General features: G+C 46.1%; 16 protein-coding genes across 16 annotated transcripts; 6 read left to right on the plus strand and 10 right to left on the minus strand.

The window, feature by feature from the left end:
* Nucleotides 1-6005: 6005 nt before the first annotated feature.
* PtA15_2A544 (uncharacterized protein) lies at nt 6006-26629 on the plus strand (the record flags this gene model as incomplete). Its single annotated transcript, XM_053166574.1, has 12 exons — nt 6006-6123; nt 6206-6510; nt 23919-24002; nt 24136-24451; nt 24561-24701; nt 24843-24870; nt 24937-25088; nt 25192-25215; nt 25368-25609; nt 25707-25780; nt 25860-26334; nt 26477-26629. 12 exons carry the CDS (start codon nt 6006-6008, stop codon nt 26627-26629), a joined length of 2112 nt encoding a protein of 703 aa, XP_053017782.1.
* A 3147-nt stretch (nt 26630-29776) lies between these two features.
* Nucleotides 29777-33101, minus strand: PtA15_2A545 (uncharacterized protein; the record flags this gene model as incomplete). The annotated part of the gene is made up of 11 exons (XM_053166575.1): nt 29777-29797; nt 29900-30069; nt 30169-30298; nt 30390-30920; nt 31043-31273; nt 31352-31840; nt 31911-32253; nt 32337-32416; nt 32507-32822; nt 32896-32989; nt 33092-33101. 11 exons carry the CDS (start codon nt 33099-33101, stop codon nt 29777-29779), a joined length of 2415 nt encoding a protein of 804 aa, XP_053017783.1.
* A 2402-nt stretch (nt 33102-35503) lies between these two features.
* Nucleotides 35504-36099, plus strand: PtA15_2A546 (uncharacterized protein; the record flags this gene model as incomplete). The annotated part of the gene is made up of 2 exons (XM_053166576.1): nt 35504-35772; nt 36060-36099. The coding sequence occupies 2 exons, from the start codon at nt 35504-35506 to the stop codon at nt 36097-36099; spliced, it is 309 nt and encodes a 102-aa protein (XP_053017784.1).
* Nucleotides 36100-55793: 19694 nt separating this feature from the next.
* Nucleotides 55794-56097, minus strand: PtA15_2A547 (uncharacterized protein; the record flags this gene model as incomplete). Its single annotated transcript, XM_053166577.1, has 2 exons — nt 55794-55846; nt 55926-56097. 2 exons carry the CDS (start codon nt 56095-56097, stop codon nt 55794-55796), a joined length of 225 nt encoding a protein of 74 aa, XP_053017785.1.
* Nucleotides 56098-56357: 260 nt separating this feature from the next.
* On the minus strand, nt 56358-56732 carry PtA15_2A548 (uncharacterized protein; the record flags this gene model as incomplete). The annotated part of the gene is made up of 1 exon (XM_053166578.1): nt 56358-56732. One exon carries the CDS (start codon nt 56730-56732, stop codon nt 56358-56360), a length of 375 nt encoding a protein of 124 aa, XP_053017786.1.
* Nucleotides 56733-58972: 2240 nt separating this feature from the next.
* Nucleotides 58973-60858, minus strand: PtA15_2A549 (uncharacterized protein; the record flags this gene model as incomplete). Its single annotated transcript, XM_053166579.1, has 4 exons — nt 58973-59108; nt 59218-59770; nt 59861-60175; nt 60246-60858. 4 exons carry the CDS (start codon nt 60856-60858, stop codon nt 58973-58975), a joined length of 1617 nt encoding a protein of 538 aa, XP_053017787.1.
* A 2558-nt stretch (nt 60859-63416) lies between these two features.
* On the plus strand, nt 63417-63987 carry PtA15_2A550 (uncharacterized protein; the record flags this gene model as incomplete). The annotated part of the gene is made up of 2 exons (XM_053166581.1): nt 63417-63619; nt 63693-63987. The coding sequence occupies 2 exons, from the start codon at nt 63417-63419 to the stop codon at nt 63985-63987; spliced, it is 498 nt and encodes a 165-aa protein (XP_053017788.1).
* Nucleotides 63988-73807: 9820 nt separating this feature from the next.
* Nucleotides 73808-77733, minus strand: PtA15_2A551 (uncharacterized protein; the record flags this gene model as incomplete). The annotated part of the gene is made up of 18 exons (XM_053166582.1): nt 73808-74023; nt 74094-74147; nt 74207-74285; nt 74370-74414; nt 74514-74617; nt 74705-74853; nt 74928-74985; nt 75064-75095; nt 75186-75304; nt 75388-75419; nt 75487-75653; nt 75709-75945; nt 76032-76269; nt 76364-76441; nt 76532-76579; nt 76655-76742; nt 76848-77096; nt 77186-77733. 18 exons carry the CDS (start codon nt 77731-77733, stop codon nt 73808-73810), a joined length of 2541 nt encoding a protein of 846 aa, XP_053017789.1.
* A 1023-nt stretch (nt 77734-78756) lies between these two features.
* Nucleotides 78757-80245, minus strand: PtA15_2A552 (uncharacterized protein; the record flags this gene model as incomplete). The annotated part of the gene is made up of 3 exons (XM_053166583.1): nt 78757-78974; nt 79065-79694; nt 79786-80245. The coding sequence occupies 3 exons, from the start codon at nt 80243-80245 to the stop codon at nt 78757-78759; spliced, it is 1308 nt and encodes a 435-aa protein (XP_053017790.1).
* Nucleotides 80246-81338: 1093 nt separating this feature from the next.
* PtA15_2A553 (uncharacterized protein) lies at nt 81339-83365 on the minus strand (the record flags this gene model as incomplete). The annotated part of the gene is made up of 5 exons (XM_053166584.1): nt 81339-81409; nt 81492-81577; nt 81653-81868; nt 81957-82091; nt 83304-83365. 5 exons carry the CDS (start codon nt 83363-83365, stop codon nt 81339-81341), a joined length of 570 nt encoding a protein of 189 aa, XP_053017791.1.
* Nucleotides 83366-83890: 525 nt separating this feature from the next.
* PtA15_2A554 (uncharacterized protein) lies at nt 83891-86705 on the plus strand (the record flags this gene model as incomplete). Its single annotated transcript, XM_053166585.1, has 11 exons — nt 83891-83941; nt 84007-84090; nt 84176-84220; nt 84296-84415; nt 84515-85014; nt 85096-85312; nt 85382-85497; nt 85572-85710; nt 85791-86332; nt 86399-86544; nt 86623-86705. The coding sequence occupies 11 exons, from the start codon at nt 83891-83893 to the stop codon at nt 86703-86705; spliced, it is 2043 nt and encodes a 680-aa protein (XP_053017792.1).
* Nucleotides 86706-87641: 936 nt separating this feature from the next.
* PtA15_2A555 (uncharacterized protein) lies at nt 87642-88994 on the minus strand (the record flags this gene model as incomplete). The annotated part of the gene is made up of 2 exons (XM_053166586.1): nt 87642-88064; nt 88149-88994. The coding sequence occupies 2 exons, from the start codon at nt 88992-88994 to the stop codon at nt 87642-87644; spliced, it is 1269 nt and encodes a 422-aa protein (XP_053017793.1).
* An 874-nt stretch (nt 88995-89868) lies between these two features.
* Nucleotides 89869-94781, plus strand: PtA15_2A556 (uncharacterized protein; the record flags this gene model as incomplete). The annotated part of the gene is made up of 17 exons (XM_053166587.1): nt 89869-90110; nt 90204-90387; nt 90465-90555; nt 90634-90728; nt 90795-90999; nt 91060-91136; nt 91204-91301; nt 91371-91472; nt 91553-91753; nt 91836-91978; nt 92049-92204; nt 92282-92359; nt 92448-92531; nt 92595-92662; nt 92750-92875; nt 92941-93066; nt 93150-94781. 17 exons carry the CDS (start codon nt 89869-89871, stop codon nt 94779-94781), a joined length of 3708 nt encoding a protein of 1235 aa, XP_053017794.1.
* Nucleotides 94782-95229: 448 nt separating this feature from the next.
* Nucleotides 95230-99210, minus strand: PtA15_2A557 (uncharacterized protein; the record flags this gene model as incomplete). Its single annotated transcript, XM_053166588.1, has 8 exons — nt 95230-95367; nt 95476-95547; nt 95630-95818; nt 95904-96047; nt 96119-96383; nt 96469-98609; nt 98745-98882; nt 98971-99210. 8 exons carry the CDS (start codon nt 99208-99210, stop codon nt 95230-95232), a joined length of 3327 nt encoding a protein of 1108 aa, XP_053017795.1.
* Nucleotides 99211-99357: 147 nt separating this feature from the next.
* PtA15_2A558 (uncharacterized protein) lies at nt 99358-100398 on the plus strand (the record flags this gene model as incomplete). Its single annotated transcript, XM_053166589.1, has 7 exons — nt 99358-99424; nt 99596-99620; nt 99692-99774; nt 99852-99895; nt 99957-99997; nt 100060-100129; nt 100270-100398. The coding sequence occupies 7 exons, from the start codon at nt 99358-99360 to the stop codon at nt 100396-100398; spliced, it is 459 nt and encodes a 152-aa protein (XP_053017796.1).
* A 1691-nt stretch (nt 100399-102089) lies between these two features.
* Nucleotides 102090-104246, minus strand: PtA15_2A559 (uncharacterized protein; the record flags this gene model as incomplete). Its single annotated transcript, XM_053166590.1, has 12 exons — nt 102090-102424; nt 102504-102600; nt 102667-102736; nt 102814-102845; nt 102916-102981; nt 103056-103115; nt 103182-103386; nt 103468-103559; nt 103639-103726; nt 103800-103857; nt 103957-104056; nt 104184-104246. 12 exons carry the CDS (start codon nt 104244-104246, stop codon nt 102090-102092), a joined length of 1266 nt encoding a protein of 421 aa, XP_053017797.1.
* Nucleotides 104247-128747: the final 24501 nt, after the last annotated feature.

A 128747-nucleotide genomic window follows, 5' to 3' on the forward strand; every position in this document is an offset into this window, starting at 1 on the left:
GACACCCTATTGCCAAACATTTCATAGCACAGAGAATATGCAAAATCAAAAATTACCTGCAATTTTAGACTGTTTGGGTGTGTCATGAAAATGTTGTATGTTTAGCAGTAAATTTCCTACTAAACCTGCCACGCACCCCTGATATTTCTTATTCTCTGATGACACACTCACTGCAAAAAAAATTCAAGCAACTGCTAGCAGTTGATATGCGGGTTACTGCTGTGGAAATGCTGTTCTAGCTCCACCCAAACACACATAAGCTTTTTCTGCACAGTCACTGTGAATTGAAGCTTGGTCAACACCTTGAAAAACGCTTGTGTAATACCACAAGCTTGCTTGGAGTCCTTGCATTTCAACTTTCTTGATTTTTTTCTTGCAGTGACTATTGCCAAAAAATTGATGGCACAGACACCCGGGGTGATTTTGACGCACTATCCAGAGAGTTTCATACCATAATCTTTTTCCAGAACTGTGCTGGATGCTTTTGGTCAAATTAGTGTGAGAAATAATGAACAATGCTTGAACTCATCCACAAATTTTCTGAAACTGATCCTGAATTCATCCATAAATCATCCAGAACTCATGCAGAAGTCAACTGGAACTCAATCAGAACACAGTTGAAACCACTGAGACACAATTGCCACAATCAAATCAGAACTCAATTTGAACTGTTTATTGATTGGGATGATTTCTTGGGGTTCAATTCATATTATTCACATGCTCATGAAGGTGGTCATTGTTTTCAATTTTGGTAAAAAAAATTCCCTCATGTGAACACCCAAAAGTTTGTTACAAATTGCAGGCTGGGCCTCTTCAAGATCAACAACATGTACACACCGGTTAGAATGATGTGAAAGGTCCACCTGAATTGGCATATTTCCCCAGAAAAAGGCAGGTATCATCTATAATTGAGCCAAAAAAGGATGAAAATAGGGAAAAAGTGTGTGTCAAGTGACCTAGAGATTGCCAAGTGGACCTGGCTACCTGCCGCGTGTCCCGGTACCCACAGTGTTTTTCGCAATATTCAGAAACCCGTTGTAAGACTCAAAAATTGGTTGTGAAACCCTTTTGCTGAATGGAGAAGGGGATGATGGAGTTGCAAGCTCTGCCCTTCTAACTACCAGATAACAAGACCCACCAAGGTAAGCTTGGCAATTTTTAATCATGTGATAGGATTGGTTGGTTCAGGATGAAGTCGTTTGATCAATATGTGTATAGAGTATAGAGTACTAATGAGTGTTGGTGATGAAGATGTGAAGAGGGGGAATTGAACTGAGGTTGGGTGAGGTATTGGTATCAATGACAAGAGTCGGGATGGAACCTGGGTTGGCTCAGGTGAGGCGTGAAGGGTGTGGGAGCACTATGCTTCAACCAGGATTGGAACCAAGGAGGGGGTACTGGCACTAGGCACTTGTTATGTTGATTCCAAGAAGAATGTGTTAGACTTTCAATTGCACTTGTAAGGGTAATAATATGAAAATGTAGGTAGTATATAATTTGGTGTGATGAGGAGTGATATGGTCTGATGTGGGGGGAATTGCCAGCATGAGGAACAAATGGCTGGAGAGAGGCATCCTTTTATACCCATGGGTGAGGGATTTTAGCTCCAGGGGAACAGGCTTTGGTGGGCTAAATAGCTAATGGGGTACATCCCTACAACATATAGTTTGACAGGAGCACAGCCTCAAAGGGACCTACCCTAAAAAACAGGGTGCTACCTACAACAGAAAGGGTAAAACCCCGCAGGGTATTATAAATACAAGCAAAATTATGCATATTCATTATGCATATGTAATACAAGGTGAGCTTGAAGAACAATAAGCAAGGGAAACATTCTCCATGACAGGTTGAAATATGTGTAACCCCTAAAACGGTGGAGATAGAGGGTTCATTCCAGTGGGTGACTGTAGGTTATTTTGTGTGAAAGTCCATTTCTGGGTTTAATTTTACAATATATAGAAACACAGGAATAAATACCACACCTTACCTGGACACGGCACCCACGGTACTTTTTGCCGGTACCGCGGGTACTTGTGCTATTTCTTTTATCCAAAACCCCCACTCAATGACAGGAAAGACTGTTCATCGGGAGTATTGGTTCCTCTTGATGACTGGGACAGCCCCTATCATTGAATTTTTTTCCTCTCAATGACCAAGGTCTGTCCCAGTCATCAAGAGGAAGCAACCCTCTCAATGAGCGGGGTCTATCACGGTCATCAAGTGGTTTGTTTCCTCTTGATGACCAGGATTTGTCATGGTCATGGAGAGGGTTGATTCCTCCCAATGACCAGGATCTGTCCCGGTCATTGAGAGGGCCAAATTGTCAGAAAAGAAATGGCTCCACCAGGACTTGAACTTGGGTTGGGCTAACTCTAGGTGCCTGCTTTACCACTAAGCTAAAAAACCTGAGTTGACAGATTCATAATCTAACATCCTCCCGGAATCTGGATTAAGGCTCTCCTAAACCCGCTGGTGTGCTCACTCCTCTGCAGGTATGCTTGGCTCTTTGAGCTCAAGACCGTAAATCTGTCAGAAAAGAAATGGCTCCACCAGGTCTTGAACCCCGGTTGGGCTAACTCTAGGTGCATGCTTTACCACTAAGCTATGAAGCCTTGCGGACCGCAGCAACATCTGACGATTCAGTGGGGATTCAAACCCCGCGCGACAAGTATTGCAGCAACACTTGGCCGGCTGTCCATCAGCCGGCCACCGGGGTATGTACACACACCGCACCTCTTGATGGCTGGCACAACGACCGGTCACCAAGAGGAGTACGCACTCCTCTCAATGGCTGGCCCAAAGACCGGCCATCAGGAGGAGTCCTTGTGCCGGCCATTGAGAGTTGTCCACACTCCTCTCAATGACCAGCATAACAACTGGTCATCGGGAGGAGGAGTCCACACTCCTCTCGATGACCAGCACAAGGAGCGGTCATCGGGAGGAGGAATCCATACTCCTCTCAATGCCAACACAGGCCGGCCTTGAGAGGAGTACATGCACCTCGATGCCCGGTCTGTGCCGTCCATCGAGGGAAGTGTGCATTTACTCCTCCCGATGACCGGGCCTTGGGCCAGCCATCGAGAGGAGTGCGTACTCCTCTTGGTGACTGGTCGTTGTGCCGGCCATCGAGTGGTGTCTGTACTCCTCTTGAAGCCAGTGTTTGCTGGCATCAAGAGGAGTGAGGACTCCTCCCAATGACCGGTCCATGAGCTGGTCACCGAGAGGAGTGAGCGGAGTGTGTAATCCTCTTGATGGCTGGCACAAGGACCGGTCATCGAGAGGATGTTATGTACTGCGGTGGCCGGCTGTCCAAATGCAAATCAGCCGGCCAAATGTCGCTGCATATTCTGATATGCAGTGTCATGATGTCGCTGCGGCCCGCAGCGACAGCAAGATGCCTGCAGTGTGAGTTGCCAGATTCATAATCTAACAAAAATTCCTCCCAATGACCGGGGTCTTTCACGTTCATTGAGAGGGTTGATTCCTCAATTGAGTTATCCTTAAAGAATGAAACAGTCCTATACAAAATTGCATGAGTTCCTGTGATACTTCCTCATAAATTATGACAGACTTCCCATTGACTTCTGAATAATTTATCAATCATTTCCTAATACACATCTGACTGAAATCATACCCAGAAAAGAATAAAATTACAGTCAGGCACTCTCTGGAGAGTGCGTCAAATTCTCCTCTGGTGAGAGAATTTTCAAAATAAATATTCAAGGGAACCAGGGGTGACTGAAACTCAGGGGGCTACCTGAAGGGATTTGAACTGATCCAATACACACAAGGAACACAAAAGAATGATCTCTGTGGCTCAAGAAAAGATGGAAGTGAGGATTAGTCTCTCACCAGATCCAGCTCAGTAGGGGTGCAGAAACAAAGAGGTGAACCAATGGTCTTAATTGCTTGTCCATGTTATGGTATATATAGAAAATGTACAAGCAGCTGAGATGTGGTTGATAGAACAATTAAAATGAAATGAAATGAATATAAAACACTAGAATCTCAGTAGTAGAATAACAAGATATTCAATATCTGTCATAGTCAGAGCACGTTGTGGTGGTCTGTCTGGTCAGCTATTCAGGAGCATCATCTCCGCTGCCCGCAAGATCAGTGGGATTCTCAGCAAGATTCAAGATCAATACTCACCCCCCCCCCAAGACATCAAGATCCTCAAGACTTCAAGAATGCCTCATTTCCCCCAATTCTTCTCACTCTCAAAAACTCTGCCTCCTTCAAGATTCTTCCTTCTCCTTCCACCTCTTTCTATACTCCTTTCCTTTTCTTGGTCTTAACACAGCATGTGCTGTGGGTTTATTATCTGCTTTGTTGGTGGTTCCCTCATTTTCTTGAGTGTTCCTGTCTCTTCTTTTATATTTTCTTTTCTTTTCTCTGGATCTTCTCTTTCTGTGTTTTCCTTATTTCTTTGTGTTGTATTCTCTTTTCCTGCTTCTCTTGTCTGTTGTGTGTGTGCGTGCGTGTAGTGCGCGGAGGAGATGATGAAATACATGTGACAGGTCGCCTCCCAGAGTCCAAGCTCATGGAGCTTGGAGGAAGGGAGTGGCATGCATTCTGATCTGCAGAATACGGTCCATCACGGAGAGTTTATTGATCAGATCATCAGAGTTGAAAAACTCCGCTGTAAGACTCAAAAGTGGTTGTAAAACCCTTTTGCTGAATGGAGAAGGGGATGATGGAGGTGCAAACTCTGCCCTTCTATACTATCAGATAACAAGACCCACCAAGCTAAGCTTGGCAAGTTTTAATCAAGTGATAGGTCTGGTCTAGTTCCAGGTGAAGTTGTTCGATGACAGGTATGTGAGAGTTGAGAGGGTTTATGATGATGGAAAGGGTGAAAGTTGACTTGATGTTTCTGGTGGGGGTTGAACACAGGTCCTTGAGAGGGTGATATAAGAATTTGAGAAGAGTGCCTGGACTGAGAAGGGTATATGTCTCAGTTGGGAGTTGAACCAAGAACCGGGTAACTTGTGACAGGTGTGTGATATGCAACCAGGAGATATGAGAGTATGAGAATATGAGAGTGAGCTCAGTGGTTATTGCCGATGAGAGGGATGATATGGTAATGTTATAAAGTGTAGGGGTGATGATAAAGGCTAATGGGTGATATCTGTATAACTGGTGGGTACTGAACTGGGGGAGAGAGCTCCTTATATAGACAAATGTGAGGGATTTTAGCTACAAGGGGGACCCTGGATGAGGGATTTTAGCTGGTGGGCTGCGTACAAGTGGTGTCAGAAGATACTAAATACAGGCAGAAAGTGGGGTGAGAAATGAAAGATGATGTCATACTAATGCAAGGAGTGCATAAACGAAGTGGGGAAATTTCAAATACAGAAGAAATGGGGTTGGTCCCCTGCATAAGCAGTGGAGATAAGAGGGATAGAAAAGAGTATGTGTTTGGCTGGGGCTGAGTAGGTGTATACCTGGGAAAGGGGACTTGAGGGGTGTGACAGGTTGATGTCTGCTTACAGGAGCGTAGCGGATGTGGGACTGGTCCATGGAGCGGCGCCCAATGAACCCACATCAAGCGGAGCCAGACAGCGCGACAGCACTGTGGCTGTGGGGCAGACCCACAACGGGGCAACCCCCGCACAAAGTTTCAGGCCAAGCCGAACTTAGAATACCTAAGATCCAACGCCAGAACTTTTTAGGTCCAATTGCCGGAAATTTCACCGCAGTCAACACCGCTTGAGGAAAATTTTTGCCAAACCATGACCGACCGCCGTCAAGAGATCAGCGATCAGTTCAAACAAATGGCACAGGCGAGCGCAGACAAGAACCCGGAAAGCGAAGACCAACTCTCCCAGCAAATAGTCAAAGATACCCTCACCAGCAAAGCCCCAAAACCAAAGAAAACTAAAGCAATCGCCCCAACAGACAGGACGACTCGAGCTTCCTCCAAGACCCCAATGGAGGCCACACCAACAGGTTCCTCCACCCCGAGGGAAGGCCCACCAGCCAGCGGAGCATTACCTGATCCAATGGAAGGCCCGTTGGCCAGCGGCGAGAGTACCAGACCAGGTGATACAACAGGCACAGCTACCGTTGCAGAGCGCTATAAAGGCTTGCTAGGCAACTCGTCAAACAAGAGACAAGCCGGTAAGAGTGATCCTTTGGTCCAGACATCAGTACACACCGAATAAGATACTAAGCCTTGACGCACTACTGTGACCAACTGTAGATGCTAATCTTGCCAACCCCGGCGAGATCGAGCTCCTCAGCCCATCGAAGCGCCAGGACACCGGTGCACGGAGCGAGGACCTGTTGACGGAGATGGTCAGGCAAGGACTCGCCGCGGAAGAGAAGGGCAACAAAGCCCTGGCTTTGATGTACTTCAACATCAGCTCAGGACTTGGGAAGCAAGGCCGAGAACCGTCAGGAGGAGCCGGGGAGGACCTCCAAACCACTCAACCGAGCCGTACCGGCCCCCAACCAACGGAGAAGGCAACCCAAAACCTTCTTATGGCAGTACCCACTCCCAACCCAGTAGAGGACCCGTCATGGGGCCTCATAACCCCCGTCGGACCCGCCGATGCAATGCCCGGAGGCATCATCTTTGACGATGCCGCGAGGCCAGCCAGCCATGACGTCGGTTTCACACCCTTCTTCGAGAGAAACCTACGGGAGCTACGGAGCCCCCTGCCACTCATGATCTTCAATGAGGTGTGGCAGGATAAGGCTATCATCCACTACGCCAAGAAGCGGTCGAAAGCGGATGAGAATAACACGGATAAATATAGGTACACGGGATACTCCTACCTGTGCGAGTACACCCAGACCTACGCCGAGCGGTCAATAAATCATCAAGGGTTTCACGCAGCCCTGCTCCGGATATGCAACTACCCGAAGTTTGCGAGCTGGCTCCTAGGTCACAAGCGGATCTGCGATCAACTTGTGACGCAGTACGGTTTCATGACGGGTCTCAGGTATGATATCAACGTCAGAATGAACGCCTTCGCCCATTGTGTGGTAATACCAGGAGGCCAGGTGTCGATTACCAACATCTCGGTGCGCAACGAAGAGATTGCGCAAAAGATCATTGCTCGGACACGGAAATTCGATGAGATCGATTTCACTGAGAACCCGTACGCGAAAGGAGGAGAAAGGAAAACTTGGGACCCTGTCACAGGCCGCGATCCGACAAAAACTGATGGACAGGCAAACACCAGCGGGACAGCGGCGAAGGGCAACAGAGGGAACCATCAACCAGGCAGGGGACAAGGCAACCAAAACCGGGGCCAGTCACCGGATCGTGGACAAGGTTTGGGGCGCCAACCGAGGTCTCAAGGCTACAAAGGCAGCCAATGGGACAACGGGTACAACGAACGAGAGAACAATTGGGCCCATGATTGCAACAACAATTGGGGGAATGACCGCGGCAAAGGGCGGGGACACAACTAGTAAGGCAATGCTACTTCCTTGCCTGCTTAGCAATCACAGGAGATGTTACGGGCTACACACACCCCCCCCCCCATCCCCCTTTGTTTAGCCATATTATTTTCACAGCTGTCCAACCCCAAAGCCCCCCCCCCCCCCCCTCACTGATTGTTGTTAGAAGACGAATTTGATTTCTGATTTCTATATCTATCCGCGCAATTATAGCCAGATGTGGTGGGACAAACCGTGCCAAACTGAGTCCCACAAGCCCCCTGGGTCAACTAGTGTTGTGGTAAGGAAACCGACAACAGAGAGACAACAGATGAGGTGGCCAACCACAGTATATTTGAGATGAACATCTCAGAGTGGGAAAAAGCCCTCCGTAAATGGGACCTGCTTCCTGAATTCGCCGACGTTATCCGCGGCTTTGCAAAAGGGTTTGACCAAGGGATACCCCATCACGTAGTGGAAGGCCCCGACCCGTTTTACTCCCCACCAAACCATGACTCGGCATGGCAGGCAAAGGTGAAGATCCAGGAGTCCATTAAGAAAGAACTCGCAGCGGGCCGGATGTTTGGCCCCTTTAGCCCGGAGGAAGTCCTCAAGCACTTCAAGTTCTTTAGGACCAGTCCGCTGGGTGCAGTCATCAATGGCAACGGTTCACTCAGACCAATCAACGATCTCTCCTTCTCACACGGTAGGCAAGGTGTACCCTCAGTGAATTCATTTGTGGAATCATCCGACTTTACGACCACTTGGGACAACTTCAACATCATAGCCAAATTTATTCGAGAGCTACAGGAACCGGTCCTACTCGCCATCTTTGACTGGGAAAAGGCCCATCGCCAGATCCCGACAGCGCCGGAGCAATGGCCGTACCTCATGGTACGGACATTCGAAGACGAGCTACTATTAGACACCAGAATTACTTTTGGCGGGGTCGCCGGATGTGGTACGTTTGGTAGACCAGCGGACGCCTGGAAGAAATAGATGATGCGGGAGTTGGACGTACTCACCATCTTTAGATGGGTTGACAATAACATGTTTGTGAAAAGCGCCGAATCCACCGTAGAAATGGCCGAAATAGTGAAGAGATCGGACCAGCTCAGAGTTAAAACAAATCTGGAGAAGTTCTTGCCCTTCCTGACGGAACAGAAATATGTTGGGTTCATCTGGAACGGAGAAAAGAAAACGGTGCGACTTCCGGCAGAGAAACTGAAGAAACGGATCAAGCAGATTAGAGTATACACAGAGCTAGGGGCCAAGTTCAGGTACGCGGAGGTCGAGATACTGGTTGGCCGACTTAATCACGTGTCGTACATGTTACCGCAGCTACGCTGCTATCTATGCAGCCTGTATAAATGGCTAATGAAATGGATAGACCGGAGCTCACAGAGACCTGTCCCGGACGACGTGAATGAGGACCTGCACGAGTGGCTGTCAACTCTTCTCAGCTTTGATACTACACGACTCATTGCAAACCCGGACCCAACTGAGATTGGCTGGGTAGGTGACGTGTCAACAAAATTTGGAATTGGGGTGCTAATTGGCCGCAAATGGGTCCAATTCCGCCTGCGGTCAGCGGAACGGCTAGGAAAGGGGTTATGCAAGGACTCCAAAAAAGAACGAATCGCACGACTAGAAACCATTGCCGTCAGACTGGGGTTAATGATGCTGATAAAGATGGGAGCAAAAGGAAGAAAGACATTTATTGTGTGGACCGACAATTCGACAACAGAATACGTCATCCTCAAAAGGAAATCCGGGGACAGTTTCGTCAACTCGGAGTGGAAAATCATCCAGAAGACGCTTATTGAACACCAAATCAACCTCGTCGCAAAACGGGTCGTCTCGGCGGAAAACCGCGCCGACGCGCTATCCAGAGGAATCAGGGATGGTCACAGAGGGAGAGATCAAATGATCATTGAAATCCCACGAGACCTTGAAGAGCTAATAACACAAGTTGAACACTAAAAAGATAAATGCAATGAATATTGAAGGAACCACGGCAGCATACACCGCGGACAGTGGCAGCGCTGAGGGATGGGTATAGGCACGGAGCCGGGATCAGGCTACCCCTGAGCTGTGGGAGCGGGCTCCGGCCTTTTGGGGATCTCTGTGCTAAGGCAAGAGAGACCAAAGCTACCCAAGAGTTATGTCCCCAAAGGAGAGAGAAAAAAAGGTTCTCTACTCAAAGGTCTCCTCTTCTATTTCCCCAGAAAGAAAGGGGAACTCTCCCTGACCGGGCGTTCCGGCAGGGAAGAGAAAGTATAGGAGAGAGAGAAAGAAACAGACTCCCCTCAGCCCGTACCGGGCAGACTTGAGGTGCTACCGGTGTAGTTCCTGGGTCTGCCCAAGCAAACCCTAAGGGGTTGCGCCCGCCTAGTAGGCACGGCCCAAACCAAAGGCCTTAGGCGTCTTTTCTACACCTCACCTCACACGTGAATGTGTAAAATTCACAACTCTGTCACACCCGTGACACTTCCCATTCCACGTTCTCTTCCTCATCCCGTCTCTTTCCATTTTCCTCCCTCTTTTCTTTCCTTATCCCCGATCTCCTGAAACATCAACTATCCTCGATAACATCAAACCACTTCCTCGACTTCAACCTCAAATCCACTTCCTCAACTTCAACCTCAACACCTTCAATACTCACAACCTCTACTCACTTCTTCACTCTCTTCTTTCCCTATCTCTCATTCTCATCTCAAACTGTTCCTTCTTCTTGTCTGGTGAGATATTACCCTCAGATTACTCCTATCCTCAGATCAACTACCCAACTAGCCTCTGCACTCTCTGTCCTCGCCCCCAGTTCTTCAATACTCTCTCAGCCATATCTTTTATGTCTCTGCTCGTCAAACTGTTGGTTTCTATTCTCTTCTCAATTCCTCTTTCAATCTCACATGTTCTTCATTTTCTAAATTGTTTCTTTCCAGTGTGTCGGTTTCATTTAGGCAATAAATCTTAAATCACAATTCTTTTAGAATGCCCAGCTGTGAAATGGATGACTGGGGCTGGCCGCACTGCCAGCATATTTGGCGAGGATGAAGTCATCCCAGTTTAACTGGGATGCACTCAACCAATTTAAATTTGGTTGATCTCAACTGATGAAGTACAAATCCAAGGGACCCCCCTTGGTTTTACATTTCATTGGTTGAGATCAACCCATTTAAGATTGGTTGAGTGCATCCCAGTTAAAATTGGATGACTTCATCCTAGCCAAATATGCTGGCAGTGCCGTGTCCATGAGGGTCCAAGAGGGTGTAACTTCCAATTCAGTGGGGTTCCAGTGACGCTTCCAGTGGTGAATAGGGGTAAAATTGGCCGTAAAATTCATTTCTGAGGTCCATTTGGTTGTATCTTGAGGCGTATTGTGAGTAAATATGTAGTATAGAAAAAACGTTTGATTTTTCACTTTTCCGTCTACCACACCGCATCACCTTCATCAGTTATCACCATCTAGTTCTACATCAGTCTTCCTTCTCTTTCTGAAGAAAACTCTGCATCCTATTATCAAACAAAACAAAGGCTGCTGAGGATCAAATACCACAGCAAACATCTCAAAACCACCAACCCCCAAAGCTATCACTGATCCGGCTCCGCTCATCACTCCGGACCACCACCAGAGGGCAGCTCTCAAAGCACCTTCCCCTCGCACAACTGCCACTGCCTAGCACGGACAGGAGTCCCTCAACGTGTACACACAAGAGAATATTAGTATTCAGGAAAGCCAAAAGTATAATCTAAAACAGGGAACAAGGTCTACAAGTTAAGTAAGAAAAGCAGCATGACATGAATAAAAGACAACATACTGGGTGAGCTGTGCATAATAAGGTGGGACAAGGATTTCAGGGATACTAGATGAGAGAAGTATGAGAAAAATCATAAAGGAGACAGAAGGCAACCAGTGGGGGCCAGAGGCCAAAAACTCAACACTACTGGAAATGACACAATGTGGTGACGCTGTAATATTTATTCCTGTGTTTCTATACAGAGAAATATAAAAAAATCCTTTTCTTCTTTAAACATGAAAGATATTGTAAAATTAACCCCAGAAATGGACTTTTCACACGAAATACCCTACAGTCACCCACTGGAATGACCCCTCTATCTCCACTGGTTTAGGAGTTACACAGATTTCAACCTATTGCAGGGAATGTTTCTCTTTCTTGTTTTTCTTCAATCTGACTTTCCATTAAATATGCATACTTTCACTTGTATTTATAATACCCTGTCATGGGGTTGTACCCTTTCTGTTGTAGGTAGCACCCTGTTTCCTTAGGGTAGGCCCATTTGAGGCTGTGCTCCTGTCAAACTATATGTTGTAGGGATGTACCCCATTAGCTATTTAGCCCACCAAATCCTGTTCCCCTGGAGCTAAACTCCCTCACCCATGGGTATAAAAGTAGGCCTCTCTCCAGCCATTTGTTCCTCATGCTGGCAATTCCCCCCTCATCACACCATATCACTCCACATCACACCCAATTATATACTACCTACAATTTCATCTCATTACCCTTACAAGTGCAATAAAAGTCTAACACATTTTTCTTGTCATCAATAAACAAGTGCCTAGTGCCAGTACCCTTACCTTGGTTCCAATCCTGGTTGAAGCATAGTGTTCCCACACCCTTCACGCCTCACCTGAGCCAACCTTGGTTCCATCCTCACTCTTGAAATTGATAACAATACCTCATCCAACCTCAGTTCAATTCTCCCTCTTCACATATTCATCACCAACACTCATTAAAACTCCATATTACACACACATTGATCAAACAACTTCATCTTGAACCAACAATCCTATCATGTGATTATCAATTGCCAAGATTACCTTGGTGGGTATTGTTATCTGGTAGGAAGAAGGGCAGAGCTTGCAACTCTACCATCCCCTTCTCCATTCAGCAAAAGGGTTTCACAACCACTTTTGAGTATTACAAGGGAGTCCCCAACGTGATTGGATAACCTTGTTTGATCTGTAGATATGTGCTTCAGGAATTGGCTTTGTAGGGGCTGTGAGCCTTTGTCTAAGTGAAAACAGGACACAAGGAAGTGGGAAGGCACTGCTTTTATTTCTTGGGATAAAGAGCTATAAAAATAAATAGTGAAAGAGAGAGATATGATCAGGAGGTGGTCTATCTTTTCTTTGTAAGAGGATCCTCAAATTCAACTTGAAAAAGCTGGAAAAGTTGTAAGGACAGCTGTGCCAGACCAAAATGGGTTACAGCCTCCGCCCACACCAAGGATATGGTGGGGAGACACAGAAAAGTAAACTAATCTGCTCTGATTTTCAGTAGGATTAACAGAGTAACCTTGATCTTGAGTGGATTTGAGGTGAAGAGGAATAAAGAAGAAACAATCAAGAGACACAGAGTTTCACTCTGGGATAAGCAAGGTTCAAAGAAATAATATACTTACTGTCAATATTCTAGGTGCCTGTGATCAACGGTGGGCCGCTACGCTAAAATATCCGTAGCGTGCGCTATCCGCTAGTTTAGTGTTGCGTAGTTCCTGACACAGTGCCGGTAGCTGTAGCGCCCTCTACGGGCCACTACGCTACACTAAGGGGCGCTAACAGTGCTATCAGCTGTTTTAGCGCTTGAATAGCACTGCTAGCGCTGATAGCGGCGGTAGAGGCCCTGTAGTTTCAAGGGGTGCCTGTTAGCAGTAGCAGGCAATCACTGTCTGCTAACAGAAAACCCCGTCATTTGTAGTTTAGATCCGCTACGCTGCGCTGAGATACAGACTTAATGTATCGTAGCGGCCCACCGTTGCTGTGATGGGAGCAATGGTGCAGCAAATACTATACGTGTATTTGTATATGGCATGTATTGTATTGTTTTGTATAGCATATACATGGTATTTGTATTTTATTTTTTTGCCAATACAATACAATGTATTTTTTGCATAATTTATTGCCCTCCCCAAATGTAATATTTTGTGGATTGGCACGTTCAATACATTTTTTTTGGAATGTATTGTATTGTATTGGGTGACCAATGCAATACAAATACGCCAAGACATTTTGTATTCAAAAATAAATACAATACAAAGCATATGCCTATACAATAAACGTATTGCATTTGTTAAATTTTGTTTCACCATTGATGGTAGGTGTACTGGGAGTGTGGTATCCTCTTTGGGGTGATCCTGGGCTATCTAGGGGTGTGGTTTTGGTTTTCTGAAGTCTGTGCATCCTCCTAATGCAAGGGGAATCCTTAATTCAAAAATTCTCATAGTTTGCTTATGTAATTACATATGTACGTGTGGTTGGTGTGCCTGGTAGCGCTTACACGTCACTGCTGTGCATGTGTGCCACAACTCAAGAACCCATGGAAGGAGTAGAGTTACAAAGAAGTGGTGAGTTGTAACTAGGGTTAAAATTGCATGGGGAAACAGAATCAGGAGTTAAAACAAGGATATCAGATTAAAAAGATGTGAAGTAATTCATATGTGAAAAGGTAGAAAAGGCAGACTTTAGGTCAGCTGCGCTGACTCTAAGGATGACAGGGGCTTTCTGGGGTCCTCCCAGTACTCAACCCAACTTGCCCAATCTAATACTTACACTTTATACATAATTGATTGAAAGCCTCAAAAGCTAAATCTCCCTGCAAAAAATCCATCCTTTTCAATGGGTCTAGATGGATATCTGACATGAAGGTTGCAGATTAGAATAGAAGTCATCCATTGCCTTTTTTTTTGGAGTGTAAAATTGGCTTCACAATTTGACAAATTCCTGAAGTCCCCATGCTAGCAACTTTAGTACACTGTTGCCTTTGCAGAGGAATCTTTATTACATAAGCTCAGTGCCAGGAGGAACTACATTTGGGATAGGGGGTTGCATAGGCATACACCACAAGTACCTCTTTCAAAGCTGCCATCCATTTTGTTTATACCAGGCATTCAAAGAGGGGCATATCTAAATTCCATTGACTGTTGAGCTAGTTCACATAGTGTTTTATCTCTCTTTTCCATTTCCGCCTCCGCGTCCGTATGCCACACACATGTCACTCTGTTGTTAGTCACCTTTCACACATCCTCATGTACACCTGAGACAGCGGGTGTGGAAGAACCTTTTCCTCATCCTTCCACACCCACCGCACACTCAACCCGCCTCGTGCCCGCTGATCAGGTATGCTTTGTTTCTTGTTTCTCTTTTCTTCTCATTCTCTCTCTCCTCACTTCTTTCTTTGTATGATGATTTGTCTTACCCACGCAATCCACATCCTTCCACACCCACCGCACACTCGACCCGCCTCGTGCCCGCTGTCATCAGCACTTGTTCAGCTTATCAGGTTATGAGCACCATCTAGCCTCCAGCTACGAACGATCTCGCCAAGCACGTAAAATACCGGCTTTCTTTCGAGTACTTGCACGTGTGGACCCACAAAAAGGATCAATTCTAGCGTTCTCTCCTACAAATGTTGAACGACACAAAAGAGAACCCACCCACTCACACCAGCGTCGCTCTCCAACCCTCGACGTCTGCCTCTACCGCAAAAATCTCTACGGCCAGACTTCCAATTCTCAAAGCACCGGGCGCCGACTCCAACTTTCTCAATTGGAAAAAGGTTGTCCTCCGGGTGTTTAAATCAGCAAAAGTCAATCATGTTCTCACCTCCGTCGCCGCTAACCTCCGACCTCACACCTGGGAGGAAGACAATGACCTTGTCTGTGCGGTCCTAGTCCAGATTGTTGATGAAGCAAATCTCCGTCATCTTGCCGACGAAGACAACGCAGCAAAGATATGGGACAATCTTTCCCGGCCTCATCAAGACTCCTCGACCGGAGGTCGAGTCTACTGGATCAGAAAGCTGGTGAATGCTCGCATGGAAGGCAGCGATATCAACTCCCACATCGAGACGTTGGCTAACTACTACGAGCGCTTAAACTCGCTCGTCACTCCCGAAAAACCCCTAACCCCGGACGACGTCCATAACGCTGCTCTTCTCAGCTCGATTCCCCCCGATTGGCTCCACTGTGTCTCCGCTCTCATGAATCAAGAAGGCGTAAAAACGGAAACAATAGTTTCAGCCCTCAAGAACGAAGCTATACGTCGCGAGTCTCAAGGCGACATTATCTCAGTCTCATCCACCAAAGCCAACTCTTCAAGGCCGCCTCCCTCGTCTAACACGTCCAAAGCTACCAAGGGCGACTCTTCCAAAAAACCGCGCAGATGCCCGCTGTGCAACAGCGATTCACATGATCTCAACTCCTGCAACAACACCAGGAAGCTCATCGCGGATCATAAAGCTGCCCAAAAGGCGCGCTGGGAAGCGAGTCAACAAGATAAGTCCTCTACTTCCACCAAACCGGCTGCTCGGGCGGGCAGGACTTCGGCGGCTACCTTAGGACAATCTCCCCACAAATATGAAGAGGACGGCGAATCAGACTACTCCGGATCCGAAATCGAGGTGACGGCCGGCAACGCAGTGGTTTCTCTTTCCATCCCCTCCGACCTTGCGCGAGGGGGGGATATCAACATCGACTCGGGCTGCTCAATGTCGATGACGCCGGATTTCTCGCAAGTTGATCACCCGAAGCCAGATAGCACTCCAGTCAGACTGGCCGATCACTCAGCAGTCGAGGCCTCTCATAAAGGCCTTCTCAGACTACCAATCGCAGGCGACAAGATGGTCAAGTCCCTCGTGGTCCCAGCACTCCACGAACCTCTTCTCTCGGTGGCAGCCTTGTGCGACGCAGGTCTGACGGTTGTATTCACAAGGAACTCGTGCGATTTCTTTGCCTCACCACCAGCCCAAATCACCGGAGACCTCGAAGGAAGAGGCTACAGACAAGGCAATCTCTACTACTTACCGGCCGAGCCTGTAAGCTCGAATTCTTCCCTAACCCTTTCCCCAAAACCTTTAGACAACTCGTTGATGGCATACCATCTGCGGTTCTCCCACATCGGCCTAAAACCACTCAAAACTCTCCTGAAAACGCACGGAATCACTCCGACAGTAATGAATGAGATTGACGTACAACAATGCCCGATATGCGTACAAGCCAAAATGCCTCGGAAAGCATTCAAGTCCCGATCCTCCCACCGTTCCTCACTCCCTGGCCAGATTATTCACTCAGACGTTGGGTCGTACGAGGTGAACTCGAGGGAGGGCTATAAATTTTTCATTACATTTGTCAATGACTGTTCCAAATCTCTTTCAATCTACCCAATGAAATCAAAAAGCGACGCATTTGCGTGTTTTAAACTCTTTCGCACTTTCTTCGAAAAAAGCGGCTCCCACAAAATCCTCTCCCTAAGAACAGATAACGGCGGCGAGTATCTGTCCAATGAGTTCACGTTGTACCTATCTCTTGCGGGTATCAAACACGAGCCAGGTCCTCCCCACTCCCCAGAGCTGAATGGGGTAGCCGAGCGGACAAACAGGACCATCAGCAACTTTGTCAGATCCTCCCTTCTAACTGCTAATCTCCCCAAATCCTTCTGGGCAGATGCAATTCGACACTTTCTATTTATCTACAACTCAGTCCCATGCCACACTCCCGTCGGTTTCAAAACTCCAGCCTCTATCCTTGGCGAATCAACGATCGACATCAACTCCGTCCATCCCTTTGGGTGCCTAGCCTGATACAAGGTCCCAGAGGCGAATCGGAAAAAGTTGGACAACAAGGCTCGTTCCTCCATCCTCCTCTCCTACCTCTTGGATGGGAACGGGTATAGGCTGTGGGATTTGGAGCGCCGGTCAGTGCTGAAATCCAGGGATGTTGTATTCCATGATTTCTCCTTTCCCTACGGATCCAAGCTCGCTCCATCCCCTCTCTCCGTTGCAACAGAAATCGATTGGTCTCAACTACAACCCAGTAAAACCCCGGCACTTCCTTCTCAAGAAACCGCGCCTCTCCTCGCCCCTTCAAGCCCGGGTCAAAATCCCTCATCGACCTCTGACTCGCACCCTCCGGCCCGCACGCCGTCACCAGATCTTCCTCCGCTGAACATTCCCCTCCAACCACGCTTTGATTGCCGCTTGACTGCTTCAATCCACGCACCCGGGAATGCGGCTCGCCTGCCACAGCAAATATCCTCAGATTCTGACCATTCCGACTCCGTTAACTTTCAATCTCCTCCATCTTCCCCACCTGCTAGCCGTCAATCACCTGATCTCTCAATCATCACTCTTCCTCCCCTCCCCCCCCCCTCTCCCCCTGTTCCTGATCTTCCTCCTATTCCCTCGTCCCCCCCCTCTCCCGCTTCCTCACATCCGCCTACCCCGCAGCTTCCGCCGACTCCAGCCCCTCCTCCGCCTCCAAAGCCAGTTTCCCCGCCTCCGCCTGCTCGCCGCAGCGGTCGGGAAAGGAAGGCCCCTGATCGTTACGGGCAGTGGTCCAAAAATACCGTTGCAGATTCAGAGGTCGACACCCCTAAAACTTGGCGACAACTCCTCAAGTCTCCCAACAAACACCGATGGCTTAAGGCTGCTGACGAGGAATTTGCATCACTCCTAGGAATGCAAACCTGGCGCCTAGTCCCCAGACCGGAAAAACGGAAGATAATAAAATCAAAGTGGGTCTTCAAGGTGAAGCGCCGACCCAACCACTCCATCCAAAAGCTTAAAGCTTGCCTTGTCGCTATGGGCTACACCCAGGTTCATGTAGAGACTGTAAAATGAAGATGTGTCTGGTGAGAGTCGAACTCACGACCTCAGCTATGCTGAGACACATACTAGAGTGCTGCCTTTACCAACTAGGCTACAGACGCTTGTGACTGCCAGCTGGGTGGTTGGTTGGTACTGCTCATGGGACAATCCAACAGCCCTCCATACTGTGGTGATACATCATGGTAGCAGACTAACAGACAACTCAACACCCCCCCCTTGCTACATGATGGGAAGTGGGGATTGACCCCAAGAGAGAGTGGGAATGAGACCCAGGAAAGATGATCAGCGTAGGGATTGAACCCGTGATCTAGATGTAGGCTTATAGGGGTTTGCGTGGTCTTACAAGTAAGCATTCACAAATTCATCAAGTCTCTATTGTAAGCAAGTAGCGCTCAGGTAGCTCTGGGCTCATAACCTGTAGAGACTGTAAAATGAAGATGTGTCTGGTGAGAGTCGAACTCACGACCTCAGCTATGCTGAGACACATACTAGAGTGCTGCCTTTACCAACTAGGCTACAGACGCTTGTGACTGCCAGCTGGGTGGTTGGTTGGTAGTGCTCATGGGACAATCCAACAGCCCTCCATACTGTGGTGATACATCATGGTAGCAGACTAACAGACAACTCAACAGTTCAGGGTCTAGACTACAATCAAGTTTTCTCGCCGACCCTGCGCTTGGAAACCTTGAGGCTCATCTTCTCTCTCCTAGCAAACAGGAACTGGAAAGGTCGCCAGGTCGATTTTAAAACGGCCTTTCTCAACAGTCATCTCGATCAGCCAATCTTCATGGAGCAACCTCCCGGTTTTGAAGACCCTCGACATCCCGACTGGGTCTGTGAAGTTACCCGATCTCTCTACGGATTGAAGCAATCCCCTCGTCAGTGGAACATCAAGCTCCACAAGGCCCTCCTGGAATTGGGTCTCAAGAACTCGAAATACGACCCAACCCTCTACTTCAAAATCCATTCGGGCCAGCTTGTTGGCGCGCTAACAACCCACGTCGACGACCTGGCAATTGTAGGCGAGCCGGGGTTTGTTGACTCCATTATATCGAATATAGGGAAGCGCTTTAAGATTGGAGCGGACGAGGAACTGAATCACTTTCTCTCTCTGAAAATCACCCGCGATATCTCGAATAAAGCGGTCTTCATCAATCAGTCTCACTATATCTCCGAAATCTGCACACGCTTCCTTGGCGATCATCACACCACTGTGTCCACACCTACCGACACAAACTTCAAGAATCTCCGGCATCGAACTCCGGCCGACCCACCGTCGCCCGGCCCCTATCCCCAACTCATTGGTTCTCTTCTGTGGGTGTCTCAATGCACCCGCCCGGACATCTCCTTCGCGGTTAACAGACTATCCCAACATCTGCGGGACCCATCCGCAGCTCACTGGCACGCCGCTCTTCGAATCCTCAACTATCTGGTCTCAACAAAGAATCTCAAGCTTCAACTAGGCGGGTCTCTCACTCTGTCCGGATACTCTGACTCCGACTGGGCGGAGGATCGGGACGATAGGCACTCTACGTCTGCGTACACCTACCGAGTGGGCAACGGGGCCATCTCCTGGAAATCCCGTAAGCAGGCCACGGTCTCTCTATCCAGCACGGAGGCTGAGTACAAAGCCCTCTCCGACTCATGCAAAGAGGGCTTGTGGCTCCAACATCTTCTCACCGAGCTGCGCCTCCGTCCTGACACAGCTATACCCTTACATGTCGACAACAAAGGGGCCGAGGCACTGGCGAAAAATCCGGAACACCATGCTCGAACCAAACACATACACGCTCGCTATCACTTCATTCGGGAGTGTGTTCAGGACGGCAACATCAAGCTCCTTCACGTGTCCACCAAGGACATGTTGGCTGACATGCTAACAAAGCCTTTGCCACGAGTCGCGCTAGAAAAACACAGGTTAATGTTTGGTCTTGTTCCGTAGGCGCCCTCCCCTCTCTCTCTCCGTCGGCCACCTTTGCACCCTCCTCCAAACCCCTATCTATCCCATCCCACCTTCTCTCTCTCCCTCAATCCTCCCCTTTTCTTATTCTCCCCCGGTCTTTCTCCTCATTCCTTTTCCTTCCCCTATCCATATCTCTCTCTTCTTACCACTTCTTTCCCTCTATCTTTTCTTTTTTTTATCTTGTCTTTCCCTTTCTCCTTTCTTTTCTCTGTTCCATGTCTGCAGCAAGGGGGGGTGTTGAGCTAGTTCACATAGTGTTTTATCTCTCTTTTCCATTTCCGCCTCCGCGTCCGTATGCCACACACATGTCACTCTGTTGTTAGTCACCTTTCACACATCCTCATGTACACCTGAGACAGCGGGTGTGGAAGAACCTTTTCCTCATCCTTCCACACCCACCGCACACTCAACCCGCCTCGTGCCCGCTGTCATCAGGTATGCTTTGTTTCTTGTTTCTCTTTTCTTCTCATTCTCTCTCTCCTCACTTCTTTCTTTGTATGATGATTTGTCTTACCCACACAATCCACATCCTTCCACACCCACCTCACACTCGACCCGCCTCGTGCCCGCTGTCATCAGCACTTGTTCAGCTTATCATTGACAATGACCATCTGGACAAAATCTAAGGCACAGACATAAGAATAATGATTTTAACGGAACATATTTAAACTGTTTAAGAACCAGCATGTTCTGTCTAGCTGGACGACTTCCTGTCAAGTCTGGGAGCCCCACAGATCTCAATTTACACACCCAAAATTATAATCTTCAGTAAAAAGTAGTTTGTTTTCCTGAGCCTGGAGTTCATTCATTTCATGTGTGCTGTTTGTTGTTTTGGTAAGTGTCTTAATTTAGGAGTGAGAGGGGAATCTAGAGCTTTCTAAATTCCAACAGGAAGAGTCAAGACATCCACTTAACACAAGTCCCCTCTGGTGGGAGGCGCTGGCAGCTTCCCCGGACCTCCATCCAAGTGACTTTGTTAAGCTACACCACCAGTGCAATCACACAGATTCTTAACATTTCCCTGACATCGGTGTCGCCAAGATTTCAGTGTGGATACCCTGTGATGATTGATGTTGGGAGATGGTTGGCATCAGCTAGATGCCCCGGTTGATGTTGGTCAGACACAAACTTTGCCATGTCACCCCAACAATAATGTCACCAGGATGTTGTTCCTGTGCAACATCCTGCTAATATCAGGAGTGCCCGCGACTCCCGCATTGCACAGGTGTTGAGTCTGCTGGTGCGCTGGCACACAGAGCAACACCACATATGTGACTCGCCAGCGGCCACTAGCAATGTACTGCTGTGGTTGATGCGGAGACGTGTGCCGCTGTGGGATGTGGGAGCTGGCGCGCTGGCAGTCCTCTGTGCACCACATATGGTTGTTGGCGCCACCCCCCATGGCGCGCCTAGGTGCGCCCGCCCCGCACCCGCGCACCCAGGCGCGCACAAATGGGGTTTGGTGAGCACCCAGGAAAACTAATTTCCCAAGGGCTGAGAAAGAGTGTCACATAGTTGAAAAACAGATTGAAACAAGTACCAGGGCCATTAATGATGGGATCTGAATCACTGGTGGCCCTGTGAATCAAGGTTCACAGTATATATGCCTGTCACGGTGGGCCACTACGCTGCGCTAGAAATCAGCTAACTGCCAATTACAGCGGCACAGCTGGCAACAGGATTTTCCAAACTCCCTGAATTGTGCAGTCCTAATTTACTGATCCCTCAGGGAGTCTTATAGTTCAATCCACGTAAGGCAAGCAGTTGAATGCTGCAAAACAGACCGTGTTAGCTGGACTTTCCTGAAAATGGAATTTTGGCTCTGTGTCCGGTAACCAGGATGTCCTGAATCCCTGATGCAACAATCCAGCTGGGCCATTTTGATCAGGGAGGCTCCTAGAATATTCTCACCAGTTTAAGTGGTTCAATGCTGCGGAGAGGGCCGCGTAATCAGCTGTTAGCTCATTTTTTGGTGTAGCGTAGCAGCCCACTGTCATTGTCAGACAGGACCTGGCCTGTGCTTGTGCAATGTGGGGTGCAATCTCCTTTGCAGACGCTTTGCCCCCCTCAGAGAGGCTTAGTTTAGAAGCTTGCTTGAATCATTCAAAAAGCAGAATCTACTTTACCATGCCCTCAACTAGAACCTTTACCTGCTCCACCTGATTGCTTGAAGCCTTCAGCCTCCGATGGTCCAAAATAGGCTGGCTTCCTGATGTCCCATCTCAGAAAATACCAGTCAAGAAGACAACAAGCTAAGTGCACATAAATATTGCAAAAAAGTTGTGTTGAATCTTGATTTGCTTGAAAATGTGTCATCTTTTCTATAAGTATATGCTAAAAATTTCATTTAGAATCTTAAAAATTTCATTTATAAGTGAAAAACCGGCCATTTTATGGTTTTACCAAAAAGAACTTGGCGCCCCGGCGCCCCCAGCCAAAGGCGCCAGCTCCTAGACTTTTTGAGGCGCCGGCTGGCACGCACTTTTTCAAAAGTGGCGCCGACAAATAGCAGTGCACCACATGGGTTAGTTTCCCCGCCTCCCCCCGGGGTATAGCGGGGCCCTTTCCTCCCTTTCCTGTGGAGGGGTAGGTGTCTTGCCCATGGCATCATTCCGACGCCTCCCCGAGACAGGATGGGGGGGGGGGGGGGGTCGGTGCCTGATACCCACCAGATACATATGTATAGTAGGACGGTTCACGTAGGCCATTTTTAACCCTTGCTGATTTCACGATCGCCGTGGCGACCCGACTCCGACGTCTGACCTTGCAGGGGCAGGTGATGTCACCCCGACAGTCCCCGAAGCCTCCGGATGACATCCTTCTGCACCGGTGGTGTAGGTATTGCGTCATTGATATCATCTGCTTTACCATCTTGTGGTTTTTTTACCATTTCGCGTAATATTCGAGGACGCAAGTGTTGTGCTTCGATACGTTGCTGTTATTTTGGACATTGCAGAGTCATTGCAGAGCAGCTTTAATGTCCATACTGATCCAACGGAGGGAGTTCCCCACTGACATGTGGCACTTGCCTTCAGGCGGTTTCAGATTGTAAGCGCATGAAATTATTTATGTAGTCACAGGTTCGACAGGCCCATTCGGAAGTCTGGGATCGATCCTTCTAATTTCCACTGCCACAAGGGAATACTCAAGTTCAAACTTAAGCAGGATTGTTACGCGATGTGTAAGGTATTTACCATTACGATCATTTTCGCACCGGTGTTCAATGAGGTCCCTTGCATTGCTGAGGCTTGCTCGTCCGCAAGCGGTGTCATATAGTAATCGCAACTCACCGCTACGTGTGCTCTCACAATCGTACTCTCACAATCGTACTCGTGACGCCGGCATGGGACTAGGGCAACGGGGTCGTAAGGATGACAATATCCCGCCGTTCGCGTGCGGCACCGGCCTTTAGCGTCCCAATATCGACCAGGCGGTAGGTTTCTCCGGTCTAATCGGGGCCGATGCGGTTGAGGAGCGGGATTTAACTCTGCTAATCCGAGCTAAAGGCAGCCGATGCGGTTGCTCTTACGGGTTTCGAACTTTATAAAAGTTCACCCGTGGTGTATATAGCCACACCATGTGCTATCAGAGTTAGACCCGACAAAGCCCGAGAAGCCCTTTATTGTATATACAGAACAGCTTCTATTGCCAAGCTAAATTTGCTGTGGAATGAAGACGCACCTTCGATTGCTTTGAATTTGAAAGCGTATATAAACATTTCATCAGTCCCTACGTTTTTCTTGCCGGTCTTTGTATTCTGCTATCCGTCAACGCACGCCTTCAACGCCCGCCTAGTTTCTTAGCACAACTGGTCCAGCCTAGAATTTCTAAGCAGCGCATCATCACCAAGCAGCACTTCTAATCCTGCGCCACTGCCCATTTTGATTTGGTTACTTCCGAACCTTGAGGAACCAGTTTCCTTTTTTATGGAACAGTGGGAGATGAACTGCCCTACTATATCAATGAACGCCTTCACTTCGGTGACTTTCTTTGCTCTGGTCGTGATACTACTTCCAGCTGTTAGTAACCATTTAAGGATTATTTCTACTCTCACGGATCTCCAAAAACATAGAGACAGACCGCGTCATCGCTGACCCAAATTCGGAATTCCATTGTTGCTCTCCTAATTTGATCACCTGCCTCACAAAAAAGCTTGCACACTTCATTTTCAGGCGTCATGAGCCCACTGCCTTCCATTACTTGGTCTTTCAAGCAGTTCTATTCATGCCGCTGGTTTTCCTGTTGCAAAATTCGTTTTTCAATGGTTTATTGGCCCTTTCAGCATTCAATTTTTCTCTGGCTATACAGATAGCCTTCTACCGTCTGTTTTGGCACGATTTGAGATCTTTTCCTGGACCAAAGTTAGCGGCACTAACCCAAGCCTGGATATTGAGAGAAGCGTACTCAGGTCGGACACGATTTACAATGAAGGAATTGGGTGAAAGGTATGGAGAATGGGTTCGAATTGGTGAGTTGGAAGTTGAATTTTACTCCCTCAATTTCTTGCGTTTGTGAATTTCGAAGAATCTCTGCACAGACATAGTGGACTTATGTATCTTCTTTTATTTAATTGGCAGGTCCCAATGAGCTCTACACAACTAGTATAGAAGCTTTATATACCATTATGGGTGCGAAAGGGTGGCCCAAAGGTCCTTCGTATGATAGCGGGATTACCAAGGGCGACTTAGGAGGAGACAGCGTGTTGACCATCAAGACATGTTAGTTCAATAGCTTTCCTCTCTCATTTCTTCAATTGGACATGCACCTGGTCGTCCAGTCTCATCATTCGGACTTGCTATATCTCATCGATGGGTTCTCTTGAGAATATTCAAATGATTTCCTTTTCAATATTTTCACAGTGCCTGAGCATGCTACTAGACGAAGAATGTAAGTTTTCGCGAATTCAGACAGTCTGTGGATATCAGACATAGTTTTCTCAAATCTTTGATTTAGATGGAATAAAGCGTTTACACCAAAAGCAATCGTTGAGTATCTTCCATCAATCGAGAACCGTTTGGATGAAATGATCAGCGTCATAGATGACCACGTGAAGCAAAAGAAGAATGTCGACTTGTGTTTACAACTTGGTTGCTTTGTTTATGACAGTCAGTTAGGGTTTTTGGTTTTGTCTTTGATCTCTTCTTACCTCGCCAGCTAATATTTTTTCTTGGTTTCAATCCACCTGCCTTCAATCTGCTACACTTGAAGCGATGTGTGACATGGCCTTTGGAGGTTTGTTCACTTGTAATTTTTACAGTCTGCATGCGCTGGTAACAAGAGGCTGAAGCCCACAGAACATCTTATTTTCGCGAATGACGACATTCTGCTAATGATTTCTTATTCCTATTAATCTGCATGCTTCATCTTGCACTCGGGTATTACAGCACCTACTGGGACAGGTTTATTAAAAAATCAGAAGGAAAAACATCGTCTATTGACCCACATGGGACGAGTGGTTCGGCAAGTTGGAATTGTTCGCAACATGCCCTGGCTGACGCCACTAGTCAAGGCATGGCCAAGTACTCAAAGAAAAGAGCAATCTGAGTTCAGGAATTTCACCAGGTCAATGTTCCTGAAGCGCAGGAATCAGGGATTCGGGTCTCAGTTGGATGTATTTCACTATTTGGTCAGTAGATTGTTTTTGCCCAACCTCACGACAATATTTTAGCCTTTGGGTATAAGGCTGATCACGTTGTGGTGTGTTCATCTGCTCTGCCGTTTAGCTAGGAGAGGATACCGAGACTGGAACAAGATTAAACGCAGCGGAATTGGCAGCAGATTCCACTTTATTGGTGATGTAAGCACAAGTAGAGGACCATCGTGTCTTATTAGTCGATAGAATCCTGAGCATGTGTCCCGTCTTTAATTCACTCTAGCACTGGCTCAGATACAACCCGAACGGTATTCATTGCGTTTTTCTTATACATGTTGAAGCATCCTAGTTGCATGGAAGAATTGCAAGCAGAATTGATGGCTGCACCCGATTTATCTCCGCCAACGCTTGGCCAACTTCCGTATCTGAACGCATGTCTTCAAGAAACCATGCGGTTGCAGCCTCCTTCGCCTGCGAATCTTCAGCGCATGTGTCCTCCGGGAGGTGCTGTGATCTGCGGAAGGCACATTCCTGAAGGAACCAAAGTTCGCTTTAGCAACTATGCGGTTCAGCGAGATGAAAGATACTTTGATCAACCTGACGAATTTCGTCCTCAGCGCTGGCTCAAAAACCCAGAGAAAGAGAAGTTGGGCGAAGGAGAAGGCACCGAAAGGTTGAACGAAAGAGCATTTTTCAGCTTTTTAATTGGCCCAGGAGCTTGTGTTGCAAAAAATTTGGCCTGGATGGAAATGAGATTGGTGAGTTTGTGCTGCGCTTTGGATCACTGGAAACTATAGAGCACTCGTATTATACGCAGTTTCTCGTCTTCTCTAGATGTTTCTAACCCACACTTGCTCAGTAACCAAAGGCTGACAAAGATACAATCACCCGTATCTGCAGGTTGTCGCCACGTTATTAACAAGCTACGACGTTGCATTCGCCAAAGGCTTTGATCCTGTAGCTTTTGAATCTTCATGGACCGACGCTTACCTGTTGTTAATCGAGGAGCCATTTGAAGTCACATTTACGCCTAAAGCCGGTCGATTGAGATAACGGCTTCTGAATCAACTAGCTGGATTGGGGATGAATTTAACTGAAAACTTTATATCGGGATCCTTAGCTTGCAGATAATTTCTAGCTGACTGCTCCGCATAAACATGTTTCTCTATCAATTTAAGCAATATTTTTCACTCTATTTCCGCATTGTATTTATGTGCGCCGTATCATAGCTTGTACTCTAACTTAACGAAGTCCCTCTGTAACTGGCTGCAGGGCTGCCCAATCTTGCAATCCTGCAGCAAATTTGGACCAATTCTCTAAACTAGCATCCCACTGGCACATATTATATAGCACCATTTCCAGGTGTTGGTTTTTGATACATACTGTGTGCTGAATGTGGTTTAGCAGCCCAATCATTCCCACTGGATTTGCTCTAAATATTAGGCCAAAGTTAACATATGAACACAGGAAGATTTGATTTGGAACTCACAATCATATCTTGTGGACCCATGCAACAGGCTTAGTAGGACTAGTATGTAATACACTGCAAAAAAACACATGGTCAACTGCTTGTAGTTGACATGCAGGATACTCCAGCCAAGCCGCCATTGTAACTCCACCTGAATGGACAAGTGCCTTTGTTGGCACAATCACTGTGCAAGGTGCACAGTGACTGTTGTGGTAATTTATATAGGCAAGCGTGGTAGAATGTCCACTTGGGGGTAGCGCAGGTGGGAATGCACAGAGCGGCTCAGGCAGAGTGCATTCCGGTGACATAAGCACTGAGGATGATGTCAGGAAAGCGCGCTAGGAAAGCTTATGGAAAGTCACGCGCGGACCGGAATGCACGGATTGCGGATCACAGATTTTGGATTGGGTATTTGGATTGGAGCGGAAAAGACAGGGCTGGACTGCAGCGGATTACACACGTGGACTGGTAGCAGCGGCGTGTCAGCGGGTGAGCCACAACAGCCAAAGCGGGTTCCACCAGCGGGTGGAACCGGGGTGGAGGCGGTGACAAGAGACCAACTGGTGAGGGCTAGACAGAGGACGGTGGGAGATCAAGTGTTGGAGAGGAGCGGAGTCTGGGAAAGTAACGTGCGGAATAGCGGGCGGAGCTGGAGGACTAGTGCAGGAAAGTGTCAGACGTGCGGGATTGGGTGGGAATGGCCATGTGCGTGGAGGGAAGGACAGGAAAAGGGGGCTCACGGATTTTTCTCTTCTTTTCCTTATCCTATTATCCTATCATCTTACAGATTACTCATCATTGTACTTACACTTACGGACGTACTAGAGTTATAAGGAGATATTTGTGACCATAGCTTTACTTTAAAAAGTTACTTGCGGATTCTGTGCTTACGGAGTGCGGAGCTTTATTCATTTGCGGATTATTACGCTATAGATCAGGCTCAGAGAGGAGCGCTGAAGGCTAGCGGATAGTAGCAGTGCGGAGCCGAGTTACCGACAATCACACAGCCCGTACACTAATATTCTTGAAGGAGGCGGTCAGCGGACATTTCCACCGACTAACCAGCTTTCTTTCTCACACTGTGCATTGAAGCTTGGGATGAGTGAGTAAGGCTGGTAAACACCACAAGCTTCCTCAAAGTTACCACATGTCAACTGCTCACAGTTGACATAGTTTATTTTGCAGTGATTAAAGGTGGACTTCTCTGCAATCTGGGACCCCTGCAGATGTTGGTTTGGACCCCAAAAGTCTAGATTTTTGAAATTTGTGCTCTAGGTCACTCCTGGGGGCACGCAGATCTTGACAGGAAGTCATCCAATCAATAGGACCCTTTTCTTTTCTTTTCTTTTCTTTTCTTTTCTTTTCTTTTCTTTTCTTTTCTTTTCTTTTCTTTTCTTTTCTTTTCTTTTCTTTTCTTTTCTTTTCTTTTCTTTTCTTTTCTTTTCTTTTCTTTTCTTTTCTTTTCTTTTCTTTTCTTTTCTTTTCTTTTCTTTTCTTTTCTTTTCTTTTCTTTTCTTTTCTTTTCTTTTCTTTTCTTTTCTTTTCTTTTCTTTTCTTTTCTTTTCTTTTCTTTTCTTTTCTTTTCTTTTCTTTTCTTTTCTTTTCTTTTCTTTTCTTTTCTTTTCTTTTCTTTTCTTTTCTTTTCTTTTCTTTTCTTTTCTTTTCTTTTCTTTTCTTTTCTTTTCTTTTCTTTTCTTTTCTTTTCTTTTCTTTTCTTTTCTTTTCTTTTCTTTTCTTTTCTTTTCTTTTCTTTTCTTTTCTTTTCTCTATTATATTCTATTCCAGTCTTTTTTTTTTTTGGGGGGGGGGGGGTACCTTACTGGATGAAATTAGAGGCTCTAACTGTTTTATAAGGTCTACTTCACCTAGGTCGAGTGATTGCCTGTCTGGATATCTATTTATGTCTATTAGGTATGTATATCCACAAGGTATACAAAGCAACAAGCCAAGATTCAAATCATGTATTCATACATCTCACAAAAAGCAAGAAAAACATAAGGAATTCTAAGGGAAATTTGAGAAAAGTAACCTTTTGGGGTTTATATGAACATATGGGCTGTTAGCGCTTTAAGAGCTAGAACTCGGTGAAATTAAAAGCAAGACAAACCTTTGTACACCATCCATTGTCCAAGAAAAGCCAATGCGTATCCTAACCTAATCAACACCTGTTTGTCCATCAATGCAAATAAGAAGAGAAACCTTGTGGAGAAGTTGAGAAAGACAGAAAGAAGACTGCTTGATTTTGAGTGATGATTTCTCAGTAGTTTTCAGGATGTGTTGATTAATCTAACCTTTCTATTTTTTATTTATTTTCCCGGTCCCTTTTGAACCATCAGTTTATACTGATCCCTTAGCGTGACCTGGTCATCCTGTTCATCAGGGCTACGGGTGGGTGCAAGACAGTCCACATTATCACCAGAGAACCGGGTTATGAAGGTCGAATCACCCAGTGGCCAGAACAGAGACCAGTTAGAAAAACAGAGAAGAAAAGGTATACAGTGCACAATTAGCCAACAAAGATCTTTTTCAAAAATGGAACCAAAGAGAAGCAAGGTTGAAAGAAGAGATAATGATAAAATGATGCGGGGTAAACAAGTGGGTTGAGGAGACGTGCACATATTGTCTCCCTCCCCAAGAAAAAAAAAACACTTTGATACACTCAATGTTGGTCTAGGTTGGGTTATTTGCAGTGTCATACTTCGAGGTTGGAACACAAGAGAAAGAAAAAGTATTCACAATACTTCACTCAGAGTCTAAAAACAAAATTCAAGTAGGTCGGAGTCATCATGGGATAACAAATACGTCAGCATCGGTAGATAAATGTTTAATACAATGGCAGTAACGATTGGGCAAACCTTGAAAGCATCTTTGTAGGCATCTAGAAGTGCTTTGACTCTCTCTCGCTCCGTTCTCAAACCTTCGTCTTCCATAAGCAAGCCCTCAAACAACTCTTCCCTGTACAAGCTGGAAACTAATCGATTCTGCACGCCTTCCCTAACATGGTTTACCAACAAATGCATCACAGCTTTGCGTTGTATTATTCAGACAAATACCGTCAGTTGGAGAGAAATGAGGTGCATGAAAATTGATTGTCTTTGGCAATAGGAAGTGGGGTCGAACTTACCTTTAGGTACGAGATCTTGTATGGTCTGCCGAACAATGCTAAAGTAAGACATCATGAGCGATCGGATCAAGTTGATTTCCATCTGTTCCCGTTCCGAAAGATGGACTTCTTTCTGGTCATCTCCCGCAGTCTACATAATACACAAGAACCACAAAGAAAAAGACAAATCAATCGTTGAATCCTGCAAAAGAGACATTTGGTTAAAATGCTTCTTTACTGACAGTTACGGGGAAGTGCTTGTCCAAGCTTTTCATGTTAAACGCCGCATGAGCCCCTTCAAATCCTGGGGTCTTGAGTGCAACCTGAAGGGAATGTGATCCATCAATGAGCTGAGAAGAGGAATTCTCAACTGAGTCGTGGGCCGCTGTCTTGTGTCGGGGTCGGTGGGGCGGCTGAGTTAGCATGGCACTACCAACGCCGTTGGCAGTGCCACCGAAAAAATAGTTGAGGAAACTATCCTTCGCAGATCCATACTGTTGCGAGGTTGAGTGATGATGGTCTCGATGGAAGTGAGAGGGCAATGGGTTGGGCGGCCCACTATGTCGATTGTCCGAAGCAATGCGCTTGGGGTTAAGCGCTCCAGCGTGACTTCCGGATTGAAGCTGGTCGATCGGCGCAGATGAAGGCCGGAAGATCTGACCATTAATCGTCGGGACTTGTCGGTGGCTTTGAAGCGCCGTGCTTCGCTGAGAAGTCCCCTCTTCGTCTTCATTCGCACTCGAAGAATCCTCGACATCTCCGTCAGAAACAGACTGCATCCAGAAGGCAAAGAAAAAGGAAAAAGTGGATGAGAGAGTGGCGAACCGCGGATGAAATCCCAGCTTCCGACGGAGCCATTGGATGTGATAGTCAGCGGAGAGGAACCTTGGCGCACCCTTCTTTGATCTGAAGCTCCATTAACATGCATATTTGACCCATGAGGATACTGCGATCCTCCATTCATGGTTGTATTTTTCATAAAATCGGGATGGTTGGTGTTAATGTAGGCGGCTTGAATATCGATAAGGGACTGGACATATTCAGATGTAGGTCCTAATCTCTCCCGGAGCAACTCGGAAACGGCCTCAATTAACTGGGCATGCAGTCTTGGATATCGTTGAAGTTCCTATTTTGAACGCGATAGTAAAGAGCAAGAAGTTTGAGGAAGCCATAGACGAAGCAATCAAAGCTCATGAAGACTCACTGAATTCGTGCAATTATGACATATTTTCATCAATTCTTCATAAACTAGCTCAACGCAACGCAAGCCAGGGGGTTCAAGTAATTTTATTTGAGGCTTGATGAGCAAGTCAAAGGCAGCTTCAGGTATGAAAAGACTCGATCGAGTTCCAGTGGAGTTCCGAATAGAAGTCCGAATATCCATGTTGTTCAGGTTTTCCATCGGGTTTAATGTTTGAAGAGCCTGCCCAAAGACTTCGTTAAAGATGTAGTGAATCCTGGCACCCCCGCACAGCTCTTTGGTCGAAAGATTGGCTTGACTTCCATCGATAGAAGAAACAAAGTCTTTCACAAATTGTGTCATCAGCTTCAAAACTAATGAGCCCCTGTTCTGTTTGCCCCAAAATGCAGAATCGCCACCGAACGCGTTTAGTTCTTGTTGGGTTTGACCCATGAGAGTGTTGAGTCGAGCTTTCATGTCGGGCAATTTATCACGAATGTGGGACATTAGGACCTGGAAACACGATAGGGAGATGGACGTGAGTCTGATAGAGTACATTGGGAACAGCCATTAGTTTCCTCACTTGGTTCAACGTCTTGGCCAAAAATTTGGTCCCACAGCGGTGTGCGATATTCCTGTAGGCAGGATGACTGCGAAAGAACTCATCCTCTTTGGCCAAAGCTTGTTCCATGGGTAGCTTCATGTTGATATCATGTTGACTTCGGTTGACGATACCAGTAAAACCCAATTTGAGTGGGTAGACCCTGCCGGTAAGAATGTCGAGAGCATTGGTACCCGTGTCCATCAAATCAAGTTTGGTAAGCACTCCGATGGTTCTTCGCCCTTGCGGATCGACCGACCGTGCTAATTTGAGCGAATCAGAGTTGGCTAGATCCACGTTGGCGGGTGAGACGGCGAGAATAACACTAGGCAAGGAATCAAATCGCCGACAATTAAATCAATTTTTCACGACTCATTTATCATCTCAAGACGAATCTGAAATTATTACCTGTTAGGTTTGGAGATATATTCCAGGACCAGGTTACGTATCTGACGCTCGATGTCTGTTGGTTGGTCACCAACCGGCAGCTTTGATGATCAAATTGATCTTAATGATTAATTATCCAACATCCAGTGGCTCGATTTTCTTGAGAAGAAGGCCAAGTAAAATTCACATACTTTTGTGAGACCAGGCAAGTCAACCAAGGTCAAGTTCAGGACTCGCGGACTATAGATCTTGACATTGATAGGAAGCCGACTGATGCCGTTATTACTGCCGGCTACTCGTAAGGTCTCGTTTTCGATTTCTTTCCTGATCTCTTCAAATTCGGTGAATCTTCGGTTGGGGAGGTGTAGAAACTCTCCGTATTCAGGCCCAGAAAAGGATGAAGATGACTCAGAATGGGCCGTGGATGGAAGATGAATTAATTGAAGAACCAGCGGCCGACGGGTAACGATTCCGGATCCTCTGGGCAAGAAATCCCGTCCAACGATACTGAAGACCGGAAATTCGCGATGAGAAATTCATTTTTTGTGAGTCAATGAAATAGATTGTAGGAGATGCTTACGTTTCAAGTACTGATGATTTCCCTGAGCTCTGTGAGCCCACCACGACGATTTGAGGTAAATCAACAGTTTCGCCACCGATAGCATTGAAGGTGTCTTGTAGTTTGTTTACTAAAGTAATGAGATCTTTCTCAAGATAATCACCCTTTGATTAGTCATGAATTGTTATCGGGCGAGCGCAGAGGTTGAAGGTCTCACCTCCGTCCATCCTGAGTCCAGTAAAGTCTTGAGATCCTGAGTCCAGTAAAGTCTTGAGGGACGCTTGCAGGTTATAAGGTTCGATATGGTACAGCTCGACTGATACAGTTTAGGTGACGTGTCGACTGAGGATAAGACTGATAAACGACTGAAGATAAGCTGAGTAGGTGAATGGATGGGCGGAAGCTTACGGTATCGACAGGTGTTGCTGGGTTTTTTGGCACTTGACGGAATTGGTGGTGAGCGGTAAAAATCCAAATACACTAAGTGCATACTATGCCCTACAGCCCGGCGACATACATAGACACCCGAGTGTTCGCAACGCGCTTCGAAGGCCCGAAGCCAGCGCAACCGAAGCACCAAACCTGATCAAAATTAGAATCAAAAATCATTCTTCGACTGGAGCACAGTTTGTTTCGAAAAGGGGTGTATTGGGTCTCCATGAAGATGATACAAATTTTATGTTGAACATCAGAAAATTAGTGTCCTGACAACCTACCAGCATGTACCACCAAGAAACTGCCTCATTTGGTAACTCTAGAACAAACCATTTTTTTCAGTGATTGAGGAAAAATAAACATAACATGTCATTGCATGAACACAATCAGGGTTCATCAGTTTGAAATAACAACGGGCAATTTTTCCAAGTTCCTTGCCCAAACCCACCAATCATAAGAGATGGAGGTTTGCCATATGTTGAGAAGTTCAGCAAAACCAAGAAGATCCATAAAAACCCAGATGTACCATGTTTCTTCCCGCTGACTTTAGCTTTGACCTCTACTCTCCCCACAGGAGAAGACTATTTTTGGAGGAAGATTTCACTAGCTTAACAAAGCCACTCAGATCAAAATTTCAGGGAAACCAGAATATGCACAATTATCTTATAAAGTGCCCTGGATTTGTTTTTCTTCTGGGACATCATGACATGTAACAAAAAACTACCGGCCTGGAAAAGAAGGCACACAAAACTGGATAAAAATTGATGAATTAATTATTATTATTGTTTTTGGATTTACTTTGTGCACGGAGGAAAACTCATTGCACACGGGAATTTCCATTGACTCAACGTCTCTTGACGTCAAGCCCCCCTCTGTGTGCACCACCATCCCCCAAAAACCACTTTGCACATGGAGCCCCCGTAATAAAGCTGGTGCCTGGTAGACCGGCCATCAAGGGCACACAGCCCTGTTGATGACCAATCTGTACCATTCATCAACAGTGTTGTTTAATTATGGTGTTCAAAGTTGATTTGAGCATGCATAAATCATAAACTAGAGGCCAAGGCGGCATTGCCGCTGCACCTTTAAATTAGGGGTACAGGGGCAATCTATCTATCACAGTGGTCAGCACCAATCATTCAGTTGAAGTGCAGCTTAGAGATGGCCATTTTGCACCCGCTGGCGGGTACCCGCCACCTTTCAGGATGCAACTGTGTGCCCTGGCAGGTACCCAGGGCTGCTGTGGAGTGAATTCCTTGAATTTTTACTAGGATTGAACATCCCACACCGCCATGGGTATCTGAAAGTGCACACAGTTGCCTTCTGAAAGGTGGCGGGTACCCGCCAGCGGGTGCAAAATGGCCATCTCTAATGCAGCTATTGATGGGTGGTACTGGCTGTCAAGAGAATCCTTCCAAAGGCCCCAATACTGGTCATTAAGAGTGCTACACATGCTCTTGATTTCCAGTACTTTCAACCTGATGTTTGATTTTGCATGCAATGCAGCCCTCCACAAACCTGCAAAAATTGTTGCTTGCCGCTATTGAGATGCTAAGGTTTCCAGCCAGTTGATGTTTGAAATTCCATAAGAATTTTTTACATAAAAGCATAAACTTTCATTCTGCCTGGGAAATCTCACTTTAATTTTTACCTGTGTTGACATCTCCCAGTCAAACTTGCAGTTTGTGAGTTTATGGAAGCACATCTCATTCTATCTTGAAAACCATAAGTGTGTTGGGCAGACAACAAACTCTGCCATATGTCTGACATGTAGTATGGGCAGTTGCCAGTCTACCCTTGCTTAGAGATAGCAAACAGTGGATAAATTCCCGTCATCATTTAGAGAGCTCTAGATGCCTCTCTAAATCCTAAATTAAGACACCTATCAAAAACTCAACCAGTGCATATGAAATTAATGAACTGTAGGGCTAGGAAGACATTTCCCTTTTTGTCAAAAATTAAGAATTTGAGTGTGTAAATTGAGATCTGGGAGGCTCCCAGACTCAACGGGAAGTCCTCCAGTAACCGGATACCGCCCGCGGGTACGGGTACCGGGTCAATTTTCTGCCCAAAACAGGCACCCGCCACTGCCGGGCGGGTGTCTGGCGGTATACCGGCGGTACCTGCTCCCATAAGTGGAGCGCCCCGGTGACCCCGCACCGGAGGCTGCGACCCTGAGTCGCATCTGGCCGCCATGCCTCGGGGCCGCCTACAAGGGCGCCCCCAGACAGACTTGCGACCATTTGGAGGCGACCCTGCAGGTCGGGGCGCCAGGGAGTCGGCCTGGGGGGCGGCCCCGGGACTTTGGCGACTCCGAGTCATTGCGGCCAGATGCGACCCAGGGTCGCAGCCTCCGGTGCGGGGCCATGGCGTGCTGGGTGGTCGGCTATGGGTCGTCATTGGGCGCCGGGATCATGGCGTGCTGGGAAGTCGGCTATGGGTGGTCGTCGTGGGTGGCAACAGGTCGGTTGGTTGGTGGGTGCCTGGGGCGCCCATCAGGGTGTCCCAAGGGCGGGAATGGGTGCGCGGCAAGAACCATCTGTGACTCGCGTCCGGGCCGAACCTGAATGGCATGCTGGTGCCGAGCCAACGACGTCTGCGTGGGCTAGCTAGCTACGCCCCAATAGGGACATCCAACACGGCTCTCAGACCACTGCTGGTTGCTCTCGGCGTGAAATGCAACTGGGCTTGTTTCAATTATCTCCAGCAAGCTGATGCTGATGCATTTTTTGTTTGTTTTTTTTCATTAGCTACCCGACCTTGAAATCCTTGAAATTAGAGACCTCTTGAAATCCTTGAAATCAGAGACCTTGGCTGGGATAGGTTCAGAGCAAACTTAAACCAAGTTCCTCGCTGCTGCGGGCGTCTGGTCTTGCGAAGCAAGCCTCCGATAGCCCTCGGCAAGAGGGACTTGCGCGCTATCGCCCCTTCTTGGCGTGCCAAGAATCTGAATTTGGCTGGGAGGAATTTTTGAAGCTTTATAATTCCTTGCCCCCTTGACATTCTTTGGAATAAAATTGCTTAGGTTGTAGGCCTGATTTTTCCTATCCAACCTACATAATTTCAGGTGTTTGGCAAAAATCATGCCACCCGCAGAAATTCCACAAAAATCCGCAAGCAGCTGGAATTACAAGCAGTGCGCAACTTGACCGCTGCACCTTGCAGCTTGTGTGCGCATTGGGTGGTTGTTTTTTTGTGTAGCTTTCTCTCAGAGGATGCTATCAGCCCTACAAGACCTCAATTGTTCACCAGCTGTGAACATAACTGGAATCAAAGTGGCATTCTTGCTGTGCCAATGTGGGGAGGTACGGTGTACATAAGAGCATTTCCACCGCGGGCCCTAAATCGGGGCCCTAGTTGGAAATTTCAGGAGTTTACCGCCTCAACCCGACCCACCGCGGGCGCTATTTGTGTCGAAAATTTACAGCCGTCCCTACACCACGGGTGCAAAAAGATATTCCAAAGCCGGATTGAATCCGGCTTCAAAATATTTTCCAGCTCATTCAGTACGGACGTCGCCAGGAACGAGTCACAGCATCCGCATTTGAGATATTTTGAGAATATCTCAGAAACCACTCTGAGTGGTTTCTGAAATATTTTCCATAAATTTAGGAAAATTTTTTCTCACAAAAATCGGGGAAAAGTTTGATTTCAATAATAAAAATGGGAGGAAATATTTACAAAGGGGCTTTGAAAATATCTTTCCCTATTTTCCTCATAATATTTCCACAAACCAGCGGATTATTTTCAGACCACATCCAAAAACTTTTAGTGCACCCTTGGTGTAAATATTGACCTCGAGTCCCTACATGTAGGGACTCCGAGGGACTCACTAGGGACTCATTCATCCCCACCTCAACTCCCTTTCACACACCAAACTCCTTGTGAAACTACAGCTCACACCCCCGAATGTACAATCCCTTCACAGGCCAAGGCAGGCCAGCCATCAAGAGGTACTCCCCTCGATGGCCCGTTTGTTCCGGTCATCGAGAGGAGTACATTCTCCCCTCGATGGCCGGTTCCTTCCGGTCATTGAGAGGAGTACATACTCCCTTTGATGGCCGGTTCCTCCGGTCATCAAGAGGAGTACATACTCCCCTTGATGTCCGGTTCCTTTCGGTCATCAAGAGGATACTTCCCATGATGACCGGAACAAACTGGTCTGTTCTGATCATTGAGGGGAGTTGGCCGGTTCGTTCCAATTATCGAGGGGAGTATATACTCCCCACGATGACCGGAACAGCCCGGATTGTTCCAACCTCATCGAGGGAGGTACATATTTATTTACTCCCCTCAATGGCTGGTTCGTTCCAGTTATCGAGAGGGGTATATACTCCGCACGATGACCGGAACAACCTTCTTTGTTCCGATCATCAACAAGAGAACTCCCTTCAATAACCGGGTGGATTTGACGGGGGAGTGGACCGGGGGCGACGCATGCCTTTCATGACTTTTTACAGACTCTCGCGGTGTATGCCGCAGCAGTTTGGGGCGCTAAAACTGGCTGCGCACTGCCAGAGATCAAATTTTAGCGCCCCGAAAATACCGCCCGCGGTGGAAATGCTCTAAGTCCCTCCTGAAAGAGGCTCGCTTTGCAAGTTCAGCCTACCCCCCGGGGGGCCCAAAGTCTCGAGGGACTTTGTTAAGTTTGGGTTCAGAGGCATCTTCAAAATGACATCAATAGGGAGAGAAAAGGAAAGGAAAGGGAAAACAGGACTCAAATGGAAAGATAATGAACAACAGGAACTAAACCAAGTCAACAATAATCATACAATCAAACATGTCATAATAGCTCCGATCACATTAGATTAAATCATTGCCGCAATTAGCAATCACAATGCGCATGAAACATACAATCAGGGTTACTAATAAGCCGGATAAATAAGCTTGCAAATTCCAATATTGACAAGCAAGTTGTTACAAAATAAGCTTATCCTGTTACCCTGAACCCTCATTGTTAGTGATTGCTTTTGTATTCTTCACCTTCCTTTTCTTTTGACTTTCAGCTATCTTTTGTAAATTTTCTAAATAAGAGTTACCCAACACCAGGATGTGATTTTCTGAAACCTGTGTATCCTCTCCTGTTGTAGATCTTTGCCATGATATTAAATAATCAAAATTGACTTTCTTAGCTAAACATGGCATCTGATACCAGTGTACCCGCCTCAAAAATTTCCAAATCCGGACACCCGCACCTGCGCAGGGTGCAGTGGGCAGGTACCCGGGTACCTGTTGCCAGTACCCGCGGGTGCTTGCTCTGTTTCTGGCTCAGAACTGTTGCTCTCTTGCATTGCTGTGACTAGTGACTATACATGTTAAATGCATGAAAAAAGATAATAAAAAAACCCAAGTGCTTCATTTTTTCCCTGATCTCCCTTTACCTTTTTGTTCAATCTTGTTTGCCTTATTTATCTTCCATTTATGTAATACTCCGGGTTTTATTTTCCCATTCTTGGAGTAAAAAGCAAGTGCCATACCTTTTTTGACTGACAAGGCGCTGAGCCGGTGCCTTTTAAGGGAAACATAATCCCTCCCAAAGCTGAATGATTGTTCAACATCAACGGTTGTTGCTAGATACAAGAGTGTTAGGAATTCAAACTGGTCATCTAGGCTGGGAGAAAAAACACTTACCAGGACAGCTTAAGACGTCAAGGGCCATCTGTAGCAGACCCCCATGAGTATTGCCTGCATGCTGTTGTTGCATCCACCATTTGAGGGGATTCACGGTCTGACTGTCATCAGTCAAATTTAAGCCACCAGATAGCCAAATGTGAATTGGATTGTTCAATGTGTTCCCTCCTCAAGCTTTGGAGGCTCCAATCAAACTTGCAAGAGCCCCTTTCTGGGGCTTTAATCCACAAATTATATTAAGTTAGCTCCAATTTGAATCAGTTGAGTATTAGATAAATATCCCATTTACTCACCTTTGGGCAAGTCATGATAACCGGTTTTGATGTTGGTTTGTAGTGAGATTCCCACATCTCACGGGTGAGCCTTATTAATTCTCTGATCCATTCCGGTTGCCATTGAGCATGTTTGAAATGTTTTTCTTTAAAAGATGCTGTGAAGATTGGAAGCATGTAACCCATAGCAACCCGGTATAATGGTGAGCAGTCAGTCAGAGTGTAGTATTTATTGGTTAGCTGAAGTCCGGCACAACACACATTCCTCAAGGAAGGGGGGTAATTGTTGCGCTTATCCAAGATTGCAGAAGAGAGATGACTGGTGATCTGGTCAATGAAGACAACGATGTCAGCAATCTGAGCAGCACCACAAATTGAGACCTGCACGGTAATGTCGTTGTCAGCGCCGGTCTCTTATGTGACTCGGTGCTGATGGGATTTTTGGTTGCGGTCCGCGGCGGTAAAGTAGCGGAAGCAAGTTTAGGGTCACACTATAGCTAAAAGCCAGTGGAAGAAAGTCCAACTCGACGCCGAGAGGCGGAGGGACTGGCACCCTTTACGTAAGTAAGGGGACGCGGCGAAAATCAGCCAAGCGCCGTTGCGGTATAAGGAGTAATCTCACTTATCTTCTAGGTTACAGGTGTGATAATAACACCTGTACCTAGGGGAAGGATACACGAAGAGAAGATAAGGCTGTAAGGGAAGAAAAGGTTAGTAGATTATGTATAAACCCCACTCACTGTATTTTCAGTAAGGTACACGGGTTTGTATGGCAATAATCTTGGTGGGAGAATCTCTACAGGGGAGAGACCTCCCTTTTTATATTGCAGGGATCAGCTCCCTCCTTCGAGTCAAGGTCCTGAAGGATCCTTAACTCCAAGGAGGAGTGATCACGGAATTCAGAAGGGGATTTACACAAATGGGTATGTAATCTCCCCATTTGTACATAAATTGAGCTTAATCAGGATAAATACAGAGAGATAAGATTATCTCTCTCTGTATGTACAACTATGTAATCAGTGTGAAATAAGGTTAATTACATATTCAAAAGAATGTGAAATATCTAATAAGTACATAATAATAGTACATATGAATAAAAGGTATATAATTAATGTAATGACAGGGAATTGAACTCTTGACTTCATGTACATGAGTCAATTATTAAAGCAGTCTTTAACCATTAGGTTATAAGACATGTACTATACATTGTAGACACATGGACTTAGTGTCTCAGTGTCTGACAGTCGTAGAAAGGTTCAAGAACCTCAATGAGGTAGCTTGCTAAGCTGAGATCCTCCTGGTCAATGTGATAGTGTTGAGCGGGACCATGCTGTTTATCTTTCTGCCACTCAAGGCTTCAATTTGAATAGAAACATTCAGTCAGGACTGACAGTTGAGGTTGTTTGCAGGGAAGAAAATGGCTTACATGGGCCAAGGCTGACAAGCATTGGATAACACTTCTCAATTATTTCAGGCTTGAATTTCACCAGGTCCAAACGTCACACCCAACATTATTTGGCCTTGGAAACTCAAGCTCCTGACAGATATCCTTGAAGAGAGCCTTCAAATTTGGAGACTTGCTTAACTTTCTGGAGATGGCTCAGAACTGATTTGAATTCAATTAATTGATTTTGGTAAGTTATAGGTCAAATAATTACTCAGTGGGAGACAGCCTCTTACCTTGGCTAAGGTCTCCTTGCAAGATTTGGAAGTGTATCAATCATCTTTGCCCTCATTGCTCAACTCGTTCAAATCAACATCCTCCAATTCAATCTCATCCTCACCAATGAGATCAGCAGCCATGATAACTTCCCTGGAGTTGTTATTGTTCTCATCATCTTCAATGTCACCTCATTCACTCCTAGTAAACCTAAGCATAAGTGAAATGTCAGTCTTAAACTGAATGAGAACAATTGGAATTAGAGGAAACTTTGCATAAATTTGAATCTGTTCATCTGGATCATCTAGGTCTTCATCATCATTGTAGTTGTGATTGTTATTGTCAGATTCTAGGTCCCAATCAAGAAAGGCGGTCATTTGGCTTCTTTTTTGGTGGCTTCCAAATGGTTGTAAGATCACCTAAGCAATCAGGTTGAGTATGTGAGCAAAACATCTGATCCATTGGCTTTCACCTTTGAACCTTGGCCATTTGAAAGATTTGATGGCTTCAATCATTGTCTGGTTGTTTGAAGTATTATCTGTGACAATCCCTTGTATCTATCCCAACATAATGTTAACTGATCAGCAAACAAAAAAAGGAAGAAAGAAAGTGATCATGCCTTTACCTTTGCACCAAATTTCCCAACAATGGAAGTACACACGCAAAGCACAGAGCACAACTGCGGATGTAGTTTGGGACCTGCGCGGCTGTTTCAGATATCAAACCGGGGCCCCAATCAATACTTGACACCCAAGGTGCACATCAAAGAGCAAAAGTGCACGCAACACAGACTGTGCGCACCCCTTTCTGACATTAACACTCCCAAGCAGCGCAGTGCACCACCCGGGAGACCAATACCCTGAACCTGGGTTCAATTCCTGCTAGCAACAACATTAAAATCTGAGCGTGGACACCGGTTCAAACCCTACTCATGACCCCAGGTCTTTACGCAAGCGGACTGTGGTTCAAATCCAAATCAAAACCACTGCTTCTCATCAATAGAAAGCGGGGTCAAGTCCCACTCTACTCAAAACACAAAATATCCAAAAAAAAAGCATGAACTCAAAATATGTTCTCAATACCAGCTCAAGCCTCAACCTTAAACCAGATCAGCTCAACATACTGGTGGAAGATTTCTGCTCAGATGAAACACACAAACTGAAGCATTATCTTACCATCTTGTTATTGAATTTCCTTTAAACACATAATACCAAACACAGTCATACGTCATAACTGACTGGGGGCAGTCAATAAGTTGGGGGAGGATGTAGTTGTTATTCCTGTTTTTGCAGAAGGAAAACCCCAAATTTTTATTTTTACTCACTAAAAGCCTCAAGATACAGCCAAATAGATGTCAGAAATGGAATCTAAGGCCAAAATAACCCTTAGTCACCCACTGAGACCATCCTCATATCTCTACCAGATCAGAAGATACACAAATAACACCTTTCAGTGTCACACACCAGTTTTGGACAGTTTCACCCATAATTTCACACACAGTTTCACATTCAAGCTCGTTCTAGGATACTTTGCATAGGATATTGTGTATGGTGGATGAATTACATTGTTTATTTTATTTCCTTCCTTTTATTATACTCACCACAAGTTGGCCGCTGTTTTCACATTGCATATATTATATAGGGATGTAAACGGGTCGGGTTTGGGTTGGAAAATGGTGCCCAAACCCAACCTGACGTGAGCACCCGGTCGGGTTGGGTTGGGACAAAACTGCAAATGTACTGCCCGAACCCAAACCCATTAATGAGGAGTCAGGTCCGGGTTGGGTCTTGGGTTGACCCAACCATTTTTGCTGAATCATTCTCAGGAATGTAGAGATCAACGAAATGGACCCGGGTACCCACGTGTTTTTTGCCAAAATCAGGCACCTGGCACCGCCGGGCAGGTACCAGCGGTCTTTTTGGCGGGTACCAGTTGAGTTTTTCTTCCCAAATCACTCTCGCAAGTCCCCTAGGACTTTGAAATATAAAAAAAAGAAAACATGTATACTACTAGAGATGGCCAAACAAACCTGCGGGCGGGTACCTGCTATCCGCTGGCGGGTACCCGCGTGGGCCGTTGGGTACCCGCCAACAGGTGCGGATGTGGATGTGGATGTCTAGGATTCCAAGGAAAATGTGGCAGGTACCTGGGTATTTACAGCCACACCCGCCCATAGGTGTATGTCTTGTTGGCCCGCAGCCGCGCAGCACAGTATCTCCAGCCCGAACCGGGCCTCCTGTCTCCCTTTTCATATCCATCAAGGCCACTCATTGAGTCGCGGGGCCCAATCAGAGGACTGCGGCGACGTAGTTATCTCATTGAGTCGCGGGACCTAATCAATGGAGACCGAGTTGAGGGGCAAAGGGTAGACCTCCAGCCAAAAATAAACGGCCGGAGAACTAGTAATGAACTGGTTAAAACCCAATCCTCAAGCTAAGAGAACGGGTTGCAAGACATTATTCAGTCACTTCAATATTGGCAGCTTCCAAGGATGCCAATGATTGACAATTCTGTTTCTTTTTGAGCGCGCCATTGGTGGTTGAGAATGTACTTGGTGGTGGGACTGATCTTCAGTCCCACCCAAAGAGTGGTTATTTGGGTTGCAATCGGGTTCATGGGCCGACCCAAATGGGAAAAACCCTTCCCAAACCCAACCCAACAATCTAATTGGGTCTCAATGGGTTGGGTCGGATTTTCTAACAGAAGCCTGAAGGCTGCCCAAACCCAACCCAAATCCCATCAGGTCTTGGGTCTTTGCGGGTTGACCCGACCCATTTAAATCCCTACATATATATGATACTCATGTAACCCTCTAGAAGTTAGACCCCCTCTTAGTTTACTACATAAGGAGGCCTCTGCCTGCCAGTTGTTCCCTCCTCATCCCATCACGGGACATTCCCCCTCAGATCCTCATTCCATCTGGCTCCCACATCCATCTTCTCACCTTTCACAGCTATCTATCACACATACATATCACAGTTACTTGCAATTCACAGTCATAGTTAGTTTCACAAACCTTTCACAAGCCTCTCAGTACTGGTTTCCAATCCTGGTTGAAGCATAGCTTCCAAACCTTGAACCTCTCTTTTTCACTTTATATACCCTCTGCTCAAGGACCAGGGTTCAAGCCCCATCCAAGTCATCAGTATTTTCTGCCCATTCAAACATCTCAGCTGCTCCATAGTTACTCGGAACTCTTCACTAAAGAATCCAACTATACTCTTCATCTTTGCACATATCCTTATAACTGAATAATACTGCCAAGCTTAGCTTGGTGGTCTTGTTTTCTGATATCCCAAAAGGCAGATTTTGCGCCTCATCCATACATTTTGCAATTCAGAAAATGGGTCTCATGACACCTTTTGATTCTTACACCAGCAAACTTTTCACATCTCCAGCTTTTTGAGTGGAATCCCCTCTTTGACCGGAGGCATTCCTCCTCTCAACAAGGTGTACATAAATCCAACAGGAGGGATTGATCCCTCTAACCAGAGGTGTGTAAACCTCCTCAACCACAGGGATTATTCCGGTCAAAGAGGTTTACATAAATCCAACAGGAGGGATTGATTCCTTCATTCAGAGGTATGTACAGCTCCTTGAATGCAGGGATTCCTCTGGTCAAAGAGGTATGTACACCTGCTTGACCAGAGGGATCCCTCTGGTCAAAGAGATGTGCATAGCTGTTTGACGGGAATCCCTCCGGCCGAGGGGGTATGCCTCCTCAGCCAGAGGGATTACTCCAGTCAAAGAGGCAGTACACCTTTTTTACTGGAGGAATCCCTACAATTGAGGAGGCAATCTGTGATTGGAGGAATTCCTCAAGTCAGAGCTGTGCAATTGTTGGAATTCCTCCGGCCAGAGCCTCAGAGGTCAATTTGACTTGCAGCACAGCAGTTGTATTGTTTTATCAGGTGTAATCCAACAGTACAAACGCAGGGCAAACAAGAAAGCCCGCAGATCACAGTTCTATGGCGAGTACTTGTACCAAATACTTTCCTGTTGTTCAACCCAAGATCCTGGCACCTGCACCCACACCCGGCACCCGTAGATGAGTAATTTTTGTAAGGCTGAAATTACTCCCCTAAGGGTGCCAAGTACTTGCCAAGAAGTAATTTTTGCAATCTCCACAACTAAGCATGAATTTCACTGCTGCAACAGATGTCATGTTTGATGGTTAAAGAAAATATGCCTGGAAGCATCTTGAGTGCCACAGCCTCATGCTGTGATGTTAACTCATAAGATTATACAAGCATTACTACGGCAGATATTGATATCAGTTGAACATAACATCAACCTAGCACATGACTGAGTGAAAACTGAGGCACAGCTCACATCTGGCAGCCTTCCTGAAAGAAGTTACCATCTGGCACTCTCTGGAGAGTGCGACCATTCACCCCCTGGTGAAGGGTCTGGATCTTTGGCAGGGATGGAGATAGAAGATGTTGGTGATCCGTTTGTCCTGTGACGCTTCTTACTTCTTCCCATGGTAGTGGCTGAGGGGTGTGGCCAAGGGGTTTGGAGGTGGTGGTGAGGGGATTGGCTGTGATGGATATGATTTCTCTGACAACAGGGTTGAGTGACAGATTTCATGAGGACAGGGATGCATATACATATGCTTATAAGTATAGTATTAGGCATAATAATATGCTTGCATCTAACTGTAAACATACACATCTGGACCCTCTCAAATCTGCGGGTGTTGGCAAGTACTTGGTCTGGGTGCCTGCTGGGTTTTAACCATCAGAAGTGGACACCCACACCCGTGGGCAGGTACTTGTTTTTGAAAACAGTCACCCACAAACGGGTGCCGGGTACCCGGAAACGGGTACCTGATGACATCTTTAGAGCAGATCTCAAACAATTTCTCGAGGCAGTGCAAATGGCAATGAAGATCCAATTTGATAAGGGTGTGAGGAGTATCATGTAATGTAACATTAGGGTTTCTCACAGTAGAATTTCAAAAAGACTTTAGAACCTATTGCCTTAATTATGAACAACTTTTTTTTTAAAAAAATGCAGAATTTGTTCTGATTGCCAAGGAACACCCAAATTTTGAAAGTTTAAATTTTGAAAGAAAAATATTTCTTTAAAGGCCTTGAAATGGGCTCTAAAATTTCTTTAAAATTCTATTGTGAACCCCCCTATTGGAGATGAAATACTATATTTCCACAAAGTTCCAACAACCTGACCAAGCTCAAAACTAGATATAACCACTGGCAACCACTGGTGGGTACCTTCCAACCTTTGGCAGGTACCTATCTGCCCTTCAAGGTACTCATTTCCAGGGCAAACCTACATGCAGGCTTTCAAAAAATAGGAAATTTGACCACCTACTGGCACACTTTGGCAGATTTCATGTGAAATTTCCTGATTTTTCAAAACCTCATTCTTGAAAAAAGTGTACAAAAGGTTCTGGAAGATATTTATAGGTTTTATCCAAAGCTTAATCTGTGCACTGTAAAATTTTGGGAACCTTTGGGGCAGCATGGCTATGGTTTTGGTGGTGTTCCTTAGTAGGACACTGGCCAGAATAGGCACACAGTTGCACACCCCATTCCTGGGGTTTTCTAATGCCATGCAGCTAACCATGTGCTCTTGAGAGGTTTTTCTGCCATCTGCAAAATTTTGGTGGGAATTGGGTGCCACAGTGAGGAGTTATGATTTTTGCCATTTTTGCAAAAATTACGTATCCAACCCCCTTTCTGTATCTTCATTTTTGACTTCAGACTGCAAAACATTTGCCTGGGTTGTCTGGGAGCAGTCCTCCCAACGTAAACCGCGTTTGGTATTTGGAAATCAAATTTTAGGTAGTTGATTAATCAAGACTCTATTTATATGTGTATATATCAGGATTTTACAAATTATTTGGACTTTTTGGCATGCAGGAACATGAATTCTAGGTCCCCAAAAGACTTTACTTGTTTTTTTTTCTTACTGGGTTTTTTCAACAACAAGGAAGCTTCAAAAAACTCCAAAAAATTCTTGGGGGACAATACAAAGCTTGTCTATATTTTTAGGGTCTTGGAAAAACGACTCCCAAGTTTTGGGAAAACGACTCCCATACGTCCGCGCAACTATTTTTTGACCAGCACTAGACGTCGACCTAGACTCTTTTTTTGGGTACGGCTTTTTTGGGAGTCGTCCCCACTAATTTTTCGTCTTATTTTTTACGGACTTACTTTGCACACTGCAAAAAACACTTCGCGCACTGCACAGTGCGCGGATTCCCAAACACTTCGCGCACTGCGGGTAAACTACGCAACTTTTTGAAGATTTTTCTTGACAAATCAATAGAAAGGCTTCTCATTGGCCTCTCTGAATTTTTTGGAAGTTTTTCAAAGCATTCTTCTATGTTTAAAAAAATCATTAAAAACCAGAAGAAATGTTGGATTTGGGTGCCTAAAAAACAAGGTTCCCATAACCCAAAAATTTCAAATAATTTGTTGAGTAATGTAACATGTAAGAAAAGCTACTTCAAAACCTTTCAGGCACTTTGTGCAAGCATACAGGTCTGAAAAATAAGAAACTTCAACACATATTAGCACATTGCATCTAAATTATCCTCATTTTTCAGACCTGTATGCTTGCAAAAAGTGGCTGAAAAGTTTTGAAGTAGCTTTTCTTACATTTCTCATTACTCAAAAAATTATTTGAAATTTTTGGGCTATAGGAACCTTGTTTTTTAGGCGCCCAAATCCTACATTTCTTCTGGTTTTTAATGATTTTTTTAAACATAGAAGAATGCTTTGAAAAACTTCCAAAAAATTCAGAGAGGCCAATGAGAAGCCTGTTTATTGATTTGTCAAGAAAAATCTTCAAAAAGTTGTGTAGTTTACCCGCAGTGCGCGAAGTGTTTGGGAATCCGCGCACTGTGCAGTGCGCGAAGTGTTTTTCGCAGTGCGCGAAGTAAGTCCGATTTTTTATTATTTTTAATATGTATAACTTTTTTGTTCCACGTACTAGAGACATAAAAATTTGAGAGCACAGAGAAACATACATAAAAAGACAATACTGAAAGTTTTAGCAGTATTGTCCCATCAGAAAATGAGATATAAGGGATGTGCGCCAAAATTAGTAGGAAAATAACTGCTGACTGTGAAACCTTTGCGTTACACACCCAAAATGTCCACAAATTTCAGGGATATCTCAAGACTGCATAAACTCTGTGATATAAAATTTCTGGCATTATTGTTCCATCAGAACATGACACATAAGGGGTGTGCCGAATGCTCAGTAGGAAATGACTGCTAACTGTGTAACTTTTGTGTTACACACCCAAACAGTCTAAAATTTTCAGGGATATTTCAAGACTGTGACTCCTCTGCGCTATAAGGTTTGTGGCATTAGTGTGCCATCAGAACATGAGATATGAGGGGTGCAGCTCCACAATAGACATGCTCCCTACCAGCGCACAATTTGTACCTCATGTTTGATGACACAAACTCTCAGAGCTGCCAGAAATAATGAGGACAAGAAAATATAAAAAGTTTTTATTCAAAAAATACTAGAGAGGAATAATATTCACAATATTTATTCAAAAAAGACTACTAGAACAACCACCAATACATGAAAACTACAAATGGAAATACTAGTAAAATTTACCACTCTTATCAGGAAAGAGGAGCTTTCTTCCACCTGTTTGAGCAAAACAATCAGAGTATCTTGCCTCCCAACCTCGTGCCTCTGGGTTGGCATTTAGCTTCCAGCTCTTTTGTAGGGAAGGGGCAGGGAAGACGTCAGGGGAGGATAGTTCTAGGGCCACAAAGTGATCAAGTTGCCGGATGAAAGCCAAGAAGATCGGGGGGTTTTGGTTAGGAGGGAAGGAAAGTTTGAGACCACTCTTCAGTGAAATAAAAAACTGGCCAGTGCTTTGCCGGAGGAGGGCATCGCCATCCAATGAGCCATACCGCAACCTTTGGTACCGGAAAAGTTTATTCTGGCCAGAGTCGACTTGATGTTGTGAAAATGTCCCAACTTCACGTACCACTCGCCTCGTTTGCTAATTTCGTCGGCTAGAGCTTCTTGGACTGCACTCCAAGCACCCTGACCATTCCCCAAGCACCATTCCACCACGCGAAATCCACAATGGCCATCTGAATCAACATCAAGTATCCGCTTGACCAAGGTTCTGATGATGACTGGGAGTTGATTGAGCCAATTCGGTCGGTCAACTGGTTCTTTGGATGGTGGTGGGGGGACTGGAGCTATTGGTGGTGGAGGGACTGGAGCTGTTGGCGGTGGAGGGACTCGTGTGGCTCGCGCGGCTCGCGGAGGAGTTACCCGGCTTGATTTCGGCGGAGGGGCAGGGGCAGACAAGGTTGATTGAGCAGGAGGGGAAGGTGGAGCTGGCTTCTTAGCGGTGGCGCGGGTCGGACGTTGCTGTGGAGGCGCGGGGTCAGACAAGGTTGATTGCAAAGGAGGGGAAGGGGAAGGCAGAGCTCGCATCTTCCCAGCGGCGCAGGAAGTACGTTGTGGTAGACGGAAAAGTGGAAAAATAAAAAGTTTTTCTATGCCACATAATTACTCATCCTAGGCCTCAAAATACCATCAAATGGACCCCAGAAATGGATTTTACGGCCAATTTCACCCCTAGTCACCCCTGGAAGTACCCCTGGACCCCCTCTAGTGTGGAAGTTACACCCCACCAAACACCCATCACACGGCCAGCCCCAGTAACCCAGCTGTCACCTGCCTCAACCCAAGTTTCACAGTAGTACACATATACACATCACAGGATACAAACATACATCTCCCTGTCAGGCTACACTCATTACATATTAACTACATACACTCCTTTATATACATAGTATGACATCATTTACACTGTTTCTGCAGCCTCAGACTTTGTGTATACACTAATTACCCCTGTATGACAGCTCATGCAGTCTACTGTCACCTCATGCATGCGTTAGAAGGTTCTTTTGTATATTCTGACATCATGTATGCACCCCTGGCATATTTAGAATGTTCTGTGGTATATTCTGACACCATCCATGCGCCTTTGGGGGGTTATGACATCATTTGTATCTACTCCCACCAGCTAAAATCCCTCACCCTGTTGTCTAGATTAGCTGAAACCCTAACCCACAAGCCCCTTTGGGGCTCCACTTTTGTCTATAAAAGGAGCTCTCTCCACCCCCAGTGGTCTGCTCCCCAGTTTCTCACCCAGAACTCACAAGTCACCCAACACTCATCCACACTCAAATCCTAAAACCCTTATAACAATAAATCAGCCCTTTTAACAACAATTCAACCCTTATAACAAAGTAATTAAAACACTTACACGTTGCCGGTCAAACAGATTTCATCTGGAACAGACCAGACCTATCACTTAATAAAACTTGCCAAGCTGAGCTTGGTGGGTCTTGTTGACTGATAACAGAAGGGCAGAGCTTGCAACTCCATCATACCCTTCACCATTCAGCAAAAGGGTTTCATTACCACTTTTGAGTCTTACAACGTTGCAGCGGAGGGGCGGCGGCAGACAAGGTGGAGTTCACAGGAGGGGAAGGGGAAGCTGGCTTCTTAGGCGCGACACGGACCGGTTTGAAGCGCTTTGTTGGGACTTGGGCTTTCGGCGGCGGAGGAGGAGGAAGCGCAGGTGAGGAGGGTGATGGTGATCGAGACAGCAACGGAGAAGGAGTTGGAGAAGGAGACAGAGCAACTTTCTTGGCGGTCTTTGACTTTTGGGCCGGGAGTTTCCTCTTCTTGGGCGCTGGTTTGTTTTTCTTCTCTTCTTGCTTCTTCTTCTTCTCCTTTTCTTTCTTCCTTTTTTGTTGCTCCTTCTCTTCTTTCTTCATTTGTTTCATTTCTTCCTTCTCCGCTTTTCTGGTTCCAGCTAGCTTCTGTTTCTTGGACTTCATCATTGCTCCTTCTTCATTCTTCCTTTTATTTTCAACGCGTTTGAAGGCGGAGGGGTCCCTTTTTGTAGTTTTTGGTTTGTTTGGCGCGCCTTTTGGACGTCCACGGGTGGTCTGAGCTTGTGTTGGTGCCTGGATTGTCACGACGGTTCCAGAGCCTTCCAATAGGCTGTTGATAGCTTGTAACTGGGCCGCCATCTGCGCGGGATTCATCTGCAGGAGCCTTTCGCGGATCTGGTTGACTTGCTCAATTTGGGTGAGATCAGCGTTGGTTTCAAGAGCATGAAGATCCTGGGGGGAATGAAAAGACTCCAGTTAGTAAGGGAATGGCGCAGGGGAGGTTAAAAATTGGAGGGAGGGGTGGCAGAGGGGCGGTGGCAATGGCCGGACAAATGGGAGTCGGCGGGAGTCGTTCTTCCAATCGAGGATCCGCGGCTGGGGGATTTGGGAGTGGTTGGGAGTCGTTATCCCAATTGGCAAGCTGCACAGACGGAAAATGGGAGTCGTTCCTGTCCCTGGGGCGCGCGGGGGTAAATGGGAGTCGTTGGAGAAAAATGGGAGTTGTCTGCGCAAAAATGGGAGTTGTCCGCGGAAAAATGGGAGTTGTCCGCGCAAAAATGGGAGTCGTCCGCGGAAAAATGGGAGTCGTCATAGGAAAAATGGGAGTCGTCATAGGAAAAACAGAAGTTGTCCACAAAAACCGGCCATCCAAGGCCCCCCCCACATGACAAAAAGATAAAAAAAACCCAGATCTTACCTTCATGTGCCACTGGACATGAAAATCCTTGGGGAGTATCTTCTCGCCATCCATTGCGCGCTGCCGGAGTGTATGCTTACAGGGAATTCCCATCCGGTTTTTGTAACACCCGTTGCACCTGTGCCAATTCTCCAGGTCAACACTTGCTCTCAGGTTATCCTGCGCCTTCCGGAGAGCAAAGTGGGTGATCCGGCCGTGACAGAGCAAGAAAGTCTTCCCTATTGATTGAAGGCTTCTAATCTTCTCCTTGTGATGCGCCGCGGAGATTTTGTGGGATTGAGCTTCAAGCGCATTCGTGATTAACTTGATGACGGCGGCAAAAGAATTGTTGGGGCCCAGGAGATAAGATTTGATGAAAGCATGCGATGATTCAATTCAAGACGTCGTCCTATGGTCGAAATGAGGTATATCCTTTGTCCAAGTGTTACCATACTTTTCACACACCGGAGGCCATGTCTCAATCATATAATCTCCAAAAGCTTTGCCGTATTTTGCGCAAAACCAACTGAAGCTTGAACGGAAATCGCCAGGACTAGTCATCTTGATTAAGTTGCTCCAGTGTTGAAGCATTTCAAACTCCTTTGCCTTGTTCTTGATGTGTTTCGCGCCATTGGAGACCAAGTTCTTCTGTATGTGCCAAGTGCAAAGCATGTGGGTCGAATTGGGAAAATTGGACTGGAGAGAGGAGATGAGAGCTTCTTCTTGGTTGGTCAGAACAACAGCAGGAAGGGGAATCTTGTTCGAGGTGAAAACTGTCAGGAGGGATTCAAGCGCCCAGTCGTAATAATCTTGTGTCTCTTTGGCAAGAAAGCAGAATGCCAAACTGAAAGACTTGTTGGCTCCAGTGACACCGGTGATGTGGAGGAGAGGCATCCAATACTTATTCGTCTTGTACGTACAGTCGAGGAAAAGGATCAAATGGTACTGATGGAGAAGCTTCACAGAGAGGGAATGACAGAAAAAAAGGCCCTTGAGCTCGCCAGATTTGTTGACCTTTGTCATAGTCGTGAAATCGGTTCCAGCCAGAATTTCATTCAGGTGAATGATGGGACTGATTCCTTGCAACATCTCTTGCGCAGCCCACTTTCATGCTGAGTAAATCGTATCAATTGTGGCCAGGATTGTCTCGTCGGGGTGCAGCTTCTTGAGGCATTCAAGTATTTGTGCCGGTTGCAATCCGGCCTCGCCAAGTCTTTTCATTTCTTTGTAGAGAGTGTCGCTGAGCTTATGGTGAACAGTGTGGGCGACGGCAGCAGTGGGGCAGTGATTATGAGTTGAGTTGGAGACTGTGAATTTCCAGTGGCCCTTCTTCTTCTGGTTGTATACGGCAGTGGCGAATGGACAGCCAATCAATCGAGATGATATATTTTCACGAGTATCACCTTTACGTTTGTTTTTCACAGGATCACCTCCTCTGTATCATTTCAATGTGGATTTAATGTCAGTCAATACTAACAGAAGAATGAAAAAGAAGTGGGAAATAACAGACCTGGCACATTTAAAATGGACACTCTTTCCAGGAACAGAGCGTTTGACTGATATCCCATAGCCATGCGCACGAGCAAATTCTTGGATGGCCTCCTTAACCGATTCAACATTGTCATAATTTCCAGCTGGCGGCGCAGGAATGTTGCCGTAGATTGTCCTTTCTCCTTCTTCATTTACTGAGTCTTCATCATCTGGTTGATTCTTGTTCTCAAGTTCCATTTCTTTGAGCTCCTTCTCAGTTCTCTCTTCAGCAATTTTCTCAAGTATTTTCTCAATTTCTTCTGCGTTTTTTTCAGTTGGAACCGTTCCAGAGTTTGGATCATTGTTAGTATTATCTTCATCTAATTCTAACATTAAAATACAATCTTCTATGGTTTTCTCTTCTCTGGCTAGCTCTACATATTCCTCAAGTGTCTTCTTGTCGTCTGGATTATCTAAGCTATAATCTTCAACTTCTTCCTCATTTTCTTTGTGGATTTCTTTTTCTAGTTTTTTTTGGCAATTTATTGAGTAATTTGAAGGAGGAGGGGGTCTAGGGTGACGTCTTGAAGGGCTTCAGTGGTCTGAATGCAGGCTTCGACAGCGGCAATGGCCTGGGAGTCGGCGGCTGCGGTTTGGGAGTCGGCGGCTGCCGTTTGGGAGTCGGCGGCTGCCGTTTGGGAGTCGGCGGCTGCAGGAGGTTGGGAGTCGGCGGCTGCGGGACGTGGGGAGTCGACGGGGTCACGGGAGTTGGCGGGGGCTAGACCTTGATCACGGGAGTTGGCGGGGGCTAGACCTTGAGCACCACTGGCTAGGACGGCTCCTTGGGGGTCTAGAATGGCCAGGGTGGCTCCGTGGTCCTGGGCCGCGATTGCAAGGGAGTTGGCCGTGATTGCAAGGGAGTTGGTGTCGATGCCAGACCCGTTCGCGGGGCCTTTGGCGGCGTCTTCATTGGCAGCTCGATTGAGGGCAGGATCGAGGGTGTGAACGAGGGTGTTGGGGGCTCAGTGCCTCCATTTTGGATGGGGGAGTTGGCAAGGGAGGGAGCTTACCTGGCCCTGCGGCTGGGGTTTCCTCGGCGTGCTCGCCAGGCACTGGGGCCTTGGCGTACTGGATGGCGGCAACAGGGGGCTCGGCGAGCTCGACGGCGGCCATAGGGGGCCCGGCGTGATCCATGGCGGCGACAGGGGCCTGGGAGTCCTGGTCCTGGACGGCGGCGGGGGCGGCTGGGTTAATCATATTCTTTGATTGATCGGGTAGTTGGTGTGGACGGGTGAGTGGTGATTGGGCGGTTGGTGTGGCGGTTGTGGTGTGTGACTTGTGTGATGGGTGGGGGGCTCGAAGGAGAGTCGTCAAGGGGAGTCGTCACGACTCCCTGGGGGCTTCCGTGGCCCCCGCGGCCGACTCCCGAAATAACGCAGGGGGCACTTGTTTTGGGTGAACGACTCCCAAGCCCCCCGAGAAAAAAATAATAAAAATATTCATAAAAATTAGTGCGGACGACTCCCAAAAATAATTTTTTTTGGTTGACGACTCCCAAAAAAAAGGGTCTAGGTTGACGTCAAGTGGTGGTCGAAAAAAGGTCGCACGGACGTGTGGGAGTTGTTTTCCCAAAACTTGGGAGTCGTTTTTCCAAGACCCTATTTTTAAGAGAAAAAAAAAAATGAAAATTTTGCTTCCTTCACCCGCAGTGTGCGAAGTGTTTGGAACTGCGCGCACTGCACAGTGCGCAAAGAGTTTTTTGCAGTATGTGAAGAAGTCCACAGATAGATTGGGATTTTTGAGGCAGGTTGATCTATAAAACTGTCTATCAATCACGTTATTTTTGGACTCTCTTGTTAAAAACTTCATTACACATCATACTAAAGGATATTTGTAGGAGGGAAAGAACCTATTTTGACTCTTTTACAATTTTTTCTCCTACACAATTGAATGAAATGTGAGAACTATGCTTTTCAGGTTCATTGAGAAGCATTTCTTCACCTTCAATGAGTCGCCTGTTGATAGTACCAGCAACATCCAGACATAACTTCGCAACAACAAGATTAGCATAAAATTGGGCTTCCTCTGCATGCTTCTTTACCTTCTCCATTTCGTTTTGTGAGTTGTAAAATAGAGCCGCATTCAAATTGGCCTTCAATATGTACCTCGGAATTCCTTCCTGTTTGTGCAAGATGGACCAATTGATTCAGGGACTCAGATGTTTTGATTTCATCACTGCTTGCCTGATCAAACACATACCGTCTCACTGAGATTAACAAACTCCTGGACCGCACTAGCAGACCACTTGGAGTCTTCACGTTCGAAAAAATTGTTGAGCTCCATGATTTGCCTAACATTCTTCTCTGATACCTCCCTCATTTTCGTACACATTAAACAATGCGAACAAGTGCAATCAATGCCCCAAGATTGCAGAGTTTCTTGCCGAGATTCTCGATCCCAGTCCTCGAAACAATCTTTGATTTCGATATTTCATTGTAAGTGGGAACTCAATTATTCTCGGAACAGAAATGGTTCCTTACAAGTTATTGTAAGCTCCTCGCCAATTGCAATTTTCTGTTGAGCTTTCATGTGCAAAATCTGTGTTACAGGGTCGACCGCATAATGTACATTTGGTTTGCAGGCATGGTTTAATCGGCTAGTTTTTCGCAAACAGATTATTAGTTATTCATCTGCGCATCCGCACTTAAATCTACGTATAACTTACGATGCCTTTGGGTATATACCAGCAAAACCCGCCCCACCCTCTACCTTGAGGTGATTTGTAAAAGCGTTATCGGCAACGATATTCCCAATAAATTCGTCCTCGGTTTGACCCTTGCCGCCGGCGAGGTTTGCTACGGCAGCCCGCGTTTGGAGAGGTAAATGATCAATAGCTTGCCGGCGTATACTACGGCCCAAGGGAGTTGTCCATATTGATTCAACGTTTGAAAAGAGAGCAACAGGACACTGCTGTATGACATAATCACCCTTCTCGAGTTTGCGAGTAGCTACTACTCCAAAACCACCTTTTTCAGGCATCTGCTCAATCTCGAAGGTACCAAGATCTGATGGCTCATCAGAGATTTTGAGGCCTTCCTCAAAGGCGCCCTTTAGATATTTTTCTGTGGTAACAATCACCAATCCTTGCCCATGGTTCATGTCAGGGTTAATGAAAATGCAAAATTCTCGTGTTTCATTTTCTGCATCAGGGTCTTGGAAGCAAGAGGATTTATAAAACCCACAATCAAAATACTCAAGTTTTGGTGATTTTATTTCCTTATCATACTTGTACGCAGGTTTTTCAGATTGTTTGTCAATGGATTTTTCACTTTTGGAAACTCCTTCTGATCTAAAAGGAAACATATCCTTTAGTGCTTCCTGAATCCTATCCATGAAGTGATATGGAAAACTTCATCTACTCACGCCTGTCCGCTTTCTATGCCAGGAGCTCCCAAGACAATATGACTGCCGGCCTCGTCTCCAATGCCACTTGATTCTCCATTTTCCTGTCCATCTATCCTTGATGGTATTTCAAGAGCCTTCAAGCTATCACCCAATTTCTCAGCTTGATTTTTGTTGTGACAATTACTGGAATCGCTGGAATCCAACTTCTCTGCTGCGCTTGGGAAATTAGTGTTAATTGAAAGTTCCTTGCCTTCGAAAGGCTTGCTCAAACTTTGGCGACTAATCGAAGCAGAAAGCTTCACATCAAGTGCGGTGTTCCAGATGTTGTCGATCAGGATATTCAAAAGGATTGAAATGTGTACTAGTGCTTTGTGTTTATCTATTAGCATCTTTGGAATGGAAGGTGGAGGAATTGGATGAAGTAAACTTGATAACCAAAACTAGGAAAACAACCACACTTTAACCTTGTCCCCTCACAGTACTGCCACTACTGCAGCACTGCCAGGTAAGCATACACACGGAAAGGAGCGGAAAGGCTATACTACTACTAGCATGCGACATTCCTTCCAAATTTCTTGCCTGTACCGAAAGCTAGCAAGATATTGAACACAATAACATCCCATACGTGAAACCGGCAATCGGAGAAACTGTCACGTGCACGTACTATTCTTGTTCACTGTCTAAACCTAGTTGTTAGGGTTAGAGTTTTCTTTTGCTTTCATTTGAAGCGCGCAGCAGGACACAAACTTGTCGTCAGTTGGTGTATAACTATGTTGGTTGGGATTTATTTATCACCTCAATAAGATTAACCTGCCCCCCCCCCAGATACCCCTGTGTTAAGTGGTAAAATCCTTAACACAATCAGATCCTATCAGATCCCGACCGGCAATTGAAGTAACTGCCAGAAAGAAGTAATTGTTTACAAACCTAGTTGTTAGGCTTAGAGTTTTCTTTTGCATTATTTTGAAGGTCCACTTAGCGGGAGCGCAGCGAGGGGCCTAGTCCAGGGCGCGTCAATGGAGACGGCTCGCCGCGCTGGTAAGCCCGGGTTTAACTGTTTAACTTTGTGGGCAGGTTAGCTGACCAAGGCTGTTTCCAGTGGGTAGACACAGTTGTTGGGTCAGCTTCAGGCTAACTGACGTCAGAAATGACCTAGCCTGAGGCTGAATTCTACCAAGCCTAAACCTGAAATCAAGCCTCAGAAAAAAAAAGCTGCGCTGCAGCTTGTTTGCAGCGCCGGAAAATACTGCTAACGCTGTGAATTACTGGCCAAAAAAATTGCCGCCGTGGCGCTCAAATAGCTTAGAGCGTCGCGGCCCATTGTTGGGTATACCCGCGGGCTGGGTGGTATATACTTACCAGTAGCCCGTCAGCCCCGCGGGTACTCTGCTCCCGTTCCCGATTCCCACGGGTAAGACTTGTGCTGCTTGAATGCTTGATTGTGCCTGGTACCCGAGTGATGAGCCTTGCGACATACCCGCGGGACGGGCGCCAGGCTAGCTGAAAGTTGCTGGGCACCCCGCGGGGTCTAGCCCGACCTTAGAAAAGATGTGATGAGGTGTGATGGACACGCTGTGGTCGCTGACTGTTGAATAGCTACATTACTATGGACAACCATGGCAGCTCTGTGCCGTGGGTAGTGTGAGCTTTGAAGGATGATGGTTGTAGCAGGTACAGTGTAACAATTAGTAATGTATTTATTCACTGAAACCAAGAGCAATAAAGGAAAATGAAAAGCAGAGAAAGGAAAGGACAGGAAAAGTTGATCATGCTTGGTGTGGAATAGTATATATATATATGTTTGTATTCATGTTGATAAAGTCTTCCTACATACATACTTCACACATGCCTGTACATGTATTATTTTTCTTAATGTAACAAACAAACATAAACCTTCCATAAGAAAAAAAAGCAGAAAGAAAAACAAGGGGTGTGATTATAAGAAGACAGAAAAAAAGACTAATGATTACTAACAACAGCGTGTAAATAATCATTACTATACGTTTTGTTCTAGAGAAACAAGTCAAGTCTATAGATATATATACATGCAGAGATATCTTGTGTTTTTTTTATGATTTTGAGTGTTTTTTTAATGTCGCAGGAAGAAGGGAGTAAGGTTTATATAGTCGAGGGGTGATTATAAGTAAAGTGTTTTGTTGAATGATAAAGGAAGTCTGATCTAGTTCATACAAGCCCAACGGAATTAAAGCTGATACTATTTTTTGTTTATTTTGGATGTTGAAGTTTATATATGAATGGGGATGAGTCGGAGGAGGGGGAGTAGCAGGAATATTAAAACATGGGGGTGTAAGTTATCAGCTGATCGAATCTTTTTTAAGATCACATACAAAGGTCGGCGTAAGCAAAAGAGATCGGAAAGACTGGGGGTGTATGCCAAGAAAGAAAGAAATAGGGTGGTCGACTAAACGAAGTGCTTGAAAAAGTACTGGTAGAAGGAGTAGCAGCGAGGGGTGATGGGGAGGATGAATGCTGATGATTAATAAGGATTTCGGTCACTTGTTTTCTACATTCAAGACGAATGAGGGATGTGAAGAAGAGAAGGAGAGAACCAGCAGTGCTTTCTCTTCTTCCTCTTATTTATGCGTTTTGTGGGTCCTATCGGTTTTGACTATTCGACTCGGTCAGATAGGTTCAATAGCAAACTAGCCAAACACCGTTTCGTGATTAAGTCTCCCTTCAAGACTTGACTGAACGTTGCATCTCGTAATGGTTCGGGTAAACAAGCTCTTAAAGCTTCTCTAGCTCTATGGCATAGGCGACGAAAACACAAGCAAATGAGGAAGGGGTATACTGGTCAGAATAAGTAGATCTCAAAGGCAGACTCAAGCGAAAAGAAAAGAGAAGAGATCATACCTCAAGTTATCACTTAATCTCAAGTAACATCTCACAACATGCTTCAAGAGTCTCACAGCCTGGGTCTCGACCAACTGGTTGACCATATTGCTGAGCACTGTCCCGACAGCATAGAAGCGTTCATAAGTCTGACAGATGTAGGCGAGGCCCATCTCGTCGAGGAGGATTTTTTGGACGATGAAGATGGCGACGGTCTTGCTCAACTCAGAGCCGGTCTCCATGATCCGGAGACATAAGGGGATGATCTCTGTGGAGAGCAAGAAGTTGATCACCTCTGAGTTGTCATTCTGCTTCACCAAGGCGCCGATGACCCCGAGCGAAGTCAGTCGGAGGTATTCGAACGGCCGGGTCTTCGAGGTGGTGTTCAGGAACGGGTAAAGAAATAGGGGCAGATGCGCTTGCAAGAATAACGCTCGAGTCTCGTTGTGGGATGCAACACATTGGAGGAGTGCAAGTGCGTTACAGACCCGGTTGGATGCATTGGCGGTTAAGGAAGGAGGCGATAGGAGTGGATAGACGGCGACGATCTCTTGCAATAAGCAAGACATAACACCTACGTAAGGATGTCGGTGATGATATGTTGGTCAGCCTCTGGGAGGGGAAAAAGGGGATGATCTTGCTTGAGAACGAAAGTTGGGCTGACCAAATGAGTGCCATAAGACGAGAGCGAGGTCGTCCCATTGTTCGCGCTTCTTGCTGAGTTCCAAGAGGGCCAATTCTCTGGTGAGTGGGTTCAAGAGGTCGACGATCAAGTAGTGAATCTTTTCGTTCTCGGGTTGCGAGTTCTTGGGATGCTCGGCGCCGGTTGGCGAGCCATGCTTGGATGATGACAAGAGCAGCTTGCCACTTGAATTCGAGAGGATATGCGGGGGTACGTTGATAGGCAGTCCAGCAGAGCTTGGGGTATTCACGGAGGGTGGACCAATTAAGGATGGTGTATCTACTCGGCTGGCGATGCCTGGATTTGACGTCATAACAACAAGTCAGTTACGGAGGCATTAATGATGTATTTTATCCCTGTGTCTTACCATTTTGAATTTGAGAGGGCGTCGAGCTGTTGTTGGGGTTGATCAGCGAGCCGTACGACTCCCTAGAAGCCGATAGGGGTGCGATGGGGCTGTTGAGAGCGCCAAGGAGTAGATTGCGTTGTTGATGTGAGTTTGAGCTGAGGTTTGGACTGATGAGCGAGCCGAGGTGGAGGTTGCTGAAGTTGTGAGCAGACTGATTGTTGGTGTTGGTGCTGCTAGCACTGCTGTTGTTGATCAAGCGGTTCTGGCTATTTGAGTTGAGCGGTGCTGAGTTTAGGTGGCCTGGCTGAGACTGAATGGGATTAGCAGGTGGTGATGAACGAAAGTAGGATTGGCTGGCTGGCTGTTGTTGCTGCTGCTGCTGCTGTTGCTGTTGCTGTTGCTGTTGCGTTTGTTGGGGGAAGGCGTGGAGCATGATAGTGAGGATGAAGATGGATGGACTGAGATCGGAAGTGGGGGAGTGTGTTGGTGTTGTCGGTTGAGTGTGTTTTGGGTTGGTGTTCTTCGGAAAACTGCCACCGGCGACGGGAACCCGCCGAGGTGGAGGAGAAGACCGCCCAGTTCGCGCTGCGCACGAGCCCTCGACGCACGCAGCACACATTCCATCTTGCATAGAGAGCTTTGACAGATTATTAACTCCCAACGAAAGCAAATATTCATGTCTGTGTACATATGTAGTTATTAATAACCGAGGAGGAAAACTGGAAGGCCAGAAACTCTCTTTGGAAGAGTATTCAATCCACAGTAGTAAAAATCAATGGTGGTCCAAAAGTCAAGAAGAATTGGGAGAATGTGTGGGTAAGAGGATCAGTGGATGACTTCCAGTCACATCTGGGACCCTCGCAGTGGTGGATATAGACCCAAAAAAGTGTAGATTTTTGCAGGGAAATCTAGCTTTGGGGCTCCAGATCACTTCTGGGAGGCCCTCAGAATCTGAGATCTCAAATGGGAAGTCACCCAGTTTATGGTGATTGAGATAAGAGACAAATTATGTCTTTGAATCCTGATGGACTTCTTGGCATTTATCTATTTTTCCAATCAGAAGATCTAGGCATTAGCTCCAGCAACACACAAGTCAAGAAATCCCTCACCTTTAAAACAGAGGTTCACAATTGAATTTTAAAAAAACTTTAGAGCCCATTTTAAGGCCTTTATGAACAGCTTGTTAAAAAATGTAGAAGTTGATGTGATTGCCAAGGAACACCCAAATCTGGATAGTCTAATTTTTCTTCAAAAAAGTTTTTCATAATGGCCTTAAAAGGTGCTTTAAAGTTTTTTTAAAATTCTATTGTGAACCCCCCTAATGAATTTGTTTGAACCATCTTGAAATCAATTCCAGTGATGTATTTTGAAATCATACATCCCAATCATACTCAAGACCCTGAAAACTCAGATGTTGAGCCTCTTCTACTACATCTGTGCACAAAATGTTTTTTTGTAGGGGCTACAGGTTTGATGGCAAGTCCCCAAATTTCATTCCACTTGCTTGGAATAAACTGCTTGCACAATCAATATCAAGGAGATGAGGGACTTTTTGACCAATAAATCAATCAAATCTCCCATAGACCCTGATCATTGTACTTTGAGAGACCCAAGAGCTTTCATCCCAAAAGGACTGCATACATTTATGGCATTCAAAATTGCATGTGTCACTACTTACATAAAATCATAAAACCAATTTTGGCTGAGAGATGTCAGCGTGCATAAAACTTAAAGTGACATCTCCCAGCCAAAATTGCAGTTTATGATTTTATGTAAAAAAATCTTATGCAATTTTGAATACCATAACTCTTACATTGGGCTCTGATGAGTGAAACTTTATGCCACATTGTCATTGCTGAACCATTAAGAAACTGGTGTGCAATTCATAACAAAATTAACCACGTTCTCTCAGTAAGGTGCTGACCCTCATCAGCAACCCCCCCCCCCAGCGCTAAATTAGCATTGTGGCACATGTGAACAGGGCTGACTTTAGGAAATTTATGAATAACATTCATAAAAACCGATGCATCAAAATTTGTTTCCAATGAATCACCCACGTTTGGCAGCGTGATTGTTACGCAGTAAATAATCTCCGCATGTCCCTTTACATTATGTAAAACATCATTTCTTGGCCTGATCATTTGGAAAAACTTTCAAGCTTTATGGCAGCTTACTTTCAAAAGATTACAAAAAATGTGTTTTGCAATATGTAACAGTACCCTGCGTAGTATGACGCTGCCAAACACGGCCCAAAACGGGTTGGAAATTATATGCAACAGATCAAACGTCCTAAAACCAGTGTTGACGTGGAAGCCTTCCGGTCGTCTGAAGTGGTTAGTTTAGGGGGTGGGGCTATTAAAGCTTACTTGACGGTGAAAATCAAATGAGAAGGAGTTTTGTCTAGCAACCAAGGTTCGGAGCATCCTTATAAATTCAAGCTATGTACCGGCGTCGGGATCGAACGTGGACCGGTAGACGCGTGTGGGTACAGGGCTACGTCATTTGCGTTTTCTGCCATGATCCGATTCACTTTTGTGTTGGCATTGCATCATAGAAAGTCTCAGAACGAACCTACCGCGCGACGTGAGGAAGGGCCGGAAGGCTAGTGAATTCAGTTGGTTCATCCCGCCATGCGAGGCCATGTGTAAATCGTGTCCTACGCTGTCTAAACTGAAATTTGATAGACCAACCTTGAGCGATTTCGGGCTTACGCTGCTTTATGTATAGGTCCTTTTTGCTTGGAATGTGTTCTTGTTAGTCGCCGGCGCGCGACTTTACCAGCTCCCACCCCTTGCATCAGGAGAATTATCAAGATACCATCCATATGAATTCCAAATGACTGTAGTTGACGCGAATCAACACGTCTCGCTAGTCCTGCTCTAAGGCCAGCCGCACCTTAGTCTCCCTGCTCGCGTCACATCCTCCGCTGACTCTTCTCGAATTGCTATCCAAACTCGGGCTTTTCAATCCATAGTGCGTCAGTGCTTCTTGTCAGGCTGATCCTTTATCGACTCTGGATTGATCCATTATATACTGCGTTGTATCCGATCTATTCCATCCTTGTGTCTGGGAAAACTAATAATCAAGCACTCGAGCAGTTTGCAACAACTTACGCCCGCGAAATCACCGTGGCCATCTATTCCGTCCTCGCAACTTGGGCCAATCACCTGCATTTTTTTCGGTTCGAAGATGCCACTATACAGTTCTCGCCCAGAAAACTGGCGAAACTTTCCATCAGCCCATGCTCGCCGAGCCAGCTGGCACCCTCGCCCCTTACGCCTCCCACTCAGGTCTCCTCCTCCAATTCCACCTCGAAACTACGCGCCACTGCCGAGAGAGCTCCTATCCGAGAATCCTGATCTTTGGAACCCTTCCTATAAAATTGATGGAAAGTATGTGTCTCCTAGCTGCAGTGCATCATCCAGTTTGCCTCACCACTAATTTGGCTGTGCTTCTGTTCTTCAGGGAAAATGAAGCATTGCCACATCTGCGGCTCGAACTTGAGCAATCCAGTTTACGACAAAGGCGCTTGGCGACCAAAAAGATCGATGGGAGCTTTCCGTCTCCTGAGACTCATCGTCGCGACCCACCTGTGCGGCGCTATGTTTACCGCCAGCCCACATTAATCTTAAAGCGTCAATTTCAACCCACCCCGCGCACCGGATTGTCGATCACAAGCCTCATGGAATCACACCCTAAACGCAGTGGATTGCCACCTAGCCAGCAATTTCCAAAGGCGCCCATTGTGCGCCGTTCTTGAGCTGGACGCAACATCATCGTATCTATACCTCAGGTCAGTTAATCAAGCGCCAAGCCGGAATACAAAACAGTTTTTCCAAGCTCTTCAATATTCCTTTTGCTTTTAGAACTTAAACGAGACACAGTCAATCACTGATCAGTTGCGGTTGAGACCAAATACTTTGCTCTTGCTTTCTTAACCAAATGTAAATGCACCACCAAAAATATACTTTCTGCCCTACCAGCACCAATTTCTTGGACATGAGTGTTCACTTAGGTTTGGCGCATTGTGCTCATAAGAGACTATACCACAACTTTTCTACATTCTCTCGAACCAGATGATTAGAATCTGTCCAAAGCCTTGTTATACAACGTACAGTCCAATTATGACAAATTGTTGAGTTTTTGGCTTCGACCAAGCAAGATAACATCTTGCAAGGATTTCAATGGGTCAGATAAAAAAAATCTACACATGGCATCCGCTTGGTCAAATTGCGAGCTTACCAGAATGCTGAGTAAATGTGAATTTGAATATCAAGTTGTTTAAACTCCTGTTCTCAGTCAGCTTGGCCAAGAGCAAGAGAGGGCTCAATGGAGGACGGCACGTGCAATCAGGGATCCCGCAGATGTCGTTTTAGACCCAAAAAGTCTAGATTTCTGCAGGGACATCCACCACAAGAAAAACTCTGGAAACTGCTAGCAGTTGAGATGCAGAAGCTCAAAGGAAGCTTGAGGTGATACTCAAGCCTTTCTCAAAGTCTATTTCAACCAAGGGTGAATGCACAGTCACTGCAATGTGCACATTGACTGTGCATGAAAGGGCATGATGTAATTATGTGGAGTTACAATGGCAGTTACCCTGGAGTATGCCACATATCAACTGCTGGCAGTTTCTAGAGTTTTTCTTGCAGTGATCTAGCTTTTTGGGCGCTAGATCAATTCTGGGAGGCCCACAGATCTCAATGGGAAGTCATCCAATGTAAGCAATATCCCAAAATTGCCATTAACTGGCCTCCAAATGGTGACATGTTCTGGTGTTATAGATGTATACTTTATCTTTCAAGACTTAAATGCATTGTTTCACAAATTACAATGCTTTCAAAAGAGAAATTCATGTAAGTCTGTTTGTGTTTGTTATTTGATAATCAAGTGTGATACATCACATGTGTTTTTGCAAAATGTGCAAATAATTGCCACAAAAGTTAGGTTTCATGCAGATTCCACTAGACTTCACCAAATCTGTAATGCTTGATCATAACACTAACAAATGGGGCATAAAGTTTACCCTTGTAGGCATACACTTTGATTTATCAATGAGTCACTGTGAGAGGTGAAAGCTCTTAGGGCACAGAATGATTGATTGATTTGTGCTACTGGTATCAAAATATTTATCATTTGAGCTGCAATCATGGACTTAAAGATGAGGGAACAAATTATCTGACAATATAAGAAATCTGAGATACTTCTCATCCTCTTGGCATTCTGGCTTCAGTGGCCAAAACATTGTGGAAATTTTATCTACTTCTTCAATAGCCAGGGTGGAATGCAGAAACAAATTCATTAAAGTAATAAAGTGACCCTGCCATGTAAGCATACACATTGTAAGCATAGGATTTCCGTCCCCCATTTTTGGTTACTGCAAATTTGATGCTTTATGTGCATAAAAATTGGGGGGAGAAAACAGAAATATGCTTATATAGGACTGGGAAAAGAGGCCAAGGGGCCATAGATACTACTGATCTCAATCTTGAAAACTGTAAGAATCTCCAAACTACAGCTCATCAACATCAAAAATGTTGGCCAGTGAGCAAGTTTTGTCCCTTTATTAGCTGAAGAAAATAATGCATTTTTCTTCGGCTAAAAGCCGAAGGACAGCAGAGCTGGCCGGGCCAGCTCCACTGGAGCTGGCGCACTGGCTGGCGCTAACTAGCGCTGGAGCTGGCGCGCTGGCTGGCGCTGGATGAGCTGGTATCAGTATGTATTGGATACATTGCTGTATCCAATACAAATACATAGAGATATGTATCCAATACATAGCGATATGTATCCAATACATACCGATACGTATCCAATACATACCTGTACAGTGTACTAAAAATACATACTGATACGTATCCAATACATACCAATACGTATCCGGTACGTATCCAATACATACCAATACAATGTACTATACACCTTGCCACATTTTTTTTAAAAAAAACTGCCCTAACCTCTAACCCCTAAAACCCGCCCCCTAACCCCCAAATTGGGGGTGGGGGAAGTGGGAATTGAACCGGCAACCTTGCTGTGAGGAGGTTTGCAGCTGCGCTGCACACCACTAGGCTAACAACCATTGGTTGCGCTGCCCAGGTTTTGTGGCTAGGTTTATGAACTCAGCTCCGCCAGCCCGGCCAGCTCCAGCGCTCCTTTGGCTTTTAGCCAAAGGAAAATGCACATTTTCTTCGGCTAAAAGCCGAAGAATTATAGTGCCACAGGTGCAGTGAGCAGGGAAAAGCTCCTTTCTCCAGAATCCTTGCAATATCTGAATTGTGAGCCTGAGTCTCTTATGTGACTACAGGACACAAGGAAAATGGGGGGAATCTGGTTGGATTTCTTGGGATAAAGAAATACAAACAGAAAGAGAGAAAGAGAGAAAGAGAGAAGATCAGGCCTGGACTTTAAGTCTTTTAATTATTGATCTGGGCTATTCTCAACCTGGAAAAGTTGGATTCCAGCTGTGCAAGGCCAAGAGAGTGCAACAGCCTTCACTCACAACAAGGAAACGTTGGTGGGATTCAGAAGTAGGGTTACTACTCTGCTCTGATTTTATAGGTCTTAATCAGAGACAACCTTTGATCTTTTTATGATTTAAAGAGTTATAGAAAATTAAGAAACAGTCAAGAGCAACAGACTTTCACTCTGTGTAATCAAGGTCAGTGAAAGAGTTTACTTACTGTCAATATCCTAGGCGCCTGTGAAGGTAGGTATACTGGGAGTGTGGTAATCTCTTTGGTGGTGATCCTGGGGTTATCTGGGGTGTGGTTCTGGTTTGCTGAAGTCTGTAGATCCTCCTCATGCAAGGGGGATCCTGACTTCATAAATTTTCACAGTTTGCTTATGTAATTACATATGTACATGTGGTTTGGCGCGCCTGGTAGCGCTTACACGTCACCACTGCGCATGCGCGTCACAACTCAAGAACTCAGGGAAGGAGTGGAGTTACAAAGAACTGGTAAGTTGTAACTAGGGTTATAATTTCATGAGGAAACAGAATATGAAGTCAAAACAAGGATATCTCTTAAGATGGAAAAGATATGAGGTAAATCATATGTAAAAAGGTAGAAAAGGCAGACTTTAGGTCAGCTACACTGACTCTAAGGCTGAAATGAATCATCTGCTTCCCAAATATCTCAAGCCACACAATGTAAGCATAAACTGCCCGGGGAATTCACAATTCTTATAAAGGCCGGTCCTATATAAGCAAAAATTGATTTATGCTTACTTCGCTAAGGAACATACCTCAATGTAAGCATAGGATTTGTGCCCACCATCCTTATGCTTACATGGCGGGGTCACTGTAGCAGGGACTACAAAATAAACAGGTTTATTGGAAGAAATATTAGATTAGTATACTATGAATGAATCAAATAGGAAGAGGAAGAGAAAAAAAGTCTTGTGTAATAATTAACAAATTGTTAGGCAAGACCTTGGATCATTCTGTCACTAGAAAAAGATCATTCAGAAGTTTTCAATTCATAGTTTCTCTAATTGCACTTTGTGCATATTGGAAAAATGTAAATTTTGCATGTGAATAATAATACGGACCTACTTCGCGCAGCAGCAAGAAACTCTTTGCGCACAGAATCAACCGTCCCCCAACGTCAAACCGGCTGTGCTCACAAGCCTAAAAAAACTTCGCACACAGCAATCTCCCCCAAAAGAAGCAGAGGGTTTTTCCTCATTTTTTTCGATAAATCAAAAGAGGGGGTTTTCCTTGCCCCATCCAAACAATTGTAGAATATTTGGACGCATCCTTATGATTCAAAAAACATGTATAAAATGTTAATTCCAAAAATTGCCCCGCAGGCTCCCGGTCCCCCGGTCGCACCACCCCCAGGATCCTTAACCTGCCAAAATTTGGTCGGTTGGGTACATACACCGCACCTCAAAAACTAAGTTCAAGGGGAAGAAGGCAGCCGCTGTGCCACTGCCAATGGCCAGCACAAGCGGGTAATCAAGCGGAGTATACACAACTCCCAATGAGCAGCCCGGCGGCCAGGGCAAACATGGAGTGCAAGGGGATTATGGGCTCCTCTCTATGCCCGCTCTGTTCCGGTCATCAAGTGGAGCACATACATCCCTTGATGACCAATCTGTTCATCCAGAGGATCAAGCACTCCCCTCAACGACCAGCTCCATTCCGGTCACTGAGAGGAACAAAGACCGCCCTCAATGGCCGGTTCAATCCGGTCATCAAGAGGCCCCTGAAAGAAGGCTTTGGGTCATTGAGATGACTGGTTCATTCTGGTCATGGAGAGGAGTGATCACTCTCCTTGATGACCGGTTTGGTCTGGTTATTGGGACGTATGCAACTCGATGAACGGAGCAAAGCCGGTCATCAAATGGAGCAACAGTGGACCACTACGCTACAGGGCCACTTAGCGTTAGCGTAGCGGCAAAAAGCGCCCGCCCATTTTGAGTAGCGTTAGCGCGCTGTTAGCGCCACTACGCTGCGCTACTTTTAAGCGGCGCTAACAGCGCGCCAATTGTTTGTTAGTGTTAGCGCGCCGCTACAGTCACTACGCTACGCTATGCTGCGCTACAGCGCTTTTAGCGGAAAAAAGGCCTTTTTTTCAGCTAAAAGCACTGTGGCGCACCGTAGCGCGCGCTCTTTTGCGCCCTGCGTGTGTAGCGTTGTGGTAGACGGAAAGGTTCCACTACATCAAAAATAAAAAAAATTATCTGTTTTCTTTTCTTTACATAACATTCATCAGAAATCACGGACTTTGGCGCAAGGACGGGACTCTACAGGACTAGAAGTTACATTCCAAGCTACATATACACCTCACCTCCTATTCCAAACTCACGTTTACATACACAACCCAGCTGCAGGACAGCTACACATACTCATTTACACTGCATAGTATATACATACATTCTAAACTAGTGGATTTTCACAACTGACAGCTGCAGGCAACATCATAGAAGTACCACATTAAATCCCTCATGTTCTGACCAATCATAGTCACTCATTCAGATGTTTGTACCTTCTACACGTCATGTACATTCCTGACCAACCACATTCACTCATCCAGTTTCCCTGCAGCTAAAATCCCTCATACAGGGCTTCCTTGTAGCTAAATTCCCTCACATTTGTCTATATAAGGAGCTCTCTCCCCCCCCTCAGTTGTCTTTCCCTCAGTTCAGTACCCAGCTATTGCATACCCCACAACATTACATACCATCCAAACCCTTTACACATTATAACAACCCTTACCAACTCAATAACAACTGAACTCACTCTCATATTCTCATATCTCTCACCTCAGTTCATTACTCACCAATTACAGTCACCCCAACATTTACATAAACAACCTTACATACATTTAACAGCCTACATACATAACAACCCTTACAATAACAATATCAACAAATTATTCAGTGTCATCAACAAGCTCATCTTGAACCAACCAACCCTATCACTGCATTAAAACTTGCCAAGCTTACCTTGGTGGGTCTTGTTTTCTGGTAGTATAGAAGGGCAGAGTTTGCACCTCCATCATCCCCTTCTCCATTCAGCAAAAGGTTCTCAGGAACACTTTTGAGTCTTACAGCGTTAGCGCAATTGCGCGCATCTGCGCTAACGCTACGCTAACAGCTAAATTAGCTGCGCACCCTTTGCGCGTAGCGTTAACGCAGAGAAGGCGCAATTCCGCTAACGCTACGCTAAAATTTAGCGGAATTCCGCTACGCTACGCCACGCTAACGCTACGGTTAGCGTAGCTGGCCCACTGTTGAATGGAGGGCTCACTTCTCTCGATGACCGGAGCAAACCAACCGTTCACTGAAGGGAGTGTTTACTCCTCTTGATGACCAGAAGGAAGCAGTGATGGACAGCATTACAGAAGCCAATGACTGGTTGTTAAAATTTGAGACCCCTTGTTGCCTACGGGCGCCGGGCGCCAGTGCGGCCGCAGGGTTTCCGGGTGTGCGTTGCTGCGGAGGAAAGGGGCTACAGATGCCCTAGGCGCGGCCCGGATTAGAGTTGTGGAGGAGGGGTGCATTACTTGAGCGCGGAGCGGCGGTCCCATGCGGCGGAGTTGCGGCGTGCGGAGCGGAGCAGGCTGCGTTGTCCAGGCAGTCCAGCGCGGACTGTCTAGTAGCGGCGCGGAGCTGGGGGAAGCCGCGGAAGCTGAAGCGGGCTGCGCCAGCGGGCGCAGCTGGGGCGGAGGTGGCGAGTAGGATCCCAAGCCTCCGGAGGCTAGGCAGGGGCGTGGATGATGGATGCGGCGGAGTTTGGCGGCTGTCTACGGCGAGCAACAGAAGCGCAGAGAAAGATGTGGGAGCGGCGGTGACGGTGTGTGTGGGATGGGAGGATGATCTGTTTTATTCTATTGCTGTTGTGTAGTTTTAGTTCTATGTGGTTATGAGATGCGGTGTGAGTTTTCTCATGGGGGGGTTTCTTTGTACGGCAGAGGAAGGAGGAGTTTTCTTTACTTCATTACTTATTAGGAGGGGGGAGTTTGAGGGGAGGAGGAATTATGATGTTTTACTTTTTACAGACTCTACTTCTTCTTTATGGTTACGGATGCGGATGATATTATTGTGGTTATTGATATGTTTACTGGTGTTTATTGGATTACTCTCTTTGCAATTCTCATTGGTGTGTGGCTTTCATCATGAGCGGAGTTTCCTGGAGTACTTATACCCCGCCAAGTTCAGAGAACCCTTGACACACGTGGGAATCGTGCGGGAGGAATGGCGCTGTGGTCATTATGTGACGGAGCACCACTTTCTTCTACCACACTGGAAGAAACTAAAATGCTCCTGTCAATGCCAGCAACAGAGTGGCCATTTATAACGTGGTGAATGGCTGTTACAACTTTCCAACCAACACAAGAGCTGGTCCCTCTTGATGGCAGGCTTGTGTTGGCCATCAAGAGGGAAGTATTGCTCCCCCTTGATGTACTGTCTGGTCATTTCATTGGTGTGTGGCTTTCATCATGAGCGGAGTTTCCTGGAGTACTTATACCCCGCCAAGTTCAGAGAACCCTTGACACACGTGGGAATCGTGCGGGAGGAATGGCGCTGTGGTCATTATGTGACGGAGCACCACTTTCTTCTACCACACTGGAAGAAACTAAAATGCTCCTGTCAATGCCAGCAACAGAGTGGCCATTTATAACGTGGTGAATGGCTGTTACAACTTTCCAACCAACACAAGAGCTGGTCCCTCTTGATGGCAGGCTTGTGTTGGCCATCAAGAGGGAAGTATTGCTCCCCCTTGATGTACTGTCTGGTCATTGGGGGAGTGGTTAGGTGTCAAATGTGGTTACTTGTAGTTAATGAAAGTCACTATGGTCATCAAGAAGCTGCATGGTGCAGTCAACATCAATTACTGTATTGTTTGCATGCTGTGTGGACCTGCTGGTGTTATTCCCCCTGCAGGTTGTCATCCAAAATTCAACTGGCACCCTGTTGCACAGGTAACTAAACTTTTTTTTCCTGATTTAAGACCTAAGCTCCATAGTACATGGTTATTGGCCCAAAGTCTTGAACTGAGATCATGTGGTTGCAAGCATGACTCTTGCAAACACATGATGATCTTTTAAGTTCCTAAAAACTAGCAATTGATCTATTTCCACTTGATGGATTTTTGCTTGCTTTTTATAAATTGTTGGACTCCCAATTTTCTGTATGGTTCAGTTGTGCATGTGTGAGCTTGAACATTTTCCAAGATGTAAGACAAAAACTAAGGCTGCAAAATGTCTGCTGTGAATGTAGCAGCCAAAAACCTACTTATTCACTCTATGACCTCAGCACCTGAAGCTCTGTTGCTGACCAAGATAATTTGGCTGGGAAATTAATGAATTTCCAAAACCAACAGACAGCACTCCAGTACATACAAAAACCAGCAGCAGTCACCATCACTAGATTTGAACTGTCCTAATATAACCAAGATTGGGCCAGCTACGCCAGTGGCATTAGTGTGTCCTAAAGTAGCAAAATTCTGCTCTGACTTTGTAGTCTAGCAAATTTCTGCTTGATCTGTCCTAGCACTACATGCACAGGCCACAAAATAGCAATAGCTCCCACTAAGCTGTGCTGTACAGTTATTTGGTGTTTTTTCATCACTAAAGGTGCTTTAGAGTACCACAAAGCAGCTTAGAAGATCCAACACTACAGACTCACATGTAGCCATGCTATCACTACATGCCCCTGTAGCATATGTAGTGTAGTGGAGAGGCCCAGTGGTGATACAATAAAATATTCCAGATATTTGTGTGTTGGACTAGGAAATAAAATCCAGGTGTGTTGTCTTTTTTATTGGATAAAATACACCCATGTCAAGTTCTTGTGTATTGCCAAATCAATACAATACCAATAATTGGTCCAATATTTTGTTGTGTTGTGCCAGTTTTACAATTGAGTGCAGAAACTGAGCCTAGGATTTGCAGCGGCGAAGCCGCCTTGGCCTCTAGTAATTTAGTGAATCATGATAAATATGTATTCAAATGTTTCAGAACTTTTTGGCCACTTTGGCAAGAACAAGGCTTTGAAAAATCAGTAATTTTCACTGCGTGCAGAAACGGTTCATGTTAGGTAATCAGGTTGCGCAGTCCTGAAGCTGTTACATAAAATTCATGCTGCAGGCAGAGGCAAAGTTACTGCGAATTGAATGTCACGTAACAGCTTCAGGACTGCGCAACCTGATTACATAACATGAACCATTTTTGCACGCGGTGTTTCTCTCAAAATATGCTGAAATGCGCCAGCACGTGGTGAACATTCCTAATTTTTGAAAGCCTTATTCTTGCACAAAGTGGCCAGAAATTTCTTAAACATTTGAATACATATATATCATGATTCACTAAATTATTTGGATTTTTTGGCCTGTGGGAACTTGGACTCCAGGTCCCCAAATGACTGTACTTGTTTTTTTTCTTAGTGGGCTTTTTAAGCTTGCAAGGAAGCTTCAAAAAACTCCCAAAAAATTCACAGAGGACAATAATAAGCTTGTCTATTGATTGGTCAAAAAAAAGTTGAAAAAGTTGCTTGCTTCACCCGCAGTGCGCGAAGTGTTTGGAAACCTTGCGTGCACAGTGTGCGAAGAGCTTTTCGCAGTGCGTGAGGTCCGTCTTCAAAGCAACTCACAGATTTACACCTGGACAGGCTAGAAAGGAAGTCTAAGGCAAAATGGGCAAAATGGGCAAAATGCTAATTTTACAATTTCAGTAGGGATTTGAAGTTTGAAGACAGCTGATCCCAACTGTTTTGTCAACCCTCAAGAAATTTCTAGCTTGCTAAGTTTCTTGAAATGTCTACATGCCAACAGGTCGTCCCAACCCGGTTAGAATCTGCAAATCAAGGGAATTTGAATCCTTTCCAGCGAGAGTCCCATCAAAGTCTGCAAGACCAAACATATAGGAAAGAGTGTACATATCAGAACGACCAAACATTCAAAGGAGAAAATGAAGGTGGGAGGTAAAATACTGCTCCATATAAACGAGTGCCTTTGCGTTCAAGCAAGGAGGGGTATGGGTGTCCTTAAATCGATAAGTAAGTAGATTGAAAAGAGAAAAGCCCAGTTTCATGAAAAAAACGCCAGGAAGCTTGAATGAAAAAATGAAAAAGGAGCTCTATAATCTATGTGTTTGAATTCCTAAGGAAGGTAAAGCCCCGGTATTCCAAGGAGCCTGGGCGTTCGAGCCCATTCGGGCCGCATTGCCCAAGAAATTCGAGTTAGGACTGGTAGCTGATGCCCCCATGCTATGTTGTGAGCGTAGCGATTGGCCCAAGAATGGTTCATGGCTTCGGGACCCGACTTTAGTCTCGCGAGAGATGAACGAGACAGGCTGATCCGAGAGCACAAATGAGTTTGCTGCCTTACAGGCCGCGATCTGAAATATAGGAAAGACAACTTACTTGGGTGGGAAGTTTGTAGGTCATGTTCAGTGAATCCATGATCCGCTTCATCTCCTGTTTGCAAAACATATCTTAGCAAATTTGCTTGCAATCTAGTTGCTATTTCAACTGACCTTCATCAACAAAGTGCGTCGATCCCACCGGGCACCCCAATCCTGCCAGTTACTCTTGTGTTCCATAGCAACAGCCAACCTAAAAATTATTTCGAAACGGTCAGTCTCGCATGCTGATATGATAGACGTTTGGAGACATGTAAAAGATAGTGTATCACTAAACTGGATTAAATTCTGGTTTTGCATGAAATCAATGTTGACATCTAACCTGTCGAAAACAAAAAGGGAAATGCAAGTGGGTTAGCTGCCAATTCAAAGATATCTTTTGGAGGGTATGTCTATAGCAAGAAGTCCACATAGAACTAACCCTCCTTTCCATTCGCGGGGATGATCAGTGACAAATTGGCGCAACCGAGTCCGGAATTCGTGCAGGACTTCTAAGGGTGTATCAAAGCTAACCATTACCTTGGTCTGAAAAAAAATTATCAAAATGAAACTTTAATAAGACGAAGGGGGGAGGGGGTTAAGCACTGAGGAAATTAGTTGAGATGGACGAACCGCTTCCCACATCGGACCACTTCGGCGGACGTTGAGGATGTATTTCTTGCCAAAAAGCACCGAGTTGGGAGCAACGATCACTTGCCCATCACAGCGCTGAAACGTAGTCGAGAAGAGCCCAAACTCCAATACGAACATTGGTGAATCGTCTGATGAACGAGTGAATAAGACCTCAATCAATATGGAAGTAGCCTGATTTCGAAAATTGCTCGCAAGCTCTTACCGATGAAAATCAAGTCTCCAACATCGTATGGATGGATACTGAAGATGAAGAGCATGCTCTGTGGCAAAGAAGAAAAGACAGTCAGAGAATAGATCGTCGAAGTAAATTTTATAAAGCCATCTGATTCGGCGTGTACCTCAAAAAGATTCTTAGCCGCATTACCAAATACTATAGAAATGGGAAGGTTTCGCATAAAACCATGAGAATTAGTTGATATTATTGGAACAAACAAAAAAATAGTCATTACATGGAACTCACCAAACGAGAATCCAAGGATAATAGTTGCCATTGGAACTAGCTGGGCAGTTGTTCCTTTGGGATTAAATACGAACAACCAAATGAAGACAGTGACCAAAAGTGCCAAGCCCAGCAAGACTCTAGAATATTATGAATAACCGCCCAGCATTAGCAATCCGATATCGCTCAAGGTCAGTCCAAAGAGTAGAAAAAAACCAGTTACCCATCCAACTTCGAAACTGCAGAGGACATGTCCTGGAAACAGAAAGAAAATTAGCAGGAGGCAGTTTATGGATTATCTGGTTGGTGACGCGATATTCACCTTCAGACTAGTTGCCAAAGCCCTTCTTTCACGATAGATCCGCGATACAGCGTTACGCATTTCTTTTCGGTCGATATCGCCATTGCCATCCTTATCAAAAACCTTGAATGCATCGGCCGCATCAGTCGGGTTCTTGAAGTAGGGTTCAAACTCGTCGCGTGTCAAGACTGAGATCTGCATGTTAGTGCTTTGGCCCAGAAAGAAGGAGGGATTTGAACTGACCACCGCCCTTGTCCTCGTCCAATCCTTCAAATAATTTTCGAGCCAGCTTCTTGGCAGAATGAGTCGCTGCATCCAATCTGTGATCCGCATTGCGGATACCATCTTTCAGGGTGGCTTGCGCGATCACGTGGGTAATTTGGTCGGTCATGCTCGAGATGTTCACGGGCCGTTTCGGCTTCTTGCGTGCTTGAGCTTGGAGCTCATTCGAGAGTTGAGCAGCCGAAACCCCTTCTGGAACTATGAGTGCAGATAAAAGTTAACACAACGCGCACACATTTGACGATTGTTGGGGTTCAACATAATTGAAATTTGAAGCCACTTGCCAGCTAAGCCAGAAGAATTCGTGTGTGGAACCATCGATGCCATCGGTACATCTACGATGATTGAGTCGCGGGTCCTGTTGCCTTTTTTCTCCTGTCTTGGTGTTTGGGCGCCATGCATTTTCGCCGGAGTATTGCGACCAGACCTGTGCGCTGGTGTGAAATGACCAAACGCAAAATGTGATGACTTCTTGTGCATCTTGGCAGCGTCCTTAGCTGCGGCTAGTTTGTCTAACGCCCGCTGCAATTCACATGTTTGTACAAAAGAACGGAATGTTACAGCTTAGCAATGAAACTCTTCAAACCGTGTGAAATCAAATTTGGTTGGAATTCACCAAAGCTTTGTCATTTTCTTCCAACCTATCCTGAAGACTGGTCCTGTGAAAATTTATCTTGACAATTTGCAGTAAAATCTAAGGGACCATATTTCCAGGGAAGAAAGGTAAGCTTCCATGAAGGGAACAAATTGACAATATTGAACTCAGATGTCACAATTAGCGCACCTTTTCTGCCAGTAAGACCAATCCAGTACCGAAAAGAGCACCGGTGGCCTGTAGGACAATGCTAAAGTTTACCATGTTGCTCATGGAAAGGTAGCAGTCAACAGATCAAACTCCTAAACGTACTCTTTTGAACCACTGAAAGTACCGCAATTGGGGCTCGTTATGAAAGGGGAACATGGGTAAAAACATTACCAACAGAGAAACCCAATAGCTATAAAAAACAGTCAGGTTATTTAAGCTCAAGATATGCAAAAATGTATATTCTGCACTTCTTCAAGGCCTTCATTTCTTCTTATTTCTTTTGCTTCTCACTCACGATGTCAAATTCAATGCAATCTTTGTCCAAGTCCGTACGCCCATCCATAGCTCAACTTGTGTTTTCAATTTTTCGGGTGCGGATCCGTATAGCAAGCATGACAACTTGATAGCTATCACCGGAAATATGTCGACTAGGATAGATATGACGCAGGATAGCGCAATGTTGATTGAGATCCAAATAGACCACATCAATATATGAATCTTGGCTCGACTTTCGGGGAAGCGAAGGATCACGACGATTGTGGGTCTGTAGAGAATATCATTTTGACGTAGACACGCCAGTCATGTTTAATTGGATTGAAAAAACAAAGGAAGGGTAGGAAAATATAACTCAACGTGATGGCAATACTGCAACCAATGATGAGTAATAGGGCCGTTCTGGTCGGCCTGGAGAGTCTCATAAAAGAGAGGTAGACCTTCCTGAGTCGTTTGGCATGACGGAGGTGATTCTCATGTTCGAGATGATTGTGTTGTACGCGCAATTTTCGCTTCTGGCGTTCCGCACGTTCGTTTTCATCCAATTCCGACTCGTCAGAGTCATCCCAATCGAAGTCATCATCATCAGTGGAACTGAACACCTCGGCCCCAACACCGACGATCTTCTGTCTGCTACTCAAGTTCTGGCTCTTGGTTGTACGAGTAGATGAGGAAAGTGTAGTGTCGCCAATGCCTAGGGCCTTCTGGTATCTGTTGGTCAGCGAGCGAGAGTCCTCTTCGTATTCAGCAGAGTTCGACCGGGGTGATAAATCTGAATGAAGCTTGGTGGTTGAGCCAGTACGAGCAGCAGGTTGAGGGGCGCTCTTGGGTGACTGTCTTGAAGGGTCATCATCGATCGTCACATGAGAGGCCGTTGATCGAAGGTCATGTTCTTGTGAAGTGCGCATCTGGTTTGATTTCTGTCTAGATGGAAGTTCTTGCTGCTGTTGGAGAGGAAGGACGATTTCTTGAATGTATTTAAAGATGTGTAACAACACTCCAACGAGTCAACTGAATGTATCACTGAGGGAATGGATTGGCAGGGCTTGAGCCTGAAAAAGTTCGTCGGCGCGGCGGAAGCGACAGGGAAGATCTGGATGTGTATGCCGGAGTTGAGGGTGGAGCGTAACGAATGGACAAGGGTACGGGACTAGCGTACTGGTGAGGTCGATAACCACTTATCGTGCTTGAGGACTGCTCGAGAGCTGAAGGAACGTATCCCGTTTTAGGCAACCGTGTGGAGAACAATGCGCCGCTGTATATCGGAGAACAAGCAACACGCGCAAGTTCGGCAAGAGCAGGTGGTACCACAAGCTGATCAGCTCACGACAGCTCAATGCCAGTGTCCGAGTTCCCGAGCACGGACATGTTTGGAAAAACTATTTTTATATGTACTATGTACATTACATCGCCCCTGGTCAACTGCGGACTGACAAATTGACTCGTGGTGTTGGACTTCGCGATTGTGTGGGTCAACTTGCCTCCAGGAACAGAGAGGCTGAAGGGCCGGTTTGTGTGTATGTAAGGACATTTACTGATTTACATATTTAACAACATTGTGATCTTATGGAGACAGTGTAAATGCCAAGGGTCCTGTGTATCTATGTACAACTCCCAAGCAAGAATTGGGGAAGAAAAAATCGGAAGGAAAGCCCACAATCACTGAGTTGAATGAAAAGCGGAGAACATGAGGCTTTCAGAGTTCACTTTCACTCTCCGGCATCATCCTCGGACCTCATCTTTGCCGTCATAATCTTCAAATTAATGCCAATGACTCATTCATAAATGAGCGAGTGGTGATTCATTTGAAAAAATATCTATCTACATTACACCCATCTACCAAGCACAGTTATTTATAGGCCTTTTGCCTTTTTCTTAATAACGACTGGAGTTCCTTCCTAAAACTCAGTATTATCTTCTGCCTACGACAGTCACTTATTCGACCAATGATGTGATGGTTTTGAATCGGTGTCGTCGTTTATGGTACGGTTGACGAGAGCTCTCAGGCTTTCCAGTTCCCTTTGGGTTGCAAGTAGACGCTGGTTGAGTTCAATTGGACAATTGGATCGTTCGGCTCCAAGGGGGCCGCTAACCATCGGGTTCTTTGTGTTTGTTCCATCCAAGTGAGGCTCTTCATCAAAGTCATACTCTTCAAATATTGAAGCAGCAAATATCAGATGCGGGTTGGCGGTACACGATCTGTCTGAGAATGTGGAAAGGGAGCAAGTAAGCAACATACGTAACATTCCATCGTCGGGTAAGCTTGGAACCAGCCATTGTTCAGAGTCTTGACGCAGCCACTCCACGTCTCCAGTCAGGTTTTCCAACTCTGCCTTTGTCCGACTGTTATAGGGCCCGGCACGAATCCAATTGATCAGTTTTATTCGACCGATAGCGTCGAGCTTGAGTTTCTTGATCAGTGATCTAAAACAAAACCCATGAGTCTTGAAGTCGTGTTCGAGGGCGGCCTCGACAGAGGGGGTTGTGACCGAGGGATGAATCAAAGTGCATGTAGGGGTGCTTTCGTCCTCGACCCAATCGTCCCATTGCTCATCTAAGTCATCCTGGTCTTCTTCGTCTGATGACGCCGAACCCACAACAACAGCCGTAGTTCTCCCTTGAGAGAGTCCATCAACATCACTGGAGGGCAGTAATTTATACCACCGATTGGTGCGCGAGGAGTTCAATAGGTTTACATCCGGATCTTCATGTATGGTACGGTTCGCGACAGTTCTTAGCTTTTCTAACTCTTGTTGTGTTGCAAGTAGGCGTTGGTTGAGGTCAAGACACTGATCGGACTGCTCGGATACTGCAGGGGGCGCCTCTCGGCTTGACTCATCGAGATGGAATTCTTCATCAAAATCGAATCCTATAAATGTATTATAGAACGAATGTTAGACGTCGATTGGGGTTTCGATCTGCCTGACCAAAATAAGATGAACCGATGAAAAACTGCATACGTAGCATCTCATCGTCAGGTAAGCTTGGGATCAGCCATTCTTCAGAATCTTGATGCAACCAATCAGTATCTTCAGTCAGGTTTTCTAATTCTGCCTTTGTCCGACTATTCGAGGGCCCGGCACGAATCCAATTTATTAGTTTTATCCTACCGAGAGCGTCGAGCTTCAGTTTTTCGATGAGTGATCTAAGGCAAAAGCCATGCGTGTTGCGGTCGTGTTCAAGGGCGGCCTCAACAGATGGCGCTGTGACTGAAGGGTGGATCAAAGTAAATGTGGGGGTGCTTTCGTCCTCAACCCAATCGTCCCATTGCTCGTCCAAGTCTTCCGGGTCTTCTTCGTCCGAGGATTCCAAGCTCACACCATCATGCGTGCGCTCAAAACTGCTTCCAGCCGCCTTGACTTGATCATGTGGAATATTCGTTCCGACCGACGACGACGTATCCGCGCAGATTGTTGACATGGTGCCTCGAGAGATATGTACACATGGAGATTTCCATGGTGGAGATTTGAGAAGATGAGCTCAAAATGAATTGAATACGAACATGCATATGCACAACGCCCAAGTTTCTTGTGCCAAGTGCCTCAAAGGCTGCGGCTCAGCGCTGCGGAGCGATGCAGTCCGCCGGAGTCAGCCCCAATTTATATCATGACCACACAAATCATCGCAGGACCGCAACACATATTGCAATGGGGGTAGGCTCATGTTGAGTCAGAACCACACCAACCATTTCCTTCTTGCCGGGTGCCAGCAGCCGCGTTTGAGGTTTCCGCTTGTTCACAAGGGGATGATTTGTATGATTTTTAATGGATTGAAATAGACTGAAATGCCTCAATCCAATCCGAAATAAAATCTAACTCCATTTGGAGAGCAATAATAGGACGGTTCACGTAGGGATTTTTTAACCCTGCTGATGTTATAAATCAGCAAGCCTTCCCAGCCAAATTGGCTGGGGCCGTGGGATAAACTTTATTTCGGTCTTGCTGATTTCGGCCCTACGTGAACCGTCCTAATAGCTGTTAAAAAACCCATACAAATGAGTGGCAGTCTAGGAACGGGCGCAAGCAGGAAATGTGGAAATTATGTGGATTGAAACTCAAAACAAATCCAATTGTTAATTCTAAAATAGAATATATTGGATTTACCCAGACCTAGTATGATGAGTCAAAAACGGAGAAGATGAGTGAAATGGATCATCAAAAGAAAGCGCAGGCCGGGCACGGATTTCTGGCATCCTGTATGGAAAATGGATAAACCTGTCGAAAAATCTAGGGGAACAATGGGGGACTTCCCGTCGCCTAAAAGGCATGATTTAGAGGGGTCCGCTAAACCTTTCTTGTTGGTGAAAACTCGATCTCAATCAACTTTCACCGGCAAGTAAAGTTTAGCCCGTCCCTCCAGATTAAGTATTTTAGCCAACGGGAAGTCCTCCATATCCTTATAGTGAATTTCGCCTGTTTTTCTATACCTTTCCTTCCACCTACTGTCTTTTTTCAAATTGTCATTTCCCCAGTTTCATTGTTATTTTGAAGTCCCTCCTGAGTCCTCGAAGAGTTCAGAACCTCGGCCTGTAAATATGCAGACGCGGATGTTCCTCCGCGATGCGCGCGCTCAATGGAGTGAACCCTGAATCATTAGCAGGAAATACTGTCAATCTGAGCGTGAAGAGTTCGAGTTTCTTGTTCCAGTCGGGCTTTGCTTTACTCACATCGTTCGTGCAATGGCCACTCGCCAGTCTCGACCACGGGGAAAGTTTGCGTCGTCACCTGGGCTAGGGCAGGTGCGCCGTTCTCCCTGCCGAAAAGCACAAGAAATCAAGAGTCAGGCGATGTTGAATTATCTCATGGGCCCCTGAAAAAGAACCCTTACATGGGCCATAAGCTGAAACGAAGGCTATATCGCCCAACATTACGAATGCCGCAATCACCGAATACAAAAAGCCAGTGGTTTCCATCCAGAATGACGTTCGTTGGCTCAAACCGAAGGCCTTGCTCAGTTACATCTTCTAGCGGCTCATTATCAAAGCCTCCGCGCATCACATGTGGAGTCAATACGAGGCGCATGGCTTCCTCTGGAGCCAAATCCCTGAAATGATTTGTTGCAGAAATAAGAAATTCATTAAAGCTAGAAAGGCGGTGAGGGTAGGGATCCGTGTTCAAATGAGGGAACTCACACTTCTCGTCCATCTATGAGCCGGATGACCTCAACCATCGGCGCGGGGACGATAGGAAGTCCATAAGGACCAACTAGCGTCTCAGCCGCGAATTCAGGCTGCTGGATTACCCGCAGCTCATATCTACTTTGAGCCCTTCAAAAGGCAATATTGAACGAGTCAGCATGGAGAGGAGAAAAAATAAGATCAACTGCCGCTCATATTCAGTTGTCAGCAGGATGCTAGCGGAGTCGCGAGTGCAAATAATTGCGCCTGACACTCACATCTCAAGTCAGGAACACCGTCAAGTCTTCCGTGATGGCGCACTGGGGCCGACTGGGGCCAATACTAGTAGTCATATATAGTTTCTCCTTGCAAGATTCCTTCTCCAGGGGAGCCTCGAGCTGTCATACCACGCTTCCTCCCTCGAGAAGGTTTTTCCGGAGACTGAAAGCACCCATTCCCAATTGGGAAAATACATAACTATTCACCAAAAGGGGGTATGCAGTCCAAACCCAGCCCTGATTTAAGTTTTGATTACCAGTTTCGCATTGTAAACAGGAAATTGCGTAGCTGCCACGTGCGAAATTTGGCATCCGCGTCTCCGGAGGATTATAAATACACGTTTTGAAAGGCAACGCGAAACTATTTGTGTGTAAAGCGTCCTTATGGCATAATCTGTTCCTCAGCCTAACTTTTGAATAAAGCCCTTCAATGTATTCTGTCTCACCTTCCAGACCGGGAAGGGGTCCATTGAGTTGCATATTTGCCCGCCAGGGCCATATTGAGCCATGGATCCGATGGCTTGTCTACTCGGGCTTGAGATAAGCTATTCCGCACCATTAGTTCAAAATGAAGGCGTATGATTCATGGTGGACCATCCACGTGATTTTCTTCTTCGGGAAAGGGTCAGGCAACAGTCTATGCTTCCATAGCTACCAAGAGGCACAAATCTCTAATTTCTCTTGGAAGGTACATAAAGCTTCCGGCCAAACATTTCTCCCGGTTATTTGTGGCTGTGCTTTGCGTAGGGGAATACATTTTGGGGGTTGAAGAAATGCCGAGGAATTCGGAATATATCGATAGTATAGAGAAAAGAGATGTCCCATAAACTACGGAATTATTGGCCTATGTTTATTTCTAATTGCCCACAGGTTTGGTAGCTGAGAGATAAAGACCTCGCCTAACGAAGGGCTTCGAATGATTATGGTGTTTTTTTTTTCGCGTTTCCTATGACAAGGTCGACTTGTGCCTTTTCTTTGACGTTTCGCTCTTTTCTCGAGGTCCTCTAATCCTCTGCCTGCTCCCCCATCTCAATGTATTTTACTGTAGCCTTGGAAGGCAAGTTACTTAGAATTCTTCGAGCACGTTAATGTGCGAGGTTCCTCTTGAGCAATCACGCGTGGCAGGACTTCATGTTCGGTTAGCATGTTCCCTCCCTCCTCGCCGGTGGGGTAAACCACTTGTCGCATTGCGCCGACCGGAGATTCAGTTTTGGGCCTACTTGTTTAAGTTGGGACCTCATGCCTTGACCAGTTCGCAAAACAGTGGAGATTTTTCACCTCTCAACAGCTAGGCAATCCTGCTGTTTACTAATGCGCACCGTTGGTCTTAACATAAAACGATTCACGTTATGCCTTGAGCCCCCGCCCTGGAAGGTTCCTATACCGGACAGCGAGGAGCATGATAGCGTGCTTTGCCAGGCAGAATAATCTGTGCCTAGTCTAAGACCGCTGATCAAAATGTCCTCAGCATGAGTTTGAGTACCTATAAATTCGAGCAACTTTTTGAAAGAACCCCCAGCTTCTCATCGCACTAACTTCTTGGATTCCAACCCTGACACAGTCACCAACAAAACCCAAAACTTCAGTCAAGGCAATCTTCAGTCTCGCGTTTTCCTTCCAGGTCTCCGATTTTCTTTCTCAAGCATCATCTCACCGTTGAATACCTCAGCCATGCAAGTGAAGGAAGTACCCTCAGATGTGGATGTTTTGATCATCGGAGCCGTGCGCCTTTTTAATAAACCTCTTATGCCGGTACCTCAAGGCTAATCCGTTTCAAATTATTTTAGGGTCCAGCCGGTCTTATGGCGGCAGCGTCTCTGGCACGCTATGGTATTCACAATGTCCGCATCGTTGATAAGCGAGGTACAAAGGTAAAAATGAAAACTCTACCTTTTCATGTTTGGTGGCTCAGGTGCTCCGTACGCTGCATACTAAATAACTTCCTCCCGTCCGCAGGTCTTTACTGGTCAAGCCGATGGCCTCAACCCACGATCCTTAGAGGCAAGTCAAGAGTTAACCTAGTCATGTGCATCCCGTTGGTGCAATTCAAATTAACATTCATAATCTTATCCACAGGTATTTCAAGCCTTGGGAATGGGTGCTCGATTATTCGAGGAGGTCAATCAGTTAGGGGAAATTTGCTTTTGGAATCCCGACTCGGACGGCAAAATCGGTCGCACTGCCCGAATTCCAGACGTGAATTGATTCTCCTCTCTAATCATATTCCCTGATCATCACGTCCTTTCAGAAATTCTTACAATCGCTCCCATGAATCTTGGGTTGAATCCAATTCAGACTATCCCAGGCATCTCTCCATATCAACAATCAGTTGTGCACCAAGGACGAATCGAGCGCATGTTTTTGGACAAAATTTCCGAATGGTCAACACCATCATCTTCTGACAGCTCCGCATTACCTTGCATGAAAGTAGAGAGAGCCGTTTGCCCCGAAATGCTCATCCTACCGCCACTCTCGGCATCGGCATTATCTGATTCAGCGGAGGAGCGCATTATCGTCCGACTTCGTCACCTTACCCAAGAAGAAGCTCAGCCAGCGCAGTTTTCTCCCATGGCCCCAGATGGAATCTTCCGATCTAATATGTTTCAAGATGACGCGTTGGATGTAAATCCAGTTGGGTTCCCAAGCGAGGAAGTCATCGAAGAAGTCCGCTGCCGGTTCGTGATTGGTGCTGATGGAGCTAGGAGTTGGACACGACAAGCAATCGGGTATGAATTGGTGGGCGAGAGTGATGACTTTTTCTGGGGTGTTTTGGATGGTGTTCCGATCACAAATTTGTGAGTATTCTGGATGGACATAGATTTTAATCTGTGAGACGTCACCGCTGAGATGATTTATTTTGATATGTAACCTAATAGCCCCGATATTAGGATGCGATGTGCCATTCATTCTGCCCAGAATGGTTCAGTCATGATTATACCCCGAGAGCAAGATATGGTCCGGCTTTATATCCAGATACCCCAACCTGAAAAGGGAAAAAGACCCAATCGTGCCGATGTCACCCCCGACAGATTGCTGAAGGCCGCTCAATCAATCTTTGCACCCTACACGATGGAAATACCAAAGATTGAATGGGTAAATGTCCACTTCATTCACGAACACCTGTTGCATGCCCTTCCTAATATCTGTAATTTACAAAATCAGTATACGTGCTATGAAATAGGGCAACGCTTGGCCAATCATTGGTCCTGGAACGACCGGGTCTTTATTGCTGGCGATGCATGTCATACACATTCCCCAAAAGCTGGTCAGGGGATGAAGTGAGTACTATTTGCTATTTCCCAGTTCCAGGAAGGTCTTTACTGACGTAGCTCCTGCGGCCCTTCTTGTGCAGCATATCAATGGCCGATACCTTCAACTTGGCTTGGAAGCTGGCCCACGTCCTTCAAGGAAGGGCTCATCCGAGTATTCTGCAGACGTATGAAATAGAGCGAGCTCAAATCGCAAAGGAATTGATCGAATTTGACCAAAAGGTAACATTGGCTCGCCTCCGCTCTATGTACCCGAGATTTTCTGCTATCATAGTCCGACTGATGATTATGAATTTCATCAGTTTGCTCGACTGTTCTCAGGGAAGCCAGCAAAAGACGTGCTTGACGAATCAGGGATTTCTATGGAAGAATTTCAAAGCACAGTGCAGCGAGGAAACATTTTCTCTAGTGGCACTTCGGTTGATTATCCATCCAGCTTACTGGTATCCAAGAATGCAAGGCAAAAAATTGCACGCGAACTCGCCAGCAACCTTCCCGTCGGCCCCCGTCTTTACAGTCGCCAAGTAGTTGGTGTGGCTGATGCCAAGCCATACATGCTGGGGGATTTAGCTTGCGCGGATGGCCGATGGAAAATTTTGCTCTTCGGTGGCGACGTCAAGAAGTATTCTGGTTGCAGGCTCCGCTTGGATAAACTCTGCAAGTTCTTGGCTGATGACGTTGCCAGCCCTATCATCAAGTACACTCCCAGTGACGCGAACTTGGACTCGGTTTTCAATTTCATCACTATCCTGGCTTCACCGCGTGTCCAAATGGAGTGCGACGACTTCCATGATATCCTTCGACCGAAACAGGGAAAGAACGGTTTCCAGGCTTATAAGAAAATGTAACTCAACTTCTGTACTCATTCCTTGACTCAGAAACCAATTCTGACAGTTCAACCCTGCCACAGATTCTCTGACGACGAAAGTTACCACCGAGGACACGGAAAAATCTATGAGAACTACGGAATTGACCCTAAAGTTGGATGCATGGTGGTCGTTCGGCCTGATCAGTATGTTTCGCTTGTGACAGAGATCGGCGATCACGCTGGACTAGGTAAAGCACAATCCATTGCTGTCTTTCATAACCGTGGATTTTCCATCAGGTATCTGACCAACTTTTGTGGTTGTATAGCTGCTTTTTTCGATTCATTCATGCTGCCTGCTCGAAGTTCTGTGTCGTCTTTACATGTTCAAGTCTCTCAAATCACAATCTGACACTAATATGCGCTTGGTTTAATTTTTTGATCCTTCAAGTTCACCTAATGTATGTAAGTATTAGTGTAGTTTTTGAACATCTTGATTACTTACTTTTTATCAGTGCAGATGTAGAAGGACATGCGTATAATGGTTGTAGCAGTTGCCGTAGTTTTCTTAGGAATAAATCCTCACAAATCTTTAATGCAGTGGATATCAATGGTTGAAGGTTCAGATGAGACCGACAATGGCTCTTGGGCTATATTTAGGTTCAATCCTGTTCATGGCTTCTGTCGGATTCTGTCGGATTGGTACATTTCGGTACAGGAGGAGTCATGTTATGGAACAGCTTGTTTGTCCATCAACAGTAATTGGCTTCAGCACCGGGTCAGATTTACTAGGCGATAAGACTGTCAATCCATCAATTACCATGTGGTCTTACCCATGCTAACCAGTAACTCGCTGATATGGTCGAAAGGTCTCGGCAGCGTAATGTGCTCCTCTTGCAAACTAGTTAAACCAAGCTCAGGATACTAACTGGCTAGGATTCACCTTTTCTTCTCTAGCTTCAAAAAACACGCTACAATCAAGTAGGATAACAGTAACCAAAAAATGATGCTTTTTTTGGACTTGTTATGAATTTCTGAATCATAAGAAATGTACCTGGATGGAAGACTCTCACACAATTACATACATGCCCCCGATGGAGAACTAAATCACTGATTGATATATACGTATACACATTGTCTGGGCAGATTTTTTTCAACATTGCTCATTTCTGTCTTCTACAGTGGTTGGATAGAAGGAATGCGAGGAATTTGGTGCAGAAGATCAGAATGCAAGATGTTTCCCCCCCTTTTCTTTAGAGCGTGAAGCAATCCAATCCTTGATGGGGCTTGAAACAAAAGAAGCGAGTTGCAGAAGCAGAAAGAACCAAAAGAAGGGGTGAAGGATGGGCTATTTCGAGGATTGAGGAGGATGAGGTTTAGGCAGGGAGCGATTGAGAGACTCTTGGATGGAGAGATGTTCGAGTTTGGTCTGTTTGTGCAAGTCTTCGAGTTCGGCTTCCCGGCTGACCAATCGTCTCTCCATCCCTTGTACGAGCAACTGAACTTGCGCCAATTGCAGACTGAGTTTCTCGGAGGGTGTGTTGGGAATGGCAGTGGAGTTGATTGTGGAAGGTGAGGATTGGATCCGAGCGGGTAGCGAGTTCTGCTTCATCGTCCCTCCCGGTGAACTGTCGTTCATACTCGGAATCGTCTCCTCCCAATCCGGACCATACACTTTCGCTAGTAGATTCGACATCTTGGTCATTTTTACCTTGGTCGCTTCTAGTTCGATCAATGAGCGTTCATTTTCTCGTTGATACCCACTGAGCAACTGGATTCGAATGCAAAGCAAGTCAGTAAGATTATTGCCACAGGTATGCTGAGGAGCAGGAAGATGTGTGAATGTTCAGCTAACTTTCTCCTGTTCATCAAACTGCCTCTCCAGTTCTTGGTATTCTCTTGCACCCAAGAGTTTCCCGTCAGCTTTGGCTTTGTTATCCCCTTTGAGCTCGATCAACTCGCGCTCTAGTTTGGTATTTTGCAAGGCCAATTCTTCGCGAGCTGTCTGAGATTCGGCCAGCTGACGACGCAGGTTGAGGATGAGCGTTGATTCGCTTGATTTGGGTGACGACTGGCGATGATTGTTGGGAGGGTCAGAGGAGGATTGGTATTGAGATTTGAGATGCATCGAGTCCGGATCGCTCTTTGACGGCTTGGTGGACTCTTGTGAACCGGATAATGGTCTTGAGGAGTGATGAGCCTTGGAGGGCGATGGATCGAAAGGATGGAGTGAGTTGGGTTCGGCGATGCCGTCGAGGTTTTCGACCTCCTCCCAATCGGTGACCGCTTCCTGCTTGTCGGGCGACGACTTGTGGGCTCTTCGGGCTGTTGGCGTAAGTCCGAGCGACTTGAGGATGCCACCCGACTCCTCATCCGCCTTGGCTTTCCGACTGGCCATGTCTTTCGAGTTGATCAGGCGGCGTGTTTTGCCCAGAGTTGGTTTCGGAGCCAGTCGCGCGCTTGCGGATGGGCCGGTGAGGGTCTCGGTGAGTGATTGTTTGACAAAGGAATTGTCCTCGGCGGCCATGGTATCGATGAAGGTGGTGATTATGTAGTCGCTGTGAAGGATATTCACCCTGTGGTAGTTCTGTTTTCGTGAGCGTGCAGCTTGGAGGTGGTGTGGAGTGGAATCTGAGATTGGAATATGTAGGCCTCCGTCACTCCAAGTCACAAGATCGGTTGTTGTTGGTCGAGCATCCATCCCTCCCGGCGGCTTCGAAGAAAAGCGGTCATAGTGCTGATCTACCAGGTCTTTCAAGTTTCACGACTCTTACTTGTGTTACACTTGTCTTCGCAACCACACCTAATCCCCACAACTGACGTGCTACGATGACATCAATTGATCTGCGGAGGCAAACGACCACGCGAACCTGGGTACAAAGCTGGCGAGTGGGTTGGGAACCGTCAATCGCCAAGTCGATCGCTGACTGTAGCTCATCATTAGCATCAAACATTTGGGGAATGTTTCTGTGATTCCGATTGCTGCTGACCAGTTGCTCCTGGTAAAAGCTAATCGAAAGTGGAACTCAATCCTTGCCAATGCAATCAGCTGAACTTCATTTTCGCTGAGGCAAATCCTAGAAAAGAGTTCTTATCATTTCTGACATGCAATCGATTGGACAAGTACTCTGCGCCAACAAGAAAATACATACCACTGCAGTGTCAAAGATGAGATGAAGGCGCATACATAGTGAAAATGAGAAACAGATCAGTCAACCCCATTCACGAAGGGCGCCGGTGCCTCCCGTCGGCCGGGTCAAGGCCTGCGGCCTAGGTTGTATGAATCGGAGGCAGTCCTGATTCGGCATGTTTACGTAATCTTCAGGAGTGGCCCAATCCGGCGAGAGCTTTGTGTCTTCCAACATCTGCTTCCGTCGACCGACATCAGGGAAGACCGGCGAACCGACGGTGGGCTAATGTACCAATCCCGGCCATCAGCCAGCGAAGATGTGATACACCGGCCCAAATCAAGTTCGCCTCTCCCCCCGCCCCGTCGAGCCGACTGAGCTCCCGCCAATCGAGACTGACAGCCACCCGCAAACACGGAAAAGTTCTTTCTTGTTGATTAAACTATCATGGCCAAGCAACAACCAACCGCAACTCAGGATATCACATTTTCAGATTTCTGCACGTACCTCGACAAGATTGCCTCCAGAAAGTCCAAGAAAGCCGGAGCTCGCAAGCAACCAGCCCATGATTCGTCCAATCAGGCCGCGGAAGACTTCGAGGAATGGGTCAATCTTCATTGGCCGGTTTCCAGAAACACAGGAAAAATCATCTTTCGCTTGCTCTTTCCCAATCAAGACGTCAGGCGCACGTTAGTCGTCCACCCCTTCGGTTTGATGTCTGCTCCAGTCCCATTGCAAACAACCTGACTCTGTGCAATTTTCCACTTCTAATACAATAATAGGTACGGGCTTAAAGAGGCCAAGCTGGGGAAATATTTGGGCACCCTTTTTTCAGTGCAAACCGGTCGTGGCAAGAGAGGCGAGGGACTGGTCGCATGGAATTCGACGACCGAAGATCAAAACGGGCTCGAGACTGGAAGAGCCGGCTGCCTGGGATTAGAACTCGAAAAGATTCTCACAGAAGGGGTGCGGCGAAATCCAATCTAGATTCACTGATTCGATGTCCCTGGCCTTTACGCTCCGGATCGGTTTCTATTTGATAGGGTCATAATAAGTATGAAGTTTTGAAACTGTCGGATGTGGACCAGTTTCTTGACGAATTAGCCGCAAAATCCCCTTGGTCCAATCTTGGCAGTGAGCAACACGCTCTACCTGCGAAAAGAGTCGGGTCATTGATAACGTTGATTCGGTTTATTTTGTTTTGTATTACAGAAGGTCCTGCTCGCCCACCTCCAAGACCTGACACGGATATCCTGCATAATCTCTATATCCCGTTATCCGCACGACAAGCTGCGTATATGACCCAGGCGAGTAGTTCTGAAGATCCTTGCTAACCTGCTTGCAACTAATCCTGTCAATCGAACCTACCGTAGATCATTCTGAAAGACCTGCGCCCTCTACTCTATCCAATACCTTCTCTTTCGGTGTATAGATCTCTCACGGATTACGATAGCACAGCCTTCAAGGAAATCAGTCCGTACTGTATGATGAAAGCCTGGCATTGGGCTATGCCAACTATTTACCGAGCCAAGGCAGATTTCGATGTGGCGGCCGATTTATGCGAACAAATTCCAAGAGGTATGTTCAATACTTGGAGCTTTGTATCGACCTGGAACTAGAATTAATCAAACCTTCCAGATAAAACGCAGCTTTCAACTCGCACAAAGGAACTACTCCGAAGATTTGCCAAACCTAAACTGGGCACATGCGTCAATGTTGGTTATATTCATTTGTACGCAAGTGACTAGCTTCCCTCAGGTACTGAAATTGTTGGCTTAATAGATCCCCAAATGCGTCAAAGCTTCCGGGCCCTGCCTTGCAGCCCCGCTATCTAAGTTGACAGATCAAGTCTGGGCTGAAACAAAAATGGATGGAGAGCGGTAAGCATGTCTCTCAACAAAAATGCACAACTATTCTGATTTTCACAATCCGGCATCGAAATTTGGTAGAATGCAAATTCACATTGATACATCGAAGCCAAAAACGGAGCAAATTCAGATCTTTAGTAAGAGCCATCGGGATAGTACCAGTGAAAGAGCACCTACGCATGAGTTAGCGCTTCAAACATCTGTTTCTTGGTTGGTTTCATCATGCAAGACTGCTGAAGTTTCCTGCATCATAACTTCTTTAGCTTGATTCGAGCAACTCTTGGGCTTCATTCAAAAACCACACCAGAATCCTTGGGGTCACTTTCGCGTCCAAAGACACACGAACAAATCAAATCAGGTATATTTGAGGCCGAGATGGTCGCGTGGAACATGGATCAGGGTCAAGTTGACGAATTTTGGCGAATAAGGGAGCTGAAAAAAAAACCTGGACAAGTTGACGATAAGTGAGTGGGAGGCGAATTTTCCAACCACATGCGTTTCTGGAGCCAACTCGTCACTCTAACCACTATTTCAATCCTCACGTAGCGAAATTGACAACCGACCCACTACTCCGTCCACGGACAGCCAGGACGACACGAATAGCCAACATCTCTCTGACCGCGCATCTCGTCACCTTGCATTATGTTTTTTTGATGTACTTTACCTGAATGGTGAAAGTCTTCTTGAAAGTACGTTGAGAGTTCCGTGTCGAAGTTTGAAGTTTTCATCCACCCAATACTGACTATCCACACTCTACAGGTCCATATAACCAGCGAAGGCGTACCTTGGAAACGTGCATTCATGTGATTCCACACTTTAGCATGCTAGTGGATAGGAAATCGTTTGACATGAGTCGTGAGTCCGGCAAGGAAGCACTGCGCCAACATTATGCCAGAGTGATAGCCGAGCGCCATGGTATGTCTATAACTTAGTCATTCGTCATAGATGATCGTGATTTGACCATCCTTTTGCGATTGATTCGACATTACCAGAAGGATTAATCCTCAAGACAGCTGCGTCGGTATACAACGACTCTAGAAGTGAACACAAGTGGCTCAAAGTGAAAAAAGGTATCCGAGATCTGTTTACTTCTGATTTCTTCTCCATTCGAAGTTCTGCGCCCACTCATAGATCTCAACTTTCTTGCCTTCTCATCAGACTATATAGCTGGCTATGGAGACACAGCCGATTATGCAATTATTGGAGCTGCCTGGGATCAAAACAGGGGACGGGAACTGGGGGGTGAGGCAACAGAAACTATTTGACCTATTATTTGAAGGTTAACATTTTGAATGATGTGCCCAGTACCCACTTCAACATATACATCGTGGTACATCGGGATGTGTGACAACACTCTTGACATCGAAAGAACGGTTTGCTTGTTTTATTTATTTATTTCTGCACTTTCTCTTGTATGTTCGGTGTGTACTGAGTTTCTTGCTGTCTTCACTTGCCAACAGCCCGGTACCCGCCCACATTTCCGCCTGATTTTCACGTTTCTTTCGTATGGGTTCACACGTCAGCAACTTGAAAGGGCTAACCGAATCGCCCAAGACGCCGGTGGCGAGACTCCCGATATATCTGAAGTAAGGAAATTCCATGGCTACTTTTTCTGGATCTATAGCTCAGTCTGTACCTTTTTTCGACACAGGCAAGGCAGGACTGGCCTTTCACCTTTGAAGTGGCCCGGGACTTAAAAAAGCCTGCCGTCATATTTAAAAAACCCCTTGTCTTTGAATTAATGGGCTCTGGTTTTACTAAGCGCTCTAGAAAACATGTGAGCCCAGATTTTATTTCTTCTTTTATGAGGTTGTTATTTTCTCACCTCGAACCTGCATTTCAATTGGCTCTGGACTAAAGGAGTATGAACTGAGATGGCCCCGAATCACAAAGATGCACGACCCGGGGGAGCGAGATTGGACCGACGCTGTTGATCTTGAAACACACGACGAGATGGCCCAGAGGGCGACCGATCCCAAGCTCTTGAACATTGCCGACCTCATCTCGGGTGGCAGTCAGCAGGCAGCAGAAAATGGTTTCCAAGCTGAGGTGGACAAGTGGAGTGAAAAGTTAAAGACGGGTGATCTGAATTGGCGTTCAAGAGGTCGAAACTTGCCATCCGACTTGTCTGAGACCTCCGCCCGAGTCATCGCTCACAAGCCAGCTAAATTTCCTCATCCGAACTTCGACTCACCAATTTCTAAAGGCAAAAAATCCTCCAAATCCGATCAGCAAACAGAAGGCACCTCTCGCAAATCTAGAGTCCTCAGCACACCTGACGATACCGCAATTGTCGCCGACGTTGAACCAACAATCCGCTCCAAATCGTCAACATCAAAAGAGGTCCAAGCGGGCGTTCAAAGTAGTCCACAAGCTGAGCTGACACTTTTCAGTGGCATTGAATCGATTATGACATCTTTAAAGCGAAAGGCCTCTGGATCTGAAATAGACAAAGGCACTTCAGCGGCTCCCCAGATGGTGTTGGACTCCGAACATGGCGCAGAATCGAAAACCAAGCGCCGGAAGACTTCGGATCAAAAGCCCCATCCTGAAGTTTTTCCAGAGAGGGCTACTCTCGTGACCGCCCCCAAGGAAAAATCCGCACTCCCGAAATTCGCCAGCCCAAAGGACACACCCACCTCCCGGAAACGTCCAATTCCTAGGAAAAGTTTAGAAACACCGCCCGCCAAAAGGTCATCTACTCTAACACGAGTGCAGTCGTCAACTAGTTCAATCACTGGTTCGGTGGCACCCGAGATGCGCAATTACTTTGCGAATGATTTACTCGATATTGAAAAAGAGGCAATGTCCTCACCTTTGAACCCTATCAAGGACCCGCCCGCAGGCAAAACCAGCATCCCAAATATAACTAGCTCCGCCAACTTAACTTCCGGGCTGATAGCGAGCTCTTCGATCTCAGTACAACTTAATCAGCCGGTTACTGATCCACCTCCGCAAGACCGATCCACTACGCCGCCCGTTCAAAAAAGCAGACCCGGGCCATTAGCCTCAGTAACACATGGCATTCGAGACATTGAGGCAAGCACCAGCGCAAGTAGCGGAAATCCAGGCCTCGAGATTGCTAATGCAAAGAGTTCTGCCCCTCCTTGGCATCAGAAATCTGATGTACAATGGTGCCTAGTCCATGATGAGCAGACCTATGGTATCCAGGGTACCAAATTTGGTTCGGTGAGCCAGCTGTTACAATCATTGGAAATCAACCAAAAGGAGTTCGACCACAAACCGCAAACCGATTCTGCAAGCTACATCTTCATCGAAAATCCAACACCAGAAAGCCTGTGTCGGGTCCAAAAACAAGTCCTCTTCCGATCGCTGTCCAATCCTAGTATAGGTGTCGTTGGTTATGATGCTAAGGTTTTGAAACTCCCTCAATCTCATCGCGATGCTTGGAAAACATTCGAATTGTTCAGGTTTGATCCTTGCGTTCAAGAGCTTGAAGATAGTGGCAAACCAAACGAACAAAAGAACTAGTCAAGACTGGTCAACAGTTTCCTATTACATTCATTATTTATTTCTTCATAATCTATTGGATTTCACCTCAAGCACGAGATTGTTTCATTGGATAAACACTTCTCCAGCAGCCCGAAGGATTCGATTTCACCTTCTTGATTGTGCATCGCGTGTAAAATACACTTTATTTAGTCTCTCATCTTTCTTTCGAATGTGTTGTGCATGATATCTTACCAGCAATTGCCAAAATCGTGCTTGTGTACATTTAGCCCGGGCGGATCTCACTCAAAGAGCTAGCAGCTTTACAGCCTAGAGAAAACATATTTACATATGTAAATTGTCTAGCGAGTATCAATCTGATGTTTAGGTTTACATATGCAATAAATCGAGTTTTATGATTACAACTGTTGAGCCGTTAGTTCATTGGAGCAATCTGAGTTGAAAGAAAATAGGCTGGAAAAGCAGATGTTCACTGATTGGAAAGGATTAGATCAATGTTCTTGGCTCTCAAATGACTATCGGCGAAGAGCGCCTTGATCAATCTGACAATTTCTTGTCGGCTGAATTCACTGAGATGTCCCTCTTGATACATCCACATTATATCCGCCTTAAATGATTGGTAATTTTCAGTAACATACGAAAAGAACCCAATCAATCAGAAATCTTATCAAGTTTTCTTTTTTTTTGAAGAAGCGGGGTTGTGATTTAGACGTACCATCGAAGCTTCTAGTAATTCAGACAGGAAACAAAATTTAAACCAGCTCGGAACATATCGATAGATATCGGCCTACGAAATCAACAATAAGCATTAAACAAATCATGGGGTCAATCAGTCTGTCAAACAAACGTAAGAAAGAGGAGAGATTGACATGATCGAAGTCGGGTTGTAAGTCGAATAACTTGATCAGAGGATGGAGCGATTTGCAAATGATGTTCAATTGTTTTGAGTCGTTTTCTTCGATGTCAATCTGTTCTTCAATCTCATTCAAGATCCGTTGGAGTACAGATTCGACTAAGCGTCCCAGGGAATTCAGATACTCTGATCTTAGCATGACCGGCTATCAAATTAACCGAAGAAGAAAAAAATCACAGGTGCGTCAACAACATTATTCCGGGAGAATTTCGGATGATTAGTTGGCTTACCTTCCAAACTTGTGCTAGACTTGCGAGGGTGTGGGTAACTTGTTTACATGCTCGTTCGCAAGCTGAAAATCGGTCCTCGCGAGAAGTCTTCACGAAGCCTTCGGCTTCATTAAGACACTCCATCAAAGCAGCTGTTTGATTAGTCTAGAGAATCATAATCAGGTTGTTGTAAGCGAAACAATCGAGACTAAATCGAGATCTGAGATGGGCATCACCATTTGCTTCTCTCGAACTGTCACGCCCAGGGCCTTCAGCCGCTCAGAGAGTTTTGTAGTCTCTTCTAAATTATTTAATCGAGGAATAAGCTGGACTTGTTTTGATAACCAATCACAGTCGTTTGAAAATTGGACACTAAGTGAGGGAACTGAGTCGAGCAGCTTCGAGTGGTGAACAAACATCACAATCCGGAACAGATCTACCACATCCAATGCCAGTTTGATCAGACCAGGCGCAGACTGTGAGAGAAAAGGGCTGGGAAAACTTCTCGGGGTAACAGACAATCAGTAAAACTAGAAGTAATCTTCCATCCCTGACCTGATCAGATAAATCGTGTAGTTAAACTCACTCAGGCTTTTCAGTTTCAGCTGCGTCATCGACGACTTCTTGAACGATTTCCAAAACCCTCTGCGCTAATGTAGAAATTGTCAGCTGTCCCACATGGACAGTTTTACCAAGAGATAGGTTGTCTGGAACGGCCGTATTAGAATGGTTGCTTGCAGGGTTTTCTTGGGGCTGATTGATTTCCTGAGTTGGGTTCTCACTAGGAATATCATCGGTCCAACCCCAGCCGTCATCATCTATTTCACTCGTGACAGGCGATGGCAGGCCTCCACGCAATCTCATCACTTCATCAGCGGTCGGAGTAGCTTCTTCTTGCTCGAAGCCCCACGCATCCGGGTCAGGATCTTCTTCCTCCTCGCCTTGATTAAGTTCTTTATCAAGTAGCGATGTCGGGTTGATTGTGGCTGACGTGTGTTCTTGGATCTTCGGACTTTCGTGGACGGTCGTACCATCCTCCTGCGACTCTACATCCAATACTGGCTCCTCATTTGATTCATCGAGACCCCATGCGTCTTCTTCAACTTCTTCGTCTAGCGTATCTTTCAAGGAAGGGGCGTGAGATTTGGTAGAAGTCGATGTATATGACGTTGCTGGATCTGCTAAGAGCTCTCCACTCATGTCCCAATCCACATCTTCCTCAGGTTTTTTATTTGCTTCATCCGCTAAGGATGTAGGCAGAGAACTTGACGGAGAAGACGGCTTGTTTGTCTGGGATGTAGGCAGAGAAGACTCGGATAAGCGGTCGATGATCTCGGGAGAAGAGGTCTTTTCTGTTGACGAAGATGAAGGCTCGTCGGATGCTTCAGGATTGAGGACGGTTTCTCGCTCGGGGCCAAAATTGAACAAAGATCGAAAGTTCTTGGAGGATGGCGAGGTAGACGACGCCGGCTGTTGGGATGGTGGCTTGGATATCGTGTCGGCTGAGGGCTGATTATGATGAGAGGTACTTGAAACAAGATTGAATAAAGACCTGAAGCCTGCAGCTTGCTTAGGAGACTCGGATGATTGATAGTTTGCTGTGTCGACGGGCGCACTAGATGTAGGAGAATGGATAGCCGGGGATGATTCGTGGCCAGCGCCAGTTTCTTTGCGGGTCAAAGGTACAATTTCAGCTTCAGGTATAATTTCCCACTGCACTACAACGCTTTCCCATTGTGTGGTAACCATTTCACTCCTGGCACGTTCCAAGACCCGAGTGGCTACTTTATGAAGGAATCGATCTTGGACGTTGTTACACCATTCTACCAATCGATTCTTCTGGCGGTTGGAAAGCCAATCGTGATCTTGTAACCAATTCCCAAAGAGGCGAGTTTGATCTAAGAGGTTCATCAGTTGACTGAGACGGACCTTATCACGAGGAGAACTAGGCAAGCCAGAATCTAGAGCTTCGGTAAGTAATTTGGCTTCAAGGGGCGAGCATAAGTATTGAGAGAATGTATTCTGAAGAGATTTGGTCAAAAGTTTGTCTTGAAGGGTGGATAACAGTAAGCGAAATGAATCGTACAAATCAAGCCAATTCCCCTCAGCTTGCTGCTCGAAGGTCAATGCACAGCATGATTCATTTGAAGTTTCGGTGGGAATCAATTTCAGATGCGTTGAAGTATCGATGACAGAGTTGATGAGAGGAGTAACGATTTTTTCGATCAAGACATTTGAGATTCTTTGAAGGTGAGCAGTGATAAACTCTTGTCCACTAAGCGTTTGTAGAGCATCAACAGCTGAATTCCATTGAATTAACGATTGAGGCTGCTGAGGTGTTCTAGCGTTGACGAATAAATTGAACTTGAAGATCGAGTCCTCTGTTTGCTTGTGCTCATCCTGAAAAGTAACACACGCCCTGACATCATCAATCAACCGTTGCTTTAGGTCTTCTTCCAATTCTTGAATTCGATGCACGGCTCGCTTGGCAAGACTTGACGCTGATTGGTATTGTTTTAAAAGTGACACCTCTGATTTGGTTTGTGGTAATTTTGATACAGCGGTTATGAGATCGTCTGAATGAACGAGCTTTGAAAGTATCGCCAGTTGGTGATAGGCAGCTGACAGCGATTGGATGGCTTTCAAGTTTTGAGACGATTCAGAATGTTGGGCGGTAACGGCCTGGTGATGTTTGATGGCGGAAAGTAGGTTGGGGACCAGTCCATTCTAAGGTATCTCAGGAGCAACACGAAAATCAAAAGTATTATGTGATATTAGCACCCGAGGCTGGATTGATAGGGAGTACGCGAGTAAAGAGGATGGTTTTGAAAGAATGTGCTAACTATAGTGATAAATACTGACTTGAGGATCGTCCAGTTTTTCGTCGATTTGGTTTAGCTGAGCCTCTAGGTTTACGGATTGGTGATATAATGTCGATCCAGTGATCGATTGATGCTGAAAATCTGACCATCCAGCTTTAATGGTCGATTGAATGTCAGTCTTGGATTGGGTTTTCCCCCACATTTTAAAGAGATATTAATCAGTTTGGATAGATTGCACATTTAATGGGTATTTTCGGTCTTCTAACCTGTACTCGAGTGATCTCATTGTCTATCCGAACAAGGTGGTTCTTGATCGATTTCGAGCTGGTATCAGGAGATGAGTCAACCAGAGAGTCAAGAAAGCCGGCCATCTTGCCATTTGAATCCGAAGCAGCAACGACGGACATGATGGATCTTGAAGTCTTGAAAGTGTTGTTTTTTGGTTCTTGAGACGGGTTTCTCGAACTGTCGTCGCTCTGCGTGGCTTCGGGGTGGAATACATACATGTCACACACCAGCTCTCCCGCCTGTTCCAGCCTGTAATTGACCTGTCACGCGCTTGACTCTGGGACACACTCTCTACCGGTGTATGACAACTTTTCAAGCCAACAGGGCCCTGTTGACATCGATCTTAATTCTTCAAACGCAGCGGAATGGGTACGACGAACCCATCGGTACCGGACGATCTAATTGCCAGGTTGTGTCTGGCTGCTCTACGAGGTTGGTCTGAGGAGCTGTGCCTGCTGACCAAAAACTGCTATATTTTCGTATGTACCAGCCAATATTGCGCAACTACAGTTAGACTTCCTGCAGAAATTTGACATCAGTTTTGGATTTTTAGCAGTGAAGAGCAATTTGAGTTTATAGCTGACTCCCTATGCGACGATATAGCTCGCGAATTCTCGTATTCGCCCTAGTAAGTGATCGTCCGACGAGAAACTGCTTCGATCGGCGCCGCGTACCATGGCCTTATATTTTCGCCCAAAGTTCGAATTTTCGCGTAGGGGCCGCAATCTTGACGGTTGATGATGAAGTGATCACAGGATGCAATGTGGAAAATGCTGCTTTTAGTAAGTAGTGATGTAGATGTTTATGAAGAACAGAAACAAAATGAGCCTACTCGCTCATCTATTTTGAAATTACATAGGCCCAGGATCTTGTGCCGAAAGGACAGCGTTTGTCAAGGCCGTCGTGCGTCACCTACGTTTTTTTCCCTCGGATTGTTTGGTGACCCTTCTTGATGTATTGATAGAGCGAAGGAAAAAAGGAATTCAAGGCATTGGCAGTAGCAACGTTCGTGAAAAAATTCGTCTCATGAGGTCTTGGTTGATTGGAAGCTGATGCGCATTTTACAGTGATATCGACGGAGCATGCTCTCCTTGCGGGGTTTGCAGACAATTTGCACGAGAGTTTTGCAGCTTGGAAGTTCAGTACACGCGCTTTCAATTCCTGCCCATTCATCTCTCCTGACTATTGAATGCCGCGTATCACGAGGCAAATGATGGTTTGATCCCACAATCGTTACTCATCTGATGACTCTCACATCTCATCTTCTTCGTGCACAGATGCCGATATACATGGCACATAGTTCATTTTCTTCTTCCGACGATCTGGCCACGAAAGTTACGAAGAAAACTCTAGGCGAACTTTTGCCCATGAGCTTTGGTCCTGGAGATCTTGAGAGGGAAGCTTGAAAACAATCACCGAGCATTTCATCCCTTTCTTGTAGCTACTCGAGGTCAACATAATGATACAGCGATGCCGTGCAAATATCGTGGCAGGCAGGTTAAGGATTTAAGTGGTGTGCATGTGGCAGTCCTGTCAAAACCGCCCAGGATCTTTGGCCAAATGGGACAACTTGATTTGCCAAAAAACAAAGCTTCCCGGCGAAATAGGACACAACACTTCGCCAAGAAACTAATCTCCTCGGCAAAATGGTAAAAAGACACTTTGCCAATGGGAAATGATCCTTGGCGAACTGCTATGTACCGGCTCACCTATCAGGAGCAATCCTTCACATCAATTCGGCGAGGAGAATCCACCAAATGGTATGAACCGGTTCACTAAGATTTGTTCCTGCTACCAAGCTGGTACACTTTGTACCAACTGGTACACTCAATTAGTACGATCTGCGCCCGCTCGGCGGAGCCTGCTTGCCAACCTGGTAGAGACTATGCCAGAAGACGGACAGGAATGCCTGCTCGTCAAGCTGGTATACATTGTAGCAACTGCGAGCAGGATTACCATGCGCCGAGCTGGTAGAAAATTTGCCAGCTGGCGAGCAAAATTGCCGGACTCCTGAGCTGGTGAAGAATATAACGTTCGCCGAGGAGCAAATTTTCTGAGCGAAATGGTACAAAACACTTTGCCAAAGATCCTCGGCGATCTGCTGATCCGTCCCGGCTGGGGCGCACCCGTTGGCCGAGGATTAGTGTACCTCCGCGAGCTAGCTGGCAAGCTAGATTGCCTGATCACCGAGCTGAGGCAGTGTGCTGACTGGCGAGCAAAATTGTCAGCTGGTTATACAGATTATACTAATGAGCCAGCAGGATTTCCTGCCCACCCGGCTGGTATAAAAGTGTACCAGCTTGGCGGCAGAAATGATGCTTGTCGAAATGGCGTATAGCATTTGGCCAAGTAGTATGCAATACTCTGAACTTCATCAGGCCCTCTTCTGAGGGGCGGGGAGAAGCAACGGAAGGAGATCCTACGGGGCCCTCCTCCGGAGAGGCTTTGTTAAAGCTCGGTAATACTCCTGTGCAAAGTGGCATTCCCCAGTTTGCCGTTAAGTAATGCTACTAGGCGAACCAGTACAGTTCACCGAGGAGTAATGCCTGTCGGCAATGAGAAACTCCTAGTACTACCATCAATCAATGTTAGCAAAGCCCAGATTAACTGGGATATACGTAACCCAGCCTTTATATACTGACACAACTGGAGGACTTCCTCCGGTTGAGAAAGTGAACTTATTTTGTAGTCACAAATATTTCCCCATTGTACTAAAAACACAACACGGGATTTTACAGAAGACCTCTTCTAGCACTTTGGCTATTTCACTACTGAGAAGATTAAATACTAAGTGATTGTACTACTTTTACTAGGTGGTTGGATTGGCGTTCTGTCCTGCTAACAAGTGTAACATTGAAGGTCAAAAGAGAATATATCAATACATATAAGTAGCTACGCGAAAATAAGTAAGCCAAAATAGAGGCAGCTCATCCGTGGAAGCATTGATGGAACGGGAGGAATTGTAGATGTAAAAATTGTCCAAAACATGTGTTTGCATGCCTTCTTCGTAATGCCGATGAGTATGAGTGGTAGGGTCCAAGGTTCCAGAGTCAGGTCACTCAAGTAGAGAAAACCTTGCACGCTGCGGTGGTAATACTTAGGACTTGGCAAGGACTTCCAATTTGGTCTGACTGTCGTTAATTGCGCTCTTCTCTTCGTCGTAGTTGCGACCGTGCTCAATATCGACTTGAACGCCTTCGTAGGTTGGGTTCATAAAACCTTCACTTGGAATCAACCCGCTCGAGTTCATGTCTAGGGATGCGGTGTACGTATCTGAGGGGTGGTGCGCGGAAGGAGACGAGATCGAAAAGGGATGCATGTTTATACCGTTCCGATAGATACCTTCGTTATCGAAATCGTGATGAGCTCCAGTGTTGTTCTTTTCCTGGGTGGCAGTGGCACCTGATCTCTGCTCTTTTTTCTTTTTGAGAACTAAGTTGGACGGAATTGAAGCCTTGTTCATCCTATGAAGGGGTCACGCAAAAAAACGACAAAGGTTGGGGAAACTGACAAGTATTGACCTGCCAGTCTTTGCTGACAGCTTCCATCTCTTCCTTCTCTTCCCCCCGCAGTGAAAGTACAATGTGCGAGCACATGATGGACGTCATCTAATGAAACAACCTGTTGTAAGCGTCTAGAAGCGGCGTAAGATGTCTGTAGTAGATATAACTTACCAAGAGTGACATTGGACTGTTGATCGCTTGGAGAGCTGGGGATGGTAAAGAGTAAAAGATAGTGTTGATCCTAAACAATCCAACGCGTACAATGACTTCAGATTTAAATCTCGGGGTACGTTTCTGCCTACCCCAAGCCTGACTCACAAGTTGACACTAAAAACCACGACGAAGTAGAGCTGGGAGACATTGGATTATACGTACAAAATCAGCATTTGCGCATTTCCTGTCAGTTGAAATCTGACTTACGAGACCATCTTTGACGAATGTCTGGAAAACACCGCTATTAACTCCTCTGTTTCGATACTGGAAAGCCTGTTGAAGGGGGAGAAATAAAACACCTGATTAACGAGATTAACGGAATGTTGATCTAGAGAAATTTTACTAACCCGAATACTAGTGAGGATGAGCATGAGGGTATCCATGACAATTGGTGAAACCCAGTATGCCTAAAATGGTGGCAAAGAATTGCTAAGTGTCACGCAAACGCCAACCAGAAAGTTTTTTTGTTTTACCATTGACCAGTCATGCCCTCCCGGCCCCCCACCAGCGATACAAGCTCCTCGGCTGTTAGGGTCAGTGGGATCTCTAGTTGGGACCGCATGAAATTGAGTGACCGCAAAGAACAAGACAACACATTCGATGGTCAAGCCGGCGAGGAGAACAGCTAAGATGTATTTATTCCTTCCCCACAGCGCGTAAGTTCTGACTACCAAAATTCTGATGTCATATTTGTTCATTTTATTTGTCTCATCAGTATCCTCGTGCTAAGTTGTTGAGATTGCAAAACAGGGCGCTCACGCTTCCGCAAAGATGGTCGTGAATGAAGCGACTCCAGGCTCCCACTTGTAAAACTTCTCACATTCTGCTGTTGTCATCTGCGCGTTAAACCCCTATAAAAGACATACACTCGAGAGAAGAATTTAGCATCTGGGTAATCGCGGCAAGGGCCCAGGACCTAAAAGAACCCACGTAAAGAACGACCAATAAGTTGGCTAAGGTATAGTAGCGATTGAAGTAATATAGGACCTTGATCAAAGACCTAGGTGCCTTGTAGATTCTGAATTCGAACATCGGCCATCAAGAAAATGCTACGCGAAAGCATGATTTGAATGAGGATGTAGAAAATCTACCTTCTGTACTCCTTTGGAAGACAAATGATCCAATCCCAAAGTGCAACCGCGTACATGGCTTTGGTCATTCAAGTCCCGAGATTCAGCCGATTAGTTAGAGACAGGTCGGTTAGCAATCCCATTGATTTAAGCTTGTTGAAATGAGCGTTTGACTGACCTGCGAAGTACGTCTGAGTGATACTGATCAGCTTCACCGTTTGTGCATCCAGAGGACTGCCCATCGCGAGGATTTGTGAATGTGAAGGATTGGAGGCAAACTGGAAAGCAGAAAACGAGCAGTCGAAGTGGAGAAAAAAATGAGAGGATATTTGGATTGAGAAGAGTTCAACGCGTGATGGTTGATAAACGAAAGTAATGAGAATGAGGGGAGATGGTTCAGCATACGTCTTGGACGTGGGCTGAAATGTATTTAACTTCGTCGGGACGGTTCAAAAACATCCAGTCCATCAATGAAATGCTTGCTAACAATGAAATCCTGGCTAAAGCTGTAAGTGCATGATTGCAACGGTTCCTGGCCTCAGGTATACAGGCCGCTAACCTCTCGAGGTAACTCCTTGATCACTTCCATTCCTCACACTGCCCACGATTGGGTCCCTTTGGGTACCCGGCCATGCGTTGGGGATTTCGGCAGTGGCGGAAGGCTCCAAGGGATCCAGCCCGTCTCTAATGGCTGTTCGCCCGCTGAGTTTTCTACATAGCGCGCCCTCTTGTTCATTAGAGTTCGTCGCGCGACGAGGTGTCCCTGAAGTTTGTCGCGCGGCACAGGTGTTCCTGTCCCGTGCGGTCTCTCTTCTTACTTTTCCAGACACGGCGGCGTGGAGTCGACTCTCCTGCTGTGTCCCCTAGGACGTCCTGGATGCCGTTGCCGTAGTATTCATCCCAAGACGACCGCGGGTGGGTCAGGGGAGTTTCTTTGACTGGTGTGATCAGTGCTAGAGGTCTTGCCAAGGTGACTGGGAGGCCGTTGAAAAAGCGAAGGAACGTTATACGGGATGGAGTCTACCCTACATGATCACGGCGCGAAAAATTTGTGTTTTTGATGTCAGCCCCGCGGCGGGGTGAAAATTGGGTTGGGTCGGGCGTGCTTGTCCTGGATCCGACGAGAGGGGCAAGCCAACGGCAAACCTTGGTCCGCCCGACCATGTCACAACTTGGCGTACCAGCAGGTCAAGCCAACAGCGCCGACCAAGTTTTACCCTCAAGGGCAGGCCTACGAGGTACCTCGCCGACGCAAGCTTGCCATTACGGACAGGCCGATGAGGGTGGCTGGTGGAGATGCATCACTCCAACCCAACCAAGACATCAACACTTTTTTCTTTTCTTTTTACAAGCATGCTTTCTCAGCCTCTTGGTAGAATTTGAAAGAGGCTACATATTTTCAAAATTAAAAAAAAAAACATAAACAAAAGAAAATCTTTGAAGAAATTATATGGTTTTTGATGTCAGAATTCTGGCTCATCTTCCCCGCTCACAGTTTTTTCCTCTTTTCCATCACCAATTAGTGATGCTCAACCCCCCCCCCCCCCTTCCATACTATCATTTTCCATCACAGTGTGTGATGGAGAGATGGCCAAACGGGTCTGGGTACCCGCAACGGGTGCGGGTACTTGCTACAAATTTCTCCAGTTTTGGACACCTGGACCCGGACATGGCACCCGCCGACGGGTACCGGCGGTACTTGAGGCGGGTACCGCCACTGCATTTTGCAAGTGACCTATTGAGTGGGGTATGTACGCACCCCTCTTGATGGCCGATCATCGAGCGGAGTACACACCCCGCTCAGTGGCCGGCCATCATGATCACCCCGTTCGATGCCCAATCATCGCGTGGGATGTGGGGGTATGCACTCCGCTTGACAATGGCTGGTCATCAAGGGTGTGTACCCCTCTCAATGACCGTTCATCGAGCGGGGCGTGTACTTGGCGACCGGTGTCGAGACTGTAAAATGAAGATGTGCCTGGTGAGAGTCAAACTTCAGGGTGTAAATGGGTCGGGCCAACCCAAAACCAACCCGAGACCCGTTGGGTTTTGGGTTGGGTTCGGGCACATTCTTGAAGAAAATGACATGACCTGAACCCAACCCAACCCAACTTTTAAATTTGTCGGGTTGGGTTTGGGCAGCCTATTTCCTAATCGGGTCAGCCTGCAACCCGACTATGACGCCTCCAACAGTCAAGTTGGGGGCTTTTGGCGCCTATGAGGTCGGGTTGACCCAAGACCTGAACCGACCCAACACCCATGACATTGGGTTGGGTTTGGGCAGCATATTTTAAAATCTGCCCCAACCCGCGCTAAATGTTGGTTTGGGTTTGGGCACTGTTTTTTGACCCAAACACGACCCGTTTACACCCTGAGTCAAACTCACGACCTCAGCTATGCTGAGACAAATACTAGAGTGCCGCCTTTACCAACTAGGCTACAGACGCTTGTGGCCGCCAGCTGGGTGGTTGGTTGGTAGTGCTCATGGGTCAATCCAACAGCCCTCCATACTGTGGTGATACATCATGGTAGCAGACTAACAGACAACTCAACAACCGGTCAATGGTCATCAAGTGCGCATCCCACTCAATGGCTGGTCATTGAGGGCACTGGCCATCAAGTGGGTTGTGTATCCCGCTTGATGTCCAGTAATCAAGCAGGGCATGTACAGGGCATGTACTCAGCTTGATGTCCGGTCATCAAGCAGGGTGTGTACCCCACTTGATGGCCAGCCATCAAGTGGGATGATGTTGATGGCCGGCCATCAAGCTCACTTGGAGAGCACAACTGCGGCTGACAACAACGGGTACCTGGAGATTTTTCAGCCCAAATTGTATACCCAGACCCGTACCTGGCACCTGCGGACGGGTACTCAAAGGGCAGTGGCGGGTACCCACTGGCAATCTCTAGATGTAATCTAAATTTCCATCAATTATTGTGTATGTTCTCCTTCCATAGTTAAGTTACAACTAGAGTTCAAGGCGGCTACGCCACCACACTTTCAGGGGTCCAACATTTACAGCTCCCCCTGACTCTTTTAGGAATACAAATCACAACCCCAAAGATATGATCTCCACATCTTGGAGTTGCATTATTTTGTAGATCTCCACTTCAAACTGTCCCCAATCATAATTGACACTCAGACTGAAGCATAAAATTTAGTTGTTCTCAGCTTCTGCTTAACTGCCCATCATCTCAATTAACAAGTGGACCATGAAATTCAAAATTTCATGGCGCATTGGGCCCTGATGTGCTCTCAATCAATTCCCTTCCCTGACCTAAATGGATCATTGGTGGCAGGATAATACAAATGATCCTTGTGGATCTTCCATATGAGGGAAAAACATTGTTCAAACAACTCTTGTGAATGCTATGGTTTTGGGTTTCCTTGATCTCCATCCAGGGCTCATGCTGAAGCACCTAATTAGCCCGGCAGAGACTTGTGCCTCTTCTCCTTGTCTGTTTTGTGGTGCAGGATGAGGATTTGTGGTGTGCTTGCCTTTCTGAAGATTCTTTCAGATGGAGATGGAACAAGAAATGTCAAGATGAGGGACAAATGTGTGGTAAGATGTTTTTTTTCTTGAAAGGGAGCATCCGTAAATCTTTGGTTAGTCTGGACATTGTGCTTGGCGTGGCTGTTGGGAGCGCATTCATGTCCCTGCTGGACAAAGAGGCAAGAGAAACCGGGCAGGTCGCGGCGGCGGAGGGAAATAATAAGTTGGAGGTGGGCCGTCCATCCCGTTTGGAGGTCAATGAGGACTTTTCCAAGCGCAATGAGAGCTCCACCCAATACTCCGACCTATCGTCTCCCGAGCGCCCTTTTTCATTGAGACGGGGTGTCTGGGTCAGGCGATGGCTGGCCGCTTGGCTTGGCAAGTCCAACCAAGGCCTTGTGGGGGTCATGAGATCCCGCAGGTCGATGTATTTCCAACCTTTTATCAACAGTGAAACAGATACTATACAATACAGTATCTTCGTATACTTGTGTATTGTATCTGTTGAAAAATACAAAATTGTAAATACAAATGTATTGTATCTGCCTGAAGATACAATACCATAGTATTGTATAAATGAAGTATTGAAACTTGATCTTCTTGTTGTTGGCCACTGTGGACTGTATACAGAAAAACTATCAAAAAACATAAAAATACAGTATCTTGTATTGGGCTGTATTTGCAGCAAGATACCAAAGTTTGAATAAATTTGTATAGTATTGGTCTTGGAATACAATACAAATAAATAGTATTGGGTGAAAAACAGATACAAATACAGGCAGATACAGATACATGTATTGTATTTTTTTCACCATTGCTTTTATCTGTCCAAGGCTGGCTGATTGTTGACAAGGTTCAGAGCTTGTCAACGTGGATCGGCGGCTTCTAGTTTGTGAATTAGAGCTAACTTCTCCTTCACGGGCACTACCTCATCCGGCTTGTTGCACATCTTCCATACAATCACTCTAGCAACAAGATCAACCTATTGAAGGCCTCTAGAGACTTGAGAGATATCTGGACGAGAACGGTGGGATGTGCCGAGTTGAAATTGGGGCAGAGGGGAATTGGTCGTGGGCGCGGATGGCATTGCAGATGTGGTGGTAGCAGGTGTTTTTAGATTGAAAGCCACAAAGGCCGGTGTGAAACTACTCAAAGGGGAGAATAGAGCTTGGAAGGGAAATGGATAGCAACACTAGTACTAATGTAAGCTAAGCAAGGGTGCTGAAGAGGCTGCCTTCCTGACGAATGCTGAGGGGATGAGAGTAACACTAAGAAAAAGAAGAAAAGGTGTGGCTGATTTCTGCTTGATCTTAGGAGCTAGTACTATGAGCTTAACTACTGACTACTGAGGGTAAGAGAGTTGGAGTAATGGTTGAAAGGGGGGGAAAGCAATGGGCAATGGTTCAATGGCAATGGGTTGATGAGAATGGGCACTTATAATTTCTGTATCTAAAATTACATATAAATTCTGCATGAGGTACAAGTGAGGGGGGAAAGACAGTTCTTATATGAAGGAAGGATGAGCACAGACAATGAGGAGTTCTGGCTATGAGAATGAAGGTTGTACAAATGAGGAAAAGTGATGTGAACATAGTAACAGTATGTAATGATGAGCAATGCTGAAAGGGGAATGCTGGTTATGGGAATAAAAGAATGTACTAATGGGGAAGAGTGATGAGAACATAGTAACTACTTGTAATGATGAGCACTACTGAAAGAGGTAAGCACAGATCCAATGATGTAAGGTGTACAATAGGCATAGTACATAATAAGAAATGTATGTAAAGAGTTTAGTATGTGAGAATAAATATGTAAAAGGAATTTACTGTAATGATTCAAGTAGGTTACTAATGAAATGAGTATTGTAACTAATGAAGAATGTAGGTTGTCTGTAAGTCTTATATCCTTTATAACTACTGAACCATTGAAGATAAGGGGGTACTATGTATGAGTGACTATAGGTGAAATTTGGCGTAGAATCTGAATATGCAATAATAATGAGGTATTTGTGAAGGGTTATGAGGAAATGGGCAATGTAATGATGAATATATGTAAAGAAAAGCAATAAAATACTACTTATGGTTTGGAATGGAGCACCACACCGGTTGTGTCAGGCAAGGCAAATTGACAAAGATGGAGTCGGCGAGACTCCCAAAGCGCTTGAATCCCTGCCAGATTGGCTCCTTGTGGATTGCTGTGGCACTGGCTTGGGTTGATAGGCTTCAGGGGTGAGTGGCGCACATACAAGCAAGGAATTGCTGTATGTAACTATGCAGCCATTGCCTGGCAACGTTCACACTTGTGGCTTTCTGGCCAAGCCATCCTTGGCCAAGGCAACGATGAAGTGCTCTGAAATCATGACCTCTTGATATATAGGGCAGCATCTCCTGCACCTAGGTTTACACCCCAGGTGATCCTCCCTGCTCTTGCATTTGAAGAGCACTGGTGGTGATCCTCCCCCTTCCCAATTAAACTTGCAATTGGCTGAGGGGTTTCCAGCCCCAAATTTTGCCCCACACACTTGCGCCAGGCTGAGCGGGTTAACACCGGTCTCTTTTCACCTGTGGCATGTCACAGGCTGGGAGTTTGTTAAATCCTTTGCTTTTTTTTTGTACATAAGTATATAATTAGTCAATTATGATTTGTATTTTGTTTGTTTTAATAAGGGGGTTCACGATTGAATTTCACTAAACTTTGGAGGCAAATTTAAGGCCTTTATGAACAAAATTTTAAAATTTTGGGAAAATGCACAGTATCAGGTGATACAGATCAATCAGTGCAACTTATCAATTTTTTTAAAAAATGTTCATAAACACCTTAAAATGTGTCCCAAAGTTTTGTAAATTTCAATTGTGAACCCCCCTAATTTAGTTTGTATTTTATTTTTATTTTTTTGTGATTGCTTGTATATAGGGGAAACCCTTGAATTTTTTTTTGGTGAAACTGTAGTTTTAATAAACTTATATTTCTTCCACATGTTAATGTTTCTTCAACATGTGTCTATCTTTCCTTCCATCAGATGTGAGATGTTTTGTTTGTTTTAGTCCCCTAGGCCCCCTTTGGATCTTGCAAGGGGGCTCTCTAGTTGTGACTACATATAATCTGCCCCTGTGATTTGAAATACATCATCAAGTCAGAGCACAAACCACCCCAAACCACCTTTGCTCCTTGGTCCAGTCTCAAGCTCCATCAAGACTTTCCCCTCCCTCTCTGTCACATCTCTTTCTCAAACTGAAAATCTCACATTTGACAATCATTGGGAAAACTGTAAGAGGATATTGTGAAAGTTTGCATTGTATTGAAATCTGCTATTGCCCAGTGGCATCCGGGACCCTTGGCCAGATGCAATTTGCCCACACGACGGAAGGAGAGGTAGCCGGATCATGCTGCGTGCAGAGAAACATTTTGCATCTTTGGGAGCAAGACCTCATGGCATGCCAAAAACAGAGCATTGTGTCAGGCCTGCGTTGAGGTCAAGCCGCTGAGATGCTTCCAACGCCATGCCAACGTGGAGGTCAAGCCAACATGAAACTTTTGCACCTCCTCAGAGAGGCTTAGGACTAATGTAACTTACTTGGCCTGAGACTGATGGGTTTTTTCAATGAAAATGTGTGATTTGTGTTTACAATTCTCCTACAACTTGTTATCACCTCATATTCCAAATCCCTGTTATCTCTAGCCCTTGATCTCAGCTGTCTTGTACTCAAGAACTAGCTGCTCAGCAGACATTCTTGCAAGGGCATTTTCTGAGCAATTTTGACAGACCCACTGGGCCATTTTCAGGTCAAGTTCAGACACATTCTCATGGTTTCAGCCTTGCAAGGCCGTGCAAGCAGCACTTTTACATCAAAATCTTTTGCAAGGGACGGGGGTAGGTGTTGTGGTAAACACATGAGAAGATGTAGGAAGAAAATCTGATTCTAATGGTGCCAGAGGCTGTGAAGAAATCAGATGGGTATGTGGTGATATGTGGGTTAGAAGGAATTTTCAGACATCTGGTTGGGCCTGTCAGGAGGGACTTACACCATACCTCCCCTTTCTGGCGCACAGAGAATGTGTTTTTGATGCCTCTTTTCACTTTTCCCTTTGTACATCTCTCATACCACTACTTTTTTTTTGTTTTTTGTTTTTTGCTCCAGATCAGCCCAACATGCTACGGCTGAGACTTTTTTTTTTCTTCTTTATGTACTGATACCAGTATGTCCTGAAAAATTAAACAAGAGAAGAAAAACCTTAAGACTGTTACCAAGTCAATAACCCAGATTTATAGAAATTAATCACAACATGAGAGCACAGACTCCCCAGTTAACACATAGTGTGTTTGACACGCAGCTAGTTTGAGGACTGTGCTTGCTAGTGACTAGGTAGCTTGTACACTTTTGGCTGATAGTAAAACACCAAAAGTTGTACATACTGAGTCAAGCTTTTGCTATACAGGATCTACGCCTCAAAAATCTAACATGTGTCTCAGCCTGGCAAGTAAATACAGGCAAGTTTGGCCGGAGGAAGAACTTGAGCTCCCTGGAGTTGGTTGCTTCCTTGGCTCAACTATTGACCCCAGCCGCTTCCCCATTTTATACTATGTATTATTAACATCTTGGATTTTTGGTTTGGTTGGAATAGACAACATACAAATTTGGTCAGAATAGACAACATAAAAGCTCAGATATTTAGCAGAACTACATTTACTTGTACCCCAAAAAACCATCTGCAAGCGCCTAGTCTCCAGGACTGCCGATTGCCTGATAGCTAGAGTGGACAATCATCACTGTCTTTTCTGACAGCAAATTGGCTTCAGATGTTGCTGGAGGGCGCAGGCCAACAAGGGATGAACCAGATATGTGGCTGGCTTCTTCAAACGGTGTGGTAGACAGAAAAGTGGAAAAATAAAAAGTTTTTTCTATGCCACATAATTACTCAAACTAGGCCTCAAGATACCATCAAATGGACCCCAGAAATGGATTCTACGTCCAATTTCACCCCTAGTCACCAATAGAAGCACCCCTGGACCCCCTCTAGTGTGGAAGTTACACCTCATGGACATCTATCACACGGCCAGCCCCAGTAACCCAGCTGTCACCTGCCTCAACCCAAGTTTCACATTGGTACACATATACACATCACAGGATACAAACATACATCTCCCCATCAGGCTACACTCATTACATATTAACTACATACACTCCTTTATATACATAGTATGACATCATTTACACTGTTTCTGCAGCCTCAGACTTTGTGTATACACTAATTCCCCCTGTATTACAGCTCATGCAGTCTACTGTCACCTCATGCATGCGTTAGAATGTTCTGTTGTATATTCTGACATCATGTATGCACCCCTGGAATGTTTAGAATGTTCTGTTGTATATTCTGACACCATTCATGCGCCCCTGAGGGGTTATGACATCATTTGTATCTACTCCCACCAGCTAAAATCCCTCACCCTGTTGTCTAGATTAGCTGAAAACCTAACCCACAAGCCCCTTTGGGGCTCCAATTTTGTCTATAAAAGGAGCTCTCTCCACCCCCAGTGGCCTGCTCCCCAGTTCCTCACCCAGAACTCACAAGTGACCCAACACTCATCCACACTCAAATCCTAAAAACCCTTGTAACAATAAATCAACCCTTATAACCATAATTCAACCCTTATAAAAAAGTAATTAAAACACTTACATGTTGCCAGTCAAACAGATTTCATCTGGAACAGACCAGACCTATGACTTAATAAAACTTGCCAAGCTGAGCTTGGTGGGTCTTGTTGACTGAGAAAAGAAGGGCAAAGCTTGCAACTCCATCATACCCTTCACCATTCAGCAAAAGGGTTTCATTACCACTTTTGAGTCTTACAACGGAAAAAAGATGGCCCTTACTCTTCCTAAGTGGATCACCAAGCTCAGTGATGTTGACTTGCACATGTTGATCAAGCACTGTGCAAAAGAGTGTTATGGCAACAATGCCAAAGAAATACAGATTTCGGCCGTTATGGACTTGGTGAAGAGGAGAAACTCCTTTGTCCTCACAGGCACGGGATTTGGGAAAACACGAATCACCAAGATGTACTGGGATTTGTTTCCCAAATATGAGAAGTCAATTGTCTTTTGAGTGACTTCATAATGTTGACAATGTGGAGGACTTTCTGGTGTTCAAAATTTAACTCTGGTGAAATCGATTCAGTATTTGCTGCTGGTTGACTCATGGATTGGTGGGCAATTGTGGACTAAATTTTGGGTGGCAATTAGTGTTGCCGGTTTGTGAGAGTGATTGGTGGTGCTGACTTGTTGAGAGTGATCGGATGGATGAACTTTGTGAGTGTGTATGCAGTCATGCATGCAGCTGTTAAAATTAACTGTAAGTCAGAAAAAAAACATATGTATATTTCATTGAGCACTGATCTCTTCTTTTACTTGACTTCAGTAAGCTCCAAGATTTTATAATACTTTGATAATTTATTTGAAATTGAAGAAATGGTGTAACATAACTCAGATTGTGTGGGATGATGCGCAAGAAGCAAGGCTTTGTGCCAAGAAAATGTTGTGAGGGCAACAAACTGTGATAGTTTGAATAAACCACCACCAGGAAAATAAAATAAACAGTTGATGGCAAGTGACATCACACTAGCTCCAGCCAGCTACCCACCATCTATCCAAGATCTATCCAATATCTACCCCAATCTCCCAACCATCTCCTCAACTTCCAAAATTTACCAAAGAGGTCCTGTTCAGTTTTTGATGAGCCCAACTGATCCTCAGTTCTGTCCAGCTGATACTCAGCTTTGGTACCTAGCTCATACTCAGCTTTCTTGCCCAGCTCATACTCAGCTTTTTCACGCAGCTCACTCTCAGAATTGGAATAAAGCCTTTTGACCAGTCATTGCCCAGGTGATGCTCAGCTTTGTACTAGTCCTGGCGCAGCTGATGCTCAGCTTTGTACCAGTCTTTGCTCAGCCTTTTCCTAGTCCTGTCCCAGCTGACGCTCAGCTTTGACCCAGTCCTGGCCCAGCTGGCCAGCTGATGCTCAGCTTGCTGAGTATCAGCTGAGCCAGGCCAGGGAAAAAGATGGGAATCAGCTTGGACAGGATCAGAGCTGAAAATCAGCTAGGCTAGGGCCAAAGATGACCATCAGCTGAGCCACAGCCAAGGCTGAACATCAGCTGAGCCACAGCCAAGGCTGAACATCAGCTGAGCCACAGCCAAGGCTGAGCATCAGCTGAGCCACAGCCAAGGCTGAGCATCAGCTGAGCCACAGCCAAGGCTGAGCATCAGCTGAGCCACAGCCAAGGCTGAGCATCAGCTGAGCCACAGCCAAGGCTGAGCATCAGCTGAGCCACAGCCAAGGCTGAGCATCAGCTGAGCCACAGCCAAGGCTGAGCATCAGCTGAGCCACAGCCAAGGCTGAGCATCAGCTGAGCCACAGCCAAGGCTGAGCATCAGCTGAGCCACAGCCAAGGCTGAGCATCAGCTGAGCCACAGCCAAGGCTGAGCATCAGCTGAGCCACAGCCAAGGCTGAGCATCAGCTGAGCCACAGCCAAGGCTGAGCATCAGCTGAGCCACAGCCAAGGCTGAGCATCAGCTGAGCCACAGCCAAGGCTGAGCATCAGCTGAGCCACAGCCAAGGCTGAGCATCAGCTGAGCCACAGCCAAGGCTGAGCATCAGCTGAGCCACAGCCAAGGCTGAGCATCAGCTGAGCCACAGCCAAGGCTGAGCATCAGCTGAGCCACAGCCAAGGCTGAGCATCAGCTGAGCCACAGCCAAGGCTGAGCATCATCTGGTTTTTTCACATTGAGTGCTTTGATCCTGACACCTATCATGTGAGCCATAGATGTGCTGGTGGAGAGGAGCAGCATTGGAGCAGTGTTGGAGCTGAAAACAAAGCTGTGTCATGTCACTTGCCATCAAGTGACTACTTTTTTTTCCTGGTGCACCCAGCCAAACTGGAATTCTAGGCTCTGCAAAAGGGGGTGATAGCGCGCAAGTCCCTCCTGCCGAGGGCTATTGGAGGCTTGCTTTGCAAGACCAGACGCCTGCAGCAGCAAGGGACTTGGGTACTCCACGCAGGAGTTTAGTCCAACTAAATGGACCCAGTGCGGTTGCCGAGGAGGATTAGCTACGCTAATCCCTCCTTAATCCGCGACCTATGCGGACTAAGATTGGTTGTTAGCATAGCTAATCCTCCTCAGCAACCACACCATCCAATTTAGTCAGACTAAACTCCTCCTGGGAGTACAATTTGGAGTAAGCAGGAGTAAATTTACTCCTTGCTAATCCTGGGAGTAAGCGCTGCATGCAGACCCTCCTCCCAACCCAAAAGTATGCACCAAACACAGCTTGCATAAGCTATAGGTGCATACAACATACTTACTCATCATTTAAGCCCGCACTGATGCGGTTGACCACCCGGATTAGCGCTAATCCCGGAGTATGTAAGCTAATCCGCTACTCCTCAAGTTACACCTGCACCAATGCCAAGCTGAATAAAGCCTCTCCAAGGAGGCGCGAAGCTTCTACAAAGGAGAGGCTTACCTCTAAAGTCACACCATTGGCCCTACAGACTCGAGAATTTCTGGCAAATAAGTCACATATTTTCCTTTCAAAATGTTTTTAAAAATTTAGTTTTTAGTTTAAAAGAAAATCTGATTGGACAGACTTGTAGCCTGCAATCTCAGCTTCAATTTCGAGGTTTTTTACCAAGCTGACACACATAATTACTAGCCCACTCCACCTACTGTGAAGTGGTTCTGGAGAGGTGATCCAGCGGTTTTTGAGCTCAAAATTTGAAATTCCCTGAGCCTGCGCAGGCTCAAAGGAGGGGGTTGGATACAGAAATCCACCATGTAACAACATTCACAGGACGTTTCTTACAAGGGGGGATGAATATGGGGAAGTTTGAAGTGGGGGAAAATAAGCTAAGAAGCTGGTGATTGTAATGGTGCCAAAGGCAAGCAGAGAATTGGAAGTCTAGAGGGTGATATTGGGGAAAATGGGGGAGTGTAGGGTCCTCCCTGCCATTTGTCTCAATCCTGTAGGGACAGAAATGCGACTTTAGAGGCAAGTCCCTCCTTCGCAGGTTGCTACGCTCCCCCAAAGAGGGTACGCTTGAGTTAAGTTCGCACCAATGCGGATGCTTTAAGCCTCTCTGAGGAGATGCTGCGCATCTCCTGGGAGAGGCTTAGTTAAGCTTGCTTCGGGACCCCCGTTTGAGAGGCTTTGTTAAGCTCGGCTTGCACCTGCTTACGCCCTGCAAGCAGAGGAAGGGAATTTCACCAGTTTGGCTCGGAGCCCTCATCCTCCAGAAAGTGATCTTGGAGTAGAGTTTAGCTGCCGCCCTCTCATGTGAACAAATTGGTATTGTGTTTTGAAGAATCCTTGGACGGATTTGCAGGATTTTCCTGTATTTTCCCCCAAGGTTTGAGGCTGTTCAGGTCTCTTTTCATTCAAATTTTTACCCCTTAAAGGCCATGATGGCGTCATCAACAATCGTCTTGGCCACAGCAGCAATGATTCCAGTGCACCCGGGCCACAGCATCACAGTGTCTATCCCCCCACCCACCACCATCAAATGTTGCAATTTGGGATTGACCTTTTTTGTAGGGAAAACCCACTGCCGGCATATCTCTTGGATAGCAAGCTCTGGCGCATTCGCCAAATTGGCCCAACGTGAGTTGAGATTTCTATCCTTTCTGACGGATGCTAATTTTTTTATTTTTGTTTTTGCATGTAGCCGCAAGTCATCCACTGCACAACCACCTTTAAGCTTCCGTCACCAATCTGTTTGATTGCAACATTGGATGAGCACAAGACACATTTTTTTATTTAAAATAATTCAATTTTTTTTGAATGAGGTTACAAATCTGATAGTCGTTAGAGGCTGCTAGTTAACTTGAGTGGTATAGAGTGGTGATAGGAATTGGATCAGGAAGATTGGGTAAGAATTTCAAGCAAGTTGAGGCTATCAATACAACAAAGACATTACTTTAGAGCGGTGGGACACAGTAGCCACAGTGCGTGTACCAGTTATAACAATTCTGTGCATTCATTACTTCAGTAACAACTCAAGAGCGGGTCAAAATTTGGGATGATTGCAGCTCATGCTTAACTGCTGCAAAAGAAAGTTTGATGGTGTTTAGTTCTGGACAATAGGCTGGCAAATACATCAGTCGGACGCCGGCAGCATTGCAAAAGGCCTAAGCTTGCTTGCCTCAATGGTACGCAGCGTTATAACACACAAAGGCAGAGTTCACATCAGGGTATCAATTCATCCTAGGAAGCTTTTTAGCAGGGGGAAGGTCAGTGCAGTCCTGATGATCCTGAGAAATTATTGACTGACCAAGTCAAATTCCAAAAAAAATTCAAATCAGAGGCCAGTGAAGGTCTCAAAAATTGTTGTGAGGGTCACAAGGCCTCTGATTGAGATTGCTGGAAGAAGACTAAGTCTGTCTGCTTTCTGATTAATAAGGAATCACTTCGCAGGGGTGCCTTGTGGCGACCTGGCAAGTGATCGGAGTAGATCATTGTCGCAGAAGGCACTCTCATCTATAATGCCAAAGAAACAAACCAAGTCAGCTTTAGGAGCAAAAAAAAAACGATTGGGTGGATCTACACACCTGTAAAGACCAAAAACTCGGCTGGATAAAATTCCATCCGCTCCATGAATGAGTATTTAGCAACAAGACTCTTCCAAATGTTTTCTGTTTCTGGTTTGTTTAGAGTAATTGACAAACGCTTGACAAGCTTCCGGTGAAGGCCTGCGGTGCTGAGCAATACTTTGGTTGAGTCGTACAGTTTCTCCCGAATCTCACACAGGACCCAGGTTCAAGCCAGACAAGCTCAATCATAAAGACACAGTCTTATCTTGATAGCTCCGAAGCTTGGCCGCGGGTTTTGTAACTATCCGGGTCCTTGATCACACAACGTGTTTCTTGATAAAGGACAACCCATCAAGAGAACGACTGCTGCAAAATCAAACATCCAAGAAGCTGTTGGATGTCTGGAAAAGACAGGCCCTTGAGGGCCATTCAAACGGCGTGAACTTTTGTATCCAGAGTGTAGCACCGGAAACCCATTGCAAGATTCAGATTTGTGTGCTTCGTTGAGACAACAGACCAACCAAAGGCTGCAGGAATGGTAGTGGTGGTGGTGATGGGATGGGGGACGCCTGCCAATGCTCATCACAGCAAGGCATGTGATACATATCACACCTTGCCGCTGTGGGTGGCAAAATCCAAAGGCAAAACATGCTGCTGTGCAGCTTAACCACATAAATCTGTTGGAGTGTAGCTGTAAGATTCAGGAAGACAAGATTGTAAAAACATAGTTTCATTTACTTAGTCTAAACCTTCCAGGGGATTCACCCGGTTAGGTTGGGTAGCAACTATCTAGCCTGGATGTTCCCGCGCCCGCCTCCAATCTCTTTTCCTCACTGAGATTGGAGACGGGATCACAAATGTTGATAGCTGATGCAACGGGACTGTTTTGTCCAGGTTAGTAGCAGTTTTTTCCTTTTTTATCTTCATGCAATTACAACCGAGATTGGAGACGGGATCACCAGTGCCGATAGCTGACGCGACGGGACTGTTTTGTCCAGTTTTCCATTTGCCAAACCCATACAGCATCTCATAGGTTAAAAGCCTGCTCTCTGTGCACTGTGTCAATAACCCGAATCCAGAACCGGTTGTTTGATGAATTGTATTGAGAAGAATAAAGATAGATTGAAGAAGATTGACCAAGACCAGAAGAAGAAATTGAGAAACAACAATCACAAATCCTGAACCAACCCCAAGCTTCCACTTCTACATACTTTACCGTTCCCTCCGCACCTCCCTCACCCACTTCATCAAGCCAATCAATGAAAGCAGCAATGGACCACAATCTGACCCCTGCCGAGGCCAGAAAACTCTTTGACAACCTCCGCCAAGAGATTGCAACTCTGAAGATCAACCAGAGTCAGGCTCAATCTTTCCAACCTGCTGCCCCTCATCACTCCTGCACTCGCCAAGAAATGATTATGGAGAACTTTGTTAAGGACCCTATCAAGGTCCTTAACCAGCTCAACCCCCGCAAACCAATCCTTGTCTACAAAGATACCAACTTCCCATGCTGGGAAGCAGCCCTTGACAAAACCATTCAACATGTCCTTGTCCGAGAAGCCGGAAAACTTCAAAGCCCTCACGTTTGATGAAGCCTTGACTGTGACAAGCCTCATCTGCAACACCATTGTAGATACTCTTGGTGATATTGTTGACTCATCAGAACTCTTGAATCCAAAGGAGGTATTCGAACTCCTGAAGTCAAAGTGCTCGCAATCCAATTGGCAAAGAAAGATGGAACTCTTAGGCAAGGTTGTCTCCCTCCTTAATGACCCTGCGCCTGCCACTGACTCAACACTCTCCGTGTGGGCTTGGCTAGGGCTGGCCCCCGTTCCCGGCCTCTCCAGGTATACCCGCGGTCTGCCCCGCGGGTATAGGGCTCCGGGATGCCTCTTTGCCTGGACCGTACCTGGCCTACCCAGCGGGTACGTTCCACGGGCAGCCTCAGAAATACCCGCGGGTATATTGGGTATGAGGAAGGTCATGTTCAGGTGCGCTGAGGCTACCGATCTGCACCCTTGTGGAGGAAGTGAGCAAAAACAATGCACATATCAAAAGTGCAAAGGTCCTTCAGCCCGGACTGGGGCGCAAAGTGGGTGCAGTAGCTCTGGGCCTTTACGGGCCTTACCCGCGGGAATCGGGAATGGGTCGCGGGTATACCCGCGGGCTGGCGGATATACCCGTAGCCCGGCCGCCCCGCGGGTACCCTGTTCCTGTTCCCGATATCTGCGGGTAAGGCTTGGGCTGCTCAATTTTGGTACCCAAGTGACGGATATACCCGCGGGACGGGCGCTGGGCTAGCTCAAAGTGGCCGGGTACCCCGCGGGATCCAGCCCTAGGCTCGGCTCAAGTCAGAGCTAGCTCAACTCAAGCTCACATGGGATGAGGCGCTTGGAATCTTACTTCAAGCATACTTCAAGCCCCCGGTAGGAGTGGACCCAATGGCCTTTGAATTCACCATCAGCCAACAGCTGAATGAGAAGGATGCTCCGCCATTTGAAGACGTGTTGACGATCCTGCAATTTCCCGCCAACAAACTCCGCAATAAGGTGAATGGCCCTCAACCCCTGTTGGGGTCATCAGCACCCGTCCCAATGGCTATGGACTTGGACCGCATCCATGCCATGCAGAATCAGCCAAGGTATGTGGCGCCCCAACGTCGCAATGGTCAGCTGCCGGCCCAAGGACAAACCCAATTTTCAATCAAAAAGGCCGTCCAATTTAAGGGAAAAGGGCAGTCCGAGTCTCTCCTCTGAAAGCACGGCGTTCACTGCATCTACTGTGGTAATGACGGGCACTGGTACCCCGACTGTACCCACCTCTTGCGGGATGTGGCCACGGGAAAGTGTTGAGTTGTCTGTTAGTCTGCTACCATGATGTATCACCACAGTATAGAGGGCTGTTGGATCGACCCATGAGCACTACCAAAACCACCCAGCTGGCAGCCACAAGCGTCTGTAGCCTAGTTGGTAAAGGCAGCACTCTAGTATGTGTCTCAGCATAGCTGAGGTCGTGAGTTCGACTCTCACCAGACACATCTTCATTTTACAGTCTCTACAGGTTATGAGCCCAGAGCTACCTGAGCGTTACTCGCTTACAATAGAGACTTGATGAATTTGTGAATGCTTACTTGTAAGACCACGCAAACCCCTATAAGCCTACATCTAGATCACGGGTTCAATCCCTACGCTGATCATCTTTCCTGGGTCTCATTCCCACTCTCTCTTGGGGTCAATCCCCACTTCCCATCATGTAGCAAGGGGGGGTGTTGAGTTGTCTGTTAGTCTGCTACCATGATGTATCACCACAGTATAGAGGGCTGTTGGATCGACCCATGAGCACTACCAACCAACCACCCAGCTGGCAGCCACAAGCGTCTGTAGCCTAGTTGGTAAAGGCAGCACTCTAGTATGTGTCTCAGCATAGCTGAGGTCGTGAGTTCAACTCTCACCAGACACATCTTCATTTTACAGTCTCTACAGAAAGATCAGTCCCCCAGATGCCGATTTCAATGGCAAGAACTCAAAGTATTGACCCCCACCTCAGCCTGAAAGCTCTGGTAATTGTCTCCAACAAGTGAACATTCCCGAGGTCACTGATGGTGTTCTGCTTGATTTGGGGGCGTCAGCTCACGTGAGTGGCAACTCCTCCCTCTTCAAAGTCAACAGGAATCTGACCAGCCCGCGTTATTTTTACTTGGCCGTCTCCAACACAAATGTGACCGTTTCCAAAATAAGCAGCGTTACAATCCCGACACCAAAGGGTCCACTGAAGATTGAGAACGTTTACCACTGTCCGGGTGTCAATGGAATCATCTTTTCAATGGGCCGTCTCCTTGCTGATGGATGGAAGCTACCCTTGTAATAGTAGATATGATACAATCTTCCGTAACTAATATTGGTCACTCAAGACAAGTGCTTTTTTGCAATCAAAAAAAAGTCTCCAAGGCTCCCTCTTTTGACCCCTATCTCTGGCATGTTTGCCTTGGTCATGTGTCCGACCCGGTGGTTAAAACCTTCCTGCGTGTGAACTATCCCAACAAGAAGATAGCCTGCAAATCTTTCTTCTGCAAGCAATGCGCAAAGTCTAAGAGTATGGACAAGAAAGCACTAGGAATGGAAACCCAGATCCCACGCAACAATCCGCTAGACTTCTGTGTCCACTGCCAGCATTTAAGCCTCGGATGCGCGCATCCCCGTTAATCTGGGATGCACGCAACTGATTTAACATTGGTTGCGTGTATCCGATGCAATCCGCATCCGAGTTGACATCGGGGGACAGTAACCCGAGGGTTTTGCCACCCGATTCAAACTCGGCTGGTCCGCGGCCGAGCCAAAATCGGCAGGCTGTCTGACCGACGAAGTAAATTCCTCGATCAGTGGCCAGCCGAGTTAACCTCGGCCGCCACCAACCGAGCAATGGAAGCTCGGTTGACAGCTCAAGCGAGCTTTCATCTGATATGAAAGCTCGGTTACGGACCCACCGAGTAAAATGAACATTGGTGGGTCAATCACCGAGGATTTCAAATGATCGGTGGGTAAATCACCGATGATTTTGAATCATCGGTGAGTCAACAGCCGATGATTTTGAATCATCGGCTGTTCCACCCTCCTCGGAGAACTTTCCCGGGGAGGAGCCCTCCGGCAGTTAGCACGTCGAGCCACAGTGGCCGGAGCAGTCTGCTTGCTGGTCCAAGAACTCGACTCGCTGGTCCAAGCAGACTGCTCAGACTAGCGAGCAGTGCTGCCCGATCACGTACAGGTACTATACCCGCTTCGCCAGCAGGTTAACCTGTCAAGCTGCTGGCCGAGCAGGTCAACCTGCAGGCCAAGCAGGTTCAGGTACCTGGCCAGCGAGCAGGTCAACCTGCTGGCCAAGCAGGTCAACCTGCTGGCCAAGCAGGTAACAGTACCTGGTCGGCGAGCAGGCTGACCTACTCGCCGAGCAGGTAAAAGCTTGTCAAGCAGGTACTTTTACCTGCTCGGCCATTAGCATAACCTGCTTGTCGAGCATGTACGGTTACAGGTACTTGCTCCGACTCGGCCAGCAGTTCAACCTGCTGGCCAGGAAATAGTACCTGCTCGGCGAGCAGGTTGACCTACTCGCCGAGCAGGTAAAAGCTCGCCGAGCAGGTATTTCTACCTGCTCGGCCATCAACCTGGTCGCCGGGAAGGTACAGTTACAGGTACCTGCTCCGGCTCGGCCAGCGGGTCATCCTGCTGGCCAAGCAGGTAACAGTACCTGCTCGGCGAGCAGGTTGACCTACTTGCCGAGCAGGTTGACCTACTTGCCGAGCAGGTAAAAGCTCTCCGAGCAGGTACTTTTACCTGCTCGGCCATCGGGATGACCTGCTCACTCAGCAGGTACAGTTACAGGTACCTGCTCCGGCTCGGCCAGCGGGTCATCCTACTGGCCAAGCAGTTAAAAGCTCGCCGAGCAGGTATTTTTACCTACTCGGCCATCAACCTGGTCGCCGGGCAGGTACAGTTACACGTACCTTCTCCGGCTCGGCCAGCGGATCATCCTGCTGGCCAAGCAGGTAACAGTACCTGCTTGGTGAGCTTTTCCCTGCTCGCCGAGTAGGTCAACCTGCTCGCCGAGCAGGTATTTTTACTTTTACCTGCTCGGCCATCAGGATGACCTGCCCGCCGAGCAGGTGCTTTTACCTGCTTGGTAAGCAGGTTGACCTGATCTTCAAGCAGATACCTGTAGCCGCTTCGAAGCGGGAACAAGTACCTGCTTGCCCAGCAGGTACTGTTACCTGCTTGGCCAGTTGACCTGCTGGCCGCGCCGGAGCAGGTACCTGTAACTGTACCTGCTCAGCGAGCAGGTCATCCCAATGGCCGAGCAGGTAAAAGTACCTGCTTGGTGAGCTTTTACCTGCTCGGCAACTATGTAGGTCATAACCTGCCAGTGCTAGCCAATTCCTGAGGGCAAATCTCCGCAGGCAAACTGCTAAAACTGCTAAAGCAATTTTTCCTGGGAGCAAAACTCCACAGGCAAACTGCTAAAGCAGTTTTCCTGGGAGCAAAACTCCACAGGCAAACTGCTAAAGCAGTTTTCCTGGGAGCAAAACTCCACAGGCAAACTGCTAAAGCAGTTTTCCTGGGAGCAAAACTCCACAGGCAAACTGCTAAAGCAGTTTTCCTGGGAGCAAAACTCCACAGGCAAACTGCTAAAGCAGTTTTCCTGGGAGCAAAACTCCACAGGCAAACTGCTAAAGCAGTTTTCCTGGGAGCAAAACTCCACAGGCAAACTGCTAAAGCAGTTTTCCTGGGAGCAAAACTCCACAGGCAAACTGCTAAAGCAGTTTTCCTGGGAGCAAAACTCCACAGGCAAACTGCTAAAGCAGTTTTCCTGGGAGCAAAACTCCACAGGCAAACTGCTAAAGCAGTTTTCCTGGGAGCAAAACTCCACAGGCAAACTGAAAAAATAGGAGCAACTGAAAATAATATTTCTAATTAAAGACTCCGCTAGCTAATGACAACCTTTGATGATGAAGAGAAACTTTTGAATAGTGAATCAAAATCATCTGAAAGCAGGAACGCGCTAGCTTTGTCTTTCGCCTAACGGCTGGATAGAGAGAAGAAAGAAAGCTTTGATCTGAGAATTGAGAGAAGAGAAGAATCTGCACAATCGGTGTCAGTCGTGCTTCTATCTGTCTCACAGGACTAGCTCTCCCTTACTTTGCTTTTGCGCTGAGAATTGATTAAGCGTTTGGCGCTATAGTCAATGTGACTACTTTGAGAACTATGACACAAGGTGTTTGTTAGTTCTGTCTGATCTGGCTCTGTTGCTTTGACTGTCTGGGACTTGCAAAAATATACAAATGCTGTTTGAATAGCTTTGTTTTATCTTGCCTGAATAAATCAGCAAGGTCTGGTTCTGAATGACAAATGAGAATCAAATATCTGTTAGCTTGTTGTTTTGGTCTGTGGTTTCTAGGACCTGAAGACCCACAAATGTCAAAGTCTTCAGTGATCCTGCTCAGCAGTTTGCTAGTTGTCTTGGGGCCGAGGCGCTCTGTGAGGATTCTGTTAAGAATTGCAAATCAGTCAGCTTTGTTGAAGGCAGACTTTATCATCACTTGGTACGCACAAGGTTCCGTCTGAGTCTGTTGATTCCGATTCCCGCGCGTTGACCACTAAGGTTTGATCTTCTGCATTTGCTTCTGTAAACAGCATGCGATACATCAGCAACGACTTGGGTTAGGTTTCTGGTCTGGACTGCGGCAAATGGACATACCTATTTGCGCAGCTTGGCTTAACCTCGCACGCTTTCTAGTTGAATGCTGCGGGTGGTCTGGGGGGTCTGGAGCTGTATTCTTACAGCCTGGCATGCTTCTAGCCGTAAGATTAGAAGCAGCTTCTGAGACTTGGATGACTCCTAGTTGGCTGAGGGAGCGCCGAATAATTGATCTTCCAAGCGCCTTGGTGAGGAAGTCGGCCGTGTTTGATTTGGTCTTGACATAATGAAGCTTGATGAGGCGGAGTGTGATTGGCTTGCGCACAAAGTGAAGACAAATGTTCATATGCTTTGTTCTGAAGCTATTCTGTGTCATTTCTCTGTTTGCTAGATTGATTGCGCCCTGATTGTCGACCAATACCGCTATGTTGCTGACAGATTTCTGCAGCTGAACTTTGGTGATGAGGCTTACGAACCAGGCAAGATCCCGCCCCAAGTCCAACATTGCCTTGTATTTGGCCTCCGCCGTCGATAGCAAGACAGTTGGCTGTCTGCATGACTTCCAGTTTATTAGGTCGCCACCAGGAAGCCAGAGGTGGAACATCTAGTGTCCAGACAATTGCCCCAGTTGGCATTGGCAAATGCATGAAGTTGAGCCTTCTCTGACCTGTTGAAGGTCAATCCGACGTGCCTAGTACCCAACAAGTATTGAAAGACTTGAACTGCTGCTTGATAATGTTTGATTCTGGGGCTTTCAAGATACTGTGATAGGGAGCTGACTGCAAAGAATATGTCCGGACGTGTCAGGATACTGAGGTAGTTTCGGGATCCCACTAGCGCTCAATAATTAATGTCAAGTTTGCTGAACAGGTTGATTTCAGGAGCAGTGGCTTTCTTGAGTGGCTCTCTGGGGTTAAGTCTTACATTCAATGTATTGCGTCTGATTGATTTGAGGGCCATTGGTGTAGTTGTTATTCCTGTGTTTGCAGGTGAAAAATTCAAACTTTTATTTGTACTCTCTAAATGCCTCAAGATATCACCACATGGACTGCAGAAATGGAATCTACGGCCAAAACAACCCTTAGTCACCAACTCAGACCACCACCATATCTCTACTGGATCAGAAGATACACGGATCACACCTTTCACGCACCAATCTGGGACAGTTCACATAGTATTTCACACATGGTTTCACACACAACTCAGCTCTAGGATACATTGCATAGGATATTGAATACCTCATATTGGATTCCTTTGTTGCTTTTATTTCCTTCCTTTTATTTCACTCAACCACAAGTTGGCCATTGTTTTGACATTGCATACATATGAAACTCATGTAACCCCCTAGAAGTTAGACCCCTTCTCAGTTTACTATATAAGGAGGCCTCTGCCTGCCAGTTGTTTCCTCCCTCATGCCATCTGGCACCCACATATTTTTTATCCACCTGTCACAGTTATTTATTACACATACATATCACAGGTATTTACTTGCAATTCACAGTCATACTTAGTTTCACAAACCTTTCACAAGTTCTAAAGCCCTCTGTTCCAATCCTAGCCAAAGCACAGCTCTCAAACCTTGGCTTCATCTTTTCAGCCTTATATACCCTCAGCCCAAGGACCTGAATTCAAGCCCCACCTAAGTCATCAAGTCTTTTCTGACCAGTCAACATATCATATATCATCCAACTATACCTTTCATCTTCGAACACATCCTTATCACTAAATAAAATTGCCAAGCTTACCTTGGTGGTCTTGTTTTCTGATACATAGAAAGGCAGAGTTTGCACCTCATCCATACCTTCCTCCATTCAGCAAAAGGGTTCCACAACCACTTTTGAGTCTTACATTGGAGAAGCGCCGGATATTCATTCCAAGCAGGAATTCTGTCAGCCGTGGTGATACTAAGAGCCGCGCTCTTCTAGCTACACTGGCTGATGGGGAAGGAACAGTGGCGCGGTTTCTGGATTAGAACACTGGCAAAGATAAAAGGTATATTTATTTTATTCACGGAGGGGCTTAACTCTAGGAGCCAAGGGTGTTTAATTGCCCTCCGGTAAGTTTCCAGGGCCTGCGGAGCAGGGGTGTTTACTTTAGGGTGCCTGAAGCAGCGGGGGACTGTTTCCAGGTTTGGTTTGCTAAAAAACCCAGAGGAGATCTAATATTCTCCTAAATGTTTGTGCTTCTTTTCTGACTGCTAAAATGGAGTTGATAGAGTTATCAAACTCAAAGGTCTTCCCCTTCATGTAGAATTTTCTGCCTACGTTTTCGAGAAGTGATGTATTATAATGTGATAAGTAGTCATTGCCTAGAATAAAATACCTAACAGGCATATTATCCATCACCACGAATCTGATGGTAAACTCAAATGAATCAAAGCATAGATTTACCTTAACTATTCCTAGCAGTTTCAGCGCCCCGGTGCAGCTATGAAATTTGCCCGGTTTTGCCGGGAGAATATATTTCCTCCAGTCTGCAAAACCGCTCTACTCTAGGTACTTTTTGCTAACCACTGATTTGACTGCTCCACTGTTGAGCAAAACAGTACAGGTACTCCCCGCGCAAGACATAATAACTAGATTATTCTTCCCTTTGGGTGCTATGACTGCACAGGAAGGTTTAGAACCAATAACCAAATTATTATCATCATCTACTTTGCTTTCTTGTGACTCTTCTTCTAAAGGCTCATCTATTTCCCCTACATTATTAATTTTCTTAGGAAAGCTCCTCGAGGTGTGCCTGTTTTTTGACAAGTATAACATTTAATTTCCCCTACTCCCGACTGGCCCTTATCCTTCCCATCTGTTGCTTTAGTGGCCAACTTTTTGGATAGCAGTGGTTTAGGCGTGAATTTTCTACGGCCTAGACAGGTCTTGTCTGCAATTTCCTCAAGTACATTGATTAAAGAGCTCATATCATGTCTCGTCAAATTCATTGCCTTCTTGGCTGTGTACTCAACTTCCCTGTTCATTAAACCCAATAGTCCAAAGTTAATGGACTGTTGGGACAGTTGCTGTTCAAACGCACAAAGTCTCTTATATTGCCCCGTAACCCATGCTGAAACCTGAGTTTCTCCCGCTGAGAAGCAGTCTTTATCAAAGGCCTCTTGCTTTTTACACATCCAATTAGATGTTCCGTACTGAGCTGTAATGGCTTCTTTCCAGAAGTCCCACTTCTTATCTTGGTGATTTTTTCTAATGGATTTGTACCACAATCCAGCTACTCCTGTAAGGCATGATAGGAGTTTAAACTGTATGTATTCCTCAGGTACTGATGTTTCTGCACGGCAAGTATCAATCCACTTGACAAATTCAGAGTGGTCGTATTCTCCTTGCCCAGAGAGTTTGGGCCAGTCCATCTTGTTAATTGCTCCCCACAGCTGTTTCTGCATCTCAGACATCCCGCCTGTATGGTGTGTGATATGATGTTCCGGCTGTCTTCTTTCTTGCGGCAAGTCTATTACCTCCGGACTTGGCGGTTGAGGCCTTCCTCTCCTAGGGGAGTGTTGTCTTGACAAGGTCCCTGATCCAACCAATGCCTCATCAAGGTGTTGGTTAATCTCCTGCACTTTTGCTTGCACTTCCGCTCCATCCTCTCTGAATTGGCTGAGGAGTCTGTCCAGTTTAGGGCTTATTGCACTTATGTCCCGGAGATGGGCTTCATCTAATTCTCTTAAAATTCCTTTAACTTCCTTTGCTGCGGT

The sequence above is a fragment of the Puccinia triticina genome, chromosome 2A (genome assembly GCF_026914185.1).
Source record: "Puccinia triticina chromosome 2A, complete sequence".
NCBI lineage: Eukaryota > Fungi > Basidiomycota > Pucciniomycetes > Pucciniales > Pucciniaceae > Puccinia > Puccinia triticina.